The sequence below is a fragment of the Oncorhynchus gorbuscha genome, linkage group LG15 (assembly GCF_021184085.1).
Source record: "Oncorhynchus gorbuscha isolate QuinsamMale2020 ecotype Even-year linkage group LG15, OgorEven_v1.0, whole genome shotgun sequence".
Lineage (NCBI taxonomy): Eukaryota > Metazoa > Chordata > Actinopteri > Salmoniformes > Salmonidae > Oncorhynchus > Oncorhynchus gorbuscha.
Genome location: NC_060187.1, coordinates 19868971 through 19987749, shown reverse-complemented (window position 1 = coordinate 19987749; position 118779 = coordinate 19868971). Strand labels below are relative to the sequence as shown.

Sequence of the window (118779 nt, the reverse complement as noted above, 5' to 3'; positions counted from 1 at the left end):
GTTCTGCCCACACATTTTCTATAGGATTGAGGTCAGGGCTTTGTGATGACCACTCCCCTACCTTGACTTTGTTGTCCTTAAGCCAATTTGCCACAACTTTGGAAGTATGCTTGGGGTCATTGTCCATTTGGAAGACCCATTTTTCGACCAAGCTTTAACTTCCTGACTGATATCTTGAGATGTTGCTTCAATATATCCACATAATGTTCCTTCCTCACTTCCTTTATGAAGTGCACCAGTCCCTCCTGCAGCAAAGCACCCCACAACATGATGCTGCCACCCCCGTGCTTCACGGTTGGGATGGTGTTCTTCGGCTTGCAAGCCTCCCCTTTTTTCCTCCAAATATAATGATGGTCATTATGGCCAAACAGTTCTATTTTTGCTTCATCAGACCAAAGGACATTTCTGCAAAAAGTACGATCTTTGTTCCAATGTGCAGTTGCAAACCGTAGTATGATTTTTTATTGCGGTTTTGGAGCAGTGGCTTCTTCCTTACTGAGCGGCCTTTCAGGTTATGTCGATGTAGGACTCGTTTTACTGTGGATATAGATACTTTTGTACCTGTTTCCTCCAGCATCTTCACAAGGTCCTTTGCTGTTGTTCTGGGATTGATTTGCACTTTTCGCACCAAAGCATGTTCATTTCCAGGAGATGGAACGTGTCTCCTTCCTGAGCGGTATGACGGCTGCGTGGTCCCATGGTGTTTATACTTGCGGTTTGTACAGATGAACGTGGTACCTTCAGGCGTTTGGAAATTGCTCCCAAGGATGAACCAGACTTGTGGAGGTCTACCATTTGTATTTTGAGGTCTTAGCTGATTTCTTTTGATTTTCCCATGATGTCAAGCAGAGGCACTGAGTTTGAAGGGAGGCCTTGAAATACAATCACAGGTACACCTCCAATTGACTCGAATAATGTAAATTAGCCTATCAGAAGCTTCTAAAGCCATGACATAATTTTCTGGAATTTTCCAAGCTGTTTAATTAAAGGCACAGTCAACTTAGTGTATGTCATCTTCTGACCCACTGGAATTGTGATACAGTGAATGATAAGTGAAATAATCTGTCTGTAAACAATTGTTCGAAAAATTACTTGTGTCATGCATAAAGTAAATATCCTAACCGACTTTCCAAAACTAGTTTGTTAACAAAGACATTTGTGGAGTGGTTGAAAAAATGAGTTTTAATGACTCCTAAGTGTATATAAACTTCCGACTTCAAATGTACTTGTACAAACACAGGCAATGATTGATAAGCTAAAATATAAGGTGTCAGGTAATTTGTAGAGTTGTGACAGTTTGATGACAGTTCAATGACAGGGGTTGGGGAGAGTCAAAGTGGCAAAAGTGAAGGGGTTTCTACTCAGTTTTCTTCAGAAGACAGTGTCTGAACACGCCTCCCAGAGTCAGCACAGAGAGGGGCAGAAAGAGAGGGAGAGTGTGATAGGGGGTTGGAGGAAAGACAGGTAGAGAGAGAGAGTTAGGACAGGTAGAGAGAGAGAGTTAGGACAGGTACAGAGAGAGAGTTAGGACAGGTAGAGAGAGAGAGTTAGGACAGGTAGAGAGAGAGAGAGTTAGGACAGGTACAGAGAGAGAGTTAGGACAGGTAGAGAGAGAGATAGGACAGGTACAGAGAGAGAGTTAGGACAGGTAGAGAGAGAGAGAGAGAGAGAGAGAGAGAGAGAGAGAGAGAGAGAGAGAGAGAGAGAGAGAGAGAGAGAGGACAGGTAGAGAGAGAGATAGGACAGGTACAGAGAGAGAGTTAGGACAGGTAGAGAGAGAGAGTTAGGATAGGACAGGTTAGGACAGGTAGAGAGAGAGATAGGACAGGTAGAGAGAGAGAGTTAGGACAGGTAGAGAGAGAGAGTTAGGACAGGTAGAGAGAGAGAGTTAGGACAGGTAGAGAGAGAGAGATGGGACAGGTAGAGAGAGAGAGATAGGACAGGTACAGAGAGAGAGAGATAGGACAGGTAGAGAGAGAGTTAGGACAGGTAGAGAGAGAGAGTTAGGACAGGTAGAGAGAGAGAGATAGGACAGGTACAGAGAGAGAGTTAGGACAGGTAGATAGAGAGAGTTAGGACAGGTAGAGAGAGAGAGATATGACAGGTACAGAGAGAGAGTTAGGACAGGTAGAGAGAGAGTTAGGACAGGTAGAGAGAGAGAGTTAGGACAGGTAGAGATAGAGAGAGATAGGACAGGTAGAGAGAGAGAGAGGACAGGTACAGAGAGAGAGTTAGGACAGGTAGAGAGAGAGTTAGGACAGGTACAGAGAGAGAGTTAGGACAGGTAGAGAGAAAGAGAGAGAGAGAGAGAGAGAGAGAGAGAGAGAGAGAGAGATAGGACAGGTACAGAGAGAGTTAGGACAGGTAGAGAGAGAGAGTTAGGACAGGTAGAGAGAGAGAGATAGGACAGGTACAGAGAGAGAGATAGGACAGGTAGAGAGAGAGAGTTAGGACAGGTAGAGAGAGAGAGAGTTAGGACAGGTAGAGAGAGAGAGATGGGACAGGTAGAGAGAGAGAGATAGGACAGGTACAGAGAGAGAGAGATAGGACAGGTAGAGAGAGAGAGAGATAGGACAGGTAGAGAGAGAGAGAGATAGGACAGGTAGAGAGAGAGTTAGGACAGGTAGAGAGAGAGAGTTAGGACAGGTAGAGAGAGAGAGATAGGACAGGTACAGAGAGAGAGTTAGGACAGGTAGAGAGAGAGAGTTAGGACAGGTAGAGAGAGAGAGATATGACAGGTACAGAGAGAGAGTTAGGACAGGTAGAGAGAGAGATAGGACAGGTAGAGAGAGAGAGAGGACAGGTACAGAGAGAGAGTTAGGACAGGTAGAGAGAGAGAGATAGGACAGGTAGAGAGAGAGTTAGGACAGGTAGAGAGAGAGAGATAGGACAGGTAGAGAGAGAGAGATAGGACAGGTACAGAGAGAGAGTTAGGACAGGTAGAGAGAGAGAGTTAGGACAGGTAGAGAGAGAGAGAGATAGGACAGGTAGAGAGAGAGATAGGACAGGTACAGAGAGAGAGATAGGACAGGTACAGAGAGAGAGTTAGGACAGGTAGAGAGAGAGAGAGTTAGGACAGGTAGAGAGAGAGTTAGGACAGGTAGAGAGAGAGAGTTAGGACAGGTAGAGAGAGAGAGATAGGACAGGTACAGAAAGAGAGTTAGGACAGGTAGGGAAGAGAGAGTTAGGACAGGTAGAGAGAGAGAGATAGGACAGGTAGGGGAAGAGAGTTAGGACAGGTACACAGAGAGAGTTAGGACAGGTAGAGAGAGAGAGAGAGATATGACAGGTACAGAGAGAGAGTTAGGACAGGTAGAGAGAGAGAGAGATAGGACAGGTACAGAGAGAGTTAGGACAGGTAGAGAGAGAGAGTTAGGACAGGTACAGAGAGAGAGTTAGGACAGGTAGAGAGAGAGAGATAGGACAGGTACAGAGAGAGAGTTAGGACAGGTAGGGGAAGAGAGTTAGAACAGGTACACAGAGAGAGTTAGGACAGGTACAGATAGAGCGTTGGGACAGGTATAGAGAGAGAGATAGGACAGGTACAGAGAGAGAGTTAGGACAGGTAGGGGAAGAGAGTTAGGACAGGTACACAGAGAGAGTTAGGACAGGTACACAGAGAGAGTTAGGACAGGTACAGATAGAGCGTTGGGACAGGTATAGAGAGAGTTAGGACAGGTAGGGAGAGTTAGGACAGGTAGAGAGAGAGAGTGTTAGGACAGGTACAGAGAGATAGTTAGGACAGGTTGGGAGAGAGAGTTAGGACAGGTAGAGAGAGAGAGAGAGACAGTGAAAGTAATGTAGAGATATCGGACAGAGAGAGAGTGGGAATTGGCAGGCACTCTGTACTCGATACCAGGGCTGGGTGTGGTGTGATAGGGGTTGGTTTTCGTGGGTTTTGGTGGAGTTTTAGGTGTGTCTGTGCTTCAACAGAGCCTCCCAGGGCTCACTCATCTCAGCTCACCTGATGAGGCACGATGGGACAGGTGTATGTGTTGGTGGTTGCCCCTCTATTGTGAGACTAGGGCGTAAACCCTAAGGCGTGGCCTGTTGGAGTGTGATGAACGACCGGTTTTATCACACTACCATGGGAACAACTTCAAGAGATTTAAATCAACGAGTGTCACTATAAAAATGCTCATCACACAGTTTTTCTGGTCAACCCACATACACAAGGAGACTTATTAGATGCCCATTACAAGCCCTCATGTCTCATCCTGTCTGACATCTGGAGATGAGTGAAGTGTGATGTGTGAACTGAGAGCCTATCCAATGCCACACCTGATTCAGCCCAAGTATACACACACTACAATTACACACACACGCACGCACGCACGCACACACACACACACACACACACACACACACACACACACACACACACACACACACACACACACACACACACACACACACACACACACACACACACACACACACACACACACACACACACACACACACACACACACACACACACACACACACACACACACACACCTTGTCATTCAATTGGGATGCTGATGGTGATTCTTCCTGTCCTGTCTCTCTAATTCTTACATCCATTCTCGTAAAGACGTCTCCATATACAACTGGGCCAGACATCTGTGTTTACTGTATAGAAATGCACTTTAGACCTTGTAAAATGTACATACTATATAACCTACCTGAGCCACGCACACATGTGAACAAGTACATGTCTGCTATGCATCATCATAAAAGTGTCAAAGAAACATTTAAGCCCATAGAAGATTGTATTTCTATTAAAGACAAGAACACTGATGTGTTCCAATATATTCCAACACACACTGATCTGTTTGCTTGTTTTCTATCGTGGTAGAATGAAGACCAGCCATGGAATGTTGGTTTGGCAGAATGTGTGTGTGTGTGTGTGTGTTCATCTGTGTGCACACACAGGCAGGGACGTGTTTCAGAAAACTGAAATGCGCCAACAGGCATATAGCCTAGTGATTATAAGGGTGGGACTCCATTGGTCTTCTATCTGAGAAAAACTCCAACTCCGAGTTTATTACATTCATGAATCAATCCACCCATACTGTTGCTATTAAAAGTCTGAACATGTTGGGGGATGGAAAGGAGGAATGGGGTTAATAGAGAAGGGGTGGTTTGTAGGTTTGTCACGCTGCATTTCCATGACAACAAACTTAGGTGTACTAACCCTGGTCTCTGGCTTGGAGCAATAGGCCGAGCTCACACACCAAGGAGCAACATTCTGCACTTACATGTTTGAGCTAACAGAAAATACACAGTCTTTCAATAAATCAATCATGCACACACATACACCCACTGTACGCTGACACACACATGAACTCACGCACACGCGCACACGCACTCACACACACTGTACCCTGACAGTCAATCATCATAAAAACACGCACACACACACACACACACACACACACACACACACACACACACACACACACACACACACACACACACACACACACACACACACACACACACACACACACACACACACACACACACACACACACACACACACACACACACACTGTACCCTGACAGTCAATCATCATAAACACACACAGACTCTCACACACACACACACAAACACTGTCCCTTGACAGTCAATCATCATGAACACACAGACTCAAGAAAGCACGTACTTACACACACACACGCATGCACACACACACAGAAAGAGCTGTGAGATTCCTCAGAGCCTGCTGAAATCGTAGGGGTAGAGTTGTTCTGGTTAATACAGTAATTAGGCCAAGTACAAACATAAAATCGAATCCCCCTTATTTATTTGCTATTTTCTTTAGAGTTTTTCCCCTTATCCTACCATCCCTAACCTACTGGAGTAAGCTAACGGACAAGAATACTTCTACTGCTATTTACATCTATTTTTGCTCACAGTTATGGTACCTGTAGTTAAATAATTACACATATAAACTCAGCAAAAAAAGAAAAGTCCCTTCTTCAGAACCCTGTTGTTTAAAGATAATTAGTAAAAATCCTAATACTTCACAGATTCGCATTTTAAAGGGTTTAAACACTGTTTCCCATGCTTGTTCAATGAACCATAAACAATTAATAAACATGCACCTGTGGAACGGTCATTAAGACTCTGTCACACCCTGACCATAGTTTGCTTTGTATGTTTCTATGTTTTGGTTGGTCAGGGTGTGATCTGAGTGGGCATTCTATGTTGGATGTCTTGTTTGTCTATTTCTATGTCTGGCCTGATATGGTTCTCAATCAGAGGCAGGTGTTAGTCATTGTCTCTGATTGGGAACCATATTTAGGTAGCCTGGGTTTCACTGTGTGTTTGTGGGTGATTGTTCCTGTCTCTGTGTTTTGCACCAGATAGTGCTGTTTTTTGGTTTTCCACGTTTATTGTTTTGTAGTGTTCGTGTTTATCTTTTTTTTTATTGGAAGTGCCTTAGTGGAAGAGTGGGGTAACATCTCACAGTAAGAACTGGAAAATCTGGTGCAGTCCATGAGGAGGAGATGCACTGCAGTACTTAATGCAGCTGGTGGCCACACCAGATACTGACTGTTTGTTCAGGGACACATTATTCAATTTCTGTTAGTCACATGTCTGTGGAACTTGTTCAGTTTAAGTCTCAGTTGTTGAACCTTGTTATGTTCATACATATATTTACACATGTTAAGTTTGCTGAAAATAAACGCAGTTGACAGTCAGAGGACGTTTCTTTTTTTGCTGAGTTTATATTATACATTTCTTCAAGTGCTGGATTTTTCACCCAGAGTGGCCAATTCAACATTAATTCTGATCTTAACGCCAACCTTCCGATGCCCAAGGCTGTTCAGTCTGTAGAGTGCAATATAGGTTATACCTTATGCTAAACAATGCATTAATGCAACATTATCTTCAGAGCAGGAAACATTTGAGAGCAAGACACATTACTGTAAATCTTTTAGAATAGCTTAGTGCTGAAGACGGACTGTGTTCATATTACCTTAATATTATCTTTAAAGACTACTGTAAGGCGATAAGATGGAAATTATTATAATAATTCTTTATACAATGTGCTGAGCAGGGCCGGCTCCAGGCATAAACTTCATAAGCTGACGCTTAGGGCCCACAAAAGGCTAGAGCCGGCCCTGGTGCTGATTGACACCAGTATACTTCACGGGCTGGTTGTCTCTGCCAGTGGCATTATGCAATCCAAATTGTTTTTCCCGTGGACTGCATCCACTGTCTTGGATGAGGGATAGAGTTTGTATTGTTAGTGTGTAAAAATGGTTGAGGTGAAAAGTATTACAAAAAACATTGCAATGAATGCCGTAATAAATGCTATTGTAATGAATGCTGAAATAAATGGTATTGTAATTAATGCTGTAATAAATGGTATTGTAATTAATGCTGTGATGAATTTCTCATAAGATATGAACTGTCACAATTGTGTGCAACATACATCACTTTTTAAAGATATTTATTAGCTTATCCAGGGGGCCTTTGCTGTTCAGACTCTTGCTGCATTCGGTCTGTCAATAGTGATCCAGGGGAAAGGAACAGTACACATTTCAGTGTCGAGACTTCTTAAACTTGAGTGAGACACTGAGATAATAATAATTAGGCTGGTCACTAGAAACACAATAATGGCGTATCCTCTCACAGAGCACGCACACACACACATTCTTCCATAGTCTAGAAAGAGGAGAGGGTGGGAACATGGAAAGAAAAAAGGATAACATTAAAATCGTTTGCGAGGCAAACACGTTGATGGTAGGTGTGGTCTGTCTTGTTTAAACAAAACAGATTCTCTTCCGTGTTGTAGATCCAGTCTGCGCTCCTCCGCTGAAAGGTGTGAGAGGAGAGAATTAAAAGCGTCACCACCAACCGCTTCGTTCGCAGCATCTCCGCTCAAAGCTACCGCGCTGTAGCCAGGATTTTTAACTCTTCGTCCCATAATTCCACCAGAGTTTCATAACTTTTTGCATCCAAAGATGAGTCTACACACGTCCCAGAGAAATCGCAAATCCGGTTCTAGGCCCGACCTGAGTGGGGGAACTCAACACTATGACCGGAGTGAAGTGCACGGTGGTAATGGATACGGACAGGAGTACATGGACGGCGCAGGATACAATACATACAGCTACTCAAAGACTTCAATGGGAGGTGGTGGAGGAGTACAGGGGTATGACGGTTTTTTTATTTATTCCAAAGGCCAATCATTGTGCTGTATTACACAACTGTTGCTCTCACTTGAGCGAATACCTCTTTTAGTAAGCTAAATTCCTGCAGAGAGAATTGCATTGTCCAAAGTGTTTCTATCTCCAATTGAAATCCTCAAACACATTTTTGATTTCCTTCTAGTTCATTAATAACTTGATATCAAGATAATGGAATGATTGAGGGAAATGTATGCCGTTGTCTGCCAGTGGCATTATGCAATCCGAATGGTTTTTCCTGTGGACGCATCCACGGTCTATGATGAGGGATCGAGTTTGTATATTATCTACAATGCAGTTGTCTGTCTTCACTGGGAGGAATATTTGTATTACCACAAAACCCAGTAATACACACAGTAATTTAGTTCTGTGTGCAGTCCCATTTCATCATTTATTACCCTGCATTGAGGTGTTTGTTTTGAAGGACAAAGCAGACTGCCTGACTGCTAAAACCATGACACTAAATGCAAATAAAACGTTTTATTGGAGCCTACAATAGTTAACATGTCACAACATGCATATTATGAGCACTGAGAACTTATTTGCATGCATCCAAATAAACATGTTGTTTTCATGGGAGTATTTTCACTAGAGACTGTTGCCTGGCTACCCAAACGCCTTGCTCTGGCCAAACGCTATGCCACGCCCACCGTTAGTTTATGTATGTAGTACACATAGAACTGAAACCATCTGTCTTTGTGCCTCTCTGTGGACAAGCTGCTGGGAGACTTAAACTTTAATTATAACTCGCATGGAAACTGTGAGGCGTTGTTTAGACACCAGCTCTAACACACTTTTACTCCATTCCTGAGACCTATGTAGGAATCTAAAACATTCTATAGTGTATACTAGTATAGAGGTCATAGTTGATGATTACAGTATGAATCGCTGTAGAAAGACTATTCATATGACAACAACGACCAACAGATCCTCTGGGAGCATGTAAAGCCACGTGAAATTTCAGTCGCACTTTAGCAGTTGCATTCTCTTTATATGTGAAGCTTTTAGTCTCTCTGCCACTCTGTGTTGTTGTGTTTGTAGGCTAAGGAAAAGCATGTCACTACTGGCAAAGTAAAAGCATGTCACTACTCTTGAAAATCACTTCCCAGGAAAAGCATGTCACTACTCTTGAAAACCACTTCACAGGAAAAGCATGTCACTACTCTTGAAAACCACTTCACAGGAAAAGCATGTCACTACTCTTGAAAACCACTTCACGGGAAAAGCATGTCACTACTCTTGAAAACCACTTCACAGGAAAAGCATGTCACTACTCTTGAAAACCACTTCACAGGGAAAAGCATGTCACTACTCTTGAAAACCACTTCACAGGAAAAGCATGTCACTACTCTTGAAAACCACTTCACAGGAAAAGCATGTCACTACTCTTGAAAACCACTTCACATGAAAAGCATGTCACTACTCTTGAAAACCACTTCCCAGGAAAAACATGTCACTCTTGATTCATGTTTCCCCTTTGCCCATCCCTGCACATATTCTATTCAATTAAGGCACATTGGAAGCATCCTTAGAAAACTAAATACTTGCTAGTTGCAATAAAACCACAATTCATAACAGGAAACCACTGGGATCATTGATGTAAATCATTGATCAATGTTAAACAAGGAAGTCACATTGAGGTCAGAAGGGCCAGTTTTTTTATAGGGTTGTTGACGGTGATGAGGATGATGATTACAATGTGCTATAGTGATGTTTATAGTAGGCTGATGATGATGTCTTCCATGTCTCCTACAGCCAATCCACCGCCAGTGCCCTCCAACAGAAGGCCTACATCCTGCAGGGCCAATGTCAGGAGTACCTGAGGAAGGCAGAACACTGCCTACAGGCTGTAAGTCACTACCTACCATAGAGATATAGAATAAGTGTTCTATTCTGTGAGTCACTTCATGTCCTGTCTGCTTTGGTCCTGTTTTAGTCTAAATACAGTTAGTCAGACAACAAGTACATGTAATCACAGTCTGACTAAGATATGTACCGTACCTGACTGTATGAAAGCTGAGATGGCATGTGGCATGTGAAATATGCTCTGTCAGATGTGACTCCACCCTTTCCCTTTATGTTCTCAAATGAGCTTAAAACAGCTTTAGATATTTGTCTGTCAATCAATGTCTTTGTTTTAAGTCATCATAACCAGTGAGATTATATGTCTCATCTATCCCTGTTATGTTTGACATGTTCATGCAGGTATGGCTGACTCAACGCGTGTGTGTGTGAGCATGAGTGCGAGTTTTTGATTCAATCTGCTTGGAATAAGTCTTTTTGATTATGAATGGTATAAAAGAAGGCAGTGTCAGTCTGCAGCAAACCCAGGGATTATCTTCAATCACACACCCAGGGAAAATGCTCATTTGGCCATGACCTGTCACATTGTAGTACACTACTTATAGTACCCTACATTATAGTACACTACTACATTTACATTTAAGTCATTTAGCAGACGCTCTTATCCAGAGTGACTTACAAATTACTACAATCTGATAGAAGTAATAGAAGCTGTCTGGACAGAAAGGAGATTTATACATTATGGTCCTGTCGTTATCTGGGTTTGAACTGAAGGACTCACCTGACTGAACATAGTCTACCGTATTCACATTTGAGAAACCTAGAACACAAAGTCAAAGCTAGACTGACTTTTCCCTGTTGATCCTACAGGGCGGCGACTCCGGGCGTGCCACAGCCGAGGCAGAACGCTTCATGGCCATGGCCAAAGAGACCATAGAGCAGCTGAATGCGTGTGCTCGGGACCTGAGCCACATGGGCCAATCCAACGACAACGTGTTCCGAAGGTTAGTAGTCTCATGGTACCAAACCTCAAAACCATATTCTTGTTTGAAACCTAGAAAGGCTGGAGTCAAGGTCAAGAGGTAAAATATACAGAGAAATGATCACTACTACAGATTTGTATTTGTACAGGTTACTCTCATTGGGGCAGATTTAGGAAATCAATTTTTTACATGTTTTGATGTAAGTACTTCTCAGTATTTGGTATTTAAACTTACCTTGTCTAGGTATGCAACGAGCTCTTTGGGAGTGGCTCCCTTATGCACACTGAATAAATGTCATTCAACCGCCAAAGAACCTCCCACTTATTGGCCAACAGAAATAGTTTTTTTTAACCTTTTTTAATTTTAATTCCCAACAGAAGGGGGAACTAACGGAGTCACTGACCACAACCAAAATGAACCAGGTGGGGTTTTAGCAGGGGTTCTGAAAGATACTCATGGGGGTGTCCACTGAAAGTTGACCAGCAACAACAACTGGGGCCTAAAAGACACCCACCACGAACGCCCACAAAATTTGCCCAAGAACAGGTAAACTATATTAAAACTCACATCAAAGTTAAAGACATGAAGCAAACCAAAGAGTGGAGCAAAACAAAAACAGGGAAGATTAGATAAAGGATTGTCCTTCTAGAAATCAAATAGGGAGCTCCAACTCAAGACAACTGGAGTATTGGGCCAGCCACTGTAATATCACCTGGGCCAGCACAGGTGAAACACCTACCGACTAACGAGATGACAAACCAGCACAGGTGTACCATATACTGACTAACAAGGTGACACCAATCGGTGTGCCCCACATGCTAATGTCCAACCTCGAACTATACATGGGAATGCCAAAGCCTGTAACAAGGCTCACTAGAATATATGAAGAGAATAGGTTCTGAGTATTAGGGATCAATGAAGAAAGCCATCAAAATATGCATATTCGTCTCTGTTTAGTAGATTTAAAAATACTCTGATCTTATAAATTATTAAGGGTTAGGAAAGTATTAATGAATTTACCTTCTTCTTAAACAAAAACAGGTTTGGAGAGCCTTTACGCACAAGATATATTGTTGAATCAAAAATGCAGAGGTTTGATTCATCCTGAAAGTTGCCATATTCAGATGTTCAATTCATGAATATTGGAAGGGGAGAAAAGTCTAGAAAGTTTGTTGAACAATAGTCCTATAAATGTCCCTTAATCAGTGATCATGGAACTGTGATGACAAAGGCTCACTCGTTGTGAACCGTGCTCCAGGCTCCAGGTTTAAACTGCCACGTTTTGTCTGCGTTCCATATTCATACCAAACATTTTCACAAGTGTTTACAGAGGAAACAACTAAAGGTAGGCTAAATCAAACAAGGTGGCCTAATGGAATGATACAGAATGTAGTGACTGAAGGGAACTAACCCTAAATAAAGTTAAGGCCATACAATTTAAATTCTGCTTAACGGAACAGCATGTCATATTTCACTGTGGGAAAGGGGTATAAATTCTTGCTATGTTGATATGCTTTTCAGTTTGCAGTCTTATGACTGATTTCACATTTGTCTCCAGAGATCATAAGATGAAATAGATCTAAAACAATAGGCATTTATATTTACAATCTCCAAATGGATGACTCATGTACCTAGCTCTTTTATCAATACAGTGAGCTCCAAAAGTATTGGGACTGTTACCAATGTTTTATTCAATGTTGTTGTCCTTCCAATAAAACACCAGCTCTTTTGAAATGATACAACAACTATAAGCTTAAAGTGCAGAATCTCAGCTTTAATTTTAGGGTATGTTCATCCATATCGGGTGAACCATTTAGAAATTACACCACTTTTTGTACATAGTCCCCCTGCATTTTAGGGGACCAAAAGTTTTGGGACAAATTCACTTATGTCTAAAGAGGTAGTAAAAAGTTAAGTATTTGGTCCCATATTCATAGCACACAATGACTACATCAAGCTTGTGTCTACACATTATTTGGATGAATTTGCTATTTGTTTTGCTTGTGTTTCAGATAATTTTGTGCCCAATAGAAATTCATAGTAAATAATGTATTGTGCATTTTGGAGTCAATTTTATTGTAAATAACAATAGTATATGTTTGTAAACACTTCTACATTAATGTGAATGCTACCATTGTTAGGGACAATCCTGAATGAATCGTGAATAATGACAAAGTTACAGACGCACAAATATCATACCCCCAAGGCATGCTAAACTCTCACCATTACAATAACAGGGGAGATTTGGTGTGGTATAATATTTGTGCGTCTAACTTTCGCACTCATCATTATCAGAACTCCTACTTTGAGAATCTTTGTGGATACGGGCCGAGTTCTGTATTAATATCTTAGAAATCTCTTACCGCCTTCACTTTCCCAAACTGTTAGGGTCATGTATAGGTGTTGTTTAACTCTATTTCTCTGTCTCTGTCTGTCTCTCCCCCTGCCTCCATAGTATTGATCTGTTTAGGGACCAGTTAAAGGGAGTCCACATGGCCGTATATGGGACCATGCAGAGGCGGAGCCGGGGGAGCAGGGGGAGTGGTGCATGGGAGGAAGCTGGGAGGAGCTTCAATGAGGCCATTGCCTGGATTGGACAGCAGAAGGTACAGAAAACCACACCCTACCCAGAGATACAGGATAGATGTGTAATGCTGTGTAGGAAGGCCTATGCTATAGGATTGCATAATATTATTGCTGCCACCTGTACATCTTCAAAATATATCATGAAAACTGCATGTAGTTGTGAGTCAAAAGGGGTGCTGACAACTTCTTGCAAAACATTCCCAGTGATATTTAGAATATTTAGGTCATCATTGTGAGACACTTGACGCTTTTAGGAATTTCTCCCTCCCACACATAAGGACTGGGGTGTGTAGAGAGGCCAGTGTAGATAACACACTGACATTCTAATCTAGATCTGAATATACAGGAAATCCCACACCGCACTCGCACACGCATGCACGCATGCACACTAATGCACGCACAGACACGCAGTAAATAAAATAACCATAGCCCTTCTCTGACAATTCCCACTAAGACTGTTATCACATCCACCGGTGACATACATCATCCCTGCCTGCTGAAGTATTGCACACCTTCCTATGCCAGCTCCTGCAACACTCTGGAGAATAAACAGAGAGGTTAGAGCAGCTGGTGGGGAAGGTTATAATGACTGTGTAACAGTATAGCTTCTGTACCTCTCCTTGCCCCACAACTGACACCCATGAAGCATCGTTACCCATCGCGCCACAAAAGCCAAGGCCCTTGCAGAGCAAGGGCAACAACTACTTCAAGGTCTCAGAGCGAGTGACTTCATCAATTGAAACACTATTAGTGCGCACCACCACTAACTAGCTAGCCATTTCACATCCGTTACACTCACCGCCCTTTTGACCTCCTCCTTTTCCACAGCAACCAGTGATCCGGGTCAACAGCATCAATGTAACAGTATAGCTTCCGTCCCTCTCCTCGCCCCTACCTGGGCTCGAACCAGGGACCCTCAGCACACATCAACACCATTTCACATCGGTTACAACTGCAGCTTTGCCACTTATGCATTAACAGAAAATATCCAAATGTCATGTTAGAGGTTACCCGTTTAGAAATGCATGTCAATTATCGTGCCAAGTTGAAAGCATTCTTCTTATTTGCATAGGCAGTAAAAGTTTTTAAAAGTTGTAAAGAATGCTTTAGAGTCCATCTGCCACTGTCAGACATACATCTCAATTAGGAGGGGTGGAGACCAGAGACACAGAAGGACAAAAACATTCTCACACGCCCACACTTGTATGCAACCACACTCCCCACAAACTGAGGTGAAAGTGAGACTATGTTATTGTGGTCTTCAGTGGATCAAACTCCATGGCTGCTGGTGAACTCCTGACATACTGTTCTTCCTTGGTTGTTTTTCTGTGTGTATTACAGCCTTACAGGGGTAATGAGGGGGTAATGAGTCATACCTCATGTTTCTCTATCACCACCGTGTGGCAATATGCAGCATTGTCTTCACAATAGTCAAATCAAATCAACGTTTGTTGATCACTACATAGTTTAGCAGGTGTTATTGCAGTGCAACAAAATGCTTATGTTACAAATAAACATGGGGTCAAAACTGGGTTTTCATGGACAGGTTGGTTGCTGTTGTGTGTATTCAATATGTCTGGCCTCTGTGCGTTGGTTGAGATGTGTTAATGTTGTGTGCGAGAAGGTGTTGTTATGTGGTTATTACATGGTGGGGATATCTTTGTGTTCCAGCGTCTCATAGAAACCTCACCCTGGGGAGACGACTCTGCAGCCATCGAGCAGCAGCTGATCAGCCACAACAAGTTTCACAGCTCCATACAGAGAAGTGCAGAGGTGGACAGAGCCAAGGATGAACTGGTGTGTATGATATATATATATAAACAAAAACAGTTTCTTTCACACTCTCATACATTCTATTTCTGTGTGTGCGATTCTGAGTTTGTGTGATTCTAGCTCCGTGTGTGTCTTTCCCTACAGTTCAAGAAAGGAGACAAGGCCAACCAGCACGCTCTGGATCAGGACTGGGACACGCTGCAGGTGTGAGAGGGCTCTGGGGAAAACTCTCTCACACCCTGCATTACTTTATCATATGGTTGTTGTACCATATCTTATCTCTGTATGTTTGTGTTGTATTTAACATGTTGGTGTCCATCTGTCTGTCAGTTAGTCATGACACAACCAGGGGTGTAGTGCTGCCAGAGCGTGGAGCAGCCGCACTCATTCACTTTTTTTACATTTGAGAATGCACAGAGCTGGTAACACTTTCGGGAAAATTAATTCAGATACATTTACCAATAACATTCCATGAAAAACTATAGAACTGTAGGCTATGTGTGTACTGCTAAGGCCCGTCGGTGGCTTGACCACTTAGGGCAATCAGAACATGTGTCTGCCTTGATGTTCATAAACCTCAATGGATCCCCCTCGTGCGCAGTGGAACCCAGAATGATATGTGACCACTTGGTTACGGCAACACCGTTCTGCCGAGGACACCCAAACCAGAGTGGCCACCGCAAAGCCCCCAAGAATAGCAAGAATAGCACTACACCACTGGTAACAATGGATGTTTAACTTTATTGATTGTACCTAACTATAAATGTCTCACCATGTTTTGTGTGTCAGAAAATGTCTCATGGCCGTAGCAACCAGCTGAGAGAGCTGCAGCAAATCATTGAGGAGATCAGCAGAGAAATCATGTGGGTGAATGAGAGAGAGGAGGAGGAGCTGGTGTTCGACTGGGGGGAGAAAAACATTGACCTCTACATTCCCAAGAAGCAGGAGAGCTACTCGGTAAGGACTGGGTCAAGGGTTAAAGGTCAAGGGTCAGAGGGGAAGTGTCACAGTGGGAGGGGGGAAAGGCTAGTTCATTATCATTATCCCATAGAGGCCATACAGGATGTCTGTGTACCATATGGCACCCTATTACCTATTTAGTGCACTACTTTTCACCAGGACTCTGGTCAATGGAGGGAATAGGGTGCCATTTGGGGTGCATACTAGCTGTAATAATTCCTGATTGTTACCGATCCTTCCTGATGATTGATAATGTTTGGTAATCTCTAGTCCCGTGGCTGACACATCTAGTTGATTGTGTATCTGCATGTCATTATGTCTTGTTCATCTGTTTTGCATTCTGTTCCCTAGGGAACTATAATGCCAAACCACTGGGAGTTGTGCAATGAAACCACAGATCATTCTTCCAGTCCCATTGGGTCCCCAGGTCCTAACACTGTTTCTGTCTCTCCAGTTCTTCCCTAACTGTGCTGCTCTCCTGACAGAAACTGATGAGTACCCTGGAGGAGAAGGAGAAAGACCTGAATAAACTGAAGTTGAAAGTGGACAGCCTTCTGAAGAACCATCACCCTGCCTCTGACAAGATCGAGGTGAGGAGAATATCTATTTGATTATTGATTATTAGCTGTTAGTCGCAACAGCTCCTCTTCCTGTGGCCCATGATACCTAGCAATATCTACTGTAGCTATCTACACTGAACACAATTATAAACGCAACCTAAAACCATTTTGAAGATTTTACTTAGTAACAGTTCATGTAAGGAAATCAGTCAATTGAAATACATTCATTAGGCCCTAATCTACGGATTTCAAATGACTGGGAATACAGATATGCACATGTTGGTCACAGATACCTTACAAAAAAGGTAGGGACGCGGATCATAAAACCAGTCAGTATCTGATGTGACCACCATTTGCCTCATGCAGTGCAACACATTGGCTTCACATAGAATTGATCAGGATGTTGATTGTGACCTGTGGAATGTTGTCCCACTCCTCTTCAATGGCTGTGCAAAGTTTCTGGATGTCGATCCAGAGCATCCTTAACATGCTCAATGGGTGACATGTCTGGTGAGTATGCAGGCCATGAAAGACCTGGGACATTTTCAGCTTTCAGTAATTGTGTACAGATCTTTCGACATGGGGCCGTGCATCATCATGCTGCAACATGAAGTGATGGCGGTGGATGAATGGCACGACAATGGGCCTCAGGATCTCATCACGGTATCTCTGTGCATTCAAATTGCCATCAATAAAATGCAATTGTGTTCATTGTCCATAGTTTATGCCTGCCCATACCATAACCCCACCACCACCATGGGGCACTCTGTTCACAACGTTGACGTCAGCCAACTGCTTGCCATCTGCCCGGTACAGTAGAAACCAGGATTCATCTGTGTAGAGCGCACCTCCAGTGGGCATCGAAGGTGAGAATTTGCCACTGAAGTCGGTTACGACCCCTAACTGCAGTCAGGTTAAGACCCTGGTGAGGACGACGAGCACGCAGATGAACTTGCCTGAGACGGTTTCTGACAGTTTGTGTAGAAATTCTTCGGTTGTGCAAACCCACAGTTTCATCAGCTGTCCGGGTGGCTGGTCGGAGATGATCCCGCAGGTGAAGAAGCCGGATGTGGAGGCCCTGGGCTGGCGTGGTTACTCGTGATCTGTGAGGCCGGTTGGACGTACTGCCAAATTCTCTTAAACGACGTTGGAGGCTGCTTATGGCAGAGAAATTAACATTCCATTCTCTGGTAACAGCTCTTGTGGACATTCTGCACAAAATGAGAGAAATAAGCTTTTTGTGCATATGGGAAATTTCTGGGATCTTTTATTTCAGCTCATGACACATTACACCAACACTTTACATGATGCAAATAGATTTTTGTTCAATGTCATTCGTTGTGATGGTTATCTTGATTCGTTCATCCTTTAACCCCTCTATTCTTCTGTTTTTATTTCTTCCAGGCCTATATGGACACTCTGCAGACCCAGTGGAGCTGGCTCCTCCAGATCACCAAGTGTATTCATGTCCACCTGAAGGAGAACGCTGCATACAGCCAGTTCTTCAAGGAGGCCAATGAGACGTACAGCAAGCTGCAGAAGGAGCATGAGAACATCCGTAGGAAGTTTACCAGCGATAGGAACACACCTCTGGAAAACCTGCTGGAACTACTCAACGGCCTGGAGGTAAGACATGTATATCGGCACCACAGATGCTGTTCATCAAAGCACTAGACGAAACCCAAATGCAGACAGGAGGCAGATGGTTGAGTCTTACAATGTTTATTCATCCAAAGGGGTAGGAGAGAGAATGGTCATGGACAGGCAAAAGGTCAAAACCAGATCCGAGTCCAGGAGGTACAGAGTGGCAGACAGGCTCGTGGTCAAGGCAGGCAGAATAGTCAGGCAGGAGGGTACAGAGTCCAGGAGGGTACAGAGTCCAGGAGGTACAGAGTGGCAGACAGGCTCGTGGTCAAGGCAGGCAGAATAGTCAGGCAGGAGGGTACAGAGTCCAGGAGGTACAGAGTGGCAGACAGGCTCGTAGTCAAGGCAGGTAGAATAGTCAGGCAGGAGGGTACAGAGTCCAGGAGGGTACAGAGTCCAGGAGGTACAGAGTGGCAGACAGGCCCGTGGTCAAGGCAGGCAGAATAGTCAGGCAGGAGGGTACAGAGTCCAGGAGGTACAGAGTGGCAGACAGGCCCGTGGTCAAGGCAGGCAGAATAGTCAGGCAGGCGGGTACAGAGTCCAGAAACAGGCAAGGGTCAAAACCAGGATTAGAAAAAGGAGAATGCAAAAAGCAGGAGAATGGCAAAAACACTGGTTGACTTGGAAACATACAAGACAAACTGGCACAGAGAGACAGGAAACACAGGGATAAATACACCAGGGAAAATAAGCGACACTTGGAGGGGGTGGAGGCAATCACAAGGAAAGGTGGAACAGATCAGTGCGTGACAGTGCAAGGCTATATCTCAATCAACCAATTCCCAATATAGTGCACTACGTTTGACTGAAGTCACTCCAATTTAAAAAAAAACTGCACTACATGGTGAATAGGCAGTAATTTGTGAAGATACAAAAGTTCAATTGCTCCCCTTGTCCTCTGAAATGGATATTAACCTCTGACCCCTAACTTATGTGTCCAACAGAAGGAGAAAGAGTGGATCTTGGAGAATAAGAGGCAGGTGCAGCACCTGGTCAACATGTCCAAAAGCATCGTGAGGCTGAGACCACGTAACCCTGAGGAAGAGAAGAGCAGTAGTCCTGTTATGGTACAGGCCCTGTGTGACTTCAAACAAGACCAGGTCAGAGACGTATTTATTTAACCATGGAGTCATACTGAGACCAAGGTCTTTTACAGATGAGCCCTGAATTACATAAATGACAATTTGAATTGTTTAAGTCACATAAGGGTCTCTTCTCTCGTACACATTCTGTATTGTGCTCCACAGAAGGTGATTCTGAAGGGCAACGAGGGCATCCTAAAAGACAACTCCCAGCGTAGTAAGTGGCAGGTAACGGGACCAGGAGGTCTGGACATGCTGGTGCCTTCTGTCTGTCTGCTGGTGCCACCACCCAATTCCCTGGGCATCAACCTGGCCAACAAGTAAGAACACTCGCATACACACACACTCGCATACACACACAGTACCAGTCAACAATTCTACAAATGTACTTAACAAGGCACACCTCTTAATTGAAATGCATTCAAATTGAAATTGTATTTGGCATATACAAGGTTAGCAGATAATGTGAGTGTAGCAAAATGCTTGTACTTCTGGTTCCGACAGTGCAGTAATATGTAACAATTCCCCAATACACACATCTAAAAGGGGGAAATGAGAATATGTACTGTGGCAGACCAGGGGGTTTGGTCAAGACGTTTACCCAGATCAGACACGGACAGAGTAGGATAAGCTCCGTTTCAAGGGTGTTTAAAAAAATAATAGATCAAAAATGATAGGTCTCCCCCCCTGAGACCCTCCCTGGGATACCATCTTCTGGGCGCTGGGTCTTGCTGTATCCTGTCGGGATCAAAACTGCACCCACTCCTGTTACCTCTGTAACCATCCCCAACTATATGGGAGTCCTTTCTTTCCCCTCTCCCTGTGTGCTGTCCTTCTGGCAGCTTTATGGGCCTTGCACAGCTGGTGAGCAATCAGCCCTTGATTACTCACCAACTCCCAATCAGCCCTTGATTACTCACCAACTCCCAATCAGCCCTTGATTACTCACCAACTCCTAATCAGCCCCAATTAGTCCTGGCCGGAGAACCCATCGAGACCTGGTACGTCCAGCAGATGGAGCCAATGCCTTGTGACGTACACACTGTCTGTCACCAGGCCTCGACGAGTCTCCCCCTGGTGGCTGACCTGCTGTACGCCACAGTACATATAAATATATGGATGAGCGATGGCCGAGCAGCATATGCAAGTGCAATAGATGGTATAAAATACTGTGTATACATATGAGTAATGTAAGATATGTAAACATTGTTAAAGTGGCATTATTTAAAGTGGGATTTTTTTAAAGTGACAAGTGATCCATTTGTTAAAGTGGCCAGTGATTGGGGTCTCCATTTAGGCAGCAGCCTCTCTGAGTTAGTGATTGCTGTTTAGCAGGCTGATGGCCTTGATATAGAAGCTGTTCTTCAGTCTCTCAGTCCCAGCCTTGATGCACCTGTACTGACCTCGCCTTCTGGATGGTAGTGGTGTGAACAGATAGTGGCTCGGGTGGTTGTTGTCTTTGATCTTTTTTGCCTTCCTGTGACATCGGGTGCTGTAGGTGTCAGGTAGTTTGCCCCCGTTGATGCGTTGTGCAGATCGCACCACCCTCTGGAGAGCCTTGTGGTTGTGGGCAGAGCAGTTGCCGTACCAGGCTGTGATACAGCCCGACAGGATGCGCTCGGTTGTGGATCTGTAAAAGTTAGTCAGGGTTTTAGATGACAAGCCAAATGATGCGCTGTTGCACCTTCTTCACCACACTGTCTGTGTGGGTGGACCATTTCAGTTTGTTGTTGACGTGAACTTAAAACTTTCCACTTTCTCCACTGCTGTCCCTTCGATGTGGATAGGGGGGTGCTCCCTCTGCTGTTTCCTGAAGTCCACGATAATCTCCTTTGTTTTGCTGACATTGAGTGAGAGGTTGTTTTCCTGACACCACACTCTGAGTGCCCTCACCTCCTCCCTGTAGGCTGTCTCGTCGCTGTTGGTGATCAGGCCCACTACTGTTGTGTCGTCCGCAAACTTGATGAATGAGTTGTAGGCGTGTATGGTCACGAAGTCGTGGGTGAACAGGGAGTACAGGAGGGGGCTGAGCACGCAACACCCCCAGTGTTGTGGGTCAACAAGGTGGAGATGTTGTTTCCTACCTTCACCACCTGGGGCGGCCCGTCAGAAAGTCAGGGACCCAATTGCACAGGGCGGGGTTGAGGTCCACGGCCTCCAGCTTGATGATGAGCTTGGAGGGTACTATAGTGTTGAATGTAGTTCATGAACAGCATTCTTACATACAATGGGGCAAAAAGTATTTAGTCAGCCACCAATTGTGCAAGTTCTCCCACTTAAAAAGATGAGGCCTGTAATTGTCATCATAGGTACACTTCAACTATTTAAAAAAATTAAAAATAATTTTAACCTTTATTTAACTTGGCAAGTCAGTTAAGAACATATTCTTATTTTCAATGACGGCCTGGGAACAGTGGGTTAACTGCCTGTTCAGGGGCAGAACGCAACCTTCCGGTTACTAGTCCAACACTCTAACCACTAGGCTGCGCTGCCGCCCCAACTATGACAGACAAAATTAAGAAAAAAAAATCCAGAAAATCACATTGAAGGATTTTTAATGAATTTATTTGCAAATTATGGTGGAAAATAAGTATATGTCGAAAATAGTCCAAATAAAGAAAACCCCTAAATGGGTGTGTCCAAGCTTTTGACTGGTACTGTGTATGTGTTATGCATGTATGCACCCACGCACGCATACACAGACTAAATCCATGTCCGTGTTGTGTGGTCCATCAGGAATGAACAGTACTATGAGGCCATCCTGTCTGTGTGGAACCAGCTCTACATCAACATCAAAAGTCTCATCTCCTGGCAGTACTGTGTCCAGGACATCACACGCATCAACTCTCTCACCATCACCATGGTAAGAACCTATCGCCATCGTAACCATATCACGTCATCACTGTTGCTACAGTTTCACGTACAAGGGCCACGACTGACTCAAATGTCAGTTTGACTTTATGGTGCAGCTGAGTCCATTATTACTAAGATTATTACAAATGACCTGACTACATAACTACATTCACTAAAACGAGGACACAAAAACAAGGTCTGAATTGTTCTTAATATGTGTGTGTCCTCTCAGCTGTCCCGTATGTGTCCTGAGGAGTACTGCAGCATCCTGAAGGGTCTGGAGACCCACTACTCAGACTTCATACACTGTTGCCATGGCTCTGAGATGTTCAAGGACGACGACAAGAGGAGCATCGAGAGCCAGTACACTGGAGCCCAGGCTCACTACGACCAACTGGTGGTCCAGCTACCTGCTTACAGTGAGTGGATATACAGTAGTGAGTCAGTACACTGGACCCCAGGCCTACTACGACCAACTGGTGGTCCGAATACCTGCTGAGTGAGATAGTAGATATACAGTATCAGATCCATTACAGTGAATAGAGATACCGTAGTGAGATAGTAGATATACAGTATCAGGTACATTAGTGAATAGAGATACCATAGTGAGATAGTAGATATACAGTATCAGGTACATTACAGTGAATAGAGATACCGTAGTGAGATAGTAGATATACAGTATCAGGTCCATTACAGTGAATAGAGATACAGTAGATATACAGTATCAGGTCCATTACAGTGAATAGAGATACAGTAGATATACAGTATCAGGTCCATTACAGTGAATAGAGATACAGTAGTGAGATAGTAGATATACAGTATCAGGTCCATTACAGTGAATAGAGGCAGTAGATATACAGTATCAGGTACATTACAGTGAATAGAGATACCGTAGTGAGATAGTAGATATACAGTATCAGGTCCATTACAGTGAATAGAGGCAGTAGATATACAGTATCAGGTACATTACAGTGAATAGAGATACAGTAGATATACAGTATCAGGTACATTACAGTGAATAGAGATACCGTAGTGAGATAGTAGATATACAGTATCAGGTCCATTACAGTGAATAGAGGCAGTAGATATACAGTATCAGGTACATTACAGTGAATAGAGATACAGTAGATATACAGTATCAGGTACATTACAGTGAATAGAGATACAGTAGATATACAGTATCAGGTACATTACAGTGAATAGAGATACCGTAGTGAGATAGTAGATATACAGTATCAGGTCCATTACAGTGAATAGAGGCAGTAGATATACAGTATCAGCTACATTACAGTGAATAGAGATGCAGTAGATATACAGTATCAGGTACATTAGTGAATAGAGATACAGTAGATATACAGTATCAGGTACATTAGTGAATAGAGATACAGTAGATATACAGTATCAGGTACATTAGTGAATAGAGATACAGTAGATATACAGTATCAGGTACATTAGTGAATAAAGATACAGTAGATATACAGTATCAGGTACATTACAGTGAATAGAGATACCGTAGTGAGATAGTAGATATACAGTATCAGGTCCATTACAGTGAATAGAGGCAGTAGATATACAGTATCGGGTACATTAGTGAATAGAGATACAGTATCAGGTACATAAGTGAATAGAGATACCATAGTGAGATAGTAGATATACAGTATCAGGTCCATTACAGTGAATAGAGATACCGTAGTGAGATAGTAGATATACAGTATCAGGTCCATTACAGTGAATAGAGGCAGTAGATATACAGTATCAGGTCCATTACAGTGAATAGAGATGCAGTAGATATACAGTATCAGGTACATTACAGTGAATAGAGATACAGTAGCGAGATAGTAGATATACAGTATCAGGTATATTACAGTGAATAGAGATGCAGTTTCAGGTCCATTACAGTGAATAGAGATGCAGTAGATATACAGTATTAGGTACATTACAGTGAATAGAGATACAGTAGTGAGATAGTAGATATACAGTATCAGGTACATTACAGTGAATAGAGATGCAGTAGATATACAGTTTCAGGTCCATTACAGTGAATAGAGATGCAGTAGATATACAGTATTAGGTACATTACAGTGAATAGAGATGCAGTAGATATACAGTATCAGGTACATTAGTGAATAGAGATACCGTAGTAAGATAGTAGATATACAGTATCAGGTACATTACAGTGGATAGAGATACAGTAGATATACAGTATCAGGTACATTACAGTGAATAGAGATGCAGTAGATATACAATATCAGGTCCATTACAGTGAATAGAGATGCAGTATATATACAGTATCAGGTACATTACAGTGAATAGATACAGTAGATATACAGTATCAGGTACATTACAGTGAATAGAGATGCAGTTTCAGTAGTGAGATAGTAGATATACAGTATCAGGTCCATTACAGTGAATAGAGATAGAGTAGATATACAGTATCAGGTCCATTATAGTGAATAGAGGCAGTAGATATACAGTATCAGGTCCATTACAGTGAATAGAGATGCAGTAGATATACAGTATCAGGTACATTACAGTGAATAGAGATACAGTAGCGAGATAGTAGATATACAGTATCAGGTACATTACAGTGAATAGAGATGCAGTTTCAGGTCCATTACAGTGAATAGAGATGCAGTAGATATACAGTATCAGGTACATTACAGTGAATAGAGATGCAGTAGATATACAATATCAGGTCCATTACAGTGAATAGAGATGCAGTATATATACAGTATCAGGTACATTACAGTGAATAGATACAGTAGATATACAGTATCAGGTACATTACAGTGAATAGAGATACAGTAGTGAGATAGTAGATATACAGTATCAGGTCCATTACAGTGAATAGAGATAGAGTAGATATACAGTATCAGGTCCATTATAGTGAATAGAGGCAGTAGATATACAGTATCAGGTCCATTACAGTGAATAGAGATGCAGTAGATATACAGTATCAGGTACATTACAGTGAATAGAGATACAGTAGCGAGATAGTAGATATACAGTATCAGGTACATTACAGTGAATAGAGATGCAGTTTCAGGTCCATTACAGTGAATAGAGATGCAGTAGATATACAGTATCAGGTACATTACAGTGAATAGAGATGCAGTAGATATACAGTATCAGGTCCATTATAGTGAATAGAGGCAGTAGATATACAGTATCAGGTCCAGTACAGTGAATAGATATGCAGTAGATATACAGTATCAGGTACATTACATTGAATAGAGATACAGTAGCGAGATAGTAGATATACAGTATCAGGTACATTACAGTGAATAGAGATGCAGTTTCAGGTCCATTACAGTGAATAGAGATGCAGTAGATATACAGTATCAGGTACATTAGTGAATAGAGATACCATAGTGAGATAGTAGATATACAGTATCAGATCCATTACAGTGAATAGAGATACCGTAGTGAGATAGTAGATATACAGTATCAGGTACATTAGTGAATAGAGATACCGTAGTGAGATAGTAGATATACAGTATCAGGTCCATTACAGTGAATAGAGATACAGTAGATATACAGTTTCAGGTCCATTACAGTGAATAGAGATGCAGTAGATATACAGTATTAGGTACATTACAGTGAATAGAGATGCAGTAGATATACAGTATCAGGTACATTAGTGAATAGAGATACCATAGTGAGATAGTAGATATACAGTATCAGGTACATTACAGTGAATAGAGATACAGTAGCGAGATAGTAGATATACAGTATCAGGTCCATTACAGTGAATAGAGATACAGTAGATATACAATATCAGGTCCATTACAGTGAATAGAGATGCAGTATATATACAGTATCAGGTACATTACAGTGAATAGATACAGTAGATATACAGTATCAGGTACATTACAGTGAATAGAGATACAGTAGTGAGATAGTAGATATACAGTATCAGGTCCATTACAGTGAATAGAGATACAGTAGATATACAGTATCAGGTCCATTACAGTGAATAGAGATACAGTGTCAGTTCCATTACAGTGAATAGAGATGCAGTAGATATACAGTTTCAGGTCCATTACAGTGAATAGAGATGCAGTAGATATACAGTATTAGGTACATTACAGTGAATAGAGATGCAGTAGATATACAGTATCAGGTACATTAGTGAATAGAGATACCATAGTGAGATAGTAGATATACAGTATCAGGTACATTACAGTGAATAGAGATACAGTAGTGAGATAGTAGATATACAGTATCAGGTCCATTACAGTGAATAGAGATACAGTAGATATACAGTATCAGGTCCATTACAGTGAATAGAGATACAGTATCAGGCCCATTACAGTGACTAGAGATATAGTAGATATACAGTTCACGTCCATTAGTGAATAGAGCTACAGTAGAGAGATAGTAGATATACTGTCAGGTCCATTACAGTGAGTAGAGAGACAGTTGATATAGTAGAGAGTACAGATATAGTAGATACAGTAGATGTATATAGTAGACATAGTAGATATACTGTAGAGCGATAGTATATATACAATAGAGTGTATATATAGTAGAGACAGTGAGAGTAGATCAGTATCAGGTCCATTACAGTGAATAGATATACAGTAGAAAACAGTAGATACTGTAGATATAGAGTAGAGATATAGTAGATACAGTAGAGTGACAGATATATAGTAGAGAGACAGTATAGCGATAGTGTAGATACAGTTGAAGTCGGAAGTTTACAAACACCTAGGTTGGAGGTTGGATACTGTTGGAGTCATGTTGTGGGGGTGCTTTGCTGCAGGAGGGACTGGTGCACTTCACAAAATAGATGGCATCATGAGGGGGGTAAATTATGTGGATATATTGAAGCAACATCTCAAGACATCAGTCAGGAAGTTAAAGCTTGGTTTCAAATAGGTCTTTCAAATGGACATTGACCCCAAGCACACTTCCAAAGTTGTGGCAAAATGGCTTTAGGACAACAAAGTCAAGGTATTGGAGTGGCCATCACAAAGCCCTGACCTCAATCCTATATCCTCCAGTTTCAACTTCCACCTGACTGTGCTGCTGCTCCAGTTTCAACTGTTCTGCCTTATTATTATTCGACCATGCTGGTCATTTATGAACATTTGAACATCTTGGCCATGTTCTGTTATAATCTCCACCCGGCACAGCCAGAAGAGGACTGGCCACACCACATAGCCTGGTTCCTCTCTAGGTTTCTTCCTAGGTTTTGGCCTTTCTAGGGAGTTTTTCCTAGCCACCGTGCTTCTACACATGCATTGCTTGCTGTTTGGGGTTTTAGGCTGGGTTTCTGTACAGCACTTTGAGATATCAGCTGATGTACGAAGGGCTATATAAATACATTTGATTTGATTTATAGAAAATGTGTGGGCAGAACTGAAAAAGCGTTTGCGAAAAAGGAGGCCTACAAACCTGACTCAGTTACACCATCGTTGTCAAGAGGAATGGGCCAAAATTCACCCAACTTAAATATTTTAAAGGCAATGCTATCAAATACTAATTGAGTGTATGTAAACTTCTGACCCACTGGGAATGATGAAAGGAATAAAAGCTGAAATAAATATTTCTCTCTACTATTATTCTGACATTTCAAATTCTTAAAATAAAGTGGTGATCCTAAGACAGTGAATGTTTACTAGGATTAAATGTCAAGAAGGGTGAAAAACTGAGTTTAAATGTATATGGCTAAGGTGTATGTAAACTTCCGACTTCAACTCTATATAGTAGAGATACAGTTTCAGGTCCATTACAGTGAGTAGAGTATCTCTCTCATTGTAGGGCACAATATGCTCCTCTATTATGCTGTCTCTGCTCACCTATGTACTCTGGGTGTATTTAATTAATCTAAGTTGTACCTTTACCATACAGCATATGACCTCTAACTCTCTATCTCTGTCCCTAGCTGCACAACAGACCGCCAACGAAGGGAGGATCAAGGCAGAGGAGGAGGCCAGGATACTGGTGGTCAATCAAGAGGAGGCAAAGAAGATAGAGGAGACCAAGCTAGTGGAGGTTAAGCAACAGGATGTGAAAAAGGGGGTGGTTAAGAAGGTGAAGAAGAAAGTGGTGGTGACGTCACACAGCCTGACGGAGCTGCACACGCTCAGACAGCGCCTGGAGGAGGCGGAGGCGGGGCTTACCCAGCACATCCATATCTGTCTGGGAGAAGACGGAGCGCACGACTGTGGCCTGAGGATTAGCCAACTAGAGGTACATACACACATGGACGCCACACATGAACACACACACAGATACACAGATACAATATACTGTACATCCTAGGAGTACTACAGTGTATGTAGGGTTAGGTTTGTGCATGTGACTAAATGTGTGTTTTTTTCCTCAGTCTGTACAGAGGGATGTGAACTCTATCCGTGAGGAGTACCAGCATCTGAATGAGCATGTTCTGAAGGAACTAGAGGGTATGACTGACTCTGACAAGGCCACGTTCTTACGCAGCCAACTCAGCCTCATCAACGAGAGACTGGGCAGTCTGGATGGGTGCTCCGCCGCCTACCTACAGAGGTAAACATTATGCTGTATGAACATACACACAGCCTGAAAGGGTTCTCTGCAGAATACCCATATAACTACTCCATACACAGACAAACTCATCCATACAAACACTCAACACTCATTGCTCAAATTGAACTAATTTGTTCTGACGAATTCTCTCTCTCTCTCTCATTCTTTGCATCTCTTTCCCCTTCTTCCTCTTCTCGTTCTTCCCACCCTTTTCCCACTCCAAGATTGCGGGCTCTAAGGGCCCTCCTGGAGAGTGAGTCCAGGGCTGAGGACATCATTAAGGTCCATGAGGCCAGACTGACAGAGAAGGAGACCACATCCCTGGATCCTACAGAGGTGGAGGACTACAGGTCCACTCTGAAGGTAACAGTTACTGTTTGAAACAAAAGCCCCAAAACATTGGGAATGGGAGTGACTGTCACAGCAATGATTAAGTCGGTCATTTAGCTGTGTGTGGTGCTCCTAGGCTAAATGTTCCGTTGTGTGTAAATGCTTTGAAGTCAGTAAGTTTTGTGATTATTACTATTCCCGGTATGTACTCTGTAAAGGCCAGTTAGCTTTAGAATTATTACTAATCCCGGTAGGTATTCTGTAAAGGCCAGTTAGCTTTGTGATTATTACTATTCCCGGTATGTACTCTGTAAAGGCCAGTTAGCTTTGTGATTATTACTATTGATTATTCTTAGGCCAGTTATTCCCGGTATGTATTCTGTAAAGGCCAGTTAGCTTTGTGATTATTACTATTCCCGGTATGTATTCTGTAAAGGCCAGTTAGCTCTGTGATTATTACTATTCCCGGTATGTATTCTGTAAAGGCCAGTTAGCTTTGTGATTATTACTATTCCCGGTATGTATTCTGTAAAGGCCAGTTAGCTTTGTGATTAGTTACTTTGTGATTATTCCCGGTATGTATTCTGTAAAGGCCAGTTAGCTTTGTGATTATTACTATTCCCGGTAGGTATTCTGTAAAGGCCAGTTAGCTTTGTGATTATTACTATTCCCGGTAGGTATTCTGTAAAGGCCAGTTAGCTTTGTGATTATTACTATTCCCGGTAGGTATTCTGTAAAGGCCAGTTAGCTTTGTGATTATTACTATTCCCGGTATGTAGTTCTGTAAAGGTACTCAGTTAGCTTTGTGATTATTACTATTCCCGGTATGTACTCTGTAAAGGCCAGTTAGCTTTGTGATTATTACTATTCCCGGTAGGTATTCTGTAAAGGCCAGTTAGCTTTGTGATTATTACTATTCCCGGTATGTATTCTGTAAAGGCCAGTTAGCTTTGTGATTATTACTATTCCCGGTATGTACTCTGTAAAGGCCAGTTAGCTTTGTGATTATTACTATTCCCGGTAGGTATTCTGTAAAGGTCAGTTAGCTTTGTGATTATTACTATTCCCGGTATGTACTCTGTAAAGGCCAGTTAGCTTTGTGATTATTACTACTCCCGGTGATTCTACTATTCCGGTATGTACTCTGTAAAGGCCAGTTAGCTTTGTGATTATTACTACTCCCGGTATGTACTCTGTAAAGGCCAGTTAGCTTTGTGATTATTACTATTCCCGGTAGGTACTCTGTAAAGGCCAGTTAGCTTTGTGATTATTACTATTCCCGGTATGTACTCTGTAAAGGCCAGTTAGCTTTGTGATTATTACTATTCCCGGTAGGTACTCTGTAAAGGCCAGTTAGCTTTGTGATTATTACTATTCCCGGTAGGTATTCTGTAAAGGCCAGTTAGGTTTGTGATTCAAATCTCAGATGTTCTGTTGTGTGTGTGTGTATGTGTAGAGTATGAGGGCCGAGCTGGAGGGGAAGAGGGACGTCCTGGTCTCCATGGAGACAGAGCTCGGGAAGGCAGTCCACTGGAACAGCCAGGTGGGCGGATCCTTCCACAGGTGTGACGTGGACCTGTCCAGATACAGTGAACAAGTCACCCAGTTGTCTGACCGCTGGAGACGCCTCCAGAGCCAGATAGACTTCAGGTATACAGACCTCTCTATATCTTATCTATGCACACCTTTTTGGTTCCATATCTCACTCAGACATTTACCTAGCTGTATCTGTTTTGTTGTCTCTCTGACTTCTGTATATAGAGTCCTGTTCTCCATACCTATCCAACATGTGCTGTACCTCCTTCCTTTACTTTGTGATGACTTCAAACATTTACTATTGATGACCATTTTTCTTTTTTATATATATACCCAAAAACATTTTAAACCTGTATCTCTTGCTTTTCCTCTCTCAGACTGAGGGACCTAGAGGGGTACCAAGGACAACTCAAGCAGTACACCACCACTAGCTCAGTCCTCAGTGAGTGGATCAGTACTACGCGTCAGAATCAGGACGCCCTGCAGGCCACCAAGATAGACAGCATCACAGCCCTGGATGAACACCTCAACCAGCAGAAGGTCAGTCAGTCAGTCAGTCAGTCAGTCAGTCAGTCAGTCAGTCAGTCAGTCAGTCAGTCAGTCAGTCAGTCAGTATAATTGTTCAGGGCAATATAATGAACATATGGAGGTTTTTGTGTGTTTGTCTAGGCTTTGAACTCTGAGATCAAGGTGAAGAGAGAGAGTGTTGAGAGTGTTCTGAGAGACACTGACGCCTGTGTGAACTCCATCAAGGTAAGGGCTTTCACATCCGGCCCATGTATCACTATACCCATCATAGTATACTAATGTACTGCTTTTCCTGCATTTTATTCCTGTGAATTTAAGATCTATTTGTTTTCAGGACTATGAGCTGGAGTTGGCTTCATACAGTGCTGGTCTAGAGACTCTACTGAACATCCCTATGAAGAGGACCATGACACAGTCTCCTTCTACTCAGCTCACAGAGGAGGTAACAATCATAGCTCCACCAAGTCACTCAAACATGTACTGTTGACTTATACAGGTGCATACAGTACATGTACATCTGTTACTGAGTGCCTTCAGTGTCAAGGTGAATCTAGCCTGATACATACACACTCTGCTTTACCCCGGGTTAGAAACCCAGTAAACAGGTAGACCTGCGTCCCTAGTCCGGTGTATTCGGTGCCCAGTATGTTAACAATGTTACCACTGAGTTGATTGTGTGTTTAGGTGACTTTGTGTTACTGAGTAGTTTGTATGTATCTGTTATTAACTGTGTGCTGTATGCCCTCTCCCAGGCTACTCTACTGCAGACCCGTTACATCGAGCTGCTCACTCTGTCTGGTGACTACTACAAATACCTGGGAGAACTACACAAGAACATGGAAGAGCTCAAGGTACTGAGAGGAACCACACTGACCGCCTGTAGAATCAATCTGTTCAGCTGTTTTTACAACGATGAGCTTTTAGACCTTCTGCATTATAACTTCATCTATTTTCCACATTTTAATGAATACATTGGAAATCTTATTCAGTCTTATAACTGGTAAATCTAACATTGCATTATTATTATTATTATATCAAATCTAAAATATTAGTTCTGTACTAAGGCATCTAAAGTGATACTATTTTGGTTGCATATGCTCCTTAATATTTTGCTGTGCAACCTGCATGTAATAATAATGTTGTAATGATTGAAAATGGATCGTTTTTAGCCCAAACAGTTCCAAAGATTAATTCATTTACCCAAATATACCTCCCCCACCCAAAAACAAAATCACATGATTTTGGACAAATCTGTCAAGACACCAACTATGATAAAGGTTTAAATCAACTCGTATATTTTCTTGAATATATCTATGAAATACCCCCATATATCTTAATATAATGACCGAAAAACAATTGGCATGTTATTATCAATAACTTATCAACAGCTGTAACAAGTTGTCCAGTGTAGGAAATCCTCACTGATACCCTAGTTTATAGAAACACCAAAGTACACAAAAAATACACATTTCTTATATTTGTCCCAGACCTCAGACTTAGAACATCCAATTTGGTTATTTTCAGATTTAAAAAGTGTTATTTAGATAGCGAAAAACTGAAAAAATTGGAGAAAATCCTAAACCTGGAAAAACAAAACCAAGATAATGGATGGTATGGATAAGAGCATTTGGCCAGTAACCAAAAAGTTGCTGGTTTGAATCCCCAAACCAACTAGGTGAAAACTCTCAATGTGCCCTTGAGCCCTTCCTTTGTCACTCTGAATAAGAGCGTCTAATAAATTACTAAAATGTATATTTGGGACAAAATGGAATTAGACAAATAATAACACCGATTTTATAATGCCCTAATAACTACAGTGCATTCGGAAAGTATTCAGACCCCTTGACTTTTTCCACATTTTCTTACGTTACAGCCTTTTTCTAAAATTGATTAAATCGTTTTTCCCCCCTCATCAATCTACATATAATACTCCATAATGACAAAACAAAAACAGGTTTTAATTTTTTTGCTAATTTATATTTTTCTTATCACATTTACATAAGTATTCAGACCCTTTACTCAGTACTTTGTTGAAGCACCTTTGTCAGTGATTACAGCCTCGAGTCTTCTTGGGTATGACGCTACAAACTTGGCACACCGGTATTTGGGGAGTTTCTCCCATTCTTCTCTACAGATCCTCTCAAGCTCTGTCAGGTTGGATGGGGAGTGTCGCTGTTTTCAGGTCTCCAGAGATGTTAGATCGGGTTCAGGTTCTGGCTGGGCCACTCAAGGACATTCAAAGACTTGTCCTAAAGCCACTTCTGTGCTGTTTTGGCTGTGTGCTTAGGGTCATTGTTTACATTTACATTTAAGTCATTTAGCAGACGCTCTTATCCAGAGCGACTTACAAATTGGTGCATTCACCTTATGACATCCAGTGGAACAGTCACTTTACAATAGTGCATCTAAATCTTAAAGGGGGGGTAAGAGGGATTACTTATCCTATCCTAGGTATTCCTTAAAGAGGTGGGGTTTCAGGTGTCTCCGGAAGGTGGTGATTGACTCCGCTGTCCTGGCGTCGTGAGGGAGTTTGTTCCACCATTGGGGGGCCAGAGCAGCGAACAGTTTTGACTGGGCTGAGCGGGAGCTGTACTTCCTCAGTGGTAGGGAGGCGAGCAGGCCAGAGGTGGATGATCGCAGTGCCCTTGTTTGGGTGTAGGGCCTGATCAGAACCTGGAGGTACTGAGGTGCCGTTCCCCTCACAGCTCCGTAGGCAAGCACCATGGTCTTGTAGCGGATGCGAGCTTCAACTGGAAACCAGTGGAGAGAGCGGAGGAGTGGGGTGACGTGAGAGAACTTGGGAAGGTTGAACACCAGACGGGCTGCGGCGTTCTGGATGAGTTGTAGGGGTTTAATGGCACAGGCAGGGAGCCCAGCCAACAGCGAGTTGCAGTAATCCAGACAGGAGATGACAAGTGCCTGGATTAGGACCTGCGCCGCTTCCGTACTCTGCGGATGTTGTAGAGCATGGACCTACAGGAACGGGCCACCACCTTGATGTTAGTTGAGAACGACAGGGTGTTGTCCAGGATCACGCCAAGGTTCTTAGCGCTCTGGGAGGAGGACACAATGGAGTTGTCAACCGTGATGGCGAGATCATGGAACGGGCAGTCCTTCCCCGGGAGGAAGAACAGCTCCGTCTTGCCGAGGTTCAGCTTGAGGTGGTGATCCATCATCCACACTGATATGTCTGCCAGACATGCAGAGATGCAATTCGCCACCTGGTCATCAGAAGGGGGAAAGGAGAAGATTAATTGTGTGTCGTCTGCATAGCAATGATAGGAGAGACCATGTGAGGTTATGACAGAGCCAAGTGACTTGGTGTATAGCGAGAATAGGAGAGGGCCTAGAACAGAGCCCTGGGGGACACCAGTGGTGAGGAGACAGATTCTCGCCACGCCACCTGGTAGGAGCGACCTGTCAGGTAGGACGCAATCCAAGCGTGGGCTGCGCCGGAGATGCCCAACTCTGAGAGGGTGGAGAGGAGGATCTGATGGTTCACAGTATCGAAGGCAGCCGATAGATCTAGAAGGATGAGAGCAGAGGAGAGAGAGTTAGCTTTAGCAGTGCGGAGCGCCTCCGTGATACAGAGAAGAGCAGTCTCAGTTGAATGACTAGTCTTGAAACCAGACTGATTTGGATCAAGAAGGTCATTCAGAGAGAGATAGCGGGAGAGCTGGCCAAGGACGGCACGTTCAAGAGTTTTGGAGAGAAAAGAAAGAAGGGATACTGGTCTGTAATTGTTGACATCGGAGGGATCGAGTGTAGGTTTTTTCAGAAGGGGTGCAACTCTCGCTCTCTTGAAGACGGAAGGGACGTAGCCAGCGGTCAGGGATGAGTTGATGAGCGAGGTGAGGTAAGGGAGAAGGTCTCCGGAAATGGTCTGGAGGAGAGAGGAGGGAATAGGGTCAAGCGGGCATTGTTCTGTTAGAAAGTGAACCTTCGCCCCAGTCTCAGGTCCTGAATGCTCTTGAGCATGTTTTCATCTATGATCTCTTTACTTTGCTCCGTTCATCTTTCCCTCGATCCTGACTAGTCTCTGTCTCTACCGCTGAAAACATTCACACAGCATGATGCTGCCACCACCATGCTTCACCGTAGGGATGGTGCCAGGTTTGCTCCAGACGTGACGCTTGGCATTCAAGCCAAATATTTCAATCTTGGTTTCAACGAGACCAGAGAATCTTGTTCCTCATGGTCTAAGTCCTTTAGGTGCCTTTGGCAAACTCCAAGCGGGCTGTCATGTGCATTTTACTGAAGAGTGGCTTCCCTCTGGACACGTAACCATAAAGGCCTGATTGATGGAGTGCTGCAGAGATGGTTGTCCTTCTGGAAGTTTATCCCATCTCCAGAGGAATTCTGGAGCTCTGTCAGAGTGACCATCAGGTTTTTAGTCACCTCCCTGACCAAGGCTCTTCTCCCCCGATTTGTCAGTTTGGCCAGGTGGCCAGCTCTAGGAAGTGTCTTGGTGGTTCCAAACATCTTCCATTTAAGAATGATGGAGGCCACTGTGTTCTTGGGGACCTTCAATGCTGCAGACATTGTTTTGGTACCCTTCCCCAGATCTGTACATCAACACAATCCTGTCTCTGAGCTCTACGGACAATTCCTTCGACCTCATGGCCTGGTTTTTGCTCTGACATGCGCACTGTCAACTGTGGGATCCAGATATAGACGTCTGTAAATGACTTAAATCCAAATCATGTCAATCAATTGAATTTACCACAGGTGGACTCAATCAAGTTGAAGAATGATCAATGGAAACAGAATGCACCTGAGATTAATTTTGAGTCTCATAACAAAGGTTCAGAATACGTATTTCTGGTTTTCATTATGGAGTATTGTTCGTAGTTTGATGAAGAAAAATTCTTTAATACATTTTAGAATAATGCTGTAACGTCACAAAATAGGGAAAGGGGTCTGAATACTTTCTGAATGCACTATATGTAGAAAGCTTAATATTCTACAAATGACTTAGAAATACCGGTCACTAAAATTACAATCAACTTTTTTGCTTTTCATAATAACAAATAGATTTACAGGGTTACCTATTAGTTTCTCAATCGATTAGAAAAATCCTATTTTCTCATGCTCCTAAATTTAATGGTGTGCTCCAAACTTATTTCAGTTGGGAATAGGGCTGTTATGGTGATCGTATTACCTCCACACCAGCGGTCACAAGCCATGACATCGGTCAAATTCCATGTGACTGTTTAGTCACGGTAGTTAGGCTTTTCCATGCTCTGATGCTGCTCATGGTCATTAGTAGCCTACCAAACTTGCTAACTGCCTGGTACTCAACACACTATTGTCCCTCTAATCACTCTGACATCAATGCAAATGTAATCGAAAATCTAATCAAACACTTCATCAGAGCCTATGAGCTCATGTTGCACAACATTTCTATAGGCTATGATTTCATGAAAAATACAGAGTGATGGCCTCTATTAAAAAGAGGAGGATCCCATCAGCGTTCAATAGTAGGCCTAGCCTATATTTATTTCTCAACTTTCCTAATATTAAGCACATTGATTCTCTTTACAACCGGAGTATAGCCTACCTGGCTGGCATGAAAATGAACCATGGGAAAAGTGTCCTCCATTCACTATTTAAGTGCATATATGACATTTAGTTTTCCCCTTTCCCTGATTTGAGACAGGTACATGATAATGGTCCATTCTAAATCAAAACTAATTTCACATATGTAAAGACCAGATTAAAAATAAGGAATAGGCTGACATTGTCACCCATCAGACTGACTTGTGAATGATGCCCAGCATGTGTGAGGTAAGGCCAGAAAAACGCATACCTTTTTTTTTTGCTACTTTTTCAAATCATAGTCACACACCTCATGTCCATAGGCCTATATGGTTTGTATCACAACTAAAGTGGCCAAATAATTTCTATAAATGAAGTACATTAAATAGGCTCTACACCCGTTGTAAAGCCAAACTTGCATACATACGAGACGCGTGAGTTTGAAGTTTGGGGAAGATAATTTTCACCATGAGAATGCACCTTTATAATAAAAGCATTACATGCAATCATCACATTTGTGGTCACTTTTGAAAATGGTGTTTTCCCAGTAATGGAACATTTGCACTTACAGCCTACTGCTGTATGAGGATTGCTGCGCTTATAATGTGAAGAAATAGTGTAATAGTTTATCAACATTTTAAGATAAAAGTTCTGACCTGTTGCGTCAGCCTCACTGCATTAGAAGGTTTTTTGATGCTAGTGGTTGTATTAATTTGGAATCTACCTCATCCCACAACTGTCCCAGACTACGTTTGGAATATTTATTTCTCACACAGAATAGAATAGGTCAACTTTCATACTATGGGGGATAGTAGATTGACATAGGCTAGTGCTTTTGCTGTTCGTTAGGCCTACTCATCTTGTTGGTTGACGAAAAGTAAATGTGGACAGTTCTTCCAATATCTTTAATATATGCCATTTAGCAGACGCTTTTAAAAGGCAGTCTGAATTGTTTTAGGGGCATTACGCCATGCTCTACCAACTGAGCACAGATTGTTTTAGGGGATTACGGCCAGAGTGATGCCGCTGGGAAATTCTAGGCATTATCAAGTGCTTGTCAGATTGTGAATGAGAGACTGATGAAGTGTGTACAGCCTGCAAAAAAAACTAAGCAGAGCTCATGCCTTTTCATGCAACTTTTTTTCAAATCATCATTAGAGTTACATCATGCAGTCTTAGAATGTATTAAAATTTAAAACATTTAGCCCAATGTTTGGATCACAACTACAGTTACATAAATAACTCTAAATTACGCATGTCTGATGTGCTTATGTTAATTTATCAGTCAATTAATGTGAGACTGGCAGTTACAGCATTTGCTTGATAATCACCAGCTGACTAAATTTCATGCACCAGTGCTACCAATGTTTTTTTTTTTTAAAATTAAGAGCCTTGCATGTACTTCCTCCACTCTACCTCACACCTGGACCCGAATCCTTCCTTCTCCTCCTCTAGATGCGTAACACCAGGATTGACCTGTTGGAGGAGGAGCTACGGCTCCTCAAAGAGGATATCGGGTACCGCAACACTAAGAACAGTTCTCTGGAGGAGGCGTTAGCTCGCTACCGGCTGGAACTGTCCCAGTCGCAGGAGCAGCTCCACTCTGTGGAGGAGGTGAAAAGGAACAAGGCCCTGCAGTGCAGCGTCACCCAGGACTCCCTGGCTTCCACCCACAGCCAACTGAAGGATCTGCAGGAGCAGGTGGTCCGCCTCACATCCCTCATCGAGGAGGAGAAGAGGAAGAGGATGCGGGCGGAGGAACACTACAGGGAGCAGCAGGAGGAGCACGAGCAGGTGCTGAGGAGGAGGCAGAAGGAGCTGGAGGAGGCCAACTGGGCAAAGCTGGAGGTGGAGAAGAGCGTTGGTGACCGGGATAGGGAGGCGGAGAGGCTACGGAGGCAGCTGGAGGAGGAGGTGCGACGCTGCAAAGACCTGGAGCAGGAGCTGTCTAAGGTAAGGAGCCAGTGCAGTGTGGAGATCAGTAACCTAAAGCTCAGCTACGAGTCCCAGATCACCTTCTGCAGGACAGACATCCAGCACCTGTCTGCCCAGAGGGAGGAGGTGGACCAGGGCATCAGACTGCAGTGTGACAAGCTAGAGGCCGAGAGGAGAGACCAGGAGGACCAGCTCAGGAGGCTAAAGGTGTGTCTGAGCCAAGCCGAAGAGCAGAGGAGGAGGGCCGAGGAGGAGGCGCTTGCTCAGAGATCTGTGGTCACAGAGGAGGTGCGGAGGAGGAGGGAGCTGGAGGCTCAGGTGGAGATGTTAGTTAGGGAGAGAGGGGAGGATAGTAATCAGTATAGAGAGGAAGTGTCGGAGCTCACAAAGGCCCTGCAGGAGAGGAGCGGCCAGCAGATTCACCTCACACACAGCCTGGAGGAGGAGCAGAGGAGGAGGAGAGCCCTGGAAGAGGAGAGGATCAGGCTTGAGCTGCTCCTGGGGGAGATTCAGGCCAAGCAGGCCTCCTACTCCCAGGCTGTCACCCGGCTGAGAGAAGTGGAGGAAGAGCTGGTTAGCATCAGTACAGAGTTTAAGAAGGAGAATGGTGAGAAGAACAAGGCAGAGCAGAGTGTAACCAGGTTACAGGGACACGTCAGGGAGCTGCAGGCCACGGCTGATAGGCTAGAGGGGGAGGCGGAGGCCCTGAGGAGAACCAACCAGGAGGAGGTGACCAAGAGGAGACACGTGGAGACAGAGCTCCAGAAAACCACCCACACCATGCGGGAGTACACCAGCATCATCGCCACCCTACGCCGGAGCCAGGAGGAGGCCCAAACCACGGTGAGGAGGGGAGAGGATGAGCACAGGAAGCTCCAAGTGGAGCTGGAGAGTAGGTTGAAGGAGTTCAAGGCCTCCACTGAGCGCCTGACGTCCCTGAGCTCAGAACTGAAGTCTCTCCAACAACAGCTCCTCCAAGAGCAGGCTAAAGTCCGTGAGGCAAACATGCGCAATGAAACACTCTACAAGACCATCGAGGAAAAGAGCCTGGCACTCAACGAGAGCTCTGTAGAACGGGAGAGACTCCAGACCCTGACCCAGACACTGACCAAGGAGCGACTGCGGCTCGAGGAGGAGCTGAGGGGAGTGAAGCACGAGATAGAGGAGTTGCTGATAACCAGGCAGGGGGCTGATGACGAGCTGGTGTCCCAGAACACTGCTCTGGAGCTGCAGCTAAAGAGCAGCTTGAGAAGCAGTGTGGAGACCCAGATCCTTGTGGCAGAGCTCTCTTCAGAGAGGGAGAAACTCAGGATGGAGATAGATCAAGTCCAGAGGCAGGCCATGGAGGTACTTGTCTTGGACCTTTAGAGGTTCATGTCGGACTGTTCTGTGTTTCTCTAAATCAAACTATACTCCTTCAGTAAGTCTTAGTGGAATAGGCTTTAGGCTGGCTGTGGACAAGGCTTTCTCTTGCATGCTGAAATACCTCCTGTTGATACCTGTAATTGTTCTGTTTAGTTTTTTGCTCTAATTAGATTGTTAAACACAAGTTATTCTTCTGTGATGGAATTCGCAATCGTTAGATTTTTTAAAAATCACGCAAACGCAATCTTTTTTTTCCCCTTCTGCCTTCTCTCACAAAACTACTGTCCCACCCACAACTATGCTCTTAGAAAAAAAGGTGTTATCTAGAACCTAAAATAGTTCTTCGGCCCCCTTTGAAGAACCCTTTTTTGATTCCATGTGGAACCTTTTTGGGTTCATGGAACTCAAAAGAGTTATACGTGGAACCAAAAAGGGTTCTTCCTGTAACCTAAAGGGGTTTTCCTATGGGGACAGCCAAAGAACACCTTTTTTCCCCTAAGAGTCTTCTGTGATTGACTAATCAGCATGTTTTTTTGCCATTGCTTGTTTTGTCTAAAAGGATCCACAGTGTCTTCATCACTGGTCCTGTGTTGTCTGTGTCTCTCTAGTGTCATCCTCAAGTCCTTGTCTAGTCTAGATATCAGTCCTAGTCTACTGTGTCTGCCTATTTCCTTTGTACATTCTAGAAACCTACAATGTACAAATGTGCCGTTACTTGCACTCACTCTTAATTGAGTGTGAATTGTGTCGATGTATCCATGTTGAGGTTTAGCTGGTCATCTCTTTACTCTTATCATTTTAATTGACAAATGATAAATGTTTGTGTGTGGGTAAGTTATTGGAGCTGTGTTGTGTTTCTTCAATAACAAAGCATGCTGTCACATGTCATTTATATTGTAAATGCCAAATCAAAATATTTTGACATTTTTAAACAAAATAATGAATTATAATTGCCCCTTCCTCTGTCTCTCTCCTCCACCCCTATCTCCTTTATCCCTCTCCCTCAACCCCTCTTCCCCATCCAGACCTCCTTTCTGATCCAGTCCACCAAGACCCAGTACAGTGAGATGGTGGTGGAGAGAGATGCTCTTCTGCTAAAGCTGAAACAGACAGACCAGGACAGGGCCATGTCCCAGAAGCTGGAGGAAGAACTAAACCGCATCAAACTCTCTCTGGAGTCCGAGTTACGCCTCAAACTGCGTCTGCAGGAGGAGAATGAGAAGGTATGTATTGTTGTTTTCACTTTTGCAGTCTAGAAGCAACTTTAATGAATATATTTATTTAAAATTTGTAAAATAAAATTAATTCATCCATCCATTCCTTTATCCATTCCTTCATACATTCATCCATTCAGGTCAAGAATGACTTCCTGTACTGGAAGGGCCAGTACGAGTCCAAGGAGGGTGCGGTGAGGCAGTTCGACTCCGTGAAGGAGAAACTGGAGCGGGAGAGGAGTTCTCTTGAGACTGAGATTGAGCGGCTGATGAGAGAGCTGGGGGAGGGGGAGGACAGGTATAAGAGCAGGCTGCTGATCCTGCAGACCCAGCTCTCTGAATTGACCTCTGTCAGAGACACCCTGGAGGCAGATTTGAGGATACTCAGGGAGCAGCATAACGCCTGCGCCAAACACACCCAGACGGACGAGAACGGGAAGAAAGACCTGGACCCCGCCACACTGATTTTCGACAGTGTCCGTAAGACAGTGACAGCCAAACAGCTGCTAGACTGCGGGGTCATCGACAAGTCAACCTATGGCCAATTGTTGAAGGGTCAGAAGACGGTCCGTGAGGTATCTGTGGACATCAAACTGAATCTGAAAGGGACCGGCATCATCGCTGGTGTTGCTGGAAATGGTCAGGATAAAATGACTCTCACAGAGGCCAAGAGAGCCAACATCCTCTCTGAAGAAAGCACAACCATGCTGCTGGAGGCACAAGCTGCCACAGGCCACATAGTGGATCCCAGAGCCAACGAGAAGATGTCGGTGGAGGAGGCAATTAAGAGAGGAGTGGTGGATGAGGAGGATAGAGAGAGGTTGCTGGCTGCAGAGGCTGCCTGTCTGGGGTACCGCGACCCCAATACTACCAAGCCCCTGTCAGCAGGCCAGGCTATGAGGAAGGGCCTGATCGATAGAGACACAGCTCTACGGATGCTGCAAGCCCAGGAGTCTGTTGGGGGCATCATAGACCCTGTCCTCAGTGTCTTCCTCCCTAAAGATGCAGCCATGGACCGGGACCTGATTGACGAGGACCTGTACAGGGCCTTAAACCAACGACCTGAGTGTTACCTGGACCCAGACACCCAGATGGGAACCAGCTACGTCTCCCTAAAGAGGAGATGCAAGTCCGAACCCACCACTGGTCTCCTACTCCTCCCTGCCCCAGAGAAGCCCATGACGGTGAAGGGTCTCAGGGGAGAGGTGTCTATCAAGGATCTGATGGATGCTAACCTCTTGGAGAAATCGGACATGGACCAACTGAAGGATGGAAAACTGACCAGCCAGGACATCGAGGACCGGTTGAGGTCGTACCTCCGAGGCTCCACCTGCATCGCAGGGGTCTATGACGAGGCCAATCACAAGACCCTATCCATTTACCAGGCCATGAAGGAAGGGTTACTGAGGCCTGGCACAACCCTGGAGCTCCTCGAAGCCCAGGCTGCCTCAGGATTCATGATCGATCCCATCAACAACCTCTGTCTGACCGTGGCCGATGCCTACAAGAGCGGCCTGGCTGGGCCGGAGTTCAAAGACAAACTCTTGTCTGCAGAGAGGGCCGTCACCGGGTACAAAGACCCAGGCACGGACAAGATCATCTCCTTGTTCCAAGCCATAGAGAAGGGGCTGATTGAGAAGGGACATGGGATCCGTCTACTAGAGGCTCAGATTGCCAGCGGTGGCATCATCGACCCCAGGCACAGCCATCGCATCGAGGTGGAGACTGCCTATAAGAAGGGCTACTTCGGCAAGGAGATGAACCAGATCCTGACAGACGAAGCGGACGTCTCCAAGGGCTTTTTCGATCCCAACAACCAGGACAACCTGACTTATCTCCAGCTAAAGAAACGCTGCATCATAGACCAGAAAACTGGCCTGGTTCTCCTGCCCATCAAGGACAAGAAGAAGGAGCCTCCACAGACAACGACGCAGAAGAATACTCTGAGGAAGAGGAGGGTGGTGATCGTAGACCCAGACACCAATAAGGAGATGAGTGTGAAGGAAGCATACAACAAAGGGCTCATCGACTACGAGACCTTCCTGGATCTGTCGCAGCAGGAGTGTGAGTGGGAGGAGATTACGATCACAGCCCAGGATGGATCCTCGCGATTGGTCATCATCGACAGAAAGACTGAGATCCAGTATGACATCAGAGAGCTGCTAGAGAAGAAGGTGATTGACCAATCAGTGTACGACCAGTACCAATCCCAGAAAATCACTCTCGCACAGTTTGCTAAAATCATCACCAGCAAGACCAACTCCACCAGATCCTCCTCCTCAACATCCCCATCCAAAGCCAGAGCATCAGCAACATCCGCATCCTCCCTGTCTTCATCAACCACCACCTCTCAGTGGATCACTTCCAACAAGGCTGAGAAGACGAGCTCCATCATTGGTGGCTCTACCACTGGCAGCTCCACCATAAATGGCTCCAGCATTGGCAGCTCCTCTGGTGGTTCCCTTGGCAGTTCCACCACCTCCAGAACCACCACCATCAGCTCCTCTACCCAGCCTGATGGCCCTCACTCCCACAGCTCCCTGAAGAACATCGCTAGCATCTCGGTCTCCCTGGCTGGCCCTGCAGAAGCTGTGATCTTGGATGGGGAGCGAAGCCCTGTGGGCGCCATCTTTGACATGGAGGCCCTAGAGAAGATCTCCATCTCTGAGGCCCACAAACGTGGGCTGGTGGACAGCATCTCTGCCCAGAGACTACTGGAGGCCCAGGCTTGCACAGGAGGCATTGTAAACCCTTCCGATGGCAGGCGCCTGTCCATCCAGGAGGCCTCCCGCCAGGGAATCATCGAGAATGACATGGCTACCAGGCTGAAGCCCGCCCAGAAGGCCTACATTGGGTTTGAAGACGTCAAGTGTAAACGCAAGATGTCTGCCGCCGAGGCCATGAGGGAGAAGTGGCTTCCCTACGAGGCGGGCCACCGCTTCCTGGAGTTCCAGTTTGTCACTGGAGGCCTGTACGACCCGGATCTGGGCTGCAGGAGAACCATCGAGGAAGCTCTCAAAGTGGGCTGGCTGGACGGGAGGGCAGCCCAGAAGCTCCAGGACATGAGGCACCACGCCAAGAACCTAACCTGTCCCAAGACAAAGCTGAAGATCTCTTATAAAGAAGCGTTGGATAACTGCTTGTTGGAGGAGAATACGGGAGTCAAGATGCTCCAAGCTGCCTCCACCTCCTCCAGAGGGATCAGTAGTCCGTACAACTTCTCTTCGGCTCCCGGGTCCACCTCGGGCTCCAGGACCGGGTCGAGGACGGGCTCGCGGAGAGGCAGCGTGGACCTGGGGTCGCCTAGCTCCTCCAGCCGATACAGCGTCATAAGCAGCTCCACCTACAGCCGCACCTCCTTCAGTTCTAGTTCCATTTCATAGGGAAAAGCGGGAAAACTATTCATTAATTCATTAACTTAGTTGTCTTAATCTTTGCATACTTTCAGTTTTTACATATTACCTTATAAAACCTACTTATTGGTCAGTTAGAAATGTGCCTGTCCTAGATAGAGGTACCATCACATGCTGTTTATTCTGTTTAAAGTGGTAAAAGATGGATAAGAATGGAAAAACACATTCGTAGGTGTTTGAATTGAAGTAAAATTTTAAGTAAAACTTTATACTGAACAAAAATATAAAACACAACATGGAACAATTTCAAATATTTTATTGAGTTACAGTATATATAAGGAAATCAGGCAATTTAAATAAATAAATTAGGTCCTAATCTATGGATTTCACATGACTGGGCAGGAGTGCAGCCATGGGTGGGCCTTGGAGGTCATAGGCCCACCCACTTGGCAGCCAGGTGCACCCACTGGGGAGCCAGGCCATGCCAATCACAATGAGTTTTTTTCCCCACAAAAGGGCTTTGTTACAGATAGAAATAGTCCTCAGCAACCCCCCACACATATCCCCCTCAGACAATCCCGCAGGTCAAGAAGCCGGATGTGGAGGTCTTGGGCTGGCGTAGTTACACGTGGTCTGCGCTTGTGAAGCCGGTTGGACGTCCTGCCAAATTCTCTAAAAATGACATTGGATGTAGCTTATTGTAGAGAAATTAACATTAAATTCTCTGGCAACTGCTCTGGTGGACATTCCTGCAGTCAGCATGCCAATTGCACACTCCTTCAAAACTTGAGACATCTGTGGCATTGTGTTGTGTGACAAAACATTTGTGTCCTTTTATGGTCCCCAGCACAAGGTGCACCTATGCAATGATCATTTTGTTTAATCAGCTTCTTGATATGCCACACCTGTCAGGTAGATGGATTATCTTGGTAAAGGAGAAATGCTCACAAACAGGGATGCAAACAAATGTGTGCACAGAATGAGAGAAATAATATTTTTGTGTGCAAGGAGCATTTCTGGGATTTTTTATTTCATCTCATGAAATATGGGACCAACACTTTACATATTACGTTTATATTTTTGTTCAGTGTAAATTGGCTTTGTTCTCGCAGACAGCATGATATGGCCACTTCGTTGTCAGACATTATTTTTCCAAACTCCATAGTACTGCAGTTTAAATTTGATTCATTTTGGTAACAATAATTAAAAAATGTAATGAATGTAGAAAAGGTTGGATGGGAGAGGGTTAGTGTCTTGTGTGTGTTTTGGAGAACATTAATAGGTGTTATGTTTACTTTGAATTTGGAAGTACAGTAGTGTTTCTTGCATGGGATGTGAGGTGTCATAACATTGCTTCGTGTTTATACTGTTAGTGTAATATGGGTCTGTCTTCTTTTAACACATGGTAACAATTTTTCTATTTCTCCAAATAAAATGTTACATCATTGCACTTGTGTGTCTGTGATATAGCCAATAATATCATGTGGTCAATAAGATTGATGATTTTGGTATGAATACATGAAAATACCACACTAAGCCAAAGATTTGAGCATCATGACATGTATTCATATGTCATAAATATTGTGTGAAATAAACACAGAACTTGTTAATGATCGTTTAGAATACGTGTCAAACTCATTCCATGGAGGGCCAGTGTCTGTGGATTTTCACTCCTCCCTTGTACTTGATTGATGAATTAAGGTCACTGACTAGCAAGGAACTCCCCTCACCTGTTTGTCTTAATTCAAAGGAAAAAACAAAAACCAGCAGACATTAGGCCTTCCATGGAATGAGTTTGACACCCCTGGATTAGACTGCCAGATTGCTCTCACATAAAACCTAAATGTTCCTGGTCAGAGTGTTTTCAAAATCATGTTTAGAGAATAAATAACAGTCAAATAATGAATCGTATAAATCGTCCAATTTTCAAGTATACAAGTCTGTCAAACTTGAATTTCTGAATTCAACTCACTAGATTCTAGTGAGTTGGACTCAAACATTGGATTGCAGTAGACCAGGTATTCCCAAACGGGTACACACAATGCTGTCGGGGGTATGCCAAATAAAAATGTGATTCACATTTAATTATTATTATTTCTTCACATTTTCAAACAGCCCGTTTATATCTTCCAACGGAGCTCTACATTTGGGTGAGGTTTTTTTCTCACCTGAGGAGCCTCGTTTCACTGCCAAAAATAAAATTAAAACATCACAATGTCAAATACAGGTAGCCTAGTCAAATAATTAGCATCCAATCACATTAACTGTTACTCTCTCGTGGGAATTCCACTAACGGTCCGTATGTAAGCCAAACGTACGGTGGCTTGTGAAAGTATTCAACCCCCTTGGCATTTTTCCTATTTTGTTGCCTTACAACCTGGAATTAAAATTCATTTTGGGGGGGGGTTTGTATAATTTGATTTACACAACATGCCTACCACTTTGAAGATGCAACATATTTTTTATTGTGGAACAAACAAGAAATAACACCGAAAAAACAGAACTTGACCGTGCATAACTATTCACCCCCCTACTTTGTAGAGCCACCTTTTGCAGAAATTACAGCTGCAAGTCTCTTGGGGTATGTCTCTATAAGCTTGGCACATATAGCCACTGGGATTTTTGACATTTCTTCAAGGCAAAACTGCTCCTTCAATTTGGAATGTGTTCCGCTGGTGTATAGCAATCTTTAAGTCATACCACAGATTCTCAATTGGATTGAGGTCTGGGCTTTGATTAGGCCATTCCAAGATATTTAAATGTTTTCCCTTAAACCACTTGAGTGTTGCTTTAGCAGTATGCTTAGGGTCATTGTCCTGCTAGAAGGTGAATCTCCGTCCCAGTCCCAAATCTCTGGAAGATTGAAGCAAGTTTCCCTCAAGAATTTCCCTGTATTTAGCGCCACCATCATTCCTTAAATTCTGACCAGTTTCCCAGTCCCTGCCGATGAAAAACATCCCCACAGTATGATGCTGCCACTGTGGGGATGGTATTCTCAGGGTGATGACAGGTGTTGGGTTTGCACCAGACATAGCAATTTTATTTGATGGCCAAAAAGCTCAATTTTAGTCTCATCTGACCTGAGTACCTTCTTCCATATGTTTGGGGAGTCTCCTACATGCCTTTTGGCGAACCCAAAACGTGTTTGCTTATGTTTTTCTTTAGTTAAGCAATGGCTTTTTTTTCTGGCCACTCTTCCATAAAGCTCAGCTCTGTGGAGTGTACGGCTTAAAGTGGTCTTATGGACAGATACTCCAATCTCCGCTGTGGAGCTTTGCAGCTCCTTTGGGGTTATCTTTTATCTCTTTGTTGCCTCTGATTAATGCCATCCTTGCCTAGTCCATGAGTTTTGGTGGGCGGCCCTCTCTTAGCAGGTTTGTTGTGGTGCCATATTATTTAAATTTTTAATAATGATTTAATGGTGCTCTGTGGGATGTTCAAAGTTTCTGATATTTTTTTATAACCCAACCCTAAGCTGTACTTCTCCACAACTTTGTCCCTGACCTGTTTGGAGAGCTCCTTGGTCTTCATGGTGCCTCTTGCTTATTGGCGTTGCAGACTCTGGGACCTTTCTGAACAGGTGTATATATACTGAGATTATGTGACACTTAAATAAAGTCCACCTGTGTGCAATCTAACTAATTATGTGACTTCTAGGTAATTGGCTGCCACAAATCTTATTTAGGGGCTTCATAGCCCACCTTTTCTTGTCCATCTGAGGTTTGAGTCACACTCTGAATACAAACACACACGTTTGTGCAAGGCACACGTTGAATACAAACATATTTCATTTTTGAAGATCGTAAGAAATATTCTATAAAGTATTAGCAGGTGAGTTTTAAACACTTCACTTCATGCTATGTCATCTTCACAATTGAAACAATTAACAGAGCAGACAAAACCAAGGTTTGACCACTCCTCAAAAGAGGCAAAGACAGTACTTTTCTTGTTGTCAACTTCCTCCACATAGAACGTCTTGTAAATGGAACATGAATGGTTCCTTGAGGAGAATATTTTCCTCTTCATTCAGGCCATCATACAACCGTAGTTCTTTAACAGTTGTAATACGGTCTTCCTAATTACATTAGGGAGGGAAACTGCCTTTAAATGTTTGCAGTTCACACCACCTTGCTGCCTCTAGGGTGTCCCTTAGAAGAACATCTGCTTCCTTGAAGAAAAAGGAAGAATAAATATTAAGAGTAGTGCCTCATTGGGGGATCAAGACAAATTACACCCCACTTTCACAATACCACCATGCAAACAAAGGCCACTATTACTAAAAGGGGTTTTCAGTGATATCTATAGCTACTCAACAAGTCATCACAACTATTATATCTTGCCATGCATCAAGCCTTCAGTAGTACACACAGTAGACTACATACCCAGTTCACAGCTCCCAGTTCACATTCATTTTGTTTTCAGTATCGTCTAGAAAGGAAACAGATTGTGACATTAAGTAATGTAAGGGAACCTCTAGGGATGTGTGTACAAGAATGCACCTTACTTTAGCTAATAGCCTGTACAGTACCTGATCCTACAGAGCTGGACGCTGATGTGACATGCTGTGACTTCTTGGGGGGAAGTCTTCTACATCATCCTGAAATATATTGGAGAGGGGCGGGGTTTAAGTCTTTAAACATTGGTTTAAGACTATACCATTCATCATATGAGAGGGGGGGTTACGTCTTTAAACATTGGTCTAAGACTATACCACTAATCATATGAGAGGGGGGGGTTAAGACTATACCATTCATCATATGACACCTACCTGTAGTGTGTTTTGTTTTCACTCATTTTTTGATCTTTTTAACCTCTTCAGACCTTAGTGAGTGAATGACATACATTCAAAATGAAAATACATTCAAGTCAGTCTGGCTACAGTGAAACAAGTGATTTTAAGGATGCAAATGAAAGGTTTTTATAACGTTCAATACTTACGGCATGGGAAAGTTCTGCAGGAGAACTAGGCACCACCATCGCCTAATTTGCTGCATGTATGTTTTCCTTTGAAAAGGAAAATCACACAATCGGATGGGGATCCCAAAAAACATTATATCCACTAGTGATGAGAATTTCATAATTTATACATACCTCAGTGAAATCACATTGTGCTTCCATTGCAATGTACAGAACGTACTGTAAGTTAAGAGTAGGTTAAGTTGGATAGTTATGATAACAACAATAATGGTAATAGTAAATATTAATAATAACAAGTTGTCACAGCATGTCACAGCATGTTGCAAGCACAGAAATGATAACTTTTCATATGTTAAAACAGAAAATAGTACTAATATAATATACTGAATAGCATCTTACCATCACAACAAACACCCCACAGTTGTTTGAGAAACTTTGCTTTGGTAGGCCGTGTGAACAAGGTACAAGTTTCAATAAGGAATGACAATCAAACAGTACAGTTCAGTGGAATAACATCATCCACACCAAAAGTCCTCCAAGGTCCAGGAGACAAGATCAAAAGTACAATTCAACAGGTTTTTTATACTCCAGCATGCATAACAGTTTTGAACACAGTTGGAACTGAATTAGCCCAAGTATTTTTCACAACATGTATGGGTGTTGCTGGACCAGAAAATGTATTTCTGACTGAAAACACAACATTTCTCACATCAATGCACTCACATGCCAAAAATCTTTCATTGGACACTGTTTCAAAGCAAGGTGTATGCTTTCTTCGTAAATGTGTTTTGAAGTTTTTCTTATTTAACTTCAGTTTGCAGTGTGGACAAATTACAATTACTTTTCTTGACTTGCCATTTTTTTGTCACGTTCTGACCTTAGTTCTGTTGTTATGTCTTTGTTTAGTATGGTCAGGGCATGAGTTGTCTATGTTCCTTTTTCTATGATTTGGGATTTCTGTGTTTGGCCTGGTATGGTTCTCAATCAGAAGCAGCTGTCAATCGTTGTCCCTGATTGAGAACCATACTGAGGTAGCCTGTTTTCACTTTTGAGTTGTGGGTAATTATTTTCCGTGGCAGTTCCATTTGTTTTTTCACGTGGTCGTTTATTGTTTTGTTCAGTGTTCATTATTCTTATTAAAAAACTAAGATGAACACTTACCACGCTGCATATTGGTCCGATCCTTGCTACTCCTCCTCAGAAGAGGAAGAGGAAAGCCGTTACATGTATGTTGGGACCAGGTGATTTCATTATTGTATATACTATGTGTAGGCTGTGTAGACTCGCTATAGCGAACTAAGGGAATGGCATCAACGATACACATTTGGAGCCAGCCAACCACAACAAGGCATACATTGAAGAAACACGGAAAATCAACGAACAAATCGATTACATAACGGTACATGTAAACCTAGGCTTACTGCTCAGGTAGGCTAATTTGTCCAAATAAGATTCCTTCATTGTGAGCAATTAGCTAGCTCACGTGCAAATGGGTGCTCATTAACGCTATGCTAACATCAGTGCGGTAGTTGGTCATATAAAATATACAGCGTGAGTTTCAAGTTTGGGGAAGATCATTTTCAAAAGCATCTTTATAATAAAAGCATTACAAGCACAATCACACTTGTGTTCACTTTTGAGAATGGTGTTTTCCTGTTAATGGAACATTAGTGCTTATAGCCTACTGCTGTGTGCGCATTGCTGCGCTTATAATGTGAAGAAATAGCCTCATAGTTTATCAACATTTTTAAGCTAAAATGTTCTCATCTGTTGCGTCAGGCTCATTGCTTAAAACAGGATTTTTAAAATGCTAGTGGTTGTATTAATTTGGGATCTATCGCATACCAAAACTGTCCCAGACTATGTTTGGAATATTTATTTCTTGCACAGAATAGAATGGGTCAACTTTTGTACAATGGGGCATAGTACATTGACATAGGCTAGTGCTTTTGCTCTTCGTTAGGCCCGCTCATCTTGCTGGCTGTTAAAAAGTAAATGTGGACAGTTCTTTGAATATCTTCAATATGCGCCTTGAAATTGGATAAGGGACACACGCAGTTGCGTCCCCAATGTGTCTGTCTTCACTTGTAGCCTGTGAGAAAGATTTGATAATGAGAGCCATGTGAGTGAGAGGTGCGAGCATACAGGCGGGAGAAGGGAATTATAATTATTATATTCAGCCTAAGGGCACAACAGCCACTGGCCGCAAAAGGCATGGATATTTTTAGGGGGCATTACGGACACACAAAGGGGATGCAGACGGAAAATTTGAGGTGTTATCAAGTGCTTGTCAAATTGGGAATGAGAGACTGATGAAGTGTGTACAGCCTGCTCCAAAAAAAAATCAGAGCTCATGCCTTTCATGCAACTTTTTTCAAATCATCATTAGTCGAGTCATGCTGTCTTAGAATGTATAAAAAATTCAAACATATAGCCAAGTCTAGGTCCAAGAGGCTTCTAAACAGCTTCTCCCCCCAAGCCATAAGACTCCTGAACATCTAGTCAAATGCTGCTCTTTAATTACTTGTTACTTTTATCTCTTATTCTTATCTGTATTTTTTGAAACTGCACTGTTGGTTAGCTGCTCGTAAGTAAACATTTCACTGTAAGGTCTACACCTGTTGTACTCAGTGCATGTGACTAATACAATTTGATTTGATTTGAACATTTGTATCAGAACTACAGCTCCATAAATAACTGTAAATGAAGCATATACGACTACCTGTTTCTTTGTTAGCCGCTCAACACAGAACAGCCGGACGTGCACACTCCCTCAAATTGTTTGGAAAAAATATCCTGTTTTATTCAGCTATGTTCAATTCTATTCTTCATACTATAAAATAGTGGCACAGAATTTTAAGCAAATCTTGTCTTCTAAATGAACTAGTATAGCCCATAGCCTTATGGCATAGCCAGATCAGGGCCAAACAGAAGGACAACTCATAATATGCTGTTCGTTTCCTCTGAATAGACTACATTTTCTTCATATCATGTTTCTTTAGACCTGTCTAAGACCATACCCCTGCCAACCAAAACGATTTACCTCCTTTCTCTACCAAACACATAGATTTGTTTTGTTTTCTCCTTCCTCTAGCAGGTGCCATAAGAGAACACAGATGCCATATTGACTAAAGCCATTGACCTGTGGCACCCCCATGCACTCTGTATAGAATCACAGACCTCCAGATCCCCAGCCAGACACCCTTGATGGGGGTCAATGACATTGGGATAGGCTTGCTCTCTCCCTCCCCTCAACTGGAGAACTCTGCCACCAAATGAGTTTGGACTCAATGGATATAATGAATGATAGAATGTCTGTACTAAGGACCGGTCCAAGGTAAAAACAATTAGATATATATATTAGAGGTCGACCGATTATAATTTTTCAACGCCGATACCGATAGCGATTGTTGGAGGACCAAAAAAAAGCCGATACCGATTAATCGGCTGATTAAAAAAACAAATTAAATTAGTAATAATGACAATTACAACAATACTGAATGAACACTTATTTTAACTTAATATAATACATCAATTAAATCAATTTAGCCTCAAATAAAATGAAACATGTTCAATTTGGTTTAAATAATGCAAAAACAAAGTGAAAATTCAATATGTGCCATGTAAAAAAGCTAACGTTTAAGTTCCAAGCTCGGAACATGAGAACATATGAAAGCTGGTGATTCCTTTGAACAGGTGTCTTCCATATTCCCAGGTAAGAAGTTTTAGGTTGTAGTTAATATAGGAATTATAGGACAATTTCTCTCCATACGATTTGTATTTCATATACCTTTGACTATTTGATGTTCTTATAGGCACTTTAGTATTGCCAGTGTAACAGTATAGCTTCCGTCCCTCTCCTCACCCCTACCTGGGCTCGAACCAGGAACATATCGATAACAGCCACCCTCGAAGCAGAGTTACCCATCGCTGCACAAAAGCAGGGGCCCTTGCAGAGCAAGGGGAACAACCACTCCAAGTCTCAGAGCGAGTGATGTTTGAAAGGCTATTAGCGCGCACCCCACTAATTAGCTAGCTAATCTAATCTAACTAGCTAGCTAATCTAATCTAACTAGCTAATCTCTGGAGTTGATAGGCTTGAAGTCATAAACAGCGCAATGCTTGAAGCACAGCGAGGAGCTGCTGGCAAAACGCACGATAGTGCTGTTTGAACGAATGCTTACGAGCATGCGGGTGCCTACCATCGCTCAGTCAGACTGCACTATCAAATCATAGGCTTAATTATAACATAATAACACACATAATTACGAGCCTTATAGGTCTTTAATATGGTCGAATCCGGAAACTATCATCTCGAAAACAAGACCTTTATTCTTTCAGTGAAATACAGAACTGTTCTGTATTTTATCTAACGGGTGGCATCCATAAGTCTAAATATTCCTTTTACATTGTCCAACCTTCAATGTTATGTCATAATTACGTACAATTATGGCAAATTAGGCGGCCCAAACTGTTGCATATACCCTGACTCCGCGTGCAATGAACGCAAGAGAAGTGACACAATTTCACCTGGTTAATATTACCAGGTAACCTGGATTTCTTTCAGCAAAATATGCATGCTTAAAAGTATATACTTCTGTGTATTGATTTTATGGTTAGTTACAGTCGTGCAACGATTGTGCTTTTTTCGCAAATGCACTTTTGTTAAATCATCCCCCGTTTGGCGAAGTTGGCTATCTTTGTTAGGAAGAAATAGTCTTCACAGAGTTCGCAACGAGCCAGGTTAGCAGGCAATATTAACTAAATATGCAGGTTTAAAAATATATACTTGTGTATTGATGTTTATGGTTAGGTACACATTGGAGCAAGACGGTCCTTTTTCGCGATTACGCACCGCATCGATTAAATGCAACGCAGGACACGCTAGATAAACTAGTAATATCATCAACCTTATGTAGTTAACTAGTGATTATGATTGATTGATTTTTATAAGATCAGTTTAATGCTAGCTAGCAACTTACATTGGCTTCTTTACTGCACTCGCGTAACAGGCAGTCTCCTCGTGGAGTGCAATGTAATCAGATGGTTAGAGCGTTGGACTAGTTAACTGTAAGGTTGCAAGATTGAATCCCCGAGCTGACAAGGTAAAAATCTGTCTTTCTGCCCCTGAACAAAGCAGTTAACCCACTGTTCCTAGGCCATCATTGAAAATAAGAATGTGTTCTTAACTGACTTGCCTAGTTAAAGGATAAATCTCAAAAAAAAAAAAATTATCAGCCAAATCGGTGTCCAAAAATACCGATTCCCGATGCCCTAATTAATCGGCCATTTTGATTAATCGGGCGACCTTTATATATATATATCTATCTACCTATGGTTGGGGAAACTGGTTCCAGACCTATGCTTAGGGAGGCTTACTGAGCAGTCTGTGATATTGGATCACAGCAGCAGTCCACTCTGTTTTTAATAGCCTGGTCCCAGATCCGTTTGTGTTGTCTTGCCAAGTCCTCCAACCCACTCGGTTCAGTCTACTCCAAATACAGCCCCTTTCCTTGAACATGTCCTGACGGAAGGAAGTTAAGAGGTGGCTTTGCTTGGCATGTGAATGTCTAGCAGAAGAGCACAGTTAAATCATGTATTTGTCAATAAACATATATTTAATGACAGAGAATGTTATTAAAACCCCTACATTATACTGTTCTACTTCTATTATGAAACACTAATTTAGTAAAGGTGAGTTCTCACTGTTGGTGATGGCATTGAGACAGTTGAGGAAAAACACTTTTGAATGTTGTTTTTTAATACGTTTCCTTTAGATAAGAAACTGCATACATGATAGAAGACGAACAATAAGTTAACAATCATTACATGCAGTTTCCCTCTGTACAAAAAAGAAAAACATTTTAGTTTATTTTGTATTATGTACACATCTTATACAGTAATTCCCAAATAATGTCCTCTCTCTTTTCTTAGTATGGAGGCACAGGGAGATGGTCCTGGGTCGTGTTTAGTAAGCACTCCGTTGTAAAACGTTTTCCATGTTTTGTACCTTATGAACATATCCCTGTACATACACCACAAGTCAAAGGGTTCTCCGGGCTAAACGATCAAGACCATCAACTGCATGTGTTTATTATAAAATAACCATTTTGAAATGTCTGTCTCCTGTGTATGAGCTAAAGGTTGTAGAGTACTTTCATTCACAACCAAAGGGTTGTCTAATGTCAGTTCTCCACTATGAGGCGAAACCAGGCAGAACCATAAAACTCCTGTTTTCAGAAATCTAAATTCCATTCCCATCATAACTATTGACCGTTAACTTGCCAGTCTATGGCGCACTCTGCTGAAACGTTGTATAGACAACATACTTCATCAAATGTCATTCAAACGAAGTACATTTGACAACGTTGTCATCCCTGTAAACAGTGACACTATACAGAGGGTTGCAGAACTCTCAACAATAATAATGGTGATCTGGGTTGCATCAAGATCACAACTCATAACAGCATTTCAAAGTGTATTTGGTATTGAGCAGGCAGCTCTCTGAAATGTTCCCAGTAATTGTTCTCTTGAATGCAGCACCGGAGGAAAGAAAAGTTAAATTATTGCTAGGTTCATATTTCCATACTGTATCAACATGAACACAACATGAACAGGATGTGTTGTATTTCAACATTTAAGGGTATATATATTCTGATCATATTCTCATACTACAGCTTCCCATGTAGCACATGGTGTATACGGTATTGTAAGTAGTACTGCAACACACTTATTACAGAATCCTATTCTGCAGTCCTATCTGATTGAAAGGGCTTGGTCCCTCTGTTTTGGAAACAGCAGCCCTTGGAGGAGAATAATTTTTCCCAATCAGTTGTAGGAGGTCTCTGTATTTAATTTTTTAGATACCCTGCCAAACTCAAATCTCCCACAATCCCAAAGTCCCATTGGCACAGATATAGGAGCAGAGTTCCATAACTCCTCCATAGAGTACCGTCAAAAACCAAAATGCAATAAAGTAAACACATTAACCATCTTCATTATTAACAATTATAATAAAAGGTTATTAAAAAAACAATACTTTTTAGTCCATATAATCTCAGTTGACAGAGAAGCCAGTCAGTCTCGTGCCTTCTGTCAGTCTCTTCATGTGTATGACAGTCCCTCTCCCCAACCCGACCACACTGTGACCACTGGACCAAAATACTGTTGTATGTAGTTGGTCCAGTCTGCCCTTTCCAATCATTTGTAGCCATTTTGGGTCAACACTAGAGTCTGTAGAAGTGTCAGTCGCACAGTTCTGTACACACCCCGCCAGGTTCAGATCACGTTCTACTCTGGTTCTAGTGTGGTTCTGGTCCAGTTCTGGTCTGGAAGGGGAGGGGTGTAGTACACAGATGCAGGAGTTTTGAGGTCCAGCACTTGAGGTTCTTGAAAAAGATGGCATAAGAAGAACTACGGTCGATGAAACCTCCAGGGCAGAGAGAGGGAGAGAGATAATTAGTTACTGTATACACTGCTTGAAGTATGGGCAAGTGTAGTATGGCTGTGACATACATACCTGGTTAGATGCCGACTACCCTCATGCACTTCCATCTCTGTGCTTTTAAATTCATTGAGTTCTTTACGTATAGCAGCCTACAAGGGACAAACAGAACCGGAGATCAGTCAGAAAAACCCCTCCCACAGTATACGCATTATTAGAGTTGCAAAATTCCGGGAACTTTCAATAAATTCCCTGGTTTCCCAGCAATCCTGGTTGGAGATTTCTGGATTTCCTGCTTATTCCCTTCTGATTCTGGGAATCCTCTAACCAGGATTTCAGGAAAACCAGGGAATTTATTGAAAGTTCCTGTAATTTTTCAACCCTACGAATGACTGTGCATTTGTGTGCGATTGTATGTGTGTGCGATTGTATGTGTGTGTGATTGTATATGTGTGTGCTGTGTGCGCATCTGCATGTGAGTGTTATTACCTTATCTGCAGCTGTGAGTCTTGTCCACGGTTTGTCTGCCCTCCTGTCGTAGTCCTGGGCGTCGGCTACCTCTACATAGTCACTGAAGCGGGTCAGGATCTTAGCTTCCCTCAGCTCCTCCACTGTAGGCCTCTGACTCAACTGGGGACAGGAGAAAAGGGTTGTCAGAGAGTGTGTGTGTGGTGGCTGAGGGTCTCGGGGGCAGTAGATATGGATCATTGTGTTAGTTGTTCTCAACCGTAAAACAATAAAGATGGCCCCGCAGGCAATCATCCAAACCGTTAGAGAAATAGACACACACACCACTTATGTTACACAACAGAGGATGCGATAACTTGATGTCATAACAGGTCATGCTTTTATATTTCTAATGATCTGCTATCTAATGGAAAGTGATACCCTGTTCCCCTCTCTCACCCTCCTCCTCCCCCCTCTCACCTTTCTAGACAGGCGTTTCTTTAGCTCTCTCATCTCATCTAGCTCCTCCAGTTCATTGCGCGCTGAGAGGGAGAGACAGGTTAGAATAGAATAAAATAGAAAAGTCACTATTGTCCATTTCATGAAAAACTGGAAATGTGTATTCTGCCTATCTAGTATGTTCTACTTACGTTTCAGTATGTTTCTCTGTTCCAGCTCCTCTGTAGTTGGCCGTTGACTCAACCTCCTGAAAAAAATTAACTAAAGTCAGTCAGGACCGTTTCCTAACGTCTTTCATTGTGTTTTGTTTTATTTTCTGACGTCAGACCAGTCTCCTCTGTGAGCCATGACTCCCTCAGATGTATATGCATTTACTTACCACCTCAACAGTCTGACACAGTGATTCACACAGCAACAAGAGGGAGGAGGGAGGGAGGAGAAATTGAGAGAGGGGAGGAAGGAGAAGGAAAGGGGAAGCAGAGAGATGGAGAGGTAGGTAGAGAATTAGATACATGGAGAGAGGGAGGGAAGGAAGCGAGGGAGGAGGCAAGAAGCAGTGAGTGTAACAAATGAAAATGTGAGGCGAAAGAAAGGAAGGAAACTGTTTGAATTCTTTATTCCTGTATTGCCATTTATGTTCTGTACTCTGAAGGTAAAATCCCACTTCAAGCTGTCCGCCCTCTCACTGGCATATTCAAGATAATATGACAGGCTCTCTTTTACTCTCCTTCGTCCTTCTCCCTCTCTCCTCATCGGTTTCCTTCCATCCTCCATTCCTCTCCCTTTTCTCACATCTCATCTCTGTCTCGCTCTTCACCTCTCCCCCAGGTCACATCTCAACCAGGCCAGAGCAGGGTGTACAGGCGCTGACAGAGGGGAGCTGTGTGTGTGTGTGCGCGCTGGCGCAAACCCCATGATAGCTATATACAATCTTTAAAAAAAGCAGCTGTGTGTGTTTGTATATAGGAACTGAGAGCCCCCCTAGCCATAGCTATAGGGAGGGTGTATGCGTGTGTGTTTGTATATAGGAACTGAGAGCCCCCCTAGCCATAGCTATAGGGAGGGTGTATGCGTGTGTGTTTGTATATAGGAACTGAGAGCCCCCCTAGCCATGGCTATAGGGAGGGTGTATGCGTGTGTGTTTGTATATAGTAACTGAGAGCCCCCCTAGCCATAGCTATAGGGAGGATGTATGCGTGTGTGTTTGTATATAGGAACTGAGAGCCCCCCTAGCCATAGCTATAGGGAGGGTGTATGCGTGTGTGTTTGTATATAGGAACTGAGAGCCCCCCTAGCCATAGCTATAGGGAGGGTGTATGCGTGTGTGTTTGTATATAGGAACTGAGAGCCCCCCTAGCCATAGCTATAGGGAGGGTGTATGCGTGTGTGTTTGTATATAGGAACTGAGAGCCCCCCTAGCCATAGCTATAGGGAGGGTGTATGCGTGTGTGCGTCTCACCGTGTGAGCTTGGTGCCTATTTGCTGCCTGAACTCCAGTCTCTCCTGGTCTGACTGTCTGGGCAGAATGTTCTTCTCCTCTAGCTCTCTCACAGATGGACGGTTACTGATCTTAATGGCCAAGGAGTCCTTTCTCAATACCTTCAGAGCCAGGGTACCTACAAACACACACACACACACACACACACACACACACACACACACACACACACACACACACACACACACACACACACACACACACACACACACACACACACACACACACACACACACACACACACACACACACACACACACACACTATTGTCTATTAAATGTTTATAAAATTGAACAACTAACACCACCAGTAGCTAACTCATGCACTAGCAATTAAATTGTCACAGCTTTTATCCTCTCCAGTGAGTGCTACAGGATGGAAGTGTGTTTCCAACCCACTCCTCTGTTTACATAACCAGATTACAGAGAGGTGTGTGTATAAATGCTTCAGATGTTTTATTTATCCTTTATTTAACTAGGTAAGTCAGTTAAGAACAAATTATTATTTACAATGACAGCCTACCCTGGCCTAACTCGGACGACGCTGGGCCTGTTGTGCGCCGCCCTATGGAACTCCCAATCACAGCCAGTTGTAATCAAACCACGGTCTGTAGTGACGCCTCTAGCACTGATATGCAGTGCCTTAGATGGCTGCACCACTCGGGAGCTTGAAATGGGCCTCAAATCAATAATTCAATGTTGAAGGGAACTACTGGAACAGGGTGTCTGAGGACTAGCCATCGTTTCATGACACAAACCACTGACACCTCTGTGCATTGATTGGTAACATTCGGGGAAGCGAACCAATGGGAATCACAGCTCACAATGGAGGGGTCCAATGAAAGGAGAGCTCTTAAACTACATATCCCAGTAGCCATTGAGGCGGTTACCAGGAGGAATGGCCACTAAGCAGAGACCAAACAGCCACTACGGCCCCAAACCTATGGATAAACAAACACTTACTTGAAAACAGTGTTTCATCATCATCTTCATCCTCCTCGTCCCTGTACGACCCAGGTATGTCTTGGTAGTCTTCTTCGTTGGAGAGGTTCTCTTTGTTGTTATCACATGCTATCATCACCGTGGGAACCACATGGTGCAGGGAGCTGAGGTCAGTGAGAAAGGTCAAACGTTAGCGAGCGATAGTGGGCTTGTATGTGTGTTTGTCCATCCATCCGCGTGTGTGTGGTGTTAGAAAGACGAGAGTAGTAGCAACGTCCACCATAAGTTATGAAAGGAGCTATGGAAGTCTGTGATTAACGTAAAACAGCCCAGCGTAAACGGCACCCCAAATCAACTGAGAAAACAAGACTGAAACACTGTATAAAAACGGCCTGACTCAACCAAAAGGGAGACAAACTGCAGACCAATCAGAAACTAGCCTCGAAGCAGCATCCCTGATTGGGTCAGGGAAACAGCACAGGAGCAGATAGGAAAACAAGCAGCAATCTTGTAACTGGAGCTCTCATACTGGAGAATAATTATCCCTGTTGCTTATACAAACTCAGTTTGAGTGTGCGTATATGCCAACAAGGTTTACTAACATCACATTTAGACTAATTCAGGCAGCAACCAAGTCAAATAAATAAAGACTTTAAAAAGACTAGGACACCTATTACCATTTTGTGCTTGAGACCAAACCGAAAAATTAAAGGGGAGGAAAGGAAAGAGGGAAAAAAATCGTATCCCGGGAGCACATCTGTCGGAAAGGAAATCAACCCCCTGACGGCCCACCAATCAGAGTGATGGACCATGGGGGCGCAATCTGGCACTGGCACATCAGTTATACCCTGACTACATCACTCGCGTTGTGTGCGCAAGCATTGCAATATAAATTTAGAAATCTATATTATTCAATTATTGCACCCACACTGCTTGTGTGCGCCAATGAGCGTCTGCGTTGCCAAGGACTAAAATAAGTCGGTAGATCGCTCTGCAAGTCCTGCCTCTCCCATCTCCTCATTGGTTTATAGAAGCAGGTACCCACGTGCCATCTCCTCATTGGTTATACCCACGTGGGTGACTGAAAGACGAACGAGGTCAGTGGCGGTAATGCACCTATTTTATGAAAGTTGCCAATCGCAATATAAAGTCCAGAGAAGAAAAGACCTGGAAGGAGGAGAGATGACTAGAAACAATTCAGTTGTCCATTTTATGTGGGGATTAATTGGTTGAGTAGAGAAACTTGTGCATTTAAGGTAAAATAACAACTCAATGTTTATATCCCAGGACAAATTAGTCAGCAACAGCAAGCAAGCTAAATATGACAAGTTAGCTAGCAAGTGCAAGCTAGCTAGCTAAATTGCCATAAATGTTTAATGCTTTTTGACCTGTCCCCAAATTAATGTAATTGGTTCAGAGTTCGTTTTGATATTTTAACCTGCTTGTCGTGATCGCGTTTGGTGTGGGGGGACAAAATACATTTGTGCACGCACGCAGCCGTTTTCTGTTCGGTGTCACGCCCTGATATGTTTCATCTGTCCTTGTGCCTCCACCCCCTCCAGGTGTCTCTTATTTTCCCTGGTGTATTTGTCTCTGTGTTTCCTGTCTCTCTGAGCCAGTTCATCTTGTATGTTTTTCCAAGTCAACCAGCGTTTTTCCTGTTCTCCTGATTTTTGCTATTCTCCTTTTTCTAGTCCTCCCGGTTTTGAACCTTGCCTGTTTCTGGACTTTGTACCTGCCTGCCTGACTATTCTGCCTGCCTTGACCACAGGCCTGTCTGCCACTCTGTACCTCCTGGACTCGGATCTGGTTTTGACCTTTTGACTGTCCAAGACCATTCTCTCTCCTACCCCTTTAGATGAATAAACATTGTGAGACTCCAACCATCTGCCTCCTGTGTCGGCATCTGGGTCTCGCCTTGTCATGATACACTGAGTGTTTGGGTCAATCACAAGGCGTTTTCCCCTCGTGTGATGAATCTGTAGACTGATCGAGATGGTGTGTGTTTCTGGTGGTGCTCTAAATTGGTCTAAACTGGTTAGACACCAGCCCATGATACACATACACCCAGAGAGGTAAAGCTCTGGGAACTAGTGCAGCTCTTTATCCAAAGCTGAAGTGAACAACAGCCAGAGGAGGTTTAGATGAAATGGTCTCTGTACTGAGATGTGTTTGACTGACCAGATGTTTCAAATGCTGCCTAGAGTATTGTGGTAATTGATTCCTAAATGACTAATTGATTGTGAGTGGATGGATGCCAATAGTAACCAATCACAGAAACCTTTTAACATTTACAATTTAGTTATTTAGCAGACACTTATCCAGAGCGACTTACAGGAGCAATTAGGGTGAAGTGCCTTGCTCAATGGCACATTGACAGGTTTTCACCTAGTCGGCATGGGGACTCGAACCGGCAACCTTTCGGTTACTGACCCATTCTATTACCTATGATAAGACTTCAGAGAGCTGACCTTTTGCCCATCTTTCACTGACATAGAGAAAGGCTCTTATTTCTACTCTGACACACAGGCACAAAGAGAGACCGAGAGCTCCAAGAAGACCTCCCAACAGCAAACTGTCCTCTAACACCAGACTCTTGTCTACTAACAGTGCTCCTCTCTCCCATTGACCGGGCATCAATCTTTATTCCCAATTTAACCCCACTAATTAGAATAAGTTTTGTCAAATGATTAACAAGCTACTTAAAGACTCGATGCCCAACTACCCACAAATCCATCACACCGCTGTAGAGTAGGCACAGGCCAGGGCCAAAGGGAGTGGAGTACAGGGCAGGCTAGATATGCACGGAGTGTACACAATATTGAGTTACATCCTCTTTTGCCTTCAATTAGTCGGGGCATGGCCTCTCCAAGGTGTCGAAAGCGTTCCACAGGGATGCTGGCCCATGTTGACTCCAATGTTTTCCATAGTTGTGTCAAGTTGGATGGATGTCGTTTGGGTGGTGGACCATTCTTGATACACACAACTGTTAAGTGTGAAAAAACACAGCCGTGTTGCAGTTCTTGACCTAAACCGGTGTGCCTGGCACCTACTATCATACCCCGTTCAAAGGCATTTAAATATTTGGTCTTGCCTATTCACCCTCTGAAGGGCACACACTCACAATCCATGCCTCAATTGTCTCAATATTTAAAGTCTTCTTTAACCTGTCTCCCCCCTTCATCTACACGGATTGAAGTGTATTTAACATCAATAAGAGGTCATAGCTTTCACCTGGTCAGTCTGTCATGGAAAGAGCAGGTGTTCCTAATGTTTTGTACACTCAGTGTATACCGTTATGAACCACTTCAACATTATTTTTCATGCATACACATGGTGGAAAGGACACACACTGCACTGAAGTCCTCACCTCTCGTATCGCTTCATGGTAAGGGCCAGGGTCTTGTTGAGTTCCTCGATGATGCGGCTGGGGGGGTGTAGGGGCACAGGAAGTGTCCCGTAGTGTAGGGAGTGGCCCCCAAGGGACCCCACATGGTGAGAGGGAGGGGGGCACTTCTGGAAGGTGAGGGCCGAGGGCTCCATGCTTACCCCCGCTCCCACAGGCACACAGATCATCAGCTTCTTAGGAGGTAGAGGAGGAGACAGCTTCATGGACATACAGGGCAGCTTCACTGGCATACCCTCTACAGAGGGAGGGAGGGAGGGAGAGACTTCACTAGTGTTTCACTATGGTGAAACAAAGAAATACAGAAATACACTTAAGAAAAAAAGAAGGAACAGCATGTCAGAAAACATGCAATTGAAGAATTCTTAGAATCAAATCCCTTCAGGGAAAATTGGAATACACTAAACAAACATGAAGAGCTACCTATCTAAAATGGAGATAAACCACTTCTCCAACATTTTTCAGCCATTTAACAAAGAACCAAAAACATATACGTGATTATTTACTAAATTTAGAATCTGTTATTAAAGACTACCACAACACACTGAATTCTCCAATTACATTGGATGAGCTACAGGACAAAATACAAACCCTCCAACCCCAAAAGGACTGGTGTTGATGGTATAATAAACAAAATGATAAAATATACAGACGACAAATTCTAATGAGCTATTCATAAACTCTTCAACATTATCTTCAGCTCTGGCATCTTCCCCAATATTTGGAGAGAGAGAAATAGATGCAGAGATCAGAGTCAGATATACCCACACAAGCAGCAAGCTGGTGGTCAGAACAAAAGAAAGCAAAGTAAAAGCAAATTACACAGAGGAGTACAGGGCTCTACCTGTGATGTGGTTGGGCAGTCTGTTGAAGGGTTTGGGTGGTAGCGCTGGGGGTTGTTTGGGTTGTTTTAGGATGTGATGAGATGACTCTGCCCCGCTGCCGTCGCCTGGATACACCATGACCTTCTTAGTGGGTGGAGCCTGGCTGGGATTCTGGGTGTGGTCTTGTGGAGACGTCCCCTCTCCAGACAACTGGAACTCTACTGTACCTGGGGACAGAATAAATCAATCAAGTGTCATGTTACAACAGGGTGAGAGGAGATCCACTAATGGGCGAGTTTGTTGGGACAGGGCCTGAGATGAGAGAATTGAACAATCAGATGTTATGGTCCTTCTGTAGCTCAGTTGGTAGAGCATGGCGCTTGTAACGCCAGGGTAGTGGGTTCGATTCCCAGGACCACCCATACGTAGAATGTATGCACACATGACTGTAAGACGCTTTGGATAAAAGCGTCTGCTAAATGGCATATTATTTATTATTATTATTTTTATATTACAAAAAGGTGAATGGGAATGAAACAATGGGTGAGTGTGTTGATAGAAGGCCTGAGATGCACCTATGGCTGACCCTGCTCCATCCATCAGCTCAGCTCCATCACAATGTGATAGATCAGACCCTCCTAACGCTGGAGACATCCCGTTCTCCATATTGACCTCCTCTCCTCTCGTAACTACCGTTCCGTCTGCAGATAGAGGGAAGGGGGGGGGGGAACAGAGAACATGTTCCCAGTACATATCTGACCTGGTTTCAATACAGGTGGATACTGTGATGCTGACTGAGTGACTTGATTTTGCCTAAAGGATGTTAGATTACACAACAACAACATTTTGCCATCAGTCTCTGCTCTCTAACCTCCCTCTGCTGTCTTCTCCTCTATACCCTCTGACCTCTAACCTTTGTCGTAGATGTCCTTCAGCACTCCTCTCTTGATCAGCTCCTCTCTGCTCTGCCGGGTTGACATCTTCCTCTCCAGGACTGATGGGGCAGGAGATGATATCGCAACATTAGGTGGCATTATACATGACATTACTATATTCACTGTGCTCATAACTGGCCTGCTGAGCAGGCACAGGCAACTGATCTGATAAATGATGTAACACTGGTCACTGCCTGTCTGAATCATAACCCAATTATGGCCATGGTGCAGTGATATCATAAGGTTTGTATGGGGTAAGATAATATATATCTGTGTGTGTGTGTGAGGATGTGTGTGTGTTGGTCACATTTCTGAACATGTGGTGTTCAGAAAAAAATCAGAATCTGCACCGACAGCTGGGGGAGCAGCATGAGATTAGAAAAACTGGGCAGCACCCCACTGGTGTGTGTATTTGTGGGCAGAAAGCAGCTAGAACGATGCAACCTAGGACATCCAAAATATATACACATATATTATATATATACACACATTTCATACTGTAGATTTAACCTGGACACATGGCTCAGGACTACCTTGCATAACAAACTTGATATTATATCATAAGGACAGTATAACATCATACACTGCTCAAAAAAATAAAGGGAACACTTAAACAACACAATGTAACTCCAAGTCAATCACACTTCTGTGAAATCAAACTGTCCACTTAGGAAGCAACACTGATTGACAATAAATGTCACATGCTGTTGTGCAAATGGAATAGACAACAGGTGGAAATTATAGGCAATTAGCAAGACACCCCCAATAAAAGAGTGGTTCTGCAGGTGGTGACCACAGACCACTTCTCAGTTCCTATGCTTCCTGGCTGATGTTTTGGTCACCTTTGAATCCTGGCGGTGCTTTCACTCTAGTGGTAGCATGAGACGGAGTCTACAACCCACACAAGTGGCTCAGGTAGTACAGCTCATCCAGGGTGGCACCTCAATGCGAGCTGTGGCAAGAAGGTTTGCTGTGTCTGTCAGCGTAGTGTCCAGAGCATGGAGACAGGCCAGTACATCAGGAGACGTGGAGGAGGCCGTAGGAGGGCAACAACCCAGCAGCAGGACTGCTACCTCCGCCTTTGTGCAAGGAGAAGCAGGAGGAGCACTGCCAGAGCCCTGCAAAATGATCTCCAGCAGGCCACAAATGTGCATGTGTCTGCTCAAACGGTCAGAAACAGACTCCATGAGGGTGGTTTGAGGGCCCGACGTCCACAGGTGGGGGTTGTGCTTACAGCCCAACACTGTGCAGGATGTTTGGCAGTTGCCAGAGAACACCAAGATTGGCAAATTCGCCACTGGCGCCCTGTGCGCTTCACAGATGAAAGCAAGTTCACACTGAGCACGTGACAGACGTGACAGTCTGGAGACGCTGTGGAGAACGTTCTGCTGTCTGCAACATCCTCCGGCATGACCGGTTTGGCGGTGGGTCAGTCAAGGTGTGGGGTGGCATTTCTTTGGGGGGCCGCACAGCCCTCCATGTGCTCGACAGAGGTAGCCTGACCGCCATTAGGTACCGAGATGAGATCCTTAGACCCCTTGTGAGACCATATGCTGGTGCGGTTGGCCCTGGGTTCCTCCTAATGCAAGACAATGCTAGACCTCATGTGGCTGGAGTGTGTCAGCAGTTCCTGCAAGAGGAAGGCATTGATGCTATGGACTGGCCTGCCCGTTCCCCAGACCTGAATCCAATTGAGGACATCTGGGACATCATGTCTCGCTCCATCCACCAACGCCATGTTGCACCACAGACTGTCCAGGAGTTGGCGGATGCTTTAGTCCAGGTCTGGGGGGAGATCCTTCAGGAGACCATCCGCCACCTCATCAGGAGCATGCCCAGGAGTTTGAGGGAGGTCATACAGGCACGTGGAGGCCACACACACTACTGAGCCTCATTTTGACTTGTTTTAAGGACATTACATCAAAGTTGGATCAGCCTGTAGTGTGGTTTTCCACTAATTTTGAGTGTGACTCCAAATCCAGACCTCCATGGGTTGATACATTTGATTTGCATTGATCATTTTTGTGTGATTTTGTTGACAGCACATTCAACTATGTAAAGAAACAAGTATTTAATAAGAATATTTCATTCATTCAGATCTAGAATGGGTTATTTTAGTGTTCCCTTTATTTTTTTGAGCAGTGTATATCTTACATAATTCCGGAACATTATTCAACTAAGAGACAGTTTTAACTTCAGTAACAGTAAATATAAGTTCAGACTGAATCTGCAGGGAATCTTATCTGGCAACACTTTCACAAGAGTTCTCTACATTTCTGATGAACAAGACTGATCCTGTATAAATGTTCTAAAGCACTATTTGATATTTTTAATTTCAGATCATGTATAAAAGGCCTAAGGGGACCTATGCTCTCAGAATCTACCAAGTCTTGCTGATGTCTAACGTGCACACACACATCCTGTGGTATCTTTGGCCTTAGCCGCTTGGCTCTGAGGCATCATGGCACCTAACTGCTGTTTACATAATATAGTCATCATACAGTACAGCACCTTGCTGCTGCTACCCCACAGTACAGCACCTAGCTGCCCAGCTCTGCTACCCCACAGTACCTACAGTACAGCACCTAGCTGCCCAGCTCTGCTACCCCACAGTACCTACAGTACAGCACCTAGCTGCCCAGCTCTGCTACCCCACAGTACCTACAGTACAGCACCAAGCAGCCCAGCCCCACAGTACCTACAGTACAGCACCTAGCTGCCCAGCCCCACAGTACCTACAGTACAGCACCAAGCTGCCCAGCCCCACAGTACCTACAGTACAGCACCTAGCTGCCCAGCCCCACAGTACCTACAGTACAGCACCTAGCTGCCCAGCCCCACAGTACCTACAGTACAGCAAAATGTTGTTTAAATGCTGTCTGCAACACACTAAGTTGGTGTAATATTAAGCAGACAGCATTTAAACAACATTTTGTTGATTTAAATCATTATAGTCTATAAATCGCACATATAGGCTGAAACATAAAAATGAAACGAGAAATGCCTTATTAGGCTCAGTCTACAGTGTCTTTGAATTCACTTTAAGAAACATGAGTTTGGCCAGAGTCTGTGGCTTCAGGTTCATGTGATGGTGCCTGGAGAGCAGGTCAGTAGTGGAGGATATCCTCTCCGCGCTTGCAGAGCCACTGGATGCTAAACACCCTTCGGGCCACTCTTGCCAGGCAGGGCAGAGTTGTTTTTAAAAGCTGTTCTATAGGTAGGCTTTAAGGTTTTTAGGCAAAATAAAACCCTGTCAAAATGGAAAGCTCCTTAAAAGAGGTAATATGCCAGGCCTGTTGTATGTAGATAATAGAACTAAAATTAGCTACACTTTTAAGAGATCTGATCTTTAGTTTAGAAATACTTTGCTACAATGTCACACTTAGCTAGCTACCCACCTCGTTCCTTTCTGTATGCATGTGCACCATCATGCTTTTGACATATGTGTATTTTCAGATTCCACAATGATTCTTTTGTTGTGGACACTAAATCACCGCACTCCCCCTCTTCCTGTGTTTTATCAGTTTCTTTCTGTAAATATGTATTGAACTCCAATACATATTAGTAGTTAAAGCAAGGGTCTATAGCAGCACACAAGTAGACTACAAATGCATGCTGGGCCGGGCATGCCCTGAGTTCGTGAAGTGAGTGCTATTTGAGCGGTACTGGAACAAAATTGGAGAGGCCGAGAAGGCCAATGCTCCAGCCTTTGAGAAACTCGCGCCGCGCTACAGTCAAATTGGGCACACTCCGCACCTCGCTCACATACTCTGGTACAGTCTTCAACAATCATATAGTACATAGCTACCCAGCAATGCCCTCTGCCTCATAGCACCTACAGCCATACATACATCAACATGTCATCATTACACTAAGGTTGTAGTTTTGCCTTGAAGACATAAGACTACAGCTATCGCGGGGTAGGAGGGAGTGCTTAGGTGGCAAACGGAGAGGTAGAATACAAGCGGTTAAGGCTAAGGAGTTAGATCTTAGGGTGTTAGACTAGGGTTAGGGGAGAGGTAGAAAGCAGGGCTTATGGTTCAGGGGTTAGATCTTAGGGTGTTAGACTAGGGTTAGGGAGAGGTAGAAAGTAGGGCTTATGGTTCAGGGGTTAGATCTTAGGGTGTTAGACTAGGGTTAGGGAGAGGTAGAAAGTAGGGCTTATGGTTCAGGGGTAAGGGTTGACGGTTAGATAGGGGTCTTACCAGCAGATGTCTGCTTGAACTGCTCGCTCTTCTTCTTCCTCCATTTCCAAGGTTTGAACAGACGCCCGAGGGTGGCAAACTTGCTCCGTCTGCGAATGGGAGGGGTGTGTGTGCCAGGGACAAGCGAATCAGATCGCATCGCTGCCAGTCGCTCCACCTCCTCAACTGAGAGGATAGAAAAGAGGAGAGATGAAGAAGAGAGGTTAGATGGAGAGGAGAGATAGAGAAGAGAAGAGATGAAGAAGAGAGGTTAGATGGAGGGGAGAGAAAACAGTCAATAACATAATCCATAAAACAGTAAAAGAATGAGATTCAAAGTATGTGGTCACATACACATATTTAGCAGATGTATGTGGTCACATACACATATTTAGCAGATGTATGTGGTCACATACACATATTTAGCAGATGTATGTGGTCACATACACATATTTAGCAGATGTATGTGGTCACATACACATATTTAGCAGATGTATGTGGTCACATACACATATTTAGCAGATGTATGTGGTCACATACACATATTTAGCAGATGTATGTGGTCACATACACATATTTAGCAGATGTATGTGGTCACATACACATATTTAGCAGATGTATGTGGTCACATACACATATTTAGCAGATGTATGTGGTCACATACACATATTTAGCAGATGTATGTGGTCACATACACATATTTAGCAGATGTATGTGGTCACATACACATATTTAGCAGATGTATGTGGTCACATACACATATTTAGCAGATGTATGTGGTCACATACACATATTTAGCAGATGTATGTGGTCACATACACATATTTAGCAGATGTATGTGGTCACATACACATATTTAGCAGATGTATGTGGTCACATACACATATTTAGCAGATGTATGTGGTCACATACACATATTTAGCAGATGTATGTGGTCACATACACATATTTAGCAGATGTATGTGGTCACATACACATATTTAGCAGATGTATGTGGTCACATACACATATTTAGCAGATGTATGTGGTCACATACACATATTTAGCAGATGTATGTGGTCACATACACATATTTAGCAGATGTATGTGGTCACATACACATATTTAGCAGATGTATGTGGTCACATACACATATTTAGCAGATGTATGTGGTCACATACACATATTTAGCAGATGTATGTATGTGGTCACATCACATATGTGGTCACATACACATATTTAGCAGATGTATGTGGTCACATACACATATTTAGCAGATGTATGTGGTCACATACACATATTTAGCAGATGTATGTGGTCACATACACATATTTAGCAGATGTATGTGGTCACATACACATATTTAGCAGATGTATGTGGTCACATACACATATTTAGCAGATGTATGTGGTCACATACACATATTTAGCAGATGTATGTGGTCACATACACCTATTTAGCAGATGTTACTGGTCACATACACCTATTTAGCAGATGTTACTGGTCACATACACCTATTTAGCAGATGTTACTGGTCACATACACATATTTAGCAGATGTTACTGGTCACATAAACATATTTAGCAGATGTTATTGCGGGTGTAGCGAAATGCTTGTGTAACTAGCTCCAACAGTGCAGTAATATCTAACAATTCACAACAATACACAAATCTAAAAGAATGGAATAAAGAAATATATAACTATCAAGACGATCAATGTCGGAGCGGCTTTGACTAAAATACAGCAGAATAGAATACAGACCGACAGGATGCTCTCAATTGTGCCTAAGATGAGTAAAGCAGTATGTAAACATGATTAAAGTGACTAGTTTTCCAATATTAAAGTGGCCAGTGATTCCACGTATATAGGGAAGCAGCCTCTAAGGTGCAAGGTGTAGTAACCGGGTGGTAGCTGGCTAGTGAAGGCTATTTAACAGGCTGATGGCCTTGAGATTGAAGAACAGCTTCTGTCTCGGTCCCAGCTTTGATGCACCTGTACTGACCTTTCCTTCTGGATGGTAACGGGATGAACAGGCAGTGGCTCAGGTGGTTGATGTCCATTGATCTTTTTGGCCTTCCTATGACATCAGGTGCTGTAAGTGTCCTGGAGGGCTGGCAGTGTGCCCCGGTGATGTGTTGTGCAAACCGTACCACCCTCTGGAGAGCCCTGCGGTTCCGGGCGGTGCAGTTCCCGTACCAGGCGGTGACACAGACCGACAGGATGCTCTCAATTGTGCATCTGTAAAAGTTTGAGGCTCTTAGGGGCCAAGCCAAATTTCTTCAGCCTCCTGAGGTTGAAGAGGCGTTGTTGCGCCTTATTCACCACACTGTGAGGGTGGACCATTTCAGATCGTCAGTGATGTGTACGCTGAGGAACTTAAAGCTGTCATCCTTCTCTACTGCGGTCCTGTCGATGTTACACAGCCCAGTTAGGGGCGTGCTCCCTCTGCTGTTTCCTGAAGCCCATGATCAGCTCCGTCATTTGTTTGACGTTGAGGGAGAGGTTATTTTCCTGGCACCACTCCACCAGGGAGTTGTTGTTGGTAATCAGGCCTACTACTGTTGTCATCTGCAAACTTGATGATTGAGTTGGAGGCGTGCGTGGCCACACAGTCATGGGTGAACAGGGAGTACAGGAGGGGGTTGAGCGCGCACCCTTGTGAGGCCCCCTGTGTTGCGGATGAGCGAAGTGGAGGTGTTTTTTCTACCTTCACCACCTGGGGGCGGCCTGTCAGGAAGTCCAGGACCCAGTTGCACAGGGTGGGGTTCAGACCCAGGGCCTTGAGCTTAATGATGAGCATGGAGGGTACTATGGTGTTGAAGGCAGAGCTATAGTCAAGGAGCAATTTATCTGAATCCTTCTAATTAATACATAAGGAAGAAACCATGGTAATATAAATCATTACACAAGGAAGGATGAAGATGGAAGGTTTACAGAGTAAAAAATAAAACAAAAAAACAACAAAAAAAAACTTTCTCCACATGATACACAGCCCAGTTTGGTCTCTCTCAAAAGTATTCACCCCCCTTGGCCTTTTTCCTATTTTGTTTCCTTACAACCTGGAATTAAAATAGATTTTGGGGGGATTTGAATAATTTGATTTACACAACATGCTTTGAAGATGCAAAATATGTTTTATTGTGAAACAAACAAGAAATAAGAGTTGGATGGGTTTCGCTGGTGTACAGCAATCTAAGTCGTACCACAGATTCTCAACTGGATTGAGGTCTGGGCTTTGACTAGACCATTCCAAAACATTTAAATGTTTCCCCTTAAACCACTCGAGTGTTGCTTTAGCAGTATGCTTAGGGTCATTGTCCTGCTGTAAGGTGAATTTCTGTCCTAGTCCAAAAATCTCTAGAAGAGAAACAAGCTTCCCTCAAGAATTTCCCTGTATTTAGCACCATCCATCATTCCTTCAATTCTGACCAGTTTCCCAGTTCCTGCCAATGAAAAACATCCCCACAGCATGATGCTGCCACCACCATGCTTCACTGTGAGGATGAGGTTCTCGGGGTGATGCAGGTGTTGGGTTTGAGCCAGACATTTTTTTTGATGGCCAAAGAGCTCAATTTTAGTCTCATCTGACCAGAGTACCTTCTTCCATATGTTTGGGGAGTTTCCCACATGCCCTTTAGCGAACCCCAAAAGTGCATGCTTATCTTTTTTAAAGAAATGGGTTTTTTTCTGGCCACTCTTCCGTAAAGCCCAGCTCTGTGGAGTGTTCGGCTTAAAGTGGTCCTACGGACAGATACTCCAATCTCCGCTGTGGAGCTTTGCAGCTCTTTCAGGGTTATCTTTGGTCTCTTTGTTGCCTCTCTGATTAATGCCCTCCTTCCCTGGTCCAGGAGTTTTGGTGGGTGGTCCTCTCTTGGCGGGTTTGTTGTGGTGCCTTGCAGCTTCATTAAATAGTACCCACAAAACACCAGTCTCAACGTCAACAGTGAATAGGCAACTCCGGGATGCTGGCCTTCTAGGCAGAGTTGCAAAGAAAAAGCCATGTCTCAGACTGGCCAATAAAAATAAAAGATTAAGGTGGGCAAAAGAACAGAGACACTGGACAGAGGAACTCTGCCTAGAAGGCCAGCATCTAGGAGTCCCCTCTTCACTGTTGACAGTGAGACTGGTATTTTGCGGGTAATATTTAATGAAGCATCCAGTTGAGGACTAGTGAGGTGTCTGTTTCTCAAACTAGACCCTAATGTACTTGTCCTCTTGTTCAGTTGTGCACTGGAGCCTCCCAGTCCTCTTTCTATTCTGGTTAAAGCCAGTTTGTGCTGTTCTGTGAAGGGAGTAGTAGATAGTGTTGTATGAGATCTTCAGTTTCTTGGAATTTCTTGCATGGAATAGCCTTCATTTCTCAGAACAAGAATAGATTGACGAGTTTCAGATGAAAGATCTTAGATTCTGGCCATTTTTAGCCTGTAATCTAAATCCCAAATGCTGATTGTCCAGATAGTCAACTAGTCTAAAGAAGGCCAGTTGTATTGCTTCTTTAATCAGAACAAGTTTCAGCTGTGCTAATATAATTGCAAAAGGGTTTTATAATGATCAATTATCCTTTTAAAATGATAAGCTTGGATTAGCTAACACAATGTGCCATTGGAACACAGTAGTGATGGTAATGGCCTCTGTACGCCTATGTAGATATTCCATTAAAATCAGCCGTTTCCAGCTACAATAGTAATTTACAACATGAACAATGTCTACACTGTATTTCTGATCAATTTGATGTTAATTTAATGGACACACAAAATGTGATTTTCTTTAAAAAAACAATGACATTTCTAAGTGACCCCAATCTTTTGAAGGGTAGTGTATCTCTCTCTCTCTCCCTGAGCTATGATATGCTCTGCACTGTAAGAGATGTCAGACTGTTCTAAAGTAATTACACTGCTCTCCTTACTCCATTTTCTCATCATTTTTCCATCTCCAAACTCCCCCTTCCTTCCCATAACACCAGTCTTCCTACCAGGCTGGACTGCTTGGAAAAAAAGGCATGGTGCCTGGATCACAGGGACAGGGGGAAAATATTTGAATTCAAATAAAAAATACTAACTCAAACTCATGCGTTTGTACACATGCACACACCCTTTAGTCTGCACAAAGAGCAAGTGTGTGTGTGGGGGCACAGGGGTTGGCAGGGGGAGCTATTTATAACTTGTCAGAAATGTCCAGATCAACTAACCCATGTCAGCTAATGTTTTTAGCTAGGTTTTTAGCCCATAAATTGTTGTAATGTTTGAGTCACTCAAATATCACATGAATACACGTTGGCGAAATGTGTAGAATTACAAGAAAATGTGTTTTAAAACTACATTCATTTTCTCTGCACCTCATGACAATGTGTGTAAAATAAGCTTTAAAACCTACAACAACAAAACAACTATCCGCCTAGAAGAGGTGTGTGAACAGTTTGTGTCATGAACAGTGCTTGTGCCCTTAGAAATAGACATGGTGTGGACGTGCAGTAGGGGCGCAGGACGTTCCCCAACGCTGGAAGGGGGGCCTGGGTGAAGTTTGGGAACCCCTTATGTCATTGCACCCTGACCTCACATTCCACCTCATCAGGAGGGAACAAAAAAACAAACAAATCCAACATTGTTGCATAATAAAATAGTAGTAACAGCCTATGTGCAAAGGAGAGGAGACAGACCTATCAACTGAATTAACTATGGAATGCATTTAAATTATTATGCTTTTCATATGCACTTGTGATAGTAAATAGAAGGGTACAACTCAGGCTTGAAGCCTACTGGAGCCAGGGGCTGTTTGAACAACTCCATCACAACCACATTCAAAACACAGCATAAGAATAAAAATACTATTCCAATGCTATTCTGCCTGGATAGATATTCAATAGCCTAATGCTTACAAAACACCATATACTAGTACACCCACAGAAATATTCTGACTCAGAGTAGTATTATTATGATTTGAAAAGTCCTCAGCAGCCTGTCCACAGAGAAAAACAGTCCGCCGCGGGACAGGCAAAGGCAAGCAAGCCAAGCGAGCAAGGCAAGGGAGCCGTCGCATCTCCTACTGGTTGAATCAACGTTGTTTCATTTGAGGAGCAGCGCAAACATGAAGTGGGAGATGATCAAAAACATCTCCTACTGGTTGAATCAACGTTGTTTCATGTCATTACAATTCAAGTAAGTGGAAACAACGTGAAACAGACTTTGAATTGATGCCTGTGCCCAGTGGGCTCTTCCTGCTGCTGTGAAAACCTCAACCCTCCTCTCCACTCACCTTCATGTGGGTCTGCGCCGCGGCAGTTACTGCATATGTGCTTGATCTCCTTCCCGATCTGGCAGTGGATCATGAAAGGTATATTGTTGTTGTTTGCCACGGGTTGCTGCTGCTGTTGCTTACCGCTACCGCTGCGATTCTTGGACGTCTTCCGAAGCAGGTAAAACGCTCTCCTCATCGGCGGCTTCTCCTCGATAACGGCTGGGAATGAGGAGGGAGCTTCGTTCAGAGAACCAGACGCGTACCAGGAGCTCATAACGGCGTATGCAGGAACCGATATGGTTAGGCAAAGCAGGGCTATGGCTGTGTGGGGTGGATCCGCTGATCCTGATTCGCTCTCAGATATGCAGTCGGGGGGGCTTTAAAACGGTCTTTACGCTCTAGTCAAACTGTCTGCTCCAATACTGATGACCTCCGCAGACCTAAAATAACTGCCCGCCAAACCCTGGCTTTGTGCACGGGGGCCAACGACTCAGAGTTAGGGCTACGTAAATTCGTCTGTCTTTGTATTATATGGATCTGTTCATGTCCAGTTATTCGGAGGTTCTTCTCCATTTATTTAGGGGTCCAATCCCTGTTTATATATCCTTGTTCGTCATCACATTTGAATCTGCCTCTCAACTACATGGGCAGGGTTTACAGTCTCCTTAAATGCTGGTTTCCAGTAGTTACCACAGACACAAAGTCTATATCGTAAAGATTAATGAAAGCAAACATTTGTTTTTTTGGCCTTAATTTAAGGTTAGGGTTATGCATAAGGTTAGCAGTGTGTTAATGAATGTTTTAGGTTATGGTTATGTTTAGGTTTAAAATCACATTTTAAGAAGATAAATGGGCGGGGTTTATGACTTTGTGGTTGTGGTAAATATTGACGACCCAAAATAATATCCACCCACGACTGAGAACTGACCTTGTTATTCTGTAGCTACAGCCAGCCTACACAATATTCAATATGAATATCATATCACCACAACCACCAAAAGCCCTGATATGAAATGAAATCTTAACAACAGTGGAGGCATACCTATAAGGTCATAAACATATAGCCTATAGGCCCCTCAAACTCAACTCTGGACCTCCAATCCAGTTCCACTGCATTTTCCCATTGTTCCTCCCTAATCAGGGACTGGTTTAGGTGGATGCAGTTAATGATCAATTACAACAGAAGACCAGCAGGCTCTGGGCCTCGTAGGGTAAGAGTTGAATCAAATCAAATACCCTTGCTATAAGCCTAACACTCAATGCACAGACCCATATTCACTATAGTGGCCTTAAATGACAAATGGCAGATTTGAACACAACACACACACACACTAAATTGCTTTAATAGCCCACTAGGGAGCAAGAAATACTATACTGTCAAGCTAATCAGGCTAAATTGTGAAAGACTCCAGCCACCCTAGCCATAGAATGTTCTCTCTGCTATCGCACAGCAAGCGGTACTAGAGCGCGAAGTCTAGGTCCAAGACGCTTCTAAACAGCTTCTACCCCCGAGCCATAAGACTCCTGAACATCTAATCAAATGACTACCCAGGCTATTTGCATTGCACCCCCTGCCCCACGCATAGTCACTTTAATAACTCTGCATGTACATATTACCTCAATTACCTTGACTAACCGGTGCCCCCGCACATTGACTCTGTACCGGTACACCCTGTATATAGCCTTGCTATTGTTGTTATACTGCTGCTCTTTAAGTATTTGTTACTTTTATTTGTTACTTTTTTGGGGGTATTTTCTTAACTTATTTGGGACTGGGGGGCAGTATTGAGTAGCTTAGATGAATAAGGTGCCCAGAGTAAACTGCCTGCTACTCAGGCCCAGAAGCTACAATATGCATATAATTAGTAGGTTTGGATAGAAAACACTCTGAAGTTTCTAAACTGTTTCAATGATGTCTGTGAGTATGACAGAACTCATATGGCAGGCAAAAACCTGAGAAACAATCCAACCAGGAAGTGGGAAATCTGAGGTTTGTAGTTTATCCAGTGTCTATGGGGTCATATTGCACTTCCTAAGGCTTCCACTAGATGTCAACAGTCTTTAGAACCTTGTTTCAGGCTTCTACTATGACGGGGGAGGGAATAAGAGCTGTTTGAACCAGGGGTCTGGCAGAATGCCATGAGCTAAGTCACGCGCGCGGCCGTGAGAGCGAGCTTTGTTCCCTTTCATTTCTAAAGACAAAGGAATTGTCCGGTTGGAATATTATTGAAGATTTCTGATGTAACCATCCTAAAGATTGATTATATGCATCGTTTGACATGTTTCTATGAACTGTATTGGAACTGTTTTAACTTTTCGTCTGGACTAAGTGCCTGCGCCTTGTGAATTTGGATTTGTGAACTAAACGTGCAAACAAAAAGGAGGTATTTGTTCATAAATGATGGACTTTATCGAACAAAACAAACATTAATTGTGGAACTGGGGTCCTGGGAGTGCATTCCGATGAAGATCAAAGGTAAGTGAATATTTATAATGCTATTTCTGAGTTTTGTGACACCTCTCCTTGGTTGAAAAATGGCTGTATGTTTTTCTGTGGCTAGGCGCTGACCTAACATAATTGAATTTGGCGCCCTGCAATTTCACCAGTTGTTGGCGTGGTGGGACACCCACATATCCCAGAGAAGTTAAAACTGCATTGTTGGTTAAGGGCTTGTAAGTAAGCATTTCACTGTAAGGTCTACATCTGTTGTATTCGGCGCATGTGACAAATACAATTTGATTTGATGCGTGCATGTGTGTGCGCTCTAGTGTGTGTGTGCGTGTGCGCACATGCCTGGGTGTATGTGTAGGTTTAGAAGGCTATCCATTCAGTCACAGTACTGATTTGGCTCAGTGTGCTACAAGCTGGTGTTTCATCTGGATAAGAAACACACTTTAATGACTTACTAGAATATAGAAAATAAAAGAGAGAAAGACTGAGAGAATGTGTTATGTTTACTGTTAATTTTTTATTGTTTATTTCACTGTTGTTTATTATCTATTTCACTTGCTTTGGCAATGTAAACATTGGTTTCTCATGCCAATAAAGCCCTTTGAATTGGGAAACAGATGTGTACATTGCCAAAGCAAGTGAAATAGATAATAAACAACAGTGAAATAAACATAAAGAATTACACTCACAAATGTTTCAAAGGAATAAACACATTTCAAATATCATGTTATGTTTCAAATGTCAGATTATGCTATCTCTCGCTCTCTCTTTCCCTCTTTCTCTCCTCTTTTTTAAAGGAAATCTCAATCCCCTCCTCCAGGCCTGATGCCTTCACAGCATGCAACACTGTTATCCCTGCTGGACGCTTACAGTAGAACAGAGATTATCACTGCTCAGTGTGTGAGAGTGAGTGAGTAGGGGAAAAAAACAAATTCTGCAGAAATATCATATGACTCATCCTTCAATCACTCTCTATATTCCTTTCTTATAGAGAAGATGGAGAGAGAAGAGGAGAGGAAGAGGATGGTGCAACATGGATGATATAGTGAAGGCCATTCGCAGGTAATAATTTCAACGTATAAGTCCAATACATATCACCATACAGGAAAATATTATTCAATCTGACACACCATAGCATCTTGTGACGCTGTAGCCCTGGTTGATGCTGGACCAGGGATAGGAAACTCCAGTTATCAGGTGTCTGATTGGTGTCACACTTTTCCCCCAAGCCCCAGCTAACACACCTGACTCAATAATCAACAAGTCATGATCTTCAGTTTAGAATTCAATTTGTTTAATCAGCTGTGTTTGCTAGAGATTGGGAAAGGAGTTTCCCATCCTTGTGCTAGAAGTTTATTTACCATGAGAGCGATAGGTGGACCAGGATTAGTTTATTTATGTAGCGCAACTGCCCCCTGCTGACAGATAGATATCACTTATTGGAGCAGTAGTTTCCTGTTATCAACAGCAGGTAGCGATAGCTAATATGAGCTGGAAGTTACAATCACAGTAGTGGCTCATTCTGCAGTACAAAGGTAGCAAGACATTGACAATGCAGCCTCTCTAACACACATGACTATGCAAATGAGCACATACACATATACTTAATCAATCTCTCATTTCAATTTAAGGGGCTTTATTGGCATGGGAAACATGTTTAAATAAACAATAAAAAATGAACAGTAAACATTATACTCACAACAGTTCCAAAATAATAAAGACATTCCAAATCTCTCTCTCTCTCTCTCTCTCTCTCTCTCTCTCTCTCTCTCTCTCTCTCTCTCTCTCTCTCTCTCTCTCCACTCTCTCTCTCTCTCTCTCTCTCTCTCTCTCTCTTTCTCTCTCTCTCTCTCTCTCTCTCTCTCTCTCTCTCTCTCTCTCTCTCTCTCTCTCTCTCTCTCCATACTCTCTCTCCCCCCTCTCTTTCTCTCCATACCTCTCTCTCTCTTTCTTTCTCTCCATACTCTCTGTCTCTGTCTCTCTTCCTCTTTCCCTCTCCAACCCAGTTATGTAGCTGAGTGTAGCAGTCCTCCCTGATTGACTGTAAGTCAATCAGGGAGGAGAGAGGAGGGTAATCATAGCTGACTCTGTAATCATTCATGTAAAATGTCAAGATGGGATAGTTAAATAGGGGACCTTAGGAGATCCAACCATGTGCTGCAGGTGTATGAATGTGTGTGTGTAATCAAATCAAATCAAATCACATTTTATTTGTCACATACACATGGTTAGCAGATGTTAATGCGAGTGTAGCGAAATGCTTGTGCTTCTAGTTCCGACAACGCAGTCCTGTGTAGCTCAGTTGGTAGAGCATGGCGCTTGTAACGCCAGGGTAGTGGGTTCAATCCCCGGGACCACCCATACGTAGAATGTATGCACACATGACTGTAAGTCGCTTTGGATAAAAGCGTCTGCTAAATGGCATATATTATTATTATTATTATTATTATTAATAATCAACAAGTAATCTAACTAACAATTCCAAAACTACTGTCTTATACACAGTGTAAGGGCATAAAGAATATGTACATAAAGATATATGAATGAGTGATGGTACAGAGCAGCATAGGTAAGATACAGTAGATGGTATCGAGTACAGTATATACATATGAGATGAGTATGTAAACAAAGTGGCATAGTTAAAGTGGCTAGTGATACATGTATTACGTAAGGATGCAGTAGATGATATAGAATACAGTATATACGTATGCATATGAGATGAATAATGTAGGGTATGTAACATTATAGTAGGTAGCATTGTAGAACTTCCGGCGCCGACAGAGATGGCCGCCTCGCTTCGCGTTCCGAGGAAACTATGCAGTTTTTTTTTTTACGTGTTATTTCTTACATTAGTACCCCAGGTCATCTTAGGTTTCATTACATACAGTCGAGAAGAACTACTGAATATAAGATCAGCGTCAACTCACCATCAGTACGACCAAGAATATGATTTTCGCGACGCGGATCCTGTGTTCTGCCTTTCAACCAGGAAAACGGATTGGATCCCATGCGGCGACCCAAAAAAATGACTCCGTAAAAGAGGGAAACGAGGCGGTCTTCTGGTCAGACTCCGGAGACGGGCACATCGTGCACCACCCTAGCATTCTTCTCGCCAATGACCAGTCTCTTGACAACAAGGTTGATGAAATCCGAGCAAGGGTAGCATTCCAGAGGGACATCAGAGACTGTAACGTTCTTTGCTTCACGGAAACATGGCTCACTGGAGACTCTATCGGAGGCGGTGCAGCCAGCGGGTTTCTCCACGCATCGCGCCGACAGAAACAAACATCTTTCTGGTAAGAAGAGGGACGGGGGCGTATGCCTTATGGCTAACGAGACATGGTGTGATGAAAGAAATATACAGGAACTCAAATCCTTCTGTTCACCTGATTTAGAATTCCTCACAATCAAATGTCGACCGCATTATCTACCAAGAGAATTCTCTTCGATTATAATAACAGCCGTATATATTCCCCCCCAAGCAGGTACATCGATGGCTCTGAACAAACTTTATTTGACTCTTTGCAAACTGGAATCCATTTATCCGGAGGCTGCATTCATTGTAGCTGGGGATTTTAACAAGGCTAATCTGAAAACAAGACTCCCTCAATTTTATCAGCATATCGATTGCGCAACCAGGGGTGGAAAAACATTGGATCATTGTTACTCTAACTTCCGCGACGCATATAAGGCCCTGCCCCGCCCTCTTTCGGAAAAGCTGACCACGACTCCATTTTGTTGATCCCTGCCTACAGACAGAAACTAAAAGAAGAAGCTCCCACGCTGAGGTCTGTCCAACGCTGGTCCAACCAAGCTGACTCCACACTCCAAGACTGCTTCCATCACGTGGACTGGGATATGTTTCATATTGCGTCAGATAACAACATTGACGAATACGCTGATTCGGTGTGCGAGTTCATTAGAACGTGCGTTGAAGATGTTGTTCCCATAGCAACGATTAAAACATTCCCTAACCAGAAACCGTGGATTGATGGCAGCATTCACATGAAACTGAAAGCGCGAACCACTGCTTTTAATCAGGGCAAGGTGGCTGGTAACATGACCGAATACAAACAGTGCAGCTATTCCCTCCGCAAGGCTATCAAACAAGCTAAGCGTCAGTATAAAGACAAAGTAGAATGTGTGTCCAAATACAATTGGCCTAGCGTCGTCCGGGTTAGGGAGGGTTTGGCCGGTAGGGACATCCTTGTCTCATCGTGCACCAGCGACTCCTGTGGTGGGCCGGGCGCAATGCACGCTAACCAAGGTTGCCAGGTGCACAGTGTTTCCTCCGACACATTGGTGAGGCTTGGTTGGGTTGTGTATCGGAGGACGCATTGACTTTCGACCTTTGTCTCTCCCGAGCCCGTACGGGAGTTGTAGCGATGAGACAAGATTGTCTGCTAACAATTGGATTCCATGAAATTGGGGAGAAAAAGGGGTAAAAAATGTATTTAATTTTTATTTTTTAAGTTCCCCCTTCTGACTGATGCTGATTGTCTGTGTAGATTAGAAGCAGACTATAGATTAGAAGCAGACTATTGATTGTAGAATTAGACTGTAGATTGTAGAAACAGACTGTAGATTGTAGAAACAGACTGTAGATTGTAGAAACAGACTGTAGAAGCAGAATGTAGATTGTAGAAGCAGACTGTAGATTGTAGAAGCAGACTGTAGATTGTAGAAGCAGACTGTAGATTAGAAGCAGATTGTAGAAGCAGATTGTAGTTTAGAAGCAGACAGTTGTTTAGAAGCAGACAGTTGTTTAGAAGCAGATTGTAGTTTAGAAGCAGACTGTAGATTAGAAGCAGACTGTAGATTGTAGAAGCATACTGTAGATTATAAGCATACTGTAGTTTGTAGAAGCAGACTGTAGATTGTAGAAGCAGACTGTAGAGAAGCAGACTGTAGATTGTAGAAGCAGACTGTAGATTGTAGAAGCAGACTGTAGATTGTAGAAGCAGACTGTAGATTGTAGAAGCAGACTGTAGATTGTAGAAGCAGACCAGACTGTAGATTGTAGAAGCAGACTGTAGATTAGATGCAGACTGTAGATTAGAAGCAGACTGTAGATTAGAAGCAGACTGTAGATTAGAAGCAGACTGTCAGCAGGCAAGCGACAGCAGATTAGAAGCAGACTGTAGATTGTAGAAGCAGACTGTAGATTAGAAGCAGACTGTAGATTAGAAGCAGACTGTAGATTAGAAGCAGACTAGATTATAGAAGCAGACTGTAGATTGTAGAAGCAGACTGTAGATTGTAGAAGCAGACTGTATATTGTAGAAGCAGACTGTAGAAGCAGACTGTAGATTGTAGAAGCAGACTGTAGATTGTAGAAGCAGACTGTAGATTGTAGAAGCAGACTGTAGATTGTAGAAGCAGACTGTAGATTGTAGAAGCAGACTGTAGATTATAGAAGCAGACTGTAGATTGTAGAAGCAGACTGTAGATTTTAGAAGCAGACTGTAGATTGTAAAATCAGACTGTATATTGTAGAAGCAGACTGTAGATTAGAAGCAGACTGTAGATTAGAAGCAGACTGTAGATTAGAAGCAGACTGTAGATTGTAGAAGCAGACTGTAGAAGCAGACTGTAGATTAGAAGCAGACTGTAGATTAGAAGCAGACTGTAGATTAGAAGCAGACTGTAGATTATAGAAGCAGACTGTAGATTAGAGGCAGACTGTAGATTAGAAGCAGACTGTAGATTGTAGAAGCAGACTGCAGATCAAATCAAATCAAATTTTATTTGTCACATACACATGGTTAGCAGATGTTAATGCGAGTGTAGCGAAATGCTTGTGCTTCTAGTTCCGACAATGCAGTGATAACCAACAAGTAATCTAACTAACAATTCCAAAACTACTGTCTTATACACAGTGTAAGGGGATAAAGAATATGTACATAAGGATATATGAATGAGTGATGGTACAGAGCAGCATACAGTAGATGGTATCGAGTACAGTATATACATATGAGATGAATATGTAGACAAAGTAAACAAAGTGGCATAGTTAAAGTGGCTAGTGATACATGTATTACATAAGGATGCAGTCGATGATGTAGAGTACAGTATATACATATGCATATGAGATGAATAATGTAGATTGTAGATTGTAGAAGCAGACTGTAGAAGCAGACTGTAGATTGTAGAAGCAGACTGTAGATTGTAGAAGCAGACTGTAGATTGTAGAAGCAGACTGTAGATTGTAGAAGCAGACTGTAGAAGCAGACTGTAGATTATAGAAGCAGACTGTAGATTAGAAGCAGACTGTAGATTAGAAGCATACTGTAGATTGTAGAAGCAGATTATAGAAGCAGACTGTAGATTGTAGAAACAGACTGTAGATTAGAGGCAGACTGTAGATTAGAGGCAGACTGTAGATTAGAGGCAGACTGTAGATTAGAGGCAGACTGTAGATTAGAGGCAGACTGTAGATTAGAGGCAGACTGTAGATTGTAGAAGCAGACTGTAGATTGTAGAAGCAGATTGTGGAAGCAGACTGTAGATTGTAGAAGCAGACTGTAGATTGTAGAAGCAGACTGTAGATTGTAGAAGCAGACTGTAGATTAGAAGCAGACTGTAGATTGTAGAAGCAGACTGTAGATTGTAGAAGCAGACTGTAGATTGTAGAAGCAGACTGTAGATTATAGAAGCAGACTGTAGATTGTAGAAGCAGAAGACTTTAGCCCAGCAGCCATACCAAAATGCAGCGCTCAATACACTAACATCACTTGTTAGTGCAAGAACAGCTCATGGGAAGTCAAATCTACTGCTAGAGTAGAAAGTGGTAGAGAAGGATAGTGATTTTGCTTATAACAGATCTTTGTCATTTCATTACAAGGTCTGCAAAATACACATTTAATTTGCTCCAAATATTTTCTGACTGGTTATGAACGTGTTATTATAAATTAGACATAAAAGGGACAGGGACATTGACCTCAGGACACAGTCTTTTAAAATGACAACCCACATGAAACAGTCAATACAATGCTCTCTCATCCATTATGTCAATTCCATCTTACGAATGCCTGAGAGTCGTCTGTCTGGTTTAAGCGTAAGCCTTGTCCCTCCCGTAGGTGTGTTTAACCTCTTTTGGGCTACCTAAATTACTACTGAAAGCATATGAGATGAATAATGTAGGGTAAGTACATTATATGAAACAAAGTGGGAGGTCTCTCTTTTCCAATTTTCCTGGATGTATTTCAGGATAATATTTTGTGGATGGAAACATTTGATGCAATTACGGATGATTTTATTTCTGGGTTTCCCAGAAAATGTCAAGCTGATGCCACAATCTGCGAGACAACGCACCATAATTGGGGTGAGTTTAGTGAAAGGGACATGATATTGAACGCATTGGGATGAACAGCTTAGAAGGTGACTGTATTTATGACAACATGGGAATCAATAGGAATCGATAGAAAGTGAATGTAAGGTTTCATTTAGCCTACCTGGAGCCTTTTATCTCCCTCACCAACTTCAAACATCTGCTATCTGAGCAGCTAACCGATCGCTGCAGCTGTACATAGTCCATCGGTAAATAGCCCACCCAATTTACCTACCTCATCCCCATACTGTTTTTATTTATTTACTTTTCTGCTCCTTTGCACACCAATATCTCTATCTGTACATGACCATCTGATCATTTATCACTCCAGTGTTAATCTGCAAAATTGTAGTTATTCGCCTACCTCTTCATGCCTTTTGCACACAATGTATATAGACTCTTTTTTTTCTTTTTTCTCTGTGTTATTGACTTGTTAATTGTTTACTCCATGTGTAACTCTGTGTTGCTGTCTGTTCACACTGCTATGCTTTATCTTGGACAAGTCGCAGTTGTAAATGAAAACTTGTTCTCAACTAGCCTACCTGGTTAAATAAAGGTAAAATAAAATAATGACCTAATGAACATAGGACATAACAAGATCTCTCTCTCTTTCTCTCTCACGCACACTCACACACACTCTCACACACTCATGCACCCCCACACACACACACGCACTCACACACACACACCCACAAGTATGTTGGTTATATTGATTTATTTCTGTACTGTTTATGTCCTCTAGTCTCTGTTCGGCTACACTCTCTAACTCAGTGTGGCTTCTCTCAAGTGACAGGCACACCTGTGGCATGAAGGAAGAGGGGAGTTATGCTAGATAATCAAGTGTGTATGCAGTGCATGTGTGTGGCTAATTATATGTGTGCGTGTGTGGCTAATTATGTGTGTGTGTGGCTAATTATGTGTGTGTGTGTGTGTGTGTGTGTGTGTATCCCCAGACGTGACAGACACACTCAGGCATGAGGTCTATTTGCTTCCAGCAGCTCACAGAGCAGGACCCTGCCAACCTCCTCTGCCCCACTGAGCTACTCATCTGTGCTTTTACGTGTGTGTGAAAGTACATGTGTGTGTGTGTGAAAGTACATGTGTGTGTGTGTGTGAAAGTACATGTGTGTGTGTGAGAAAGTACATGTGTGTGTGTGAAAGTACATGTGTGTGTGTGCTGTATCCTTGCTGCTCCTCTCAGTTCTCTTCTCTGTGTGTCGTGTCTCGTTAGTGCTGGCTGTGCCGAGTGATGAGTCATTGCAGTTCTTTCCTCCCTGACCAAAGTAAGGGTCAAGACAGAGAGCCAAGCCTCACACACTGCTGCCTCAGAACAGCTTTCCTCATACTGAACATAATCTATTAGATATGTGCCTCTCACAATTAACTCTATAACCACTCACACATAATACACACACAGTGCTGTCCAGCTGTCCTTCAGTTTGGATAGTTATGTCTTGCCAACCATAGACTGTCTTGAAAACCCCAAACCCACTGTATTCTCAGTCCATATATCTAACATGCCAATAATTGTAAGGGATTTCCTCCTCCTCTTCTGAAGAGGAGAGGCGAAAAGGATCAGAGGACCAATATGCGGCGTGGTAAGTGTCCATGGTTCTTTTAATACGTTAAGGTACACATGAACAACTGAATACAAAAACAAGAAACGTGAAAACCCCCAAACAGTCCTATCTGGTGCAAACACAGAGACAGGAACAATCACCCACAAACACACGGTGAAACCCAGGCTACCTAAGTATGATTCTCAATCAGAGACAACTAATGACACCTGCCTCTGATTGAGAACCATACTAGGCCGAAACATAGAAATACCCAAATCATAGAAAAACAAACATAGAATGCCCACCCAACTCACGCCCTGACGATACTAAATAATGACAAAACAAAGGAAATAAAGGTCAGAACGTGACAATAATAAACCATTAGCACAGTAACTGTGTGCTGATCCCAGAATAATGACAGCACAGTAACTGTGTGCTGATCCCAGAATAATGACAGCACAGTAACTGTGTGCTGATCCCAGAATAATGACAGCACAGTAACTGCTCCCAGAATAATGACAGCACAGTAACTGTGTGCTGATCCCAGAATAATGACAGCACAATAACTGTGTGCTGATCCCAGAATAATGACAGCACAGTAACTGTGTGCTGATCCCAGAATAATGACAGCACAGTAACTGATCCCAGAATAATGACAGCACAGTAACTGCTCCCAGAATAATGACAGCACAGTAACTGTGTGCTGATCCCAGAATAATGACAGCACAGTAACTGATCCCAGAATAATGACAGCACAGTAACTGATCTCAGAATAATGACAGCACAGTAACTGTGTGCTGATCCCAGAATAATGACAGCACAGTAACTGTGTGCTGATCCCAGAATAATGACAGCACAGTAACTGTGTGCTGATCCCAGAATAATGACAGCACAGTAACTGATCCCAGAACATTGACAGCACAGTAGTAGACGGGTTACAGTACTGTTTAGGAACAAAACACACTCTGTCTGTGTTTGATACTGTACTGTTTAGTTGGCCATTCTCTGATGACTCCAGGAACAATGTGTAGCTCTGTCTGTGTTTGAGACTGTACTGTTTAGTTGGCCATTCTCTGATGACTCCAGGAACAATGTGTAGCTCTGTCTGTGTTTGAGACTGTACTGTTTAGTTGGCCATTCTCTGATGACTCCAGGAACAATGTGTAGCTCTGTCTGTGTTTGAGACTGTACTGTTTAGTTGGCCATTCTCTGATGACTCCAGGAACAATGTGTAGCTCTGTCTGTGTATGATACTGTACTGTTTAGTTGGCCATTCTCTGATGACTCCAGGAACAATGTGTAGCTCTGTCTGTGTTTGAGACTGTACTGTTTAGTTGGCCATTCTCTGATGACTCCAGGAACAATGTGTAGCTCTGTCTGTGTTTGAGACTGTACTGTTTAGTTGGCCATTCTCTGATGACTCCAGGAACAATGTGTAGCTCTGTCTGTGTATGATACTGTACTGTTTAGTTGGCCATTCTCTGATGACTCCAGGAACAATGTGTAGCTCTGTCTGTGTTTGAGACTGTACTGTTTAGTTGGCCATTCTCTGATGACTCCAGGAACAATGTGTAGCTCTGTCTGTGTTTGAGACTGTACTGTTTAGTTGGCCATTCTCTGATGACTCCAGGAACAATGTGTAGCTCTGTCTGTGTTTGATACTGTACTGTTTAGTTGGCCATTCTCTGATGACTCCAGGAACAATGTGTAGCTCTGTCTGTGTTTGATACTGTACTGTTTAGTTGGCCATTCTCTGATGACTCCAGGAACAATGTGTAGCTCTGTCTGTGTATGATACTGTACTGTTTAGTTGGCCATTCTCTGATGACTCCAGGAACAATGTGTAGCTCTGTCTGTGTTTGAGACTGTACTGTTTAGTTGGCCATTCTCTGATGACTCCAGGAACAATGTGTAGCTCTGTCTGTGTTTGATACTGTACTGTTTAGTTGGCCATTCTCTGATGACTCCAGGAACAATGTGTAGCTCTGTCTGTGTTTGAGACTGTACTGTTTAGTTGGCCATTCTCTGATGACTCCAGGAACAATGTGTAGCTCTGTCTGTGTTTGAGACTGTACTGTTTAGTTGGCCATTCTCTGATGACTCCAGGAACAATGTGTAGCTCTGTCTGTGTTTGAGACTGTACTGTTTAGTTGGCCATTCTCTGATGACTCCAGGAACAATGTGTAGCTCTGTCTGTGTTTGAGACTGTACTGTTTAGTTGGCCATTCTCTGATGACTCCAGGAACAATGTGTAGCTCTGTCTGTGTTTGAGACTGTACTGTTTAGTTGGCCATTCTCTGATGACTCCAGGAACAATGTGTAGCTCTGTCTGTGTTTGAGACTGTACTGTTTAGTTGGCCATTCTCTGATGACTCCAGGAACAATGTGTAGCTCTGTCTGTGTTTGAGACTGTACTGTTTAGTTGGCCATTCTCTGATGACTCCAGGAACAATGTGTAGCTCTGTCTGTGTTTGATACTGTACTGTTTAGTTGGCCATTCTCTGATGACTCCAGGAACAATGTGTAGCTCTGTCTGTGTATGATACTGTACTGTATGTCTGGCATGGCTCAGGGCCTGCATGATGTGTAGTAAGCACAGCCTGCCACACGTACAGTATAGGTCCTGTTTCTGTCTTGTCTAAATGGCTGTTTTAGAGACTGGGGAGAATGCATGAGGAATGCTGTTAGCTAATTATAGACTGCTGTATTGCATTCCTTTCGCTCAATAGGAACTACAAATACCCAGAAGAGGGAGGACAAAAGGAGTGTCACATAATATTCTGTGCTATTCTTCTGATCTCAACTCTGATTCTGGAGAACACGACTGGAAAGAACAGAATTGTAACAAAAGATTAGTCATCAAAATAAGAGAAGGAGGTAGAAGGAGGTAGAGAATGAGAGTAGTGAGATTTAGAAAAGAGAAAAGGAAGGGAGAGAGGACGCAAACATGACAAGCAGACTAGTGTTTTTTGTGTGTGAGAGGAGAGAGAAAGAGGGCGGGAGAGAGAAAGAGAGCGATCGAGAGAGAGAGAGAGAGAGAGAGAGAGAGAGAGAGGAGAGAGAGAGAGAGAGAGAGAGAGAGAGAGAGAGAGAGAGAGAGAGAGAGAGAGAGAGAGAGAGAGAGAGACAAATACATCTAGATAGAGAGAGAGAGAGACAAATACATCCAGATAGAGAGATACATCTAGACAGAGAGAGAGAGAAAGTGTGTGTGAGTGGGACTCTTGTAATGTTCAGATCCATTTGGATCATTACGGGGATCGTCCATCTCTCATTATGTCATACAGTAAATGAAACACTCCGTTTGCAACAGATCCTGTTGATCATACTGCCATCACATTGATCCCTGTGGCTGTGGAGTGTTTGACCCTGCACTGACCTTGTAAGTTATGTGTGTGTGCGTTTGCAAATGGTGCAGTCAGAGTGGTCAGGAGGTATTGATCAGTGCAGCTCATGTGATGACTGTAAGTGAGTCAGACTCCTGTGCTACCCTGTAGGTCTGTCTGTGCCAACACCAAGATCAATAGTGGCACCAATGGGTTGCCTCTGTTGCCAGACACACCAGTTATGTCAGCTACCTCTCTTCCAGAGCAAGCGCTTCCATTAAACAGGAAGAAACAGTATCTTTTACACATCATCATCATACACCACAACTAACATTATCTCATATCAAGCTTTATTGGTCAGAGATGTCAGTACTTCATTTCCACAGGGCATTTGGTCTGGCTTTTGGTCCAGAACAAATACTCCCTGTTCATCTCCTCCATGTCATAAATCAGGCCAAGGAGATTTGTCTTTTTACTGACTAACATGTTGGGGCTCATTTAGGCTCTAAGATGAGCGCATGGTGCTAGGCAGAGGTTACAGTATATAGCTTATAGTTCTCACTGCTTCGCTTGTAAGACAGAGCGAGACAGTGAGTGGGAGATATATATATATATATAGAAAACTAGAACTCTCTGTTTGAAGTGCAAAACAGGCTCACTCTCTTTCTCTCTCCCTCCTTTACTTAAAAAAGCTGAAACAAAGGTGCTGACAATGACATGGCAGGATGACAGACCAGGAAGTGATCATTAAGTCATGAAGAGGACATGGACAGGACACACACACACTCACAACTTAGCTCAGTGTTGCTGAGTAAAACCTGCTAACATGTTCTCTCACGCCAAATCAAAATCAAATCAAATCCAATTTTATTTGTCACATACACATGGTTAGCAGATGTTAATGTGAGTGTAGCGAAATGCTTGTGCTTCTATTTCCGACAATGCAGTGATAACCAACAAGTAATCTAACTAACAATTCCAAAACTACTGTCTTATACACAGTGTAAGGGGATAAAGAATATGTACATAAGGATATATGAATGAGTGACGGTACAGAGCAGCATACAGTAGATGGTATCGAGTACAGTATATACATATGAGATGAGTATGTAGCCACCTTATCTACTGCAGACTATAAATCGGTTGAGGAGGAAGTGTTTAGGATCTAATTGGCTCAGTATCAGGGACATCGTCCTCTCCTCCTGTTGTATTCTTCTGATTCGTTGCCAGTCTTAACAATCCTCATCGTTAGCAGACATAGGGGCTAAGGAAGGGAAATTATGAAAAAGAAAAAGGCAGAACAGATCTGAGAACTAGCTGAGTTGTTCTGTAGCCTCAATAGTATCCCAGTGGATAATGCATTGTGTACTAGGCATCTCCAACCCCAAACATTCAAAGAAACAAATACATGCACCAATGCAAATTCCATCTTTGTAACATCTTTATAACATTGCAAAAATCAGAAATAAAAAAAAAAAAAAAAAAAAAAATTTAATATGCGGAAAAGCTGATCCATGCTTTTGTCACATTAAGATTAGATTAGCGTAACACTCTACTCTCCAGCTACCTGGAAAAGGCTTCAGATATAGCAGCCGTATTTTGCACTAAACTAAACTAGAAACCCCAAAATGAGATCCTATTTCTCCATTGCTAGAATCTCTACACTGGCTTCCTGTTAAGGTTGTGGCTGATTTCACAGATTTACTGCTAACCTACAAAGCATGACATGGACTTGCTCTTATTACGCTCTCCGATTTGGTCCTGCCGTTCATACCGACACCGACACTACGGTCACAAGACGCAGGCCTCCTTATTGTTCCTGGGATTTCTAAGCAAACAGCTGGAAGCAAGGCTTTCTCCTACAGAGCTCCTCTTCTATGGAATGGTCTGCCGATCCATTTGAAACCTTTAAGTTCTTAATGAGGTTGGTTCTATGATTGAGTCTAGTCAGGCCCGGGGATGTGAAGGTGAAAGGCAAGGCACTGGAGTGACTCATCACCCTCTGACTCTATTACTGGGGCTGAGTCACTGGCTTGCTCGCGTTCTCCCATGCCATCCCTAGGAGGGTACATCACATTATCCCAGGCTTTTTCTCGGTAATCAACTTGAGTGTGTTGAGTCACTGACGTAATCTTCCAGACAGGTTTTGCACCCTGTCGTACTCGTGTGGTGGGGATCTTTTAGGCTATACTTAGCCTTGTCTCAGGACCTGGCCATTTCCCTTTGGCCAAGTGGGTGGGGTTATACACTGAGTGTACAAAATATTAAGAATAACTTTCTAATATTGTGTTGAACCCCCTTTTACCCTCAGAACAGCCTCAAATTGTCAGGGCATGGACTCTACAAGGCATTGAAAGTGTTCCACAGGGATGCTGGCCCATATTGACTCCAATGCTTCCCACAGTTGTCAAGTTGGCTGAATGTGCTTTGGGTGGTGGATCATTCTTGATAAACACGGGAAACTGTTGAGCGTGAAAAACCCAGCAGCACTGCAGTTCTTGACACAAACCAGTGCGCCTGGCACCTACTACCATACCCCATTCAAAAGCACTTAAATATTTTGTCTTGCCCATTCACCCTCTAAATGGCACACATACACAATCCATGTCTCAATGGTCTCAAGACATAAAATCTTTCTTTAAGCCGTCTCCTCCCCTGCATCTACACTGGTTGAAGTGGATTTTACTAGTGACATCAATAAGATTCACCTGGTCAGTGGATGTCATGGAAAGAGTTCATAATGTTTCGTACACCCCCTCTGTCCCAGTATCTATGCTGCTGTGGGTCGAGTCTGTCCTATCTGGTGTCCTGTGTGATCTTAAAAATCCCTCTAATGCTCCTGTCTCTCTCTTTCTCTTCCTCTGTATGTCTATTTTCCCAGAGGACCTGAGCACTAGAACCATGCCTCAGGACTACCTGGCCTGATGACTCCTAGCTGTCCCTGTCCCCAGTCCACCTGGCTGTGCTGCCAATCTCTCCCTTTCTCTATGGACCTCTTAATGCTTGGCCATGAAAAACCAACGGACATTTCCTCCTGACGTGTTATACTATTGCACCCTCCCTATACAACCACTGTGGGTATTATCTGGCTCTGTTGGTCGTCTATGAACGTTCAAATGTCTTGAACAGCACTGATTTCTCTGTGGGGTTTTAGGCTGGCGATCTGTATAGCACTTTGATAACTGTTGTTGTAAAATGGGCTTTATAAAATATGTGATTGATTGGTTGAAATGCATACACACATGGTTTATCTTTCTTTCTCTTTCACTCTCTGATTTTCATTCATCTTGTGTCCACTCCACCACCCCAGACAATAAGTACCAGCTGACTGTGTGATGCTGCTAGAAGTAACAATAGAGATGAATGGAGCAGGGAGAAAATGGAAAATCTCCTCTCTCTCTCTACTGGTCTCTCTCTCTCTCTACTGGCCTGTCTCTCTTCACTGGCCTGTCTCTCTTCACTGGCCTGTCTCTCTTCACTGGTCTGTCTCTCTTCACTGGTCTGTCTCTCTTCACTGGCCTCTCAATTCAATTCAAGGGGCTTTATTGGCATGGGAAACATGTGTTAACATTGCCAAAGATATTATACAAAAGAGAAATAAACAATAAAAATTAACAGTAAACATTACACATACAGACGTTTCAAAACAATAAAGACATTACAAATGTCATATATATATATATATATATATATATATATATATATATATATATATATATATATATATATATATATATATATATATATGTATATGTATATATATATGTATATGTATATATATATGTATATGTATATATATATGTATATGTATATGTATATGTGTGTATGTGTATGTGTATGTGTATGTGTATGTGTATGTGTATATGTATATGTGTATATGTATATGTGTATATGTGTATATATATATGTGTATATATATATATGTGTATATATATATATATGTTGTAACAATGTACAAATAGTTAAAGTACACAAGGGGAAATAAATAAGCATAAATATGGGTAGTATTTACAATGGTGTTTGTTCCTCACTGGTTGCCCTTTTGGTCACAAATCTTGCTGCTGTGATGGCACACTGTGGTATTTCACCCAGTAGATATGGGAGTTAATCAACTCCTCTCTCTCTCTTCACTGGCCTCTCTCTCTCTCTCTTCACTGGCCTCTCTCTCTCTCTCTTCACTAGCCTCTCTCTCTCTCTCTCTTCACTGGCCCCTCTCTCTCTCTTCACTGGCCCCTCTCTCTCTCTTCACTGGCCTCTCTCTCTCTCTTCACTGGCCTCTCTCTCTCTCTTCACTGGCCTCTCTCTCTCTCTTCACTAGCCTCTCTCTCTCTCTTCACTAGCCTCTCTCTCTCTCTTCACTAGCCTCTCTCTCTCTTCACTAGCCTCTCTCTCTCTTCACTAGCCTCTCTCTCTCTTCACTAGCCTCTCTCTCTCTTCACTAGCCTATCTCTCTCTCTTCACTGGCCCCTCTCTCTCTCTCCCTCTCTCTTCACTAGCCTCTCTCCCTCTCTCTTCCTCTCTCTCTCTCTTTACTGGCCTCTCTCTCACTCTCTTCACAAGCCTCTCTCTCCCTTCACTGGCCTCTCTCTCTCTCTTCACAAGCCTCTCTCTCCCTTCACTGGCCTCTCTCTCTATCTTCACTAGCCCCTCTATCTCTTCACTGGCTTCCCTGTCTCACTTCACTGGCCTCTCTCTCTTCACTGGCCTCTCTCTCTCTCTCTCTCTCTCTCTACTGGCATCTCTCTCTCTTCACTGGCCTCTCTCTCTCTCTTCACTGGCCTCTCTCTCTCTCTCTACTGGCATCTCTCTCCACTGGCCTCTCTCTCTCTCCACTGGCCTCTCTCTCTCTCCACTAGCCTCTCTCTCTCTCCACTGGCCTCTCTCTCCCTCCACTGGCCTCTCTCTCCCTCCACTGGCCACTCTCTCCCTCCACTGGCCTCTCTCTCCCTCCACTGGCCTCTCTCTCTCCCTCCACTGGCCTCTCTCTCTCCCTCCACTGGCCTCTCTCTCCCTCCACTGGCCTCTCTCTCCCTCCACTGGCCTCTCTCTCTCTCCACTGGCCTCTCTCCCTCCACTGGCCTCTCTCTCTCCACTGGCCCCTCTCTCTCTTCACTGGCCCCTCTCTCTCTTCACTGGCCCCTCTCTCTCTTCACTGGCCCCTCTCTCTCTTCACTGGCCCCTCTCTCTCTTCACTGGCCCCTCTCGCTCTCTTCACTAGCCTCTCTTTCTCTTCACTGGCCTATCTCTCTCTCTTCACTGGCCTCTCTCTCTCTCTCTTCACTAGCCTATCTCTCTCTCTCTTCACTAGCCTATCTCTCTCTCTCTTCACTAGCCTATCTCTCTCCCTCCACTGGCCTCTCTCTCTCTCCACTGGCCTCTCTCCCTCCACTGGCCTCTCTCTCTCCACTGGCCCCTCTCTCTCTTCACTGGCCCCTCTCTCTCTTCACTGGCCCCTCTCTCTCTTCACTGGCCCCTCTCTCTCTTCACTGGCCCCTCGCTCTCTTCACTAGCCTCTCTCTCTCTTCACTGGCCTATCTCTCTCTCTTCACTGGCCTCTCTCTCTCTCTCTTCACTGGCCTCTCTCTCTCTCTCTTCACTAGCCTATCTCTCTCTCTCTTCACTAGCCTATCTCTCTCTCTCTTCACTAGCCTATCTCTCTCTCTTCACTGGCCTATCTCTCTCTCTTCACTAGCCTATCTCTCTCTCTCTTCACTAGCCTATCTCTCTCTCTCTTCACTAGCCTATCTCTCTCTCTCTTCACTAGCCTATCTCTCTCTCTTCACTAGCCTATCTCTCTCTCTTCACTGGCGCCTCTCTCTCTCTTCACTGGCCCCTCTCTCTCTCTTCACTGGCCTCGCTCTCTCTCTTCACTGGCCTCGCTCTCTCTCTTCACTGGCCTCTCTCTCTCTCTTCACTAGCCTCTCTCTCTCTCCACTAGCCTCTCTCTCTCTTCACTAGCCTCTCTGTCTCTTCACTGGCCCCTCTCTCTTCACTGGCCTCTCTCTCTCTCTCTTCACTAGCCTATCTCTCTCCCTCCACTGGCCTCTCTCTCCCTCCACTGGCCTCTCTCTCCACTCCACTGGCCTCTCTCTCCCCTCCACTGGCCTCTCTCTCCCTCCACTGGACTCTCTCTCACTCCACTGGCCTCTCTCTCACCCCACTGGCCTCTCTCTCACTCCACTGGCCTCTCTCTCCCTCCACTGGCCTCTCTCTCCCTCCACTGGCCTCTCTCTCACTCCACTGGCCTCTCTCTCTCTCCACTGGCCTCTCTCTCTCTCCACTGGCCTCTCTCCACTGGCCTCTCCACTGGCCTCTCTCTCTCTCCACTGGCCTCTCTCTCTCTCCACTGGCCTCTCTCTCTCTCTCCACTGGCCTCTCTCTCTCTCTCCACTGGCCTCTCTCTCTCTCTCCACTGGCCTCTCTCTCTCTCTCCACTGGCCTCTCTCTCTCTCCACTGGCCTCTCTCTCTCTCCACTGGCCTCTCTCTCTCCACTGGCCTCTCTCTCTCTCCACTGGCCTCTCTCCCTCCACTGGCCTCTCTCCCTCCACTGGCCTCTCTCCCTCCACTGGCCTCTCTCCCTCCACTGGCCTCTCTCTCCCTCCACTGGCCTCTCTCTCCCTCCACTGGCCTCTCTCTCCCTCCACTGGCCTCTCTCTCCCTCCACTGGCCTCTCTCTCCACTCCACTGGCCGCTCTCCACTCCACTGGACTCTCTCTCCACTGGTCTCTCTCCTCTCCACTGGCCCCTCTCTCTCTCACTCTCTACTGTTCTCTCTCTCCACTGGTCTCTCTCTCTCTCCACTGTTCTCTCTCTCCACTCCACTGACCTCTCTCTCTCTACTGTTCTCTCTCTCCACTGGCCTCTATCTCTCTCCACTGGCCTCTCTCTCTCTACTGTTCTCTCTCTCCACTGGCCTCTCTCTCTCTCTCCACTGTCTTCTCTCTCCACTCTACTGGCCTCTCTCTCTCTACTGTTCTCTCTCTCCACTGGCCTCTCTCTCTCTCCACTGTCTTCTCTCTCCACTCCACTGGCCTCTCTCTCTACTGTTCTCTCTCTCCACTGTCTTCTCTCTCCACTCCACTGGCCTCTCTCTCTACTGTTCTCTCTCTCCACTGGCCTCTCTCTCTCTCTCTCTCTCCACTGTCTTCTCTCTCCACTCCACTGGCCTCTCTCCACTGTCCTCTCTCTCCACTCCACTGGCCTCTCTCTCTCTACTGTTCTCTCTCTCCACTGGCCTCTCTCTCTCTACTGTTCTCTCTCTCCACTGGCCTCTCTCTACTGTTCTCTCTCTCTCCACTGTCCTCTGTCTTTCTTCACTGTCCTCTCTCCCTCTCAAATCAATTTAATTAAATTCAATTTTAGGGCTTTATTGGCATGGGAAGCGTGTTTACATTGCCAAAGCAAGTGAAATAGATCAATAACAACAGTGAAATAAACAATATAAAAATTAACAGTAAACATTACACTCACAAGAGTTCCAAAAGAATATAGACATTTCAAGACTGTCTCTCTCTCTTCACTGGCCTCTCTTCCTCTATTTTTTTACCCTCTGGCCAGACTCTCCGTTGTGCTGAAGTAAATGCAAAGTGGCAGGACAGCACAGCCCGAGGGATGTGTGTGTGTGTGTGTGTGTGTGTGTGTGTGTGTGTGTGTGTGTGTGTGTGTGTGTGTGTGTGTGTGTGTGTGTGTGTGTGTGTGTGTGTGTGTGTGTGTGTGTGTGTGTGTGTGTGTGTGTGTGTGTGTGTGTGTGTGTGTGTGTGTGTGTATATATATGTGATTGGCCATGGCACTATTCCATGGCGATGAGTAACACCATCTCTCTCACCATTTTTATGTCCCTCTTTCTCTTTCCTCCTCTGTCGACATCTCTGATGGCGTCTGCTCCAGGGTCAACCAGTCACCAGTGACGCTATATCACAATGATGTCATACTCTGATGTGCTGTAACGGCATAGCTAACCCCAAGGAGAGTCCCTGCTTCCTAGTGGCCACATCCCCTGACATAACTAACTCCCAGAGTTATGACTTGTCATGTCACATTGTTCGGATAAACTACTGACCCTGTCATCCAGGACCGAGGCTCCAAACTATCTAACAATTGAACTAAACATTCATCTCTGAGTCAGCTGAGCTCGGAGTTTGCTCTTCACTACAGACACTGTCTTGTTAAAACATACTTTCTGTCTGCAGTAAGTCTGGACCCCCTGGCTGGAGAGGAAGAGTGTGATTTCCTCCTTCTTTGTGTTGTTGAGACGAGCAGCAGTGATAGAGAGCCTAGTGAATAGGCTTCTCTTTTCCTTTCCTCTGCACTGCAGACCAGTCTGAAAGTCCCTGTGGTTTTATATTCTACACAGGTAGCTCCCCCTGATACATCCTCCTCAAGGTCCGGCTACTGTTTTCACTGTGTGTGTGTGTGTGTGTGTGTGTGTGTGTGTGTGTGTGTGTGTGTGTGTGTGTGTGTGTGTGTGTGTGTGTGTGTGTGTGTGTGTGTGTGTGTGTGTGTGTGTGTGTGTGTGTGTGGTGTGTGTGTGTGTGTTCATCCTTATAAGAGTGTGTGTCTCGTAACAAGCACATACTCAGACAGATTATGGCATTGCAGCAACCAGTCAGCATGTTAACAGTTATCAGCTTATTGTGATGAAGAGTTATTGTGCAGTGAGATCTAACTCGGCGCTGGTCAACAGTCGACACAGTGGGAGAGCCACAGAGAGAGCCTCTCTCTCTATCTACTGCTGTCTAGTTAAAAGGCCCCCCTGTCTGTCTGTCTGTCTGTCTGTCTGTCTGTCTGTCTGTCTGTCTGTCTGTCTGTCTGTCTGTCTGTCTGTCTGTCTGTCTGTCTGTCTGTCTGTCTGTCTGTCTGTCTGTCTGTCTGTCTGTCTGTCTGTCTGTCTGTCTGTCTGTCTGTCTGTCTGTCTGTCTGTCTGTCTGTCTGTCTGTCTGTGTCTGTCTGTCTGTCTGTCTGTCTTCCTCTATTTCTCTCTATCTCTATATGTCTCTGTCTATTCTTTCTCCATGTCTGACTGGCTGTCACTCTCCCTCTCTCTGTCTCTCTCTCTGTCTCTCTCTCTGTCTCTCTCTCCGTCTCTCTCTCCGTCACTCTCTCCGTCACTCTCTCCGTCACTCTCTCCGTCACTCTCTCCGTCACTCTCTCTGTCACGTGAGGTAGATAATATACAAAAGTTAAATAAACAATAAAAAATTACAGTAAATATTACACATACAGAAGTTTAAAAAAACTTGTCTCTCTCTCTTTACCTCTCCCCCTTCTCACTCTCTGTACCATCTCTCCCATTCAGGGCTGTCTCAGTGGGCTGTCTGTTTTGGCAGGGTGTAGAGAAGAGCAGAGCAGGGTAATGAATGCGTTGGGGGAGATCTTGGTCTTTGTGAACAGAACAGCACTAAGCCCTGACCAAAATGACCTGATTTACCATTTACAATTGCACGCACACACACGCGCACATGCACACACACATGCTTTCAGAATCGGTCTGGGTGGGTGGGGGAAGGAAGGAACACGGGAACGTTCAGCAGAGGAATGTCAAGCCAGAACAGAACATTTAGAATGTCAAGCCAGAACAGAACATTTAGAATGTCAAGCCAGAACAGAACATTTAGAATGTCAAGCCAGAACAGAACATTTAGAATGTCAAGCCAGAACAGAACATAGAGAGAGCGAGGAAGGGGAGGATGAGGAGAGGTTAAGGAGATCAAGAAAAAGACAATGATATAGATTGTAAGTCTCATGGCCAAACTGAAGGATATAATATTGATGTGTACAGTCTGGCAGCAAGACGTGACAGAGGAGAGGCCCTGGTTTGGCTGTAACAATCTCTGAGCTGTGATGTCACACATCAAACACCAATGTACAGTACATACCCAATTTATTCTAAAGACCACCTAAGCCTCAACAGGTACCATATTTAGACAGAACCTTCATTTAAATATCTGCCATGTTTGCCACCAAGCACTCTTGGAAAAAAGGTGCTATCTAGAACCTTAAAGGGGTTCTTCGGCTGTCCCCATAGGAGCACCCTTTAAAGAACCGCTTTTGGTTGCAGGTGAACCCTTTTGGTTCTAGGTAAAAACCCTTTTGGGTTCTGTCGTGGCGGAATCAGAATTATTTAGGTAACATTTATAAATAATATGTTTTATTATTTTTATTTTATGCTTATGTGAGATATGTCATTAGAATGTCTATTTTTGGATAACACTGTTGGCTGGTTGCAGTTATCTGTTCTCTGTCAGGGATCAGTTACTTGGGCTGCAGAGAGGGGAGAGGTCAAGCTTGTCTTCATATGTAAACATATCTTTTAAAGCATGTTAAAGGATGATTGAGGGGGAACCAATTATATCTTGGCTCCACAATGTCTGTGTGCCAGACACTGTGTCTCTGTGATCTTGTCCTGGAGGGGTGTTTTTGATATATGCCTGTTGATGAGGTTTTGTTTTATGGTCCTGAGAGCGAGATAAGAACATAGTTTAGGAGACAAAGCTGAATGATAATTTATAGCCAATACTTTCTGGCTCTGTGTGTCTTTGCTATAAAGGATCTCAGTTGCAATGTGTAAGGACTCTCAGAGAATTCATTTATAGACACTGAATTGATCTGAGAGTCACAGGGTTGTGATGGAGCTCATATAATTAAATATGGACTTTATGAAAACTGACTTGTGTGTGGTTTGCTCTCATGATTTGGTAAATACAGGAAATTTCCACTGCAGTTCCACATAGAACCAGTTCCACAGAGGGTTCTACATGGAACCCAAAATGGTTATACATGGAACCAAAAGCAGTTATGCCTTGAACCAAGAAGGGTTATACCCGGAACCAAAAAGGGTTCTCGTATGGGGACAGCCAAAGAACCCTTTTGGAAACCCTTTTCTAGAAGTAGGGACTCTGTTGAGATACATTATGTGTTGGTACTATTAATTCTCCTGCATCTGTGAGTGCACACTATGTGGAGGAGGGTTAAAGTGTTGCGTGGTTGTCTGTGATTCTCCCTTCTGAGGCCACTACAGGACACTATTTCACTCCCTGTGCACACTTGTCTAACTGATGCTGTTGAGTCTAGGGGTGCGTTTGTCAAATTCACCCGGACAACCTACTCCAATTTCAGAGCACTCTGGGTTGAGAGTGCTAGAGCGCAAAATATTTGAGGAATTTATGAAAATTGGTTGTTTTAGCCTTTTTGAGGGCCCTAAGAGAAATTTGGTTAGTAGGTTCCCCACCATACATACGGGTACATTTTTGATGGCAGAGAGAAAAAAGTACATTTTAAAGTTAATTTCCTGCAATTCTACATATTTTGCCACGATTTATGCCATGTTCATATGACATCTGATTGACTAACAAAATCAATAGGGATATTTGGTATTTCATTAGGATACTCTTCCAAAACATGAAAGATGACATAATACAGAACATTAATAGACAAGAACAGTTCAAGGACAGAACTACGTCAATTACAAAATGGCTCACATAGCCTACATATCAATACACACACAATATCTAGGTCAAATAGGGGAGAGGCGTTGTGCCGTGAGATGTTGCAATATCTGCTTTTTTAAAACCAGGTTTACTGTTCATTTGAACAATATGAGATGGAAGGGAGTTCCATGCAATAAGGGCTCTATATAATACTGTACACTCTCTGGAATATGTTATATCCATGTTATTACATATTGTTTTTCTGTTGCATTTACTGCATCCATTTATATTCATTATCTCTCATTATCTGTACCCTTTCAGACCATTTCCATGATCATTACTGCTGTTTGACAATAACGTTTCCTGTGTGTGTTAACTCTCTGAGGTTGTCTTATTCTGAGAGGCGGGTAGGTGGGAGCACTGTCTGTGAGACTATGAGGGGGTGGGTAAGAACTCTGTTTAAAACGAGCACGTGGATGATTCCATGTACAGCGTATCCTGGAGCACAAATGGAGACATGCGTGACTGACCACATAGATTGCTGCACTGTTGCAGGCTACTGTACATTTAATCTGTATACAATTGTCAACTAGAATAATGCATTCACCGCAAGCTTAGGCTACATTAAAGTAATTCATATAAATGTATCTAACCCAACTCCCAAATCAATGATAATCCATAATGGAATACCGAATAAATTCAGCAAATAAACTGAACACTAGGAAAATACCTGGCTAAGACAAATGTGCCAGGTAGAGCAGAATAATAGCCAGTATGTGAGGCTTCCTCCACAGAGAGTTGGCATCTGTCGGATAGGGAGAATATATGCTCACTGCACACCACGTGACTGGGATTTTTAACGATGGATAGGGGGAGTCGTTTGACACACATCCACAAACCTTAGAGTACGGTTACCCATATATTATGAGTATATTATACATATATTATGTCTGACGTGAATAATCTGATGTGTGGAAAATAACATTCGTACTAATCAATCGGGGTCCGCTGTCTGTCGCGTGATTTGGAACGGTGGCAATTTCAGTTTAAGCACCATGACAGAGAGGACAGCTCCTGCGCGTGACGCGTGTAGCCTACAGGCTGTTGGCTATTGTAGATGCAGAATAGGCTACTATCGTCGGTCACACAAACCCCAAAACAGAAGCAACGTCTAAAATTGGATCTGGTCAGTCACAGTGAGAATGTAGCCTAGATTATAGAACAAGTCCAGCTGCATTCATGCAAGTGAGTCGAGTCATCCACTCTGCTCTGGCATATGGAAATCTGCAAACCAGCTAGAAGCCGCACAGTCACACTATCTAAATAAAAATAGTAATGGATTCAGCTGCAGAATATTGGGTTTAGATTTAAAATGCATGGCCTGTTGGTTAGAACCTAATCGACAAACAGTGCAAGATAACAGATCCTTTCATTGTAAAATCATTTCATCGACATTATTTTGAAAATCCTCTTCATACTTTAGGCCTATAATGTCATCTTAAATATAGCCTACACGTTGGAAACCAATCTAATTTCAAGACTATATTCGCTCAGCTGCCTGATATTACAATGCATGAAGGAGGCACGGTGTGCATAGTTATCACATTCCCATCAAGACGCAGCGCAGCTCTGAACAGACAGACTATAACGTCACAGATAGTATGTCATAACACAATCCTCTCGATTTGATAGCATACAATTGCTAAATGGGGAGAAAAATACATCACATAGTTTTCCATGACACGCATCTCCTTGAGCTACTGTCTGTAACACAATGAGTCGAACCCTACATCTAGCCAACCACTAGGTACACGCAGTCAGACAGTGCGTGTATGTCTGTGCGGCGGTGCGCGCGTGTTTCACCTACCTGTCTCCAGGTGGAGAGAGAGACGCGCCTCGGTGATGTAAGGCGTATCGCTCTTGGACCGGACTCTCCGGATCGGCCGACGGTCAATCTCATCCTCCGGTAACTCCGCCATTTAGGTGTCCTCGGTCGGGCAACGTCTGTCCACGGGCAACCGGTGGGACTGAGCGACACGACACTCGGCGCCGCCACTGCTCATGCACGGGCAGACGGTGTAGGTGGGGCGGTCGATGAGAAACGGAGGTGATGGGAAGAGGGAGAGAGAGAGAGATGGGCGAACCACCTCCAATGGCACGAGATGAGCAGTGACATTCGATTAGAAGAAGTCCCTCCTCCCTTCTGAAAAAAATAAAGAGGAACACACACACACGTTCCTTGTCTGCCATAGCACAGAATAACACATAGTTGCTATTGTGAGAACACATCATCAGTATAAATCCGTATAATTGGGGATCCTATCCTGAGACTGTTTGGCCCTTTCTCTCAGGTATCAAACCTTACCCTACTACACGATGGGAGTTAGATGTCTAGACTTTCGGTCTTCTTCATTATGGCGTATTATGTTGGATTCCACAGCCTTCATGGCAGGGGTTTCTAGTAGTTGTCAAGTGATCTGTAAAGCAAACACCAATCTACATGCATCACCCCCATGCCATCTGAAAGCTGCTATTCTCCAACTATTTTCTCTCATTTTGAAATCAAGCTCACGCCATCTAGTGGATGGTACAATGGACAGAATGGAACCAGAAGTGTCGAAGATATGCAAACACGAACGAACTCATTGTCATTTACAGCGCGTTTCTCTATTTGTCACCTGATTTGTTCATCTCAAATATTAAAATCGTGTATTCAAATTATGTCAAGCGAATGAAAAAAACAACTGTGTCAACTAATAGCACTTTCCAATCACAATACACAACACACCACACCTCTTACATATACCGCCTAAACAGGATAAGGACATGGATAAATTCCAGCCTGGTCTCATAGACTAAACATAACATAGTAAATGAATGACTGAATCAACAACATTTTATTTTCGTGCCCATCCCTTATGGGATTAATTGAAACATAAACAAACATTACCATACTTCACAGTGATAATTCAGTGATCACTCTTCCAGTGATCTGTGCAGTGTCCACAGCATAAACATAATGACAAATTAATCAATACACAATAGTTAATGAGGTTATCCAAGCAATAGTAATAACCCTAGAGCAGTACAGAGAAATAAAATAGGTGGCTAATGCTCTCTTTTTGGTCAAATAGCCCTTACAAAGCATGGAGGTGTGTTTGGTCATTGTCCTGTTGAAAAACAAACGATAGTCCCACTAAGCGCAAACCAGATGGGATGGTGTATTGCTGCAGAATGCTGTGGTAGCCATGCTGGTTAAGTGTGCCTTGAATTCTAAATAAATCACAGACCGTGTCACCAGCAAAGCACCCCCACACCATCACACCTCCTCCATGCTTCACGGCGGGAACCACAAACGCGGAGATCATCCGTTCACCTACTCTGCGACACGGCGATTGGAACCAAAAATCTCAAATTTGGACTCACCAGACCAAAGGACAGATTTCCACCGGTCTAATGTCCATTACTCATGTTTCTTGGCCCAAGCAAGTTCTCTTCTTCGTATTGGTGTCCTTCAATAATGGTTTCTTTGCAGTAATTCGGCCACAAAGGCCTGATTCACGCAGTCTCCTCTGAACAGTTGATATTGAGATGTGTCTGCTACATGAACTCTGTGAAGCATTTATTTGGGCTGCAATCTGAGTTGCTGTTAACTCTAATGAATTTATCCTCTGCAGCAGAGGTAACTCTGGGTCTTCCTGTCCTGTGGCTGTTCTTGCCATAATATGGACTTGATCTTTTACCAAATAGGGTTATCTTCTGTAGAGGACACCTACCTTGTCACAACACAACTGATTGGCTCAAATGCAATAAGTTGGAAAGAGATTCCACAAATTAACTTTTAACAAGGCACCGCTGTTAATTGAAATGCATTCCAGGTGACTACCTCATGAAGCTGGTTGAGAGAATGCCAAAAGTGTGTAAAGCTGTCATCAAGGCAAAGGGTGGCTACTTTGAAGAATCTCAAATACAAAATATTTGATTTGTTTAACACTTTTTTGGTTACTAGATAATTCCATGTGTTATTTCCTAGTTTTGATATCTTCACTATTGTTGTACAATGTAGAAAATAGTAAAAAATAAAGAACAACCCTTTAATGAGCAGGTGTGTCCAAACCTTTGACTGGTACTGTATTTGGATTCATCAGGGGGTGCTGCCGTACCCTCAGTACCCCTACTTCTTGTGGCTATGCTGAACACAGCCCTGTGCTTGAGTTGCATTGGATACTAGATAGCTGTCATCTTCAGAGCTCAAGAAACATTTGCATGCCCAAAGTAATTGTCCCTCTGGAACAAATCATGTTTTTTGTCCAAATTGAATTAAGTTCAATGTCCTTTGCTGTGTCAACATCTGTGGGGTACAGGTATTCTGGTGACCCATTACTTCTTAATGTGTGTCACATATGTGTATTCCCTCACACGCATGCACGCACGCACGCGCACACACACACACACACATGTTTTCTTCCCTTGTTTCTCCCTCCTCCTTCTCCTTCCCATTTTCTCCCTCTCTCTTTTTGTTTTCTTCTTCCTCTCTTCCCCTACATCAGGACCCGGCCACCCCTGGTGTGTTCAGTCAGAACCCATCCAAGGTGTGGGAGTTCTACCACTACCGGAGAGAGATGAAGAAATGAAATTTACTGAACATGTTTAATATACAATAGTATAAGTGAAAGTACAACAAGACATTTATACAAAAATTCATACATTACATATCAGGTGATGCAGAGGAAGAGCCCCAACCATAGCAGAGTGTGAGGCGCGGCTGCAGAGACAGGGACGCCGCGTCACCATCATCACACAGAACATCGACGAGCTGCACTACCGCGCCAGATCCACCAACGTCCTGGAGATACACAGTATTGTAACCACGGAAATGTCACTCAGGCTGACTTTCACTGTCCCGAATAGATAGCTAGTAGAGCCACGATAATATTGCGATGTCCCTGTCATTGCGGAGCGTCCCAAATGGCACCCTATTCCCTACGAAGTGCACTAATTTTGACCAGCGCCCTACAGGTGATGGGCAATAGTGTGCCATTTTGGGGTGTAAACCTGTGTCTGATTAGCTAGTAGTGATTATTGGGGGGGCTCATGTTGTTGAAGTGTGTCTTCAGAGAATATTGTTGAAGGCTGTTTAATAGTCACTTCATCCTAGGTAGTAGTCTAGGCTGTAGATATACCATATAAACTTTCACAGACTTCAAAACAATCTCTACACAATGTTGTCAGCTTAGGGAAGCCTGATCAAGACAATTTAGAGATGTGAAAGCAATTATATTTTTGTAGAAATTGATTATTTGCCTCATCTAAAAACATGCTTTCCCTCAATCTGGGTACTAACCACAGTAGTTAGCTTGATCTGGGTACTAACCACAGTAGTTAGCTAGATCTGGGTACTAACCACCGTAGTTTGCTTGATCCGGGTACTAACCACAGTAGTTTGCTTGATCCGGGTACTAACCACAGTAGTTAGCTAGATCTGGGTAGTAACCACAGTAGTTAGCAAGATCTGGGTACTAACCACAGTAGTTAGCTTGATCTGGGTACTAACCACAGTAGTTAGCTAGATATGGGTACTAACCACAGTAGTTAGCTTGATCTGGGTACTAACCACAGTAGTTAGCTAGATCTGGGTACTAACCACAGTAGTTAGCTTGATCTGGGTACTAACCACAGCAGTTAGCTTGATCTGGGTACTAACCACAGTAGTTAGCTTGATCTGGGTACTAACCACAGCAGTTAGCTTGATCTGGGTACTAACCACAGCAGTTAGCTTGATCTGGGTACTAACCGCAGCAGTTAGCTAGATCTGGGTACTAACCACAGTAGTTAGCTTGATCTGGGTACTAACCGCAGCAGTTAGCTTGATCTGGGTACTAACCACAGTAGTTAGCTTGATCTGGGTACTAACCACAGCAGTTAGCTTGATCTGGGTACTAACCACAGTAGTTAGCTTGATCTGGATACTAACCACAGTAGTTAGCTTGAACTGGGTACTAACCACAGCAGTTAGCTAGATCTGGGTACTAACCACAGTAGTTAGCTTGATCTGGGTACTAACCACAGTAGTTAGCTTGATCTGGGTACTAACCACAGTAGTTAGCTTGATCTGGGTACTAACCACAGCAGTTAGCTTGATCTGGGTACTAGACTAGTCTGTAGATGGTGTATGGTTACTTTTATTTGTGTCTGGTTCCCTTATTCTTTGTTTACTGTCTCTCTTCTCTTTCTCTTCTCTCTACTAATCCTTCTCCTTCCATCCTCATCTGTCGGTCTCTGTAACCACAGTCAGTCTGTTAAAAAAAATGCTGTTTGAGTTGGCACATTATTATTGTCTACTGTCACTCTCTTCTCATTTCTAATCTCTCCTCTCTTCCTCCTCATGTGTGATCACAGGCAGTCTGTTTAAAACCAGCTGTATGAACTGTGGTAATGTTGCGGTCAGCCACAAGAGCCCCATCTGTGCTGCCCTGGAGGTCAGCAACTTGTTAGTAACAGTATTTATGTATTATGGCTGTCTCTCTATCGCTTTGTCTTTCTCTCTAGTGCACCAGAGTCAAACACCAGTGATGCTCAGATCCCTCCTCATCACCTACCAAGGTGGGACATACTCGGTTCCGTTTTGTTTATAAGAGTTTAGAAATGTAATATTGATTGATTTGAGTTTGTTAATAACGACACCTTTAGATGGCAGTAGATCACAATCATATGAATTGTTGTAGATCCCCATGTAGGGGACAGGATGGACTGTTCTAACTTGATTGTGTGTGTGTGTACCTCACCAGGTGTAAGCAGGGTGGCTGTAGTGATCCGCTCAGGCCTGATGTGGTCTGGTTTGGGGAGACTCTGGACTCTGACATCCTGACTCGGGTTGAAGAGGAACTAGACCGCTGTGACCTCTGCCTAGTGGCGAGGGAGTCCGTCCGTCCGTCCGTCCGTCCGTCCCGTCCGTCTGTCCGTCCGTCCGTCTGTCTCTCAGTTTGTCTGTGCTATAAAACATCCTTTAACACCTGTATCTCTGTGTGTTACAGGTTCCACTCCCACGGCCCCTGTGGGACCACCCTGCCCCCTGCACTGGCACGCCGTGAGACTGAAGCCAAATGAAGAGGCAGGAAGTCCCCCCCCCCAACAACTCTAAAATTGTCCAATCTGAGGAGCTGTGTCTCCCCTGGCCTGGCCCAGCTATAGTGCACTTTACACAGACTAGGCTGTATAACGCTGGATGGGTATATGAATGCAATGTAACGAATGCTATAGTACAGCAAACACACGTGCCTCTATACAGGTAATAGTGTTGTGGGGGCTGTGCTTTGGCAAAGTAGGTGGGGTTGTATCCTGCCTGTTTGGCCCTGTCTGGGGTATCATCGGATGGGGCCACAGTCTCCTGACCCCTCCTGTCTCAGCCTCCAGTATTTATAATGCAGTAGTTTATGTGTCGGGGGGCTAGGGTCAGTTTGTTATATCTGGAGTACTTCTCCTGCCTTATCCCGTGTCCTGTGTGAATTTAAGTATGCTCTCTCTAATTCTTTCTTTCTTTCTCTCTCTCTCGGAGGACCTGAGCCCTAGGACCATGCCTCAGGACTACCTGGCATGATGACTCCTTGCTGTCCCCAGTCCACCTGGCCGTGCTGCTGCTCCAGTTTCAACTGTTCTGCCTGCGGCTATGGAATCCTGACCTGTTCACCGGACGTGCTACCTGTCCCAGACCTGCTATTTGACCATGCTGGTCATTTATGAACATTTGAACATCTTGGCCATGTTCTGTTATAATCTCCACCCGGCACAGCCAGAAGAGGACTGGCCACCCCTCATAGCCTGGTTCCTCTCTAGGTTTCTTCCTAGGTTTTGGCCTTTCTAGGGAGTTTTTCCTAGCCACCGTGCTTCTACACCTGCATTGCTTGCTGTTTGGGGTTTTAGGCTGGGTTTCTGTATAGCACTTTGAGATATCAGCTGATGCAAGAAGGGCTATATAAATACATTTGATTTGATTTGATTACCGTAACACGGCTAGGGCCTTTAAGATACCACTCTGGATTGGTGTTTTTGCATGATATAACCTATATCTTGTTAATTTCTCTCCCCCAAAAAGTCTATGACATGAAGTCCAATATAACAACCTCAATGTTTCCCTTTGCTTAGGGCTTTTCAGATCGTGATATAAGATAGACACATAGATAGGTCATGGTTGTATTGTTAAAACCAGGAATAACCAAAGTTTGTATCACCATAATCTGATTTACATTGAACCACAATAGTTAGCGAGATAGAGTGCTTCTGAAATTAAGTCGGTGCAGACACTAGGGGCCAGTGTTTAGCTGTTTTGGGTAGTTTTTCAGTTTGGAAAAGGGGTAAAGCTAATATTGGTGATTTACCCCCACCTGCTGTGCTGGAGTCCTGAACCAAATCTTGTCGTTCATTTGTTGTGACCACTAGATGGCGATAGTAAAGCCATTTACAAACCAGAGTACCCAATTTGAAGAAGACAATGCTCTGTCATTGGCTGATTGCTCCCAAGCTATAGGAATCCTCGTCCAGTTGACTACATTAAAATGGTGGAAGCCCTGAATGGCACTGCCCATGCTAAAACAAGCTTTTGGGTACAAGAGTCCTCTATCTATTTCTATGGTCTCTACAGAGCCAGAGAAAAGCCTTATTCATTCCTGTTTGGGTTGGAGAACCTAATGTATCTTTTGTAAAAGAGGATTTGTTCTCTATAACCTACCTGGTATTACAATGAAATCTCTTATGGTAAGTTTGAGTGGTTCTGAAGCCTGGTCCCTCTCTAGTTCTGACTTAATGTCAGTGTTCATTCATGTGACTGTTTCAAGATTCAAGTTTGATTAGTCATATGTACAGGATACACATGGTATACACTGTCCAACGAAATGCATACTTGCAGGTTCCTTCTCGACAATGAAACAACAATAAGAAATAATAGAAGAAAATGATATGAACATAAAGCAAATGGCTCAGTAGAATATAATAAACATTTTAGCAAACGTATAATACAGGAAGGCACAATTTATAGTCCAATATTTACATGTGTTTTGGGGGTATTGGGGGGCGAGTGTTTAAGAGAAGTTTTCATAGAATTTAATGTTAATTTCTCTACCATAAGCCTTCTCCAATGTCATTTTAGAGAATTTGGCAGTACGCCCAACCAGCCTCATAACGTGTGTGGCGCCGTGTGAGCGAGAAGTTTGCTGATGTCAACGTTGTGAACAGAGTGCCCCATGGTGGAGGTGGGGTTATAGTTTGGGCAGGCATAAGCTATGGACAATGTACACAATTGCAATTGTAGCGATGGCAATTTGAATGCACAGAGGTGCTGTGACAAGATCCTGAGGCCCATTGTAGTTCCATTCATCCAACACCATCACAACATGTTTCAGCATGATAATGCACGGCCCCATGTCGCAAGGATCTGTAGACAATTCCTTGAAGCTGAAAATGTCCCAGTTCTTCCATTGCCTGCATAATCACCAGACATGTCACCCCTTGAGCATGTTTGGGATGCTCTGGATCAACGTGCTCTGGATCAAAATTCCACAGGCCACAATCAACAGCCTGATTAACTCGAGGGAAATGGTTGTCACACCAGATACCGACTGCTTTTCTGATCCCTGAGCCCCTACTTTAAAAAAAGTTATCTGTGACCAACAGACGCGTGTCTGTATTCCCAGTCACGTGAAATCCATAGATTAGGGCCTAATGCACTTATTTTAATTGACTGATTTACATCTATGAACTGTAACTCAGTCAAATCTTAGAAAATGTTGCCTGTTGCGTTTATATTTTTGTTCAGTATTCATACTGTATCTGCCTCAACTACCTCGTACCCCTGCGCATCGACTTGGTGCTGGTACCCCGTGGATAAGTTATCGTTACTCATTGTGTATTTATTCCTCTTGTTATTCTTTTTCTATTTGTCTCGTATTTCCTTTGGGTTTTTTGTTTGTTGGGAAGAGCCATAAGTAAGCATTTCACTGTTAGTCTTCACCTGTTGTTTACCAAGCATGTGACAAATAAAATGTGATTCGATTTCATTTGTGGTTTACTCAATCCAAAGAACGGTCCATTATACATCACAATCTGGGTCAGGTGGGCGTCATTTGGAAGCTTATTCTATTGCCAACATGACTAGCTAAGTTCTAAAATAGGATCTTACAGCGTTAGGCTTTCACAAGGCACTTCAGAGAAACAGAGAGTCCTTTTTGGTGCACATCAAATGGAGTCATGAGTGCATTCAGGAGGGTTTTCCACAGCTTAGTTTCTTTCAAAAAAAGATCATCTTTTAAGAACAACTCAGGGTATGACATGTCATGTAACTGCACATCAAACAGAGCGATCGTAAACGCTGACACTGTATATTACATTCCTTTTATATTGAAATGTGAAGTGCATATTTGGACTCACGGGTGTTTTGGTTTGCTTGTCTGACATCAAAGTGGAGTTTATTATAACCCTCAACAACTCATGTTCCAGAACGCAATGAGTCCGCTTGATTTGCAGCATTCCCCTCTGACAACAAAACATGTGCAAAAGTAGCCCAATTAGCAGGAGGGATAGGGACATCTTATTTGACTGGTTGGAACGGTTCTCTTTTGGTGAAGGAGAGTCAGACCAAACTGCAGCATGTAGATTGCAATCCATGTTTAATCAACAAACGTAAACACGAATGAACACAAACACTACAAAATGTAACCGAAACAGCTTATACTTGTCAACTAACACAGCGTCAGGAACAAAGACACTAAGGACAACGTGCCGTCCTTGGCCAGCTCTCCCGCTATCTCTCTCTGAATGACCTTCTTGATCCAAATCAGTCAGGATTCAAGACTAGTCATTCAACTGAGACTGCTCTCCTCTGTATCACGGAGGCGCTCCGCACTGCTAAAGCTAACTCTCTCTCCTCTGCTCTCATCCTTCTAGATCTATCGGCTGCCTTCGATACTGTGAACCATCAGATCCTCCTCTCCACCCTCTCCGAGTTGGGCATCTCCGGCGCGGCCCACGCTTGGATTGCGTCCTACCTGACAGGTCGCTCCTACCAGGTGGCGTGGCGAGAATCTGTCTCCTCACCACGCGCTCTCACCACTGGTGTCCCCCAGGGCTCTGTTCTTGGCCCTCTCCTATTCTCGCTATACACCAAGTCACTTGGCTCTGTCATAACCTCACATGGTCTCTCTTATCATTGCTATGCAGACGACACACAATTAATCTTCTCCTTTCCCCTTCTGATGACCAGGTGGCGAATCGCATCTCTGCATGTCTGGCAGACATATCAGTGTGGATGACGGATCACCACCTCAAGCTGAACCTCGGCAAGACGGAGCTGCTCTTCCTCCCGGGGAAGGACTGCCCGTTCCATGATCTCGCCATCACGGTTGACAACTCCATTGTGTCCTCCTCCCAGAGCGCCAAGAACCTTGGCGTGATCCTGGACAACACCCTGTCGTTCTCAACCAACATCAAGGCGGTGGCCCGTTCCTGTAGGTTCATGCTCTACAACATCCGCAGAGTACGACCCTGCCTCACACAGGAAGCGGCGCAGGTCCTAATCCAGGCACTTGTCATCTCCCGTCTGGATTACTGCAACTCGCTGTTGGCTGGGCTCCCTGCCTGTGCCATTAAACCCCTTCAACTCATCCAGAACGCCGCAGCCCGTCTGGTGTTCAACCTTCCCAAGTTCTCTCACGTCACCCCGCTCCTCCGTTCTCTCCACTGGCTTCCAGTTGAAGCTCGCATCCGCTACAAGACCATGGTGCTTGCCTACGGAGCTGTGAGGGGAACGGCACCTCAGTACCTCCAGGCTCTGATCAGGCCCTACACCCAAACAAGGGCACTGCGTTCATCCACCTCTGGCCTGCTCGCCTCCCTACCACTGAGGAAGTACAGCTCCCGCTCAGCCCAGTCAAAACTGTTCGCTGCCCTGGCCCCCCAATGGTGGAACAAACTCCCTCACGACGCCAGGACAGCGGAGTCAATCACCACCTTCCGGAGACACCTGAAACCCCACCTCTTTAAGGAATACCTAGGATAGGATAAGCAATCCCTCTCATGCCCCCCCCCCTTAAGATTTAGATGCACTATTGTAAAGTGACTGTTCCACTGGATGTCATAAGGTGAATGCACCAATTTGTAAGTCGCTCTGGATAAGAGCGTCTGCTAAATGACTTAAATGTAAATGTAAATGTAAATGATGTACAAACCAGTGGAGGCTACAGCACTTTGAGATATCAGCTGACAGCTATATAAATAAATTTGATTTGATTTGATTTGATTTGATTTGATTTGAAACAGAATAAATGGAATGGCATGTGTTTGATGTATTTGCTTCCATTCCACTTATTCCGCTCCAGCCATTACCATGAGCCCGCTCTCCCAAATTAAGGTGCCACCAATCTCCTGTGGCACTAACCCATACTTCAGTCCACAGTCTCTGTGTGCGTGGGTAATAGACAGAGAGAGTGATGTGTGTGTGTGTGTGTGTTAGGGTTGGGAATGCATATGATAATATCGAGTATCTGCGATATTTGACATTGACGATATATGGTTGAGAAATCGTGAAGTACAAGACGATACCCTATTTGAACTTTACAAATCAAACCTGTATCAATATGTTCAAAGTCTAAATGAATTAACTAGGCCTTGTTTTTTTTTGCTGTAAGAGTATTTATCATGAGAAGGCGACTATAATATAAATAAGCACACAAATAGCACAGTCTGGAAGTATTTTGTCGTTAACTGTGTAAAATGCATACTATTTGGGTGATTTATATGTTGTGTGTGTGGTGGGGGGATCCAGACAGCCTGTGGATGTGTGTCAGGGTGATATGCACCTCCAGGAGACGATGGGATTCCTGTTGACACTTCCTGCTCTAGAGTGACACACACACACACACACACACACACACACACACACACACACACACACACACACACACACACACACACACACACACACACACACACACACACACACACACACACACACACACACACACACACACACACACACACACACACACACACACACACACACACACACACACACACACACACACATTTCCCCTGCAGCTTCCTGGTGTGGCTGTGGCTCAGGTTTGGTTGCTACTCATTGTCAGGTGTGGATCTCTGTGGTCAAATGCGATTATTAATGTGGAGCAGAGCTAATGGAGATTTACTCCTTATGGAACAGAGGGAATCATACTACTGGGATCTGAGTCATAGTTTAGCCTCCTGTCCTCTCCCGTCTTCCTCCTGTCTACCATCTTCCTCTCTCAACCTTTCTCTCCTTATCTTCCCCTCTTTCTCTTTCTCTCTCTCCCCCTTTCTCTCTTCATTACCCTTTCATTCCTAAGTGTGTCTTAGTGTGTGTGTGTCTTCCCCCTCTGCCTCTATCACCTGGCCATTAGAGTGAGAATGATGGTCCGATGGTCTCCCATGTCTCGCTGCTCCAAAAATAACAGAGCCCATTTCCCGCCTGTTAAGAGGCGATTTCACACCAATCTGAGCCGCATTGCCTGGGCTTGTTAGAGCGAGAGAGAGAGTGGTGGAAGGAGATGAAGAAAGAGACAGAGAGTGATATACAAAACATTAGGAACACCTGCTCTTTCCATGACAGACTGACCAGGTGAATCCAGGTGAAATCTATGATCCCTTACTGATTTCACCTGTTAAATCCTCTTCAGTGAAGATGAAGAGGAGGAGACAACCTTCTTCCCACTAACACCCCTCATTCTTCCCATTGACACCCCTCATTCTTCCCATTGACACCCCTCCTTCTTCCCATTGACACCCCTCCTTCTTCCCACTAACACCCCTCCTTCTTCCCACTAACAACCCTCCTTCTTCCCATTGACACCCCTCCTTCTTCCCATTGACACCCCTCCTTCTTCCCACTAACACCCCTCCTTCTTCCCACTAACACCCCTCCTTCTTCCTACTAACATCCCTCATTCTTCCCACTAACACCCCTCCTTCTTCCCATTGACACCCCTCCTTCTTCCCATTGACACCCCTCCTTCTTCCCACTAACACCCCTCCTTCTTCCCACTAACAACCCTCCTTCTTCCCATTGACACCCCTCCTTCTTCCTACTAACACCCCTCCTTCTTCCCATTGACACCCCTCCTTCTTCCCATTGACACCCCTCCTTCTTCCCATTGACACCCCTCCTTCTTCCTACTAACACCCCTCCTTCTTCCCATTGACACCCCTCATTCTTCCCACTAACACCCCTCCTTCTTCCTACTAACACCCCTCATTCTTCCTACTAACACCCCTCCTTCTTCCCATTGACACCCCTCCTTCTTCCCATTGACACCCCTCCTTCTTCCCATTGACACCCCTCCTTCTTCCTACTAACACCCCTCATTCTTCCCCTAACACCCCTCCATCTTCCCACTGACACCCCTCCTTCTTCCCATTGACACCCCTCCTTCTTCCCACCCCTCCTTCTTCCTACTGACACCCTTCCATCTTCCCCTCCTCCATCTTCCCACTAACACCCCTCCTTCTTCCCATTGACACCCCTCCTTCTTCCAACTAACACCCCTCCTTCTTCCCATTGACACCCCTCCATCTTCCCACTAACACCCCTCCATCTTCCCACTAACACCCATCCATCTTCCCACTGACACCCCTCCTTCTTCCCATTGAAACCCCTCATTCTTCCCACTAACACCCCTCCTTCTTCCCATTGACACCCCTCATTCTTCCCATTGACACCCCTCTTTCTTCCCACTGACACCCCTCCTTCTTCCCATTGACACCCCTCTTCCTACTAACACACCCCTCCTTCTTCCCATTGACACCCCTCCATCTTCCCACTAACACCCCTCCATCTTCCCACTAACACCCCTCCATCTTCCCACTAACACCCCTCCATCTTCCCACTGACACCCCTCCTTCTTCCCATTGACACCCCTCCTTCTTCCTACTAACACCCCTCCATCTTCCCATTGACACCCCTCCTTCTTCCCATTGACACCCCTCCTTCTTCCTACTAACACCCCTCATTCTTCCTACTAACACCCCTCCTTCTTCCCATTGACACCCCTCCTTCTTCCCATTGCCACCCCTCCTTCTTCCCATTGACACCCCTCCTTCTTCCTACTAACACCCCTCATTCTTCCTACTAACACCCCTCATTCTTCCAATTGACACCCCTCATTCTTCCCATTGACACCCCTCATTCTTCCCATTGACACCCCTCCTTCTTCCCATTGACACCCCTCCTTCTTCCCACTAACACCCCTCCTTCTTCCCACTAACAACCCTCCTTCTTCCCATTGACACCCCTCCATCTTCCCACTAACACCCCTACTTCTTCCCATTGACACCCCTCCTTCTTCCCACTAACACCCCTCCTTCTTCCCATTGACACCCCTCCTTCTTCCCATTGAAACCCCTCATTCTTCCCACTAACACCCCTCCATCTTCCCATTGACACCCCTCTTTCTTCCCATTGACACCCCTCCTTCTTCCTACTAACACCCCTCATTCTTCCTACTAACACCCCTCCTTCTTCCCATTGACACCCCTCCTTCTTCCCATTGACACCCCTCCTTCTTCCCATTGACACCCCTCCTTCTTCCTACTAACACCCCTCATTCTTCCTACTAACACCCCTCCTTCTTCCCATTGACACCCCTTCCCATTGACACCCCTCATTCTTCCCACTAACACCCCTCCTTCTTCCCATTGACACCCCTCATTCTTCCCATTGACACCCCTCATTCTTCCCATTTCCTTCCCATTGACACCCCTCCTTCTTCCCACTAACACCCCTCCTTCTTCCCACTAACAACCCTCCTTCTTCCCATTGACACCCCTCCATCTTCCCACTAACACCCCTACTTCTTCCCATTGACACCCCTCCTTCTTCCCACTAACACCCCTCCTTCTTCCCATTGAAACCCCTCATTCTTCCCACTAACACCCCTCCTTCTTCCCATTGACACCCCTCATTCTTCCCATTGACACCCTCATTCTTCCCATTGACACCCCTCCTTCTTCCCACTAACAACCCTCCTTCTTCCCATTGACACCCCTCCTTCTTCCCACTAACACCCCTCCTTCTTCCCACTAACAACCCTCCTTCTTCCCATTGACACCCCTCCTTCTTCCCACTAACACCCCTCCTTCTTCCCATTGACACCCCTCCTTATTCCCACTAACACCCCTCCTTCTTCCCACTAACAACCCTCCTTCTTCCCATTGACACCCCTCCTTCTTCCCACTAACACCCCTCCTTCTTCCCATTGACACCCCTCCTTCTTCCTACTAACACCCCTCCATCTTCCCATTGACACCCCTCCTTCTTCCCATTGACACCCCTCCTTCTTCCTACTAACACCCCTCATTCTTCCTACTAACACCCCTCCTTCTTCCCATTGACACCCCTCCTTCTTCCCATTGACACCCCTCATTCTTCCCACTAACACCCCTCCTTCTTCCATTGACACCCTCATTCTTCCCATTGACACCCCTCATTCTTCCCATTGACACCCCTCCTTCTTCCCATTGACACCCCTCCTTCTTCCCACTAACACCCCTCCTTCTTCCCACTAACACCCCCTTCTTCCCACTAACACCCCTCCTTCTTCCCCATCTTCCCACTAACACCCCTTCTTCCCATTGACACCCCTCCTTCTTCCCCCACTA

General features: G+C 43.9%; 2 protein-coding genes, 1 long non-coding RNA gene and 1 pseudogene across 6 annotated transcripts; 2 read left to right on the top strand and 2 right to left on the bottom strand.

Moving 5' to 3' along the window:
* The first annotated feature begins 7787 nt into the window (after nucleotides 1-7787).
* Nucleotides 7788-45137, top strand: LOC123996711 (desmoplakin-like). 3 transcript variants are annotated; one of them, XM_046300331.1, is made up of 24 exons: nucleotides 7788-8153; nucleotides 9943-10036; nucleotides 10861-10994; nucleotides 13429-13579; nucleotides 15231-15356; nucleotides 15477-15536; nucleotides 16122-16289; nucleotides 16778-16882; nucleotides 18257-18478; nucleotides 19441-19596; nucleotides 19744-19898; nucleotides 22315-22441; nucleotides 22664-22850; nucleotides 28322-28629; nucleotides 28766-28944; nucleotides 29169-29307; nucleotides 30731-30924; nucleotides 31188-31350; nucleotides 31480-31563; nucleotides 31673-31780; nucleotides 32091-32189; nucleotides 38332-38829; nucleotides 41202-41399; nucleotides 41531-45137. In XM_046300331.1, the coding sequence occupies exons 1-24, from the start codon at nucleotides 7963-7965 to the stop codon at nucleotides 44771-44773; spliced, it is 7089 nt and encodes a 2362-aa protein (XP_046156287.1). In that variant the 5' UTR covers nucleotides 7788-7962; the 3' UTR covers nucleotides 44774-45137. The 3 variants fall into 3 exon arrangements, with proteins under 3 accessions (XP_046156287.1, XP_046156285.1, XP_046156288.1); XM_046300329.1 differs by having other exon boundaries at nucleotides 38332-40158; XM_046300332.1 differs by lacking the exon at nucleotides 38332-38829.
* A 3267-nt stretch (nucleotides 45138-48404) lies between these two features.
* LOC123996421 lies at nucleotides 48405-49782 on the bottom strand. Its single transcript, XR_006831987.1, has 5 exons — nucleotides 49682-49782; nucleotides 49512-49564; nucleotides 49272-49340; nucleotides 49126-49171; nucleotides 48405-48911 (listed from the first exon to the last, which is right to left on the bottom strand). It is a non-coding gene; the product is annotated as an uncharacterized LOC123996421 (long non-coding RNA).
* A 5627-nt stretch (nucleotides 49783-55409) lies between these two features.
* Nucleotides 55410-104294, bottom strand: LOC123998344 (phosphatase and actin regulator 1-like). Of its 2 annotated transcripts, none has more exons than XM_046303470.1 (13): nucleotides 103973-104294; nucleotides 69820-69984; nucleotides 65593-65673; nucleotides 65255-65380; nucleotides 64700-64906; nucleotides 63820-64093; nucleotides 60471-60613; nucleotides 59470-59626; nucleotides 58202-58257; nucleotides 58032-58093; nucleotides 57594-57734; nucleotides 57180-57256; nucleotides 55410-57089 (listed from the first exon to the last, which is right to left on the bottom strand). In XM_046303470.1, the coding sequence occupies exons 1-13, from the start codon at nucleotides 104082-104084 to the stop codon at nucleotides 57074-57076; spliced, it is 1617 nt and encodes a 538-aa protein (XP_046159426.1). In that variant the 5' UTR covers nucleotides 104085-104294; the 3' UTR covers nucleotides 55410-57073. The 2 variants fall into 2 exon arrangements, with proteins under 2 accessions (XP_046159426.1, XP_046159425.1); XM_046303469.1 differs by lacking the exon at nucleotides 103973-104294 and adding an exon at nucleotides 76030-76638.
* A 2077-nt stretch (nucleotides 104295-106371) lies between these two features.
* On the top strand, nucleotides 106372-109212 carry LOC123996474 (annotated as a pseudogene).
* Nucleotides 109213-118779: the final 9567 nt, after the last annotated feature.

Excerpts from the sequence above, each read along its gene's own strand:
- LOC123998344 (XM_046303469.1), bottom strand. The coding sequence starts at position 76,285 with ATGAGCTCCTGGTACGCGTCTGGTTCTCTGAACGAAGCTCCCTCCTCA. Across the intron at positions 64,907-65,254 it reads TGGAGCAGGGTCAGCCATAG|GTACAGTAGAGTTCCAGTTG; the intron begins GTGCATCTCAGG and ends TTCTGTCCCCAG. Across the intron at positions 57,257-57,593 it reads GACTCACAGCTGCAGATAAG|GCTGCTATACGTAAAGAACT; the intron begins GTAATAACACTC and ends TGTCCCTTGTAG.
- LOC123996711 (XM_046300329.1), top strand. The coding sequence starts at position 7,963 with ATGAGTCTACACACGTCCCAGAGAAATCGCAAATCCGGTTCTAGGCCC. Across the intron at positions 8,154-9,942 it reads GGTGGTGGAGGAGTACAGGG|CCAATCCACCGCCAGTGCCC; the intron begins GTATGACGGTTT and ends TGTCTCCTACAG. Across the intron at positions 41,400-41,530 it reads TGCAGGAGGAGAATGAGAAG|GTCAAGAATGACTTCCTGTA; the intron begins GTATGTATTGTT and ends TCATCCATTCAG.